At 43.9% G+C, this 142268-nt stretch overlaps 5 protein-coding genes, 1 long non-coding RNA gene and 1 other non-coding gene across 18 annotated transcripts; 3 read left to right on the top strand and 4 right to left on the bottom strand.

Moving 5' to 3' along the window:
* Window positions 1-29805: 29805 nt before the first annotated feature.
* On the bottom strand, window positions 29806-54868 carry LOC107077656 (uncharacterized). Of its 6 annotated transcripts, XR_011190935.1 has the most exons (10): window positions 54634-54868; window positions 47165-53697; window positions 46937-46970; window positions 44681-46573; window positions 42088-42190; window positions 40791-40958; window positions 34993-35221; window positions 32781-32957; window positions 32495-32605; window positions 29806-30313 (listed from the first exon to the last, which is right to left on the bottom strand). It is a non-coding gene; the product is annotated as an uncharacterized lncRNA (long non-coding RNA). The 6 variants fall into 6 exon arrangements; XR_011190934.1 differs by having other exon boundaries at window positions 46937-53697; XR_011190931.1 differs by having other exon boundaries at window positions 44681-46970.
* A 7415-nt stretch (window positions 54869-62283) lies between these two features.
* LOC102689529 (microfibril associated protein 3) lies at window positions 62284-70103 on the bottom strand. 3 transcript variants are annotated; one of them, XM_015349836.2, is made up of 4 exons: window positions 69899-70103; window positions 69204-69275; window positions 68464-68856; window positions 62284-67766 (listed from the first exon to the last, which is right to left on the bottom strand). In XM_015349836.2, the coding sequence occupies exons 3-4, from the start codon at window positions 68726-68728 to the stop codon at window positions 66973-66975; spliced, it is 1059 nt and encodes a 352-aa protein (XP_015205322.2). In that variant the 5' UTR covers window positions 68729-68856; window positions 69204-69275; window positions 69899-70103; the 3' UTR covers window positions 62284-66972. The 3 variants fall into 3 exon arrangements, with proteins under 3 accessions (XP_015205322.2, XP_015205323.2, XP_015205320.2); XM_015349837.2 differs by lacking the exon at window positions 69899-70103 and having other exon boundaries at window positions 69204-69279; XM_015349834.2 differs by lacking the exon at window positions 69899-70103 and having other exon boundaries at window positions 69185-69266.
* On the top strand, window positions 69299-81491 carry fam114a2 (family with sequence similarity 114 member A2). 3 transcript variants are annotated; one of them, XM_015349831.2, is made up of 14 exons: window positions 69299-69404; window positions 71070-71356; window positions 71539-71635; window positions 72353-72454; window positions 72626-72735; window positions 73149-73283; window positions 73955-74113; window positions 75894-76017; window positions 76526-76611; window positions 77564-77689; window positions 78144-78283; window positions 78432-78504; window positions 79232-79285; window positions 79605-81491. In XM_015349831.2, the coding sequence occupies exons 2-14, from the start codon at window positions 71150-71152 to the stop codon at window positions 79704-79706; spliced, it is 1515 nt and encodes a 504-aa protein (XP_015205317.2). In that variant the 5' UTR covers window positions 69299-69404; window positions 71070-71149; the 3' UTR covers window positions 79707-81491. The 3 variants fall into 3 exon arrangements, with proteins under 3 accessions (XP_015205317.2, XP_015205319.2, XP_015205318.2); XM_015349833.2 differs by lacking the exon at window positions 69299-69404 and adding an exon at window positions 70208-70334; XM_015349832.2 differs by lacking the exon at window positions 69299-69404 and adding an exon at window positions 70367-70646.
* Window positions 81492-83464: 1973 nt separating this feature from the next.
* cnot8 (CCR4-NOT transcription complex, subunit 8) lies at window positions 83465-89350 on the top strand. Of its 2 annotated transcripts, none has more exons than XM_006631945.3 (7): window positions 83465-83597; window positions 84423-84618; window positions 85350-85543; window positions 86167-86328; window positions 86728-86872; window positions 87404-87514; window positions 88455-89350. In XM_006631945.3, exons 2-7 carry the CDS (start codon window positions 84502-84504, stop codon window positions 88581-88583), a joined length of 858 nt encoding a protein of 285 aa, XP_006632008.1. In that variant the 5' UTR covers window positions 83465-83597; window positions 84423-84501; the 3' UTR covers window positions 88584-89350. The 2 variants fall into 2 exon arrangements, with proteins under 2 accessions (XP_006632008.1, XP_015205124.1); XM_015349638.2 differs by lacking the exon at window positions 83465-83597 and adding an exon at window positions 83728-83879.
* Window positions 89351-91484: 2134 nt separating this feature from the next.
* Window positions 91485-111734, bottom strand: gemin5 (gem (nuclear organelle) associated protein 5). Of its 2 annotated transcripts, none has more exons than XM_069195336.1 (28): window positions 111456-111734; window positions 111086-111240; window positions 110113-110294; window positions 109367-109521; window positions 108812-108916; window positions 108442-108574; window positions 107446-107611; window positions 106357-106569; window positions 105386-105471; window positions 104322-104404; window positions 103427-103557; window positions 102954-103027; window positions 102107-102288; window positions 101564-101706; window positions 100692-100863; window positions 100234-100470; window positions 99237-99374; window positions 98351-98473; window positions 97583-97678; window positions 97330-97467; window positions 96854-97001; window positions 96041-96160; window positions 95287-95497; window positions 94049-94303; window positions 93505-93667; window positions 92563-93037; window positions 92117-92201; window positions 91485-91822 (listed from the first exon to the last, which is right to left on the bottom strand). In XM_069195336.1, the coding sequence occupies exons 1-28, from the start codon at window positions 111595-111597 to the stop codon at window positions 91646-91648; spliced, it is 4488 nt and encodes a 1495-aa protein (XP_069051437.1). In that variant the 5' UTR covers window positions 111598-111734; the 3' UTR covers window positions 91485-91645. The 2 variants fall into 2 exon arrangements, with proteins under 2 accessions (XP_069051437.1, XP_069051438.1); XM_069195337.1 differs by having other exon boundaries at window positions 101564-101703.
* Window positions 111735-112125: 391 nt separating this feature from the next.
* mrpl22 (mitochondrial ribosomal protein L22) lies at window positions 112126-117644 on the top strand. The gene is made up of 7 exons (XM_015349939.2): window positions 112126-112201; window positions 112289-112331; window positions 112807-112939; window positions 113745-113810; window positions 114085-114162; window positions 115082-115151; window positions 116685-117644. The coding sequence occupies exons 1-7, from the start codon at window positions 112174-112176 to the stop codon at window positions 116891-116893; spliced, it is 627 nt and encodes a 208-aa protein (XP_015205425.2). The 5' UTR covers window positions 112126-112173; the 3' UTR covers window positions 116894-117644.
* Window positions 117645-136426: 18782 nt separating this feature from the next.
* LOC138241911 (U6 spliceosomal RNA) lies at window positions 136427-136534 on the bottom strand. Its single transcript, XR_011191202.1, has one exon. It is a non-coding gene; the product is annotated as a U6 spliceosomal RNA (small nuclear RNA).
* Between the last annotated feature and the right edge of the window lie 5734 nt (window positions 136535-142268).

The raw sequence follows: 142268 nt of genomic DNA, 5'->3' as shown, positions 1-142268 counted from the left end.
GGCTTCTGGATGCGTTGCCTGATCTCATTGCTGTTATCTCCAACTTCCTGATGGTCGTCCAAGCCGAGGCAGCGAGAGGAATGCCTCCAGGCTCCCCGACACGATGCAGCAGGACAGGAGGCAGATCACCAATGAGAGATATCTGTAAATAATTAAAACTATAGGCCATTTGAGTTTTTAGATATCTTCAAATGAATGTGGAGGCATTTATAGAAATAGCATTAGCCTACAAGGGGCAGAGGCTCTGCAGGTACTCGGAGGACGGGAGACAGACAGCAGACAGCACCGTGCAGTCAACAGTGGCCGAGCAGGAAGAAGACGGTCAGTTTCACTGGACACATCAGAGTCGTGAGGATCAAACAGCCAGCTGTCAGTTCTCGTTAGTTCCGTCCTCTCCTGGTCTTCACCACACTGACCATGCTGTCTGCATCCTCTCACAGGGGCTCAAGGACCTCCAATGCCAGAAATACATCAGAGGACAAAATTATCATTGAACTAGTGATTGGCTATTTCCTTTCTACGGTTCACTATCCCCCCGTTCACTTACAGATTTTTGTCTTCCAAATTTCACCTGGATTTCATCTTACAGATATCAGTATTTTTAGACCCACTGGTCTTCCTGATTTAGGTCAATAATCCAGACTCTGGTTTAGTGTAGAATTTAAATTGAGGCATCTCTTAACATTGCACAATGCACTAGTAAGAACTCATTTAGAATACTGTGGTTACCATTTTGGTAACAAAAAAGATGCTGCTGCTCTGGAATCAGTCCAGAGAAGAGAAACTAGATGCACTCCTGGGCTTAAAAGGCGTTTCACATTGAGAGCCTGAGGGAACTGAATCTTTTAATCTTGAACAAATAAGACTATGATGGTAAGTGACTCAAGTATTCAAAATTCTTAAAGGGACTGTCAAAGTCAGCCTGATGGATGTCTTCAGAATGAAAAATGAAACACAACCAGAGGACTCTAGTGAAAATTATGTGGAAGTGCAGTAAAAATGGAGAACTCAAGACACACCAAGTCATTCCATCTGTTCTGCATAACATCCATCTCTCTTCTAACCACTTCTTCATGGTTACAGGGAGGCTGTCCAGAGCCTATCCCAGCAAGCAACAGGCATATACCAGCCCACTGCAGGGCAGACACACAGACACTCACAACAGGGCCTATTAATAATCTCCCAGCATGTCTTTGGACTGTGGGAAGAAACAGTAGCATGTGCCAGAAAACCACACCAACACAGGGAGAATATACAAACTCCAACAAGATAGCTCACAAGTTTGGATTTGAACCCAGGGCCCCAGCACTGCCAGGCAGCAATGATGATCAGTGCACCTCTGTGCTGCCCTCCATATAAAATAAAACCCGATATACTGTAACACTTAACAGAATGAAAACCCAGAGAAATTCTGCAGATGCACCTTTAAAAACCTGTGCCGTTGTACTGAGCCCTAAAAAGAAGACTCACACATCACACATCAGTGTAAGTTGTTAGACAGGTACAGCATATAATTAATGGTTCTCGGTGAGTAAACCAAACGTTAACACTGAAACAAATGAGCTAGTGCTTATCCAAACGTTTAATTTCAACTTTGTGGTTGAATACTACCATAGCAACATTTCTAAGAAAGCCAAAGTTTCCTGGTTTCATATTGTACGTTTACAGTGAAAAAAAGAGAAGCAACAGCAGGTGGGCTAATTGTGTATCAGCCTGTCAAACTCCTGTCTAAACACAGAAACACAGCTTCCAGCTCCCAAAAGCATACCTGAACAACTCACAGAGCGGATGAGATGAAACAGGCACTCTGTACCTTGCTGAATATCGCATGAGCAGCCTAGTTATGTCAACACGATGGTATTTCGCAAATAAGAAACAAACAGTAAATATCACACACAACTAAAAAGCCGTTCACCTCTTTTGGAAGCTGAATTTCACAGACCACTGAAAGCGCACGCGCTTCCCATTTCGACACAACCTTCTTTTATGAGCTTCACTCTGAAGATTTAATAACCACTGACTTCTGGAAAAGAAAAAAAATAAACAAGGTTTCAGCTACATGCAACTCAAGGCCCCTTACCTGCCTGTCTTTTCAGTATGAATGATAAATATTTCAAATAAAAAGAGAATGTTTTAAAATGAGCTCCAATCTATTATTCATCAAAGGCAGGGGAGACATGCTCACCTATATCCATGTTGCCAAGTGCAGTGATGTTGGAAGCTTATGGGTGGAACAAATAGTTCAAAGTAAGATTTTCTTTTCTGCAAACCCTTAGACAGGTGACAGCTCACGTTTCCCACACCAATGCAGGTTCCTTTTGGCATCCTAGTGCTTTTATTCTGCTGGAGTATTTTAAATGTAAGAAGAGTTTGAGAAAAGATGCTTCAGAATGAAAGTTATTCTTTTGTGTTGAGAGTTTAGTAAGATAGAGCCCAATCATTTCTGGCCACATTGCTTCAGCAAGAACATGAGACCTCAAGAGCATGAGAACACAAGAGCATGAGACCACAAGAGCATGAGACCACAAGAGCATGAGAACACAAGATCATGAGACCACAAGAGCATGAGACCACAAGAGCATGGGACCACAAGAAAGAGTGAGAGGAGGCCCGTTAGCCCATCTCTCCCAGTTGGCAGTTTGGTAGTTAATTGATCTGAAGATCTCATCCAGCTCTTTCTCAAAAGAAGCCAGAGTATCAGACTCAACAGCATGGCTAGGCAGCTTGTTCCAGACTCCCACAAAGCTCTGTGTAAAGAATGTCTCAGGTTGTCTATTTTACAAACATTTCCACCCAGTTTCCACTTGTGCCTTTTGGTGTGAATTTCACTGTTGGTTCTGGCAGAATCCACTGGAATGACTTTCAAAATTTTGAATATTTGAATTGGGTCTCCTATAACAAACAATTCGAATCCAGTCCTTGCTTTCATTGTGTAAAATATCTGTACCAAAAGAAAGCAGATTTTTTTCTATTGGCAGATAAATATATCGATGTATCCAACGAGGGACTCACTTCTGAACACAAGATTGAACAGGTAGATACATACTGCTGCTGACCAGCAACCCAGTTTGGCTTTCTTAATATATTAAAATAAACAACATTTAAACTTCTCACTCTTCACTGTAGTACTGTAAGTCAATGTAAGTTAACATATGCCAAAACTTAGCAGGCATACTTTCTGTGTAAAATGTATACTGGAAAATGCATTAAATATTGGAATAATTTTGGAAAAATACATAGCATGTATCAAACTTTGCACTGAAAGTGGAGCTGCAGTCCCTATTTCAAGACCGGTTATTAACTCTCGGCAACAACATTAGTTAACAACAAGTTAATTGACGGTATTGCAGAATTTGAAAAATTTCTAATTAAGTGTAAAATCGTGAACTCTGTGAAAGTACCATGTGGCCAGCGAGAGTTTGCGTGAATCGTGACGTGACGGTGGCCCTTCCTGCTCACTAGTTGCTGTAAGAAAATGAGAAAAATGGTCTAACCGTTTTTAAAACCTATTATGAGTGTGTTTTAGTTGGGTGGCTCTTTTTTTGCACTACTTAAAATTATATAAAAACATGACACTTTGTATGTGTTGGTTTCATGAACTATTCATATAGTGACAAAGTTCGCTTGGTCTGAAGCTTGTTTACAATGTACGTAACTGCAGGGTTCATGCGCTGGCGGCTAAACTCTCTGCCGATACTGATGGGAACAGGATGGAGACGGATATTCTTTTTACAGTTTAACAGAACAGTAACATTTACTGCCTTTTTGCTACATCTCCTCCTGATCTTCCCCCTCCTTCATCGTCACGTTCTTCCCATAACCAGTTGGAAAACACGGAAATTTTATTTAAATTAAATTGAAATGCTCTCATCGCTGCGTTTTGTAGTTCTACATTTGAAGTGTGGAAATAGTGCTGCTCTTCCCCTTTAAGTATTTAGGCATAGTATTTACTAAGGTTACTTTTCTCTACTAAATGCTGACTTTTCAGTGTATCTGGAAACGTAGTTCTCTTTATCTTGTAATTACTGATACACAAGGATTGTCATTTTAGGAGAGCTAATTTCAGAATGCATACAACTAAAAAGGAATACAAAAATTTTGCAAGAACAGTAAATTATCCACCCTTCTGTTTCGTGTCTTTTCTAAAGTGTTTTATATGTCAGACGGATTTAGAATCACATCATTTCAAAATAATACAGCCAAAGTCGCCGGTGAAAGTTACTCCTCATTATCTCAATTTGCAACATTAGAGTTGTCATCTGCTGTGTTTAACGACGTGTGATAGCGAACAGAGAAAATGTATGAGCTATTATCCGCAATTTTCACCTCCATGTACAAAAGCAAAAATCGACCTATTTTGCTGGCATAACAGGCGTTATCGCGTATTTGCAGCTGCGTTTGCGAAGCACGCGGGGCTCCGGGATATGCTTTTGCAGGAATCTTCCTCGGAAGAGCGGTGACACAAGAGCCGAGCAGACTCGCAGTTTGTCTTTGTCTTTGCTTATTATTTCAGAAGTCGTTACTGAACAGAATTGCTGGGTGACACATACCATTCTGCGCAATGTTCTGCCCTTTTCATTTTTTTTATCATTTAAATGAAGCCTCATTCAAACCATTTAGAATCAAAGCATTCTTAGGAGGAAGGCGGACATTCTCAGAATAGGTTTGAATAATGGTCCTTGATCTTACTTGCGAAAAGCAGGGACACTTTCTAAAGGAAATGACAATCCTTAATGCCTTACCACATAATAGCGATATAAATACTAAATATGACAGTACATTTATTAGCTGAACAGACATGGATAAAAATGATGAGTATTCATATTTTCCTAACACCAGAGTCCTCTTTAATGCCTGAGAAGGCTATACCATGCCAGGCCCTGCAATATTACCATGGCTGTTAAGGCTCAGAAATGCTTTCAAGTAGTTCCAAAGGTTAAAGGCTCTACATTTGCATTTCCCGCCGAATGACACAACTGCAGTACGGGTCTCTGTAGACATAAAGAGCATATTGTCTTCTTTGAAACACGTGTATTCAATTTCATATTTCAAAACGTGATTAAAGACCCCTTAAATAGGACTGTAACTAGAACAGTTGAAATAAAACGACAGACGACAATTAAGAAGAAACTTCACAGGCTCCCATTCGAAGTTTCCTGGTGCTAGTGAAAATAAACAATCAGTCATTCAAAATAAGTTCAATCTGATGGTTCAATAACATTCTTTCCATTAAGCATTCATGTTGTAAAGGATCACCATATTTAACATATAAATAATAATTTAGAGCTTGTTAAGAAAAGACATTGCCTTTGCATAACTGTAATTAAAGGAATAACAGTGCAACGCTGGAGAATAGGAGAAAGGTTATAAAGGAGCAGACGCTTGGTTTCCAGAACCGAATGGACCTGTATTACGAGCGGGTCGTTCTGATCCCTATTGTAACGAACAGTTCTTTCCGGACCCTATGCGGACGACACAATCCGAAGGAGTGGGGAAACACTAGGGAAACGTCATGCAGGAATACGGGGCTGAAGACAGGGGGGCGTGTCCACGGTGCGCTGGTGCACGGGGAAGGCGTGGCCGAGGCGAACAATCCAAAAGAGTAGTCCTTAGAGTATCCAAAACACAAAGGTAAGTCCAAAACCAGGAGATCCATCAAAACACGGAATTAAAACCACGAAGGCCGGTTCGGAACCGGCGGACAGGGAACAAGAACGGGAACAGGGGTTAAAACCTTAACGGGACCAGGCGCTTCCAGGTCCCGGACTCGCACGATACGGAAATCAGATGCAGAGCCCGGATGAGCGTCAGTGCCTGGCTTTTAAGGTGGGCTGGGAATGGGAAACAGGTGCAGAGAATAAAGTCTTAAGTGAAAGGGCTGGAGCACCCTTAAGGAGGGGGGACTAATATCGTGACACCTATGCAGGTTGCTGAGAGAGTCCGTTGGCTATGAGTCAGAGAGCAGTGAGGCAGCAGAGTGGTTGTTGGTAGTTCCAGGCTAGAGGTCAGAGTCCGGTGAGAGGAGGTGTGACCTATGAAGGCAGCAAGGCACACAATCCCAAATAGAGGAGAGCAACCAAGACTTTCACACACACGTCCTGCTCTCCATCCCCGTTGCACCAGCTCTCAGTGGTGCAGGCGGGCAGCTGATAGACGCCACCAGACAAGACTGACGACAAGTTCAGCCCCCGAAGGAGGACAGGGGCCCTGCAGAGCCAGGGCCTGGCCCCGCTTAAACACAATATGTTGTTTGTGTGTGTGTGTGTCAATATGCTCGTACACACAGAGTATGTTTATGATTTGTGCAGTGAATCCCTCACTCACAGAGGCACCTGTGCAGAGCCTCCATTCGGATATTCCACTCTGTCACCTGCGTGGGTCCTGAGGCGGGCTGCTGCTCGATGAAGATAAAGGACAGATGACACCTCCTATACCTGCCAGATGGAGTTTACTCAGGCACGCTGGGGGAAAGCGATTATGGGAAGGATTACTAATGGCAGCTCTGCGGATGATAGGTGGAAGTCATGAAGCTGTGGCCTGCCTACGGACTTTCAGACAGAGTCAGTGAAGGCTGGGGGCCGGAGAGCTGCCAGCGTCTTCAGTGCTCATCACAGGGTTCAGGAGATGTGCTTCATTAAGAGAGCAAGGCGATCTGAGGAACCAGCTTCCATTTGAGTTTATCTAAATCTGAAGAATTGTACTACTGATTTGCAAGAGAGAAGAGTAGGCTCAAATTAGGAAACATACTCGAGCACAATCCTATGAATATCAAATATTTTTTGCAGGCAGTGGAAATTGCGTTTTATACAAGCCCGTAAAGCTTCTCGGAGTTCAGACAAAATTGAGCAAATTTCAGAAATCAGCCTCATTTAACGGTGTTGAAACTGACTACCTTACCCTACTTTAGATACCTGTGTACAATGCAAAGTACTGATTAATGGATTGGGGCTCACTGCAGACAATCAGGAAAAGACATACAAATATTTGGTTAGTCTTTGTCAACTAGTTTTTTTGTCTATAGCATGTATTTAGTCTTCTGTTTATGAAACGTGTGTGTTAAGATCATTTAAGAAGCATAGGAATAAGGGACATTTCAGCTCACTGATGGAAGCACACATTTGCCCTGAAGTTTTATGCACCATAGAAGCAACAATTCACAGTCTTTATTGTATCTTGGCAGGTGTCAGTGTCATCCCTCTAGATACGTAGTGCTGGACACAGGGCTGTGTTTCACAGTGCTTCCCCGCTATCATAGAACAGAAAAGTTTTTTCCCCTCCATATGGAACAGCAGATGTTGAATTAACAGCAAATTAGAATGCTATGTGTTTTCCAAATTTCAAGTTCTGTGCCAAACTCTAAGCCTCCACCAGTGCTTGAAAGCAGGCTGACAGGTCAGTGGGTTTACATCTAGGTAATCTCTCCATGGTTAAAAAGCAATTAACACCCCTGAAGCTATTGGATATAAGCCTTAATGAAAAGCAGAATCAAGTTCCTTTTCTTGTATTATGCATTAGCCCGTTCACAGATGAGAATGATCCTATATTAAAACAGAACATAAAACAGAAGGCAGTGGAGGAATATTATAAAGTATTTAGTATCTGAATAAATCAAATATAATTACAGAGATTTATTTTTTTAGGATTTCTCACTGTGTCTTAGAGCCCACACACTGTATAGCAGTTTGCATCTATAGCATGATGATACTATAAATAAAGCCCGGTTTTCTGACTGCAGCAGCTCAATTGCTCTGATACACTGGCTTGTATCTGATTGCTCTCCGAAAAAACTGGAGGAAACCTTTCTCTGGTTGTTGTTCATTTGATAAAAACTTCTAGAAAGCTTTCTTGTGTGGTCTAGAAAACAAATTATACATTTGCTTTCTACAGTACATGCATTGTTCAATGACAAAACGTGAAAGAGACTTTGCAAGGATATTCTGTTCTGCTGTTGATGCAGCAGTTAGGAACGTTACCAGGGAAAAGCTTTTCTTGGCGATGTTGTCTGAGAGATCTCAGCTAAATCCATTCATCAATTTTTGTACCTTTTTATCCAATACAGGGTGGCAGGGGAGCCAGAGCCCATCCCAGCAAGCAACAGGCACAAATGTCGGTTGGAAAATAAAAACCTGAAACAGCACAATGTTCCCTGTGGATACAAACGGATTTGATAAGCAAGAAGCTTAGGACTAGATTTCCTCTGTTGGTCTGTTGTGAAACAAATGTGATCGACAAAATCAAGGTCTCTCTCTATCTAAAAAAAAATGGGTGTTTTTTAAATTGCTCTCATGTTGTTTGCATTGTACACTAAATTAATTTGCTGATTGTTTAACAGATGTTCGTTAGGAGGTCAAATTCTAATCTCATACTCCTGCTCTCCTTCATATAAATACTCTCTGCCTGCCCTCAACCCTGTGCACATCTTTTCTCCACTCCTCTCTACCCCCAGACTGCACTCTTACAGCAGCTCCCTGGCTCATTCCTCATACATGGGGGTTGTGACAGCTCTTACCAGCGCTGTCATTTCCTCAGTCAGGAGAGTTTATAGACTGTATATACTGTCACGGATGTCAGAAGGGACAAGCCGTGGAATGGCAGAAGAGCGAAAAAAGACCTTATGCGTAGCGGGTTAGTCCGGGCTCACCTGGTCAGACAATGTCGGGCAGAAACCTATGACTTCAGGCTGCGAAGAGACGACCTGGTGCTAGGCGGGTCTCAGGACGTCCGAACCCTCAATGCTGATCGAGGAAAAAAGCGTGACCTGGAAATATATAGCCCAGACACACAAAGACACACAGGAAGGACAAGCAAAGCACAGAAAACTAGGGACAGGACAGAGTAGGAGTGCCCTCTAGCTGTAGAGGGCATCACAGTACCCCCCCACCCCCCACTCCCCCCTTCGTGGGCGGCTCCTGACACCCAAAAAACAAAGGAGCTGCCCAGCACTGGGGGGAGGAAAAACCTAATTTAACTGAAAGGAAACCTCCGGGAGTCCATGGCTGAGAGTTACCCCCTCCTCCAGGGTAAGGGAAAGTGGAAAGGGGGGCCAGGCAGGGTTCCAGGGAGTGAGACAAAAAACATATACAAAAGCATACACAACAAAAATAAACCTGGGAGACCAGGGTAACAAACCATACACAACAGATAGGAACCAAGAGTTCAGAGAAACAGGGGTCAGGGGAACCAGAGAACAGGGAAATCAGGAAGGGAAAAACCCAAAACGTCAAGAGAAAAACAAAGTAAAATAGTGGAATGGCAGGAGAGCGAAAAAGACCCTATGCATAGTGGCAAGATGGGGGTTACCCCGGGCTCAGGAGGTCAGACGATGTCAGGTAGAAACCTGTGCCCTCAGGCCACGGAGGAGACGGCCTGGTGCTAGGCGAGTCTCAAGACATCCAAACCCTCAATGCTGAGGCAGGAGGAAAGGGTGAACCAGAAATATATAGCCCCAGACAAAGACACACTGGAAGGACAAGCAAAGCACAGGAAACTAGGAACAGGACAGAGTAGGAGCGCCCTCTAGCTGTAGAGGGCATGACATATAACTTTGGTGAACTCCTGCTACATTCAGAAGACAGCAAACATAAGGTTTTAGTTTTATACATCAGGAGAGATAGTTTGACCTGATGATGTTCCAGAAGACTGTTTTTAAACAGAGGACATTAAAAAAAATTAATTGCATCATGAGAATTTGCATTTATTCAATTTATGGTTCCCATGCAACAAAGGAGGCATTACTTCGCTGGAGTGATTGAAGCTTAAATGCGTGTTTGAAATCCTCAGTGATTCAGCCACAGAATATTAATGTGTATGAATGTTTCTGATCTGCTGCTAAATGCCATGGAGCTTCGTTTTATTCTGTGTTGGTCTCCATTACCGCCATCAGTGTGTTAAATAGCCAGGACAAAATGCTGATCACTCAACATTGTGTCATCAAAAAAGTCATTTCCTCATCTCCTATGAACTATTATTTCTACTGTTACTTTCATAAGATTAATTCAATCAAAAGATTTGTTGTTTGTTTTGTTTCTTCTCTTTCAGGACAAGATCTTCCCCATTTTTTTTCGGTTCCCTTCTCAAAAACATGTGTCCCAGAGAAGCCACCCACACAAAACTAAGGATCTTGTTAGGACCTTGAATCTAATCAAAATGAAATAGCTCCCAAATCCCACTGGATATCGCTCCAAACTCTTCATGAATATTTAAAAGGGCCTCACAGCCACGGCAGTGGGAGTTGATGATATGAATGAAATCCTATACATATTCATGAGAACCAGCATGTCACTCCGGGTACAAGGGATCCAGTCTCACAGTGAGTCAGACTCACTGAGCAGCGACAGGAGGTCCAGTCCCCAGCTCCAGGCTAGTTCATCCCTGCAGCAGGAGAGAACATGTGCTGCCCGACTCCCAGTCTCCCAGGCAGCGGTGATGCCCAGTACCCTCTCTGGCTCCTGCCAACATTTCTGACCACATTCTTCCACAGTACTTGATCAGATTCTTCTGGTATACATGCCGGCGAGTGCATTTCAATCAATACATTAGCCAATTAATAAAGGAATCAAGCCATTCACTAAATAAATAAAAAAGTTAAAATGATTCTAGGTTTTTCTAGAGTCCTTCCTGCATGTCTTTGCTGCTTTTTGTCTACACCTTTCGCAAAGGACTATGAGGCAATTTTTCTTGAGAAATTATCTTGGTTTTGAAAAAAATGTTTCTAAAAAATTAGGTTCAGTATTTTCTTTGCTGCTACGGTATCTCTCTTCACCAACAGCATCAGCGTGATTGCAGCAAGCTGCCGCCTGGAGGTCTTTTTTGAAACGGGCCCTTGGTCCTGAGGTCATGTTAACATTGCAGCAGGTGAGCTAGTGCCCTTATCACATCACATGGGTCCCTCACGTCCGCTCTCTGGGAAGCTGAGCACTGCTGGTTACAGTGTACAGCTGGATGAAATACCTGAGACCCAGGTGTTATTCTTGACTCATAAGATTGCCCTCAGATCATTCTGTTTGTTCATCATAGAGGCACTTTCACACATAATGAACTCGACGTGCAAGCCCTGGACTTCCTACATGCACTCCTCAGAGGTCAGAGGTCAGGTAAAACTGGTCCGCCTCAACATCCTGCACACTCCTGCTCCTACAGCTCTTCTTGTGAAGCTCTGCTCCTGTGGGGTGACAGAAATGTTGCATTCTGAAATGTTGATAGTGTATTGGTTGTACGTCACAGGACAGCAAAATCGTCTGAAGATTGAAGTAAATGAGCTTGAAGATTTCCTATAGCACCTGCTAGAATCTCAGAACAGGTAGTGTGTGTTATACTGAGTTTTGTCCTGTTTGATGTCTTTTTTAAAGACACAGAAATTGCTGTTGTAAAACAACTCATTTAAACCTGTTAGGTACTCAACACCTCTGAGTCCTTAAAAATTTACAATCTGTTTACCATCTGCTGAATGCTAATCGAAGAGCTGCAATAGACTAAGACTCCAAGCAAATTAATTATATTCTGAAAATGTGCAGGACTGATCTCATAATCATGTTCTTTTCGCACTACTGTAATGGAGCATGTCACAAAGGCTGAAAAGATGCATCTCTTTCTCCTTCGGACCTTGTAAAGAAATATCCTTCTGACTTTCTTGGACAATTACCAAAGAAATTGTGATACAGTATGTGCACAAAACGTTTTTATTTTATGTATGTTGCCTAACATGAAGAAGACACATAATTCAAGTTACCAAGAGTTTCTTATGGAGTTTTCAGTCTGTGGCCTCACTATGACCTGAACTGAAACAAGCACACTCTGTTTTATTCCTCCTGTAAACTGTAGAAACAGCTGTGTGTGCTACACATCTTATTTATCTGTTCGCGCAAATAGATTTTTACAAACTGTATGAAGGCGGATAATGCAAATACTGTGAGGCTTTGATTCCAGCACCCTGCATGTAAAATTGCGTTGCACTGCAGGCCATGGAGGAAACAAAAAGATGATTTTGTTTGCAATGCCTTTGAAAAAGTGTTTGTGTAATTGTCTGACAGATTAACGTTTAATAAAATTGTACGGTACGGAATGCTTTAATGTACCATATCGATTTTGTTCAAAACAGCAGTGTATCTTTTGATATTTGCTCTTTCATTTCTTTCCTAAATCTCCTTGTACCTACAAGGTCTGGCATTCTACTTCACTACAGCAACGTGTTTTCATTTTTTGTCTGCTTACCTGTGAAGCACAAAGAGCTCTAGTCGGGGGAAGCAGGTGATCAAGAACCTTTAGAGGAACAAACACAGAAATGTTTTCTTCCCTCCTGGGAATTCACATCTTGTGAGAGCTGTGATACAATAAAACTCTTTCTCCTGCAATTTATCTGTGGCCCAGCACCTTGACAGGAGACTCATTTAGAAGAGAAACAGTTTTCAGCCAGATGTATCCTTTCTCTCTCCCTTCACAAGTGCTCCCCTGATGGCTCCTTGTGTTCAGACGTGCTTCAGGCTGTGATTGGAGGAGTCCTGAGACTCTTCAAATCCTGATTCCCAAAGCAGTTTGAACCTTTCTCACCTCCTGTCTTGGAGCTCAATGTTCCTGGCAGCGTGTGTCTGTTCTCCAAAACATAGCGATGCTTTGCATGTTCAGACTTAAAATCATTGCGTTCATGTTTTTATAACAAAATGGCAAACAGATCTGTGAAGACTTCCCAGGCTGAAACAAATCCAGACAAATGTACACCCTACCAGCCCTGCCCTGAGCAGTATGGCATGATGTCAGCATGTATTTGTACCACTGTGTGGATCACAGGCATGCGTATGAGGAAATCACACCCATCCACAAGTACAGTAAATCTGCCCTTCAACCATGTGGCTTTTCATTCGTGACCAACTGAAAGCTGTTCAAATAAAACAATACAAAAACATAAGAAATATGCCAGATGACACTGCTGTGCACGATTACAAGAAGAAGAACGAGTGGAGAGCAGCACCAAGACTGAGGCTTTCTGCCTTTGCTGTTTGGGTTAGAGTTGGCTTCAGCATTCTAGAAAGGGTGTGGCTGAACTTCGCCAACACTCACAGTAAGCTCACGGCCTTAAAAGGGGGTTGTTTTCTTCACCTGGCCCTTCGAACACATTCTGGACTGTGGTGAGAGTAAAGTTCGGGAAAAAGCCTAAGGGGAAGGAAACGTCTGTGCAGCTGGACTCACGGGTGGGTACAGTTACAGTGCTCTCGTCGTCAGCTTCTTTAAACCGGTGTGTGTGAGCTTCGGGACTTCGGGACTGGTGCCACAGCCCAGGTGTTTTGCCTTGAGTTCAAACCTTCAGCCAGCCCCCTGTGACAAATCACAGATATGTCACTACCTGAGCAAAGACATGTCTTCCTGTTTCCACCCTCTGGAACCCCTCTGGACGGGCTTGTTGTGTGTGACTTGTCCCTATTTGCACCCGAGACGTTTTGGTGAGTAAAACCTGGGATCGAGGCTGATGACGGGGCTCACTTCCTGTAAAACAGCAATCAACCCTCCTCTCCTCCTGCCACTCCACCTCCACTCACACTGGGAACAGTTCATATCGAGGTGTTCTGAGAGTTTTAGCAATGGATGGTGGTAAAGCATTAAAAAGGGACAGATTGATAAAATACAAAGACAAGGGGACGTTTTCAAGAAATGTAGTACTGTGTAGTCATATAGAGTATCATCACTGAATCTTAATAATGTCCCTGTAATCATTTATTTACACTTTATAACTTTGGTAATAAGTACTAGATATGCATTAACTTCAATATAATATTTAGAATCTGACCCCTGCTGCAAAGCATTTCCACTTCATCACAGCAACACTTTTGAAGTCTTTTGCAGGAGGTTAAGTTACGTATCCATGGGGTTGAAGGGAGTTGATATCTATGCCTATTTAAAAGCCGAAAACGATTTAAAAGGTTCAACTAAGTTAACTGTTCTTTCCATCCAGGGTTGTTAAACCGAGAGCCCCCACGATTTCGGAGCACCTGCAGAGGCTGTTGTCATGGACTGTTTACAGAAAGGTTTTCTTTTTGTGAAGGGGTGAGCAACACATGAGGCAAATTGCTTTTCTGAGCAAACAGAGATCTCTGGAGTGCATTAGTGGAGCATCCTCATCCCCACTTACTTTAATGGGGCCTGAAGGTAGAGTTGTATGCAGCTGGCCTGACCTAATGTGAATGTTTACTTCGGAGGACCAATGACAGCAGAAATGCGCCTGTGTTTCTGTATTTATAGTTCAATTGCTTGAGGTATTTTCATTGCGTTTTAAGTCCACTTTGGTGTAATTTAGAACATTATGGCAGTTTCTCATCTTTCTGTCCTCCTGGTCGCGGTGTCTGAGGGACTTCATTGCTTTTGCTGCCCTGCAGCTTTTAGTTGGTCTTTCATGTCTGAAAGTAAATTTAACAATCTGCAGGAAAACTGTCCTCACCGGCAGAGAAATTGGCAACATAATATATTGCAAATGTCTTCTGGTAAATCTGAACAACCTTTAATGCTCCTTCGCAGAAACCTGGTCCACATTTCCAGTTCAGTAGAATTATACAAAGGTTTATTTAAGTGACAGTATCATTTGTATTCCTCCTATTTTATAGATTGATTTTCAAAGGCCACAGTTGTGCATTTAATGGCTTTTCAGATTGCTTTTGGAAAAGGAAGCTGAATGCTTTCAAAATTTCAGTAAATGTTTAAATTTAATGATTCACCGTTGGAAGTAACATTGAATTTCACAAGGTTTTTTTGCTCCAGAATATAATTCTCTCCTGGTTTACTGAGAGTGAGCAAAAAAGTACAAATATCAGTAAATCATGATAAATACAGTACTGGACTGGAAATTTTTTTGGATTTTTTTTCTCATTTCAGCTTAGTCTTATTATTTCAAAACAGATTTTACACAGAGAAAGAAACAATGGAAATCATATTTAGACTCCAGAAAAGTATTTTTAAAGTTGTCCTGTGTCAGGCCAGATGTCAGAGGAGTAGACATTCAAATGAAATGACGGATATATAAAAACAAAAGTGTAGTGCTGACACTCTGAAGGTCATAGATATTTCATTATTCCCTGACAAGCTTTGATCAGCTGAGATAGTACTCAAAGAGCTAAACGTATCAGACTCCTGCAGATAGCAGTAGCAGCCAAAAGCATGCCTTCAAACACATTTGTATATTGGAGCAATGCATTCAGACAAATCACAACACATGCAATGGTAAGAACTAGGGGAATCACAGCAAATGCAATATGCAATAAAGCATTGCACATGCACATGGTGTACACAAACTAGATCCTGGAAAAACACAGTATACTGTATACAGTGCAAAGGTAATGTGGTCACCTTTTCAAAGCATTTGATTGGGCAGACTCCAGCCAATCACAGCTCATGTCTGGTAAAAGCAGGGAAATAGTCAAGAAAGGAGCTGGACCACACATGTGGACAGACGTACTGTCACTGACACTTGTACTAACCCCTTCCTCCACCCCTGGCCTCCTAACTCAGTCAGACCTTGGTGACTGGTCTACATGCTGTGCTCACTGACCTACCTACTGTACTGTACACCATCCATGAACTGCTGCTGTGAAGCTGAAAAGCATACTGTTCTAAGACAATTTAAAAAGTCGATTCATTACAATATTTTCTAGTACTTGTTTTGGGGACTAAACATTTTGGTTTGAGATTTTTTCAAACATAAAACACTCTACTTTCAATGACTTCCCTCTTAGAGAGTACACATTCCCCTTCGTGCTCATACTGTAGCTGACCCCAGAGGGCCTCATTATTACCAACCCCTACTGCTCAGAATGTCATCGATTTCAAAATTCTACCCCAGAAACGCTCTCTGATTCATTCTGGGGGTACAGAAGCTTCCAGAAACAAATAATGCGTTTCCTGGATAACAGGTGAGCAGTACTCTGGGGGAAAACAATTCAAGAAACATTTTAAATTTACTCAAGAAATCATCCTTCTGATTTTGTAGGCAGACTGTCCTTATCTGCTTAATATATAAAGTAAATAATACTGGGGCTGAAAGCTCAGAAGAAATTATGTACGTACAGATAAAAATGGAGAAAAAAATCTAGTCTGTGTTTGTTTTAATAAACAAAACATCTTTGTGTTTGATGTTTCTTGCCAGTACCAAGATGAGTCCCACTCCATAGTGATGCATATCTACACCTGTGATTTCTGCTTCTTTGCTGAAGCTACGATGAAATTGTCAGAGCTGAAGTTCTGGAAATGATGGAATGTTCATCCTGTTCTTCAACAGGGATGCTTAAGCCATATCATTTGTCTTAAAAACATTTCCTGAAAAATGAATTGGGAAATAAGTTGCTCAGGTGAGCAGGACAAGAAGAAATTGCTGAAAAATAAATTAGAAAAGATCTTTCCATGAAACTGTTCCTGCTTTGTGTTTTATTCATTTAGGTGGCTGAGAGGAAATTTCATGAGGTAATTTACAACAACCACATCTCTGTCATTCCAGTTAGTTACAGCGCTGTCCTGGTATTATCTAGGCCACTGACAAGAATACATTCACAGCAATGAGATGAGAAAGGTAACATTTACACAGTCAAGAAGAAAATAATGCAAACAGGAAAAAATTGATTTTGGGAGCCTTTTTTTCATTGCATTTTAAAACAATCTACAAGGCATTTAAGAACCCGAGAAAGGTTATAGCCAAGAGGACGACATTCAGCTCATCTAGCCCATTTAGAGGTTGCTAAGTGATCCAAGGACTACATCAAGCTATTTCTGAACAACAACTTTGCTGGGCATCTAGTATGAGTATCTTGCTCCACACTCCCACAACCTTTTGTGCAAATGTTTCAAGTGTGAGGAGCTTCTGTTTTCAGACTATGAAGCTGATCACCTGCTGTTCTGTGACACCTGAAGAAGGCTCCACAGCTGAAATGTTGTGTTTCCTTTCTTCTCTTTTCAGCTGGAATAAACCCGTTACCTGTTCCTTTGCAGCCTACGCATGCCGACGCAGCTCCCTACTGGAACTACTTCTTTGACTGTACCACAGTCTCCATTTCAGAGTCTCCTTTTCATAATAACATGTCTGTTAGCTCCTCTTGCACACAGTCCACAGGGAAACCCAGCTATAATCATCAGTCACCATGAAGTAAAGGATAAAAGAAGTTGGATAATATAATAACCCCTTTCATTTACACTGCAGGCTGATTAAGCCTGGCTCCTGGCCCAAAGAACAAAAGCTTTAAAAAAACCCTAAACATATCAGGAATTTATTCTCATAATTAAAATCCATTAATCTATGTCATACCTCTGTTGGATAACAACATCTGAAAAAAAAAAAGGCAGCAGAACAGTAAGAGTGCCAGAATGCCAGTGACAAAGAGACCATAAATTAAGAAGTGAAATATAAAATCAATTAAAATCAGAGGCATAAATATAAAATTAATGTGAGAAATCAAGCCTCCGGAATTAATTAAAGCTTGAAAGATTAGAATGGGCATTCAGCAGCCTAGTGACAGTGTAGGAGCGCATTTTGGATGGGCGCTCTCCACACATGGTCCTGAGAGGATGGGCGCTCTCTCCACACATGGTCCTGAAAGGATGGGCGCTCTCCACACATGGTCCTGAAAGGATGGGCGCTCTCTCCACACGGTCCTGAGAGGATGGGCGCTCTCCCCACACGGTCCTGAGAGGATGGGCGCTCTCTCCACACACGGTCCTGAAAGGATGGGCGCTCTCCACACATGGTCCTGAAAGGATGGGTGCTCTCTCCACACACGGTCCTGAAATGATGGGCGCTCTCTCCACACGGTCCTGAAAGGATGGGCGCTCTCTCCACACACGGTCCTGAAAGGATGGACGCTCTCTCCACACGGTCCTGAAAGGATGGGCGCTCTCTCCACACATGGTCCTGAGAGGATGGGCGCTCTCTCCACACACGGTCCTGAGAGGATGGGCGCTCTCTCCACACACGGTCCTGAAAGGATGGGCGCTCTCCACACATGGTCCTGAAAGGATGGGTGCTCTCTCCACACACGGTCCTGAAATGATGGGCGCTCTCTCCACACGGTCCTGAAAGGATGGGCGCTCTCTCCACACACGGTCCTGAAAGGATGGACGCTCTCTCCACACGGTCCTGAAAGGATGGGCGCTCTCTCCACACACGGTCCTGAAAGGATGGACGCTCTCTCCACACACGGTCCTGAAAGGATGGACGCTCTCTCCACACACGGTCCGGAAAGGATGGGCGCTCTCTCCACACACGGTCCGGAAAGGATGGGCGCTCTCTCCACACACGGTCCGGAAAGGATGGGCGCTCTCTCCACACACGGTCCTGAGAGGCTGCAGACATTCCATGATTTTAGCTTTGGGTTCTTTTGGGTCCTAGAAGGGAAGAAAAAAGCCTGGATTGGGTCCCATCAGAGTAAACCCAATTAACAAAACAATCAATCAGGAGCTTTTCTCCATTGGAATAACTGGATGGGATTTTATCATAAAAGGAAGGCTGAACGTCTTTGGGAAAAGGGGGATAGTATCCATTTGGTTCACCATTTGAGCTGAAGGGCTACTCAGTCCTGTAATTCTTTGAGTCAGCAATGTGTCATGTAATGCAATCTTTTTTTTTTTAAATCTTATTCCCTCTTGGACAATTAGTCATAATACCAAGACCTTGGTTGTATGTGGAGTATAAAAAAACTCTATCATTTTTGGACTTTATTTTTCCCAAACAAATGGTTAAAAACTTGACAACAAGAATCATACAGTTCCTGTATAATGTACCCAATCCAAAATTCCATCCCAAATAAATCAGGTTCCTTTTTTCACATGATTAAGCACTGAAAGTGAGTTTCTTAGAAAGAGATCAGTCAGAAACAAGGTTAAGACATTTTCTGCAATTGCACTTAAAACTCCTGTATTTGCATTATAGTGGTATTATTTAAGATGGGGCTTTAATACAATGATTAATTCCGCTCCGAATCCTTTAAGAGCAGATTAAGCTGCATCAGATATAAATGTCAATTTAGTTCTTACGTTCTCATTTCATACATCCAGTGTCAATACTAAGCACTGTTTTTTGCAGACATGATTCATCCCCATAGCTGGGGGGTTTTGATGTTGCCCACACAGGTGCATTAATCCTTTGACTTCCCATTGAGTGTGCTTAATTCTGTTTCCATTCATCAAGACAGTGACTCCTACTCCCAGCCACTCCATCAAACCCACTGCAAAGAGATGGGCGTCATCACTACAACCTGGACGTGCTGTTTCCAGAGCAAGTGACAGACGTGCCTGTGTGTCTTTGCAGCACCCAGGAGCCCTGTTCTCTTACCTCTCACCAGAGAAGAAATCTATAAAAGGCTGCAGCCCAGGTATTCCAAGGGGGCTTTCCAGTGGTTTGCTAATCCCTTTAATTAAACAGCCTATAATTTGATTACATATAACAACTCACGTGTTTGAGGATCACACTTATGAGGATTGCTGAAGGAGAAAAGTATTGCAGTTTCAGCAATTAAACCCAACCTTCTCCACCTTTGTGAAAGGCTTGTATATTCCTGTTCAGATACACAGAGGTTTGCAGAATAGCTCAAGAATGGTTTGTGATGCCTTTTGCTGCTGCTGCAGTACATGACTAAACTCCACTGCTGAAGTGCCTAAGAATGCCTGCTTCCACTGCAAAATTCTCAGTTTTAGACATTTACAGGGAGCGGACTTCAAAGTCACATAGTTCCCCAGAGAAAGATTTGAACCTGATTTTGTACAAGTAATATTAAAAGTAAGATCCTTAAAGGAACTACTCTATAGGTGAGAAGCAAAATAATCATGCTGATTCCTTAAACTTTCTTTTGTCATTTCACTTGGGTTTATTTTCAAATTAAAAAGAAGAGCCTTTTGCACGGGGATGGGGACTGTGTGTCACTAAACACTGTAGGAAACGACATGACTTCACTCACAGCAGTACGTACTGCAATGGGGAAACACAAGCTCCGCACTACACGACACTCCTCCTACCCCAGTGGTGATGCTTAAACAAACGCCCTGAACTCTGTGGGCTCTAGTTCTCGGACACGAGCGCTGGTTGAGATGGCAGGTCGGGAGATCGATCGTTTCCCCTGCTCCACCTCTCCTGACCTCCCTCTGGCCCGCTGGAGCGTCAGACCTGTGCCTAAACGGGAATTAAAGTAGCGAGGCCAAGTCAATCACTTCAAACAGACTGTTTTTTTATCTACTCCAGTCTGCGGAAAGCAATCAATGTTAATCCGATATTCAGAAAGAAAATGAGAGTGTCTTCAGGGCTCAGGGAGGCTCTTGTGATTACACTGTGACCTACATCATGGAGGAATTAGGCTGGAGCAGGCGGGCGGTGGAGGGAGGAGGAGAGGAGGAGAGGAGGAGAGGAGGAGGAGGAGGCAGTGGGACGCTCCAGGCAGCCTGAGAGAGACAACAGGCTGACACTTGTGTGTACGAGACTCAACAGCCAAGCCAACACGCTGAAGCATCCAGTGCAGTAGGTGTGTGATTCAAAACCACACAGCAGCGGCACCCGAGTTCAGTAGGAAAAGTCTGACCGGATGGACATGGCGTTGAGTTCCCATAGAACAGTACACAGTATCTTTTCTGTGTCCCTGTTTTATGCAGATTTTGGTTTCATTGTTTTCTGTAGTTTCTATTTTTTTTCCAATGTTTTTTTTTATCAGACGCTTTTACAATTTTGCAAACAGGGGCACTAGAACTGCTAACGTGTATGTAGCTGTCTGCTATTTTTAAAATCCTGCTTGAGCGTCTCACAAGTCACGCCTCCCTTTTCAGTCATACGGCATACAGTATATGTGTTGTAGGTGGACAATTGTTTAGAAGCAGCTCAATATGTCTCTATGAACTGCCCTGTAACTGGTGGTCTGTGTAAATCATATTTGATAGATCCTCCCACCAGAACATGATCTTGCCCTTTCTGTGTGTCTGATTTTGACGGGCAGATGAGAGACTCCATCACAACAAGAAGATTCCAGTCTCTGTGTTCCAGTGGACTGAGGTTTGCTGATCTGGGTTTGGCCTGGCCTCTGGAGTGAGAGTCCTCTGAGCTCCATGACCCATCAAAGATTTTCTTTATTGATCGGAAAGATAAAACTGACAAGACCAAGATTTTGATCTAAGACAGTTGCTTCATCTCCTTCTGGCTGAAGAGCTCTTTCAGACAGGAACTTTGACACTGTCGGATTTGTCTTTTGGGTCAAAGAAAGAAAACATTTCAGTGCTCAAAGACGTAAGTGTGTGTGGGTGTCTTGGATTCCTCATTGATTTTGTTTTCTGCCTCAGACTCTGCAGGAAAGTGTAGTGGAAGTGTTTTCCTTTGCCATTTAGGGCACAAAGGATATCTTTGCACCGAGATCGGTGTTTGACACCTCTCAGGATGTACAGAAGCCATAGCCTTTGAGAAATTCATGAGTGCTTCACGGAAACAGAGAAAACTGCTTTCTTATGAAGAATTCCCCTGGTGAATTTATTATAGTTTCTTCTGACTTTTATAATGCTCTTAGATTTCGCTTTTGCTGTGGTTTTCTAAGGTAATGCCTTCTCTGTGCTTTCCTACAGTGCATTGAGCCTGTCTGGGAGTATACGATGTGCACTATTGAAGGCATTCCTTTGAAAGTGACGTGAATACAAGAACAGGAGCTCTGGGGCTGAGTTTACTCGTCTGGTGTATGGCTTGCCTAGCAAGGAACACTTTAACAGGACCTGATGCATATTCGCACAGCCCACAGAATTCATTCATGTTCTTCTTCTCTTCAATACCCACATTAACCCTCATGCATGGATGCAACCTTCACAACAACAACAAGAACAGCCAGAATTATTATACATATAATTATTCAAATTTATTCATAAAACTTTCTTAAAATCCAGGCACCAAGCCATAAGTCTTCTGACTTTGCATAACCCCAAACTAGAGCGTTTCAGTGGACAGCAGAAGGACTTTTCTTGCACGTGCAGCAGAAACCTGCTTGAGCTGGTTGGGGGGTTTACACACCTCAGAGATCTCACATGCAAAACCGGAGGAGTGCTGGTGATGTACAAGTGATGAATCTAACTCTGCACAACGGAGAGCCTTGATTTAAAGGAAAAGAGGAGAGGGGAAAGGTTTGCTTACAACGCAGCATCTCGGAGAATACAGCAAGAAAGGCCAAATTTGATTCACAATGTGTCTTGCTGTTATTTTATCACTGAAAGTGCGGCCTCAGCCTCACTAAAAGAAAATCACAAAAGCTAAGCGTCAATGACATTTAAGTGTATTTTGTTGCCCATTTGATTAAAATAAATTCGCTTTGTACAAGTAGGCAACCAAAAAACACATTTATATACAAAAGAGGCAACGAGAAGCCGCAGCTGTGTAAGCCCACAACTGATATTGATAAGAGTTAGCCTTGGCCTCATGTATTGTAACAGGAATCTGGAACAGGCTGCCCAGCCAGAAAGCTGATACTCTGATCTTTTCCAAGAAACAGCTGGATAAAATCCTCTGATCAATTAGCTACTAAAACCAAGCAGGCCAGGGGGGCTGAAAGGTCTCCTTTCATTTGTAAACCTTCTCGTGTAACGGGTGTAACTCAGTGCCCTTCTCGGGTGGAGCCACAAGCCTCAGTCTGTTGTTGTTACGGGAGCCGGGTCGGTCTCCCCTGGGGGGGGGGGGGGGGGGGTGTTTAGACCCTATTTTTAATTTTCGATTATCGATAGATATATTAGGAAGTAATTCACAAAGGATAAGTTATGTTCACCTTTTCCAACTGTTCCAACTGCTTTTTCTGCACACATCAGATACTTGAATTAATACTAATACTTTGTGAACACATAACTTTCTTTAATAAATTAGATTCAAGGTGCTGATAACTCAATATAGACCCATTATTAAATTGAAGCACCAGTATTATGATTTTAAATCGAATAAATCACAGTTCTCTGCAGACATTGTGGCTCAGAAGCATTAATAGAAGGCTTATTTAGACATAGTTAGTTATACAGTACCATTTTGGATATGTGCCCGATTACAAAAAATTCTGCAAAACAATGCAAAAATGCAAAAACAATTCTGCATTTTACTTTTTGATATGATCACAGGCTGCATGTATGTAATTGATTAACTTATTATGAAATAAGTAAATGACTGATATTTTAATTCACAGACTTTCCAATTAACTTTTCTGCTCTGCTTCATTCGTTGCACTGTACATCTTGATTAACAATGTATCAGCAGACTCATTAACACTGCAGCACCAGGACAAATAAATGAAACCCGCAAGAGCACACAAGCACAGCTTTCTCTGCACAGCTCAGCAGCTCAGAATTCTGGGCAAGTCAGTAATATACATAATATTGGAGAAAGCTGAAAAACAGTAAATCCCAGCTGGACCTTAAATGGTTTACAGTGAATTGAACATAAGCTTTCTTGTTGACTATTCAGAGCAAAACACCTTTTGCCCGTGTCTGTCTGCAAGTCTCTTCATAACTGCACACACACTGTCATCAAGGCAGGTTCGGGCAGGAGGGTCATACAGTTGAAAGAAAATAAAGAAATGTATTGCAATTTCTATAGCTTACACACTGGACACTCTCTCAAGTGTGAAAAACATCCCAGAGCTTCCACTCAAGTAACCAGGATTCAGCATTAATATAAAATGTACTGTACTTGATATTACCTGGTATAGCTGAATGCAGAGTTGCCTGCTGCCTCCTTGCTATCATTTCAAAGCATAATATGCAGAAATATTACTATATATTACTGTGTACTTTTTCTTCTCTTGGTAAACACTGTTGTTTCAATTTACAGTGCATCAATAATAATTAGATTTGATGCCCTTTGATATTACATATAATACAGTATATACAAACCCCACATTCACATCTTATTCTGCAAAAGTCTTAGATATCTTGACAGTTTGGAGTTACTATATGCCGTATATGCTATGAGTATTAACAAATTACTTCAAGCTAATGCTCATGTTTTCCACTCTTATTATATGTTTGACTACTATTAAAGGGGAACTGCAAATATTAAATATTAATATAATATTACTGCCATTGATTAGTTATGATGATGTTCTTAAAGGGAGGCCTTTCTCACTGTGCCTGTCTGTCCAAGTGTTCAGATATCCTGAGAACACAAAAAGAAAATATCTAATTTCACTAAAAACGTGGACAGAATTTATACAGAGCCCACCCCAGCTAAAAAAAAAGCTTCACCGCCTTGTTTCCATTTCAGTACTCTTTGCCTACAACCTGAAGTGGAGCTCTAATTGTCTCTTTATGGCAAACAATATCTCCCCACTTCATCAGTAGGAATGTAAAGGAAGCAGATTGATTCAGGCCATAAACAACCCAAAGCTGACAGAAGAAATGAGCCATTGCACTTTCAAAAGAAGCTGTGATTGCGTTTGAAAAACAAGCTCCTTCATTTGATTTAACTCCTCCTCTGTTTATTTTGCATGCAATTTACATTTGCTGGGTATGCTTGGCCCGCGCGTTGGCACGACTCCCTCATCCCCACCATCACTGCTGAGTTCACATTCTGTTACTCACCGAAACACATCTCGTCTGCTGCTACCTTTTATATTAATGTACTTTGTCTGCAGTGTTAATTTGCACCTCGGCATCATAATCTCTTATGTGGAAAAGTGTTCATCATGTTGAGATGAATAACACACAATCATTGTAAATTAGGTCTTGTCGGCAATATTATTTAATGAATCCCTGCAATTTGATGTTACAGTTGGCAAATGCAATTAGTTTTTCTACCCACCAGTCCATCGCAGGACACACACACACCAAGGACAGGACACCAGTCCATCGTGGGACACACACACACCAAGGACAGGACACCAGTCCATCACGGGACACGCACACACACACCCCAGACAGGACACCAGTCCATCGCAGGAAACACACACACACCAAGGACAGGACACAAGTCCATCGTAGTTAAGTCATTGAAAAATAAATCCCAAAACTCAAAATAATGTTGCATTTCCAAACCTCTATATAGTTGGTGTAAAAAACACAAAACAGTTATAAAGACAGCAAATTACAGAATAAGCACATATAAGAGACAAAAGAAGTTAGAGGTGCAGCAGAAGTTACAAGGTCATTAGAAAATGGAGCGACACAGACTCTAATGAAATAAAAGCCTTTCTGAACAGAAGGTTTTGAGTTTGAAATTTAAATGCACTCAGCGTACAGTAGGTGACTCTCTGTCATACTTGGGGATAGAATTCCAGAGCTTTGGGGTGGAGCCAGCGAAGACCCTGTCACCCCTAGAATATGAACTAGATTGAGGCACATAGAGAAGACCAGACTCAGATGAATGAAGGTTGCGAGGTGGGGAGTGGGACGATAGTAGCTCACACAGGTACTGAGGTGCCAAGACACATACAGCCTTACAGGGGAGCAGGAGGATTTTGAAGTTGACTCAAAACCTGACAGGAAGCCAGTGCAAGGACACCAGGGCAAGCATCAAGCATCAGGACGGAAAACAGGAGGCGTGCCTCTACAATGAGGAGTTACTGGTTCTGGACAATCTGCCCGGCTGTGTTATAATGAAGCTAACACTCTGTACTGATTAGGTACGAGCAAGAAAATTATGTTTTCAAAGCTGCTGTTGAGTCAGTCAGGATTCTGCTTTGACACAGACTTGTTTTCAGCACACAGACTCGCAGCTGCATGTGTCTGAGCACGTTTGAGTGTCACTGCCAGGCTGATTTCAGGCTGAGGGTTCGGGTGCTACTGCTGTGAGGAGACTGGATCACAAGCAATCATTCCTTCTGATTGGTTCAATAAAAGCTGAAACGTACCGCATGTTTGTCAGGGGCAACAGCATGACTATTGTCTCATTCCAGTGGAGCGAGAATCTCAAGACCGTGGGGAGATGAGGACATAAAGACGTAAAGTCTGTGCTCTGTGGTAAAGCAACAGAAAGCTGAACACCAAGTGTGTGATCTGTCTGCATCCTGAGATGATGAAACAGCGAAGGAAGGATTTTGGACTTATTATTCTACACACTTCAATTTAATGAAGAAGAACCATGTTTTAATTCTGGTTTATAAATGACCCATAATAAAACAAACTGGCAATATTCCTTCTTGCACATTTACAATATAATGGGAGTTATGGCATTTTTGTTGTGGGACACTATTTGTGGAAACTGTAATTTTAAATAATATGATTTCGAATTTGATTTTTGCCCACTGACACAAACCTAAAATATTTATTACCTTGTTTTGCTGACTCCCAGCTTGATTACAATATAATACAGGGGCTGGCAAAGTGATGAATGAATCTCGCATTGCCTTCAAATGAATAAGGAAATAAGCACGCCTGTTTTGAGTACTTACTCTGAACAAGTAATCTTTCAAAAGCAATGATATTATTTTAAAAATGCATTTTGCAACTATCATGGGCAAAAATGATGTTTAGACTTGGCTTGAAGCTGTAATGAATATCACCGATTTCAAAGTAATCTAATTATTTTCAATAATAAGATGGAGCAGAACACTGAGACGTCTGCTCTCCATCGCCACAGCAGCAGGAGAGCATTATTAAAATATCAACTTTCTGACTCTGAAAGAACAAGACAGGAATATCAATCAGTCACGGCCACAGTTCCTTGCCAATAGAAAGCAACCTGAGTTACACAGCACAAGAATTAACATTGTTATATTAAAAACAAATAAAACGTACGACCCAGCTCCATCTTTGAGGTTCCAGACATACAGTGAGTGTGCAATACTTTTCTTGTCAATACGGCATGCTGGTGTCTGTTGAGTTTCGGCTATATTTACCCGCTATGACTTTTTTGTTTATTAAAAAATATATCTTATCCGGCTGTGGCAATATCACAGTATGCTGCTATTATTTATGAACTTCCTGTGGTATTGCGGCAGACAGATAATATATTTTTAATAAATATTTCATTTTTTGGCCACTTGTCCATGTGGTCACTGTAGCCATTTCTCCTGATTCTTGCCTTGTTTCTTACCCTTGTCGCATTCCAGCTTTTTGACCAGCTCCTGTCCTTATTACTTCTGCTGTTTTCTCTCCTGGATCCTCTGTGTTTCTGTTCCTGGGCCTTTTGGGGTTTTTCTCAGAGGGCCTTCCTGGTTTCTGTTTTCAGCCTGTTCTTGGACTTTGCCTGATGATTTAGTCTTCTGGTTGTTCCTGTAGTCCCTAGTCTGTTGGTTCCTGCACAGGGTCCACTTCCCTGACCATCACCCATCCAGGCTGATCTTACAGCTATGAGTCTCCCAGGTGGGGCTGCTAGCGAAGGAAATAAATTGCCCCTTGAGGAAAATGAAGCCTTACTGTAACGAACAGTTCTTTCCGGACCCTATGCGGACGACACAATCCGAAGAAGTGGGGAAACACTAGGGAAACGTCATGCAGGAATACGGGGCTGAAAACAGGGGGGCGTGTCCAAGGTGCGCTGGTGCACGGGGGAGGTGTGGCCGAGGCGAACAATCCAAAAGAGTAATCCTTAGGGAAAATCCAAAACACACGAGTAAGTCCAAAACCAGGAGATCCATCAAAACACGGAATTAAAACTAGAGGCTGGGTCGGAATCGGCGGACAGGGAACGGGAACGGGAACGGGAACGGGAACGGGAACGGGAACGGGAACGGGAACAGAGATTAAAACCTTAACGGGACCAGGCGCTTCCAGGTCCCGGACTCGCACGGTACGGAAACCAGATGCAGAGCCCGGATGAGCATCAGCGCCTGGCTTTTAAGGTGGGCTGGGAATAGGAATCAGGTGCACGGAATGAAGTCTTAAGTGAAAGGGCTGGAGCACCCTTAAGGAGGAGGGACTATAATCGTGACACCTACTTTGTCACCTAGCTGGGCTACACGACAGTGGTAGATGAAGTGGATAACCTCATATATGTGCAGTACTTACGGATCCTTAGAGATGACAGACATTATACAAATGATTATTATTACTACTAATGCTACTAATTAACAACACAAGAAAGGCACAAAAGGCTCTTCAGCCCATCTCTCCGGGTTGCTTTCTTGTGCATTTTATTGATCCACCAATCAAGCTATTTCTTCCAGAAGCTCCAGGTGGTTAGTTGCACAGCTCATTCAGTCCATTTCTGGACTCAGGGCCACTTTCCTCAGTGAAAAGTCCATCATTCTGCAGCAGGATGGATCAGGGCGGGACATCCTCATACTTAAAGTGCCAGCAGAGTATTTACGGGCAGTACATTTTAGTGCATCACCATGTGTGAAATCTTCAGTAAAATCTAAAATTTTAGGTGGCTAAGGAACATGCCAACATATGCCAGAATCCTCCACTATTTAAACCTGCAGTACATCTGGACTCCTCGGTCCAGTCCCACAGTCTGAGCAGAATTCGGTGTGCTCAGCCACACCTCCTCTCCAGCAGCCTGAACTCCTGCCCTTCGTGGGGGAGTGAGGTCACACGCTGGGGCAGGAGGAGCCGCGGGCTGCTGGGAGCCCCCCTCTGTCTCCAGCACGCTCCTTTTGTCAGTACCAGTCACCTTCATCACATCCTCATGAAAGGAGTCTTGCGGACTAATTGAGAAATTAATAATAACGCCCGGAGAAGAACTGCAACAATAAGCACACTGCTCCGTCACAGCAGAGGCGAGGAATACTGATGAGCAGGTAATACGTTCGGGTCACACACTGTGCATTCATATTTTATGATGATCTAAGTCCACATGATGTAAAATGTCAGTCATCATGCCCATGATTTCCAAAGTATATGCAGTATAAGGGTTAATAAGCTGCTGTATGTGTTCTACACATTATTTTATGAGAAGGAGTAGCCATTTATTAATGATCCCTAAACTTGTATTTGGGGCAAGCCTTGAATTATAATCCTTTTTAAAAACAATTTTAATGATCAGATGAATTAAATTGCTTTGCACCAGAACTAATAAGACATTTATTAATGATGATTACAGAATTATGAGGACAAGTAATGTGTTAATTGCCCAACCTCAATCATTACAACTAATACAGCTGAGTAATTCCCTATTTATATGTTTAAAACAGGGATTTATAGACAAAAGTTCTTTAAAATTTAGCAACTCCATATGACATGATTACCATGAGTAAAATCAATAATCATTCTTATATTTAAATTATGGTAAACAGCAGAAATAAATGAGCTGAGTGAGATCTCCCTGTATTCTCCATTTACAGCTTCAAAGGCAAGCAGCTGTTTAGATTAAATGACTCAGTGTTTTACGGTAACAAAAATAATCCAGAAAGAAAGAAAAACCAAATTATTTTGCATGGCCTGCATTGTTGACAAAGACCTTTCTTCTGGCATGCATGTCAGGCTGCCAAATTAGAATGAAATAGATTGTTTGAAATACATCAGACATAAGAGTCTGAAGGGAGAAATACCTAATTAAACATGAGTCAGTAGAGGTCCAGATGGAGACCCTCCAGAGACTGAGTTAATCCATCTTTTTTCAAGCTGCCGATGTTTTCTGGATAGGTCTGACTGACTGTGGTTCTCTCGGAGTAACACTGTGCTTGGGGGAAAAAGAATGAGTAAGAACCTGAAAGCAATGTTTCCCTTCTGACAACTCCTCTCGCTCAAGGTGCAGTTCAATTTACCTGTCCAGCCATCCCTGTTCCGACCAGTTCAGGGTCTGCAGGGGGAACCGGACCCTATCCCAGCAAGTACCATGCACAAGGCAGGACACAGCCTGGAGGGGACAGCAGTCCACCGCAGGGCAGAAAGACACAAACACACACTCACACACTAGACTAGACTCTGAATGGAGGTTTCCTCTGGGCCTGAAACTCACCTGGTGCAACAGGTTCCTGGAGTGAGCCCCCAGGCCCCAGCCTCCACACCTGGCAACAGCTGGCTGGTGCAACACGCTTGTCAGAAATTATGACTCTTACATCTGGGGAAATGGCAGCAAGAGCTGAATCAATGCCTGGCATGACAAAAGCAAACCACTCATTTAAAACAGGTTTTTTTTTCTCAGCGAGAGCGAATCTGTGGGGTAATAAGGGAAAGCAAATCGATAAGCGAACAGGGCAAGGTCAAGTGCTGGGAGGATGCTTCTGCTTTGTTTTATATTGCACTTCCAGCAATTGAATCCGACGTGTTTTTTTACTAAAGCGAACGGCGCACTGTGCCTCGAGACGATGCGGGAAGGGTCCGATCCCAGTGGAGTCTGCGCTGAATGCACAGCTGAGGAGCAGGCGTGACCTGAATCCAGAAACGATGGACTCTCCATGGCTGCCCTCCCAGGCCGTGGAAAACTGCCTCTCGCCGCCGCGACAGATGAAGTCTCACACACAGGGTAGTGATTGGGCTGTGCACATCGGGGAGATAATGAATTGTGTCACATTCTTAAACTGCTCTAGTCCTGGGACTCGTTTTTTTTTTCATTAGAAAGATGTTCAGGTAGCTATGACACAGCACTGACACAAAAGACAGAAGGGTATGAATCAGCACAGACAAACACTTCCACTCCTGTAGGGTTCATGCAAATCCTGTGATACCCCTGCGGACTAAACTCCTACATATTTCGACAGCACTGACACTGAACACAACGCAGTAAGACTCCTTACTCAGGAGAAACTAAATTTCTGAAGGTACTGTACCCTACAAGTTCTACTGTATGTAAGAAATGTGCAAGTATTCAGGTCCAGGAATCCTAAAGGACATGTATCCTGTTGAATTTTCTTATCGCAGGAATCATGCATCTTTGCTACTGTATATGGATGAGAAATCAAAAGATAAAATAGAACTAAATATATAACTAGGAGTTACATACTTTGGTTCCAGGGAATGAAAATGACCCTCATTCATATATGTGAATATTTTTCTGAAAATACCACATGCTTCTGATTAGTTAACTTCACAAATGAAAATCAGTTTTTTGGAGTATTATTAATATAATTGAACTTCAAGAGTCCTGTGTGAGATTTGACCTCTGTCTGGTGGATATTCTCAGAAGCATGTTTGAAATTCTTCTGGAGGGGTGGTAACAAAACTAAATGAGGAATGAAATCAAATTAAAGAAAGCCCATTACAGATCACCTGTAGCACAACAGGGAGTTAAATCACTCAACAGAAATTGGAGTTTAGACAGGCCAGCATGCCTACTGAAACTGCAGTGTGTCCCAGTCAGGTTTGAATGTGGTTAGTGAAATACTGTTCCAAGTTGCTTAGCTCTTAATTTCTGTTTTCTTCTTCCTCTTATGTGGCTCTCTATCATTACCACATTTCTGAGTAGGATAAAAATGAAAGTTGCCTAATCTAAGCACATTAGTGTTGTAATCAATCACAGAGATTTGGCAAAGGGAACATGCCTCAATAATAACAAGCTAATATCATTTTTACTTACCCTTGCAAGCCTGATAATGGGAAATTAAAAAAGGGTAATTCGACTATCCCATTTCCCTGAAAGTCAATGATGAATGGCGTGTGTAGGCAGAGAGAAGTGTTATTTCATTACATGTACATGTAACTTCTACATTTTGCAGCAGTTAAATAGTAGCTGTAAAAAATAAAAGAGCAAAACTTCTTGCAAACTAGAATACTGCACCATGTGTTTCTACATATGCCTCAAATACCAGGGTTCACACAGAAAAGTAACAAATTATAATGTCAGGATGTGTATTATGATAAAGAGGAAAGTGAGGGCTTTGTCTTTACTTAGCAGAATGACAAATATGATGATTTATGCTCCTGAAGGATTGTATTCTAAGTTACAGCACAAAAAGGTACTGTACTGTACAGTATATGCAGAATTACAAGATTTTCTTTTTGGCTTCAAATAAAATGTTGGCAAATCTAAATTCATTACCATTTTTTATTGCCAAGAATACTCTGAAAAGGTGCAGTTTCATTTTGTAAATTGCAATCTTTTGGGATTCAGAAAACAAGTTGGAGCAAAAATACCCATTTCACTGCACGGAAAAAGGTGCCGTGCAAGATATTATCAGATGGATTTAACTCTTGACTGGGGTACAAAATAGGTTTTTCACAACTATATCTCATTGCATCTGTGCTATGTGTAAGATCAAGACACCTTATGCTCACATATCCAAATGTGCCCATAATCCAGTTTTAAAATTGTTGGGAAAATGAAATAATATGTGATGTAATTTAAAAGCATGCACCTAAGAGGCATCATTATCCACATTAAACTAAAAGCAAGGATGGTAATAGTTGTATGTATTACACAGATCATAAACACAATATAATTTCCAACCGTTTAGGTCTTGTTAGAAAGTAATGCGCAGATACATTCGGAAACAGACGTCGAACGACTCCTGAATCTTGTGCACCATTCATTACAATTTGTCGTCAGGGGTTTCCAGGAGGCACACCTGCCCCTTGACACACCTCTGTGGGATTGGTCAGGTGTGAACAGCTCAGGACATTGGTCTGGTGTAGCCAGAACTGACAGCTTACCGTGGGCACGAGCACAAACTGTATATTTCAATAACCCTGGCATGAAGCCTAACCATAACTTTATACTTACCCGAACTCTGAACGGCCTTGTTCGCACCCTTACAGCTGTTTTTCAACTTGACCGCAGAGGGTTTCAGGGCATTCCTAAAGTTGGTGAAGTTATAAGCTTCAGTTGGAAGACCTGGAAACAAATAAATAGGTCTGACCGAACAAATGATCATTTAACCAATGCAAAAAGATCAAATTTGCTGTGAAAACACCTGGAAATTGCTTTAATAAATCTATAGTGTCTAGATGGCAAACACTGAAACAAAACATGCAGACTGGGTGAAGTTCACCCCAGAACTAGACTTCACCTTACTGCTGCGTCATTCAGCAGGCAGTGTGAGGAGACTGACCAAAGGTTCCACTGCAGCCCTTTCCTGCACGAGCCTTGACTTCTTCAGTCTTGCCCACATTGAGCTGCTGGCTGAGCTCCAGACAGCAGACTCCACTGTACCCACAGTACATATCCCATAATGCCAACACCCACGCTATCAGGAAAAGTTTGTTTTTAAGAAGAAATTAGAGAATGGGGGAAATAAAAGCCAACAAAAAGGATTAAAAATATAATAAAATGTGATCATTTGCATGTTTTTCTGAAGCTCTACAATAGAATAAATATTAAGGGAATAAAAACATTCAGCAGAAATGAAAAGCAGGAAAAAGCAACAAATGCTAAAATACTAACCTGTTTATTACTGGCTGCAGAGAGCACACTAGTCTGAGAAGTCTCTCTGGAGACTAAATCACACAAGTGTGGCTTTACAAATATAATTCCAATGAAAAGATGCCAGTATTTTATTTCTATCTTACATATGAATTAACAGGAAAATGTCCATGGTATATGTGATGATAACACTGCTATCATCCCCATCACTGTAGAAGTTCACTATGGAAAACTATAGGAAGAAAATAAAGAATTCATGAGAAAAAAAGGATTCTGAAATCACTCTGCACTTCATAAAAGCAAAACAAAGGAAAGGGAAGCAGTTTTAAAACCGTAAAGCCTGATTTGTCATGTCTTTCCACGTGTTTCTGTTGATTTTTGTTGGTGTCGTCTCCCCTATGGCTGACAGTTTAAGCCAGCAAAACAGCACTGATTCAGAAGTCATCCATCCCTGTTAGTTTGATTGGGTCTGGATCAGGCTCAATGTGGTTGAATGAGGGCTGCTGTTGCTCACAGATGGCTGCACGCCGCCGGTGTTGGGAGAGTTTACAGCAGTAGCTCGAGCCTTGTTAGGTGCCTGTGAGCTTCCAGAGTTATCAGTGAAAATCCCTGCTGCCCTGCCCCCCCACCACCCCCAGTTGTTCAGCTCTTCCAAATTCCAAATTCTTGGTCCTAAAAGGTTTCTAAACTAAAAGAAAACGAACTACCGTTTATTGGAATTGCTTGCTTTAGTTAGCTCAGAGTCTAGGCGACTGCAGGCAGTGCCTGTTGTACTCACTGACTCTGGTGCTGATTGAAGAGCCTTATGTCCTCCAGAATTAGTTATCCAATTGGTGTCCTTTTATGTATGAATGTAACTAGTTTGGGGACGGGAGACCAGCGCCCAGTTCATTTTGGGTAGTCACCAAGAGAGATTATTTTCTTTTCAAGGAAAATGTCACCTGTTCAACTTTAAAATAATCTCGTGGGTTGTTTGTGTTATTTGTATTTTACAGCTACTAGTAGACTTAATATGCAAAGTTTCATTCATCCCCAAGCCATCAAATTCATGTTTAAGTGCCCTCCATGCAGAATTTCCGAGAGGGATTTGACTTACATAAGAAACTGAAGCTTGCTATTCATGCTGTCTTGTCAGTATTGACATTTAAATTCCTCTTTGGATACCAGCAAAAGTTTCTCCTTATTTATGTCAATCAAAGTAAAGTTTCAATTTTTGTGACAAGCATTTTTATGCTCTTTCTTACAAGAAGCCTGTGAGCCCTGGAAAAGGGTCTCAGAAGAAAAGTCATCAGCCAGCCTTGTGTATATGACACTTTCAGAGCTTGTTTTACAGACGTTAGAGTCCTTCTCCAATACAGAGCAGAGTGGAAGAGTGAGCATTCATTCTCTCCCTGTCTTCCACTGCCACTGACGTTCTGGTTGTTCTAACAGCCGCAGAAAAAAGCACAGACATTCTTTTTGTCAGCCAATTTGTTCATGAGATTTGAAAACGCTACTGGTTGCCCTGATAAGCGCATTTAAATTTGAATTCTGTGCACAGCATTCAATTCCAATTTTTTTTTCTAGGTAAAAGCGAGAATGAAATGTCTCCTCCGGGGCATAATCTGTGTTTAATATATGCAATATTTCATTAACATATATTCAACCCTGAGTCAAAGGCATCTGCAAGTGAAACTACAGTTTCTGAAAGTGGTATTGACTTATTTATTACAGATTTTATTATGTGTCATATTTTAAAACTCAGCAAGGGATCAGCCAGAGAGTTACATCCAACCAGTGTCATAGATTATCGTGAATGGCAATATATTCGTAATATACTGGATAGAGTTGAATGTCAAGCTGCAACCCGTTTGACTTACTGTGATGACTTCCAGAATTAAAGGTAACATTTTTCATCCCTGTCACCTCAAAGTGCCGAAGCCTTCCCTCATTCGGAGCTCTAGTGTACAGAACGGAGCCCAGTGATACATCATGTCAGCGCAGTTAAAAGTTAGTCATGGGCTGAGGTCATGCAGCTATTTCCTGAAAGAGCTGCTTCAAAGGGTCGACGTTCCCCCGGTTATCCATCCTCATGACACACCGGGTGAGCTGTGTGGTCAACGAAAAGAAAACAACCAAAAGTCCTTGAAAAAGTTCACCGTTCAAACAACACCAAAAGTAAGAACTTGAGAGCTCCTCGCCGCTAATCTTCAAATACCGACAACAGTTCCAAAGCCTTCAGCACATTAATGGGGTAGTGGAAGACGTTCTTTATCTGAAACCCTCTGAAGGAGAGCTCATGAGGTATTAGGGAACCCCTGCTTTAAGGATACCAGAGAGGTAGACAGAAATCCTGGGAAAGAGGGATCTAAGATCAGACCCTTTATACTTGGGGTTCATATATTTGAGATCGCCTATTATTTCCTGGGTTATTCCCAGCCAATTTTATAAATCGCCAATAGCTCATAGACAGGCGCAGGTAAAAGATGGCTCGTTCTGTCTCTGTGTCTTTACCGCCCAAAGCAGAGGCTTAACTGTTTTGGCGTGGGGGACTTGTTAAGATAGGGTACATTTGCCGGAACTTTCTGTTGCGCTCATTTGAAGTGTATGACTTCAGAGTCTCTATGGAGCCTGGGTTTTGAAATATTAAAAGGATTCTTGTAATGACTGTTCAAAATCTAAAAAAAAGGAGGGCAGTCATCATCATAAAAATATCACCTTTCATGCTGGGTGAAAATCTTTCTTCTTCTTCTCATACACCTTATAGTAAGTTTATCCATTCTTATACCTGAGGATCAATGGGAATAAATGAGGAGGATGAATTCTACCATGACGACCACAACACATTGCCAATGTTCCTGCCCACCGGACGGTTGGGAGGGTTATGGGTTTCTGACCCAGATTCTTCTCTGAGGGACACATTTAGTCCCTTAACGGATAAATATTTCAGGGTGAAAAAAGAGCTCCTCAGTAACGGACTCGTCAGATGTTTTACCATTTTGTGGTAAGGGCTCAAGGGACTCATTAGTCCACGGTCCCCACTGCAGTGGGGGCAGTCTGCACACCTGTATTAACAGGTACTAGCATGGCTGGGGGGCAGGACCTTCCACAGAGAAAAGTTCTGTCCAGGTGTATACTCCCACTCCGTCTGCTTCCTGCTGGAGCAACTGGAATAGGCTGCTACCCAGTGAGTCAGTACGCTCAGCAAAGACAGTCACTATGCTGGGATTTGAACAGAGACAGAGAGCTTTACCAGCAAGAGTAAAGACATTCCAGCATACACCAGAGGGATCAGGAAAGAAGATGGTGATGCATTGAAATTGGTCCAGAATGCTATTTGACAATTTTTGTCAATTCTTAACATAAGGAACTGGTGGAACAACGTCATCTGGAGATCGAGGTTGGACATGTTCCAAAACTCACTGGAATGCATGACACCTCTTGCTCAGGCTGTTCTTTATGAGCACCAAGGCCCAATGTGTTATCTGGTGGGGAGCTCCTAATATTCTGGCCAGTGGGCACAAAGCATTTCATTGTGTTGAGATGTGAGAACCTTTTAAAAATGGCTTTCAGAGCAGATTGTTTAATAATGTGCTTTACGGACTATAAATAAATGTAATCATCTTATTCAGGAGCTACAATCCCCCATTAGCAAGTCAATGGATCTACTATCCCTGCCATACAGATTATTCCTCATCCTGATTTACCTTATGTGTAGGACAGCCAGCTGATCTGATTCTGCAGTTCAGCAATCCACATGGTCTCAGTGTGGGTCCAACAGCAACCTGTTCAGAACTGCCTGACTAAAGAACAGACAGGGCTGACCTCATTAGAACCACACAAAGGGTCACCATGCGCTCAGGTGTCAATACTGTAAACACAGACAGAGGCAGCCAAGCATCTCAACCTAGACAGCGGATCCCTTGAGCTCTCCTGCTTGGACTGCACTCCTTTCCCAATGGAGATCTTTCAGACGGCACTGTGACAAACCGTTTGCTCTCTCTGCTGTCAACTGCATTTATAAAGCTGTTCCAACTCACATTTTAAGACATATTTAATTTAATCAATTAGATAATGAGACCATTTCAGTGAATATAAAAGTAGAAGGCACCATGGTCCTCCAGAGAGACTAAATTAAATCAGAAATGTTTAAATTATACTTTCCTGTATTTACAGTAGCTCCAGCCTGGAGACAGGTTGTCACCAGAGAGGCAGATTATATTAAAGACAACTTGTCAAAAACAGACGCTAGTTTTATGAGTTTGCTTTCATCATGTGTCTTTATTGAATTGTTTTGCTTTCTTATGTACATGCAATTTAGAGTCCTGCTAGACAATCTAATTGAAATCAAGGCTCAGAGAAATATTGATTTATCTGAAAGTTTATCAAGCCTCAGATGAGGTTCAATAAAGGACTTATTAAACCTAACAAATCAAGTTCTGCTGTTTGTTCACTGGAAACATTTCACATAAAAATATCCCTTCTTTTCGGCAATTATGGATTCTACTGTAAGAAAGCCAACACTATAACTGCATCTCTTGATCCATCGATCTGTATCCAGACTGAAATTGCTCATAAATCTCATTTGCAGATAAGTGAGCTTGTAACTGAACTGCAGCAGCCCAAACATTACGAATATGTTAAGTTAGATATTGACTGATAATTACAGAGGAGGCTAGAGTCTAAGTTCTTCTTTTGTGGCAGAGAAAATAATAAATGCAATTTAAAGGACAGTGAGAACAATTCCAGATTTCAGTGAAGTGTTGATGATGTCTGTCTGATAGGCAGAGTTGCTCAGTGTGAACACAGGAAGACAGTGGGAACAGGACTCCAGGAAGATGTGGTTGCATATCTTGCTTGGCAGTGAGCAAGGATAAATGCCTGGAGCTCGAGAGAATATACTTTTATCCTCAGCAGGGGAATCACAAGATACAATCTAACTCCAGGGTTGAGTAATTTCAGATTATATTGGAGTCATCAAGCATGGTGTTCTTTACTGGATTTAAGAGATGAAGAACTGAGGAATAAAAATACTTCTAGAATTACTTTTCCCTTCTTCCATTAGATTTCCAATAAAGCTGGCCGGGACAATCCGTGCATATAGGATTACTGGTGTTGCTACAGGTCAAGTTAATGAACAGACAGACCAAGGTCCCTCTTTCTGTGTTCAGATTCATAACCATGTCATTTCATGAAGCGAAGCTGCTTGTTGTAGCAAGGAGAATAATGTGTGAATGATGCTTCTTTAGTTTTTTCCTAAGCGATACAATCTATAATATCACCAAGGGAGGAATTGTAAAGCTGAAGTTTGTAGTTACTAGAAACTCCAGATCAAAATAAACTCTAGATGAGCCGGAAAGCTCTGTTCAAGGACAAAGTCACTAACTCACAGGCCACAAGTGACTGCAAGGCCCAGTTTTTCTTAGCTTAATTTAACTGATAAACAATTAGTAATGGTTAATAAATAATCATTTAAATAAACAATTGCCTTAACTGTGTGGTTAATTTATTCCTGAATAATGACAATCCAAGAGAGAACACAATTGAGAGTTCACATGAATTTTAAAATCTCTTAAAATTTAAATCCTGGGGATGCAATTGCTTTGGGATCCTTTGGGATGAGAAGCGCTGTATGAATGTAATTAATTAATTATGGAAATTAACAAGGTGGCACAATCCATCTTTTCTCAGCACTCACTGACCTTGCACTTCTGCACAGATCTTATACTTCTTTATGCACTTTGCCAGCACTCCAATAGGAAGTTTAGTAAGATAGATTTTTATGGCATAACAACATTCCATCCCTCACTGTTATGTATCTCCCTCAGGAACACAACTTCTAAGTAAAGGATGTGCTATTCATCATGATGGCAACCTTAAACACAGAGACAGACTCAACCTACAAAAAAAAAGGCCAAACACACAAAAAAACAGGTTTTAAACTAATGCACTGGATCCTCCTGTAGCCATTGAAAGCAGGTGTGGACTGAAGCAGGTAGGTTTTGAGATGTGAATTAGACTGAGATGAGAAACAAAGAGTGTGAGAGGATTTAAGAAAAAGGATATGTTGATGAAAAAACTGTGGTGACACAAATGGGTGATGTCTTGAATTTTGGGCTCAGCAGTACAGATTTCTGTGACTCAGCGTTATTCTGTTTCTTGCTTTACAAGATGATTTTCGGTGAGATTGTCCAGGTCCTCCTAACCACACTCGTGGCTGCCAACGCATTGGTCCGTCTGATGAATCTGCAGGTGCCCACATGCTGTTTGAACAAGAGCTCTGAGAAGACCAGCGGTTGGAATTCACAGTCTCCAGCCCCCAAGTAATGCAGATAAGAGAAGAGAGAAACTCGCTGCCCCTGTGTCACTGATTCACCGACAGGAAGGTCACAGCACAAGGGGAATCAATCGACAGCGGCAGCTCTTTGTTAACGGGGTTAAGACTCAATAAATTATCTTGGCAATTTAACGATGGAAATAGCCATTTTATTTAATTCCGCTGGATAAATTGAATTTTCACCCACTTTGGGGCACTGCGCTTCAAGCCTAAAGAGAAAGCTAAAACTGGATTCAGTCTGGGCCTATATTCTTATCTCAGCCAGTGTTTTTTTTCTTCTTCCAAAGACAGCTAGCGATGTTTCGCGAGGAATAAAGACGTCCAAGAACCGGACGTTTCTGCGAACGCCATAGGGCAAAGAGGCTGGGACCTCTTTGCAGAGCGAGGGGTAACCAGGGGGAAGCTGCACAGGTAGAGATGGGGGGAGGGAGAGTGAGACTTAACACAAAAAAATGGCAAATTGTTACAAAAAGGGGTCCTGGTACTAGTGAAACAGAAATCGGCCGGGCAGGTTAATTGCTGATTAAAAGAAATAACCATAACCCCCAAATTGTAAAGCTTTTGGCAAGAAGCCTAAGTCCTGATGAACAAGGAAAAACCCCAGACTGCTACCAAGTATTCAAACACTGTATAACACTTACACAGGCCAACAAGAGAGATAAATGTTCTAAACTTAACAGAACAAGACCTAGATTTTAATCTCTCTATATATAAATCTGCATGCAAAGAGAATGGAAAACCTGTCTCCTTATTCTAAAATGTACCCACTAACCAGGAGAGTCAGTGTTTAACCTATGGATTCCCTATACAGGAAATCAGAGTTTTGTAAAAATTGCCTAAAGTAATCTCTCTCAACAAGATTTAAATACTTAACTTGAATCTGGTCTTAAAGGTGATTGGAACAAGAACCTCTGGCCTCCACTGGCTCTTCTCCTCTCTCCTGCCCTTCCCTCTCTCTGCTCCTTCTCTCCAATCTCTTCTTACCTCAAGTTATTGATGACTCTTAACCATTTACCCAGAAGTTAATTATTGAAGGATCAGACGATTCCTTTGACCGGTGTGTCTCAGACCCAAGTAACCACTTCAGTTTCCTTTCTTGCTTTGAAGCTCCTGAGAACTTCAAATGACACTAGTTAGAGGTTGGACTGGTGTCCCTAGATTCTCAAGACGCCTCAATAGGCACTTCCAATAGCCATAGCATGATAAATACAGCTAAGGCAGGTTGTTTAATAAAAAAGCTAAGACTAGTCAGCACACAGATACCCGCCTCTTGGATCCTAGTGCTACTCAGTTGAAGCCCGTTAAGCAAGAGCAGCTTGTCACAGGAAAAGAGAAACTCACTAGGTGCTGGCTTCTAGGTCTGCAGAGGCTCTTCTCCTTTATCTCTACAGCTGCTCCTTTTTTAGGGAGGAGCTCCCACCTCCTTATTTTAGCCCACTGGAAGCAGTTGACAGAGGCACTCATCAATTACTGCAGTCAGGGTTGACATCTCTGGGGTGTGGACCAGACCTGCAAATGAGGGACAGGGTAAATACTATGATATTGAAAAGAAAACCTGAAGCTGAAGTACAGTGGAGAATCTGAAACTTAGTAAGGCTCAGAGTGATACTGATTCATCTGAAAGATTATCAAGACTCAGATTAAGTTAATATTAATAAAGGACTTATTAAACTTGCACTGCATTGCGAGAAGAAAAATTCACACTCCTTTAGAATTTGGGTGGGTTAATCTTAGAGGACAAAGTGAAAAAAAGTATTAGTAACCATAATAGAGAAACATAATATAGAGCTAGCATTTTATTATTTTATTACGTGGTGAAGAATTCTGGTCCCTGCTGCTAAAGCCCAGAAGTGCAGAACAGTGCACACGGAAGCCGGGGAAAGTTGGACTTGTGTTTTTCTAAAAAAACAAAAAATCCTTTCAAATCTATTGAAATCAGTTTATCTGTCATTAATCTTCATAAATACGGTCTTGACTCACTCTCTCTGTCAGCCTTGTTTTTATGTCAACAATTACGTATCCTTCTCTAGGGTGGATCAGCATGTGTATCAGTCTCACGCACTGATGACCCAATTTCTTTGTCGTTTTTTCTAAATCGTGAAGATGACTTCAGCTGCTAACTTGTTTTCCTCATCTCGTGCAAGTATGTTTCTGGTTGGCTAATGGGCTCATGTTGTGTTTAATGTACTGTATTGTGCATTGTGTCGTGTCTTTTACCGGTCTGCAAAGAAAACGTCCCATCTGGGACAATAAAGGAAGCAGTTCCAACTTTTTCTGTCTTTGGGTATGATCTCAGCACTCACCGTCTGTTGGCCAGCTTGCCTGGTACTAATGAGCCTGAAAACTGTTTACAGAGAGAGGTGTGCTGACAGGGACAAACGTCTTTCCTTCACTTGCAGAACCCAGCGCCCAGCCCAGATTCCTCTCTACCCTGATGAGCGTGGCTGGAGAGGCACAATCCTTCATTACTTACAGACGTCACAGTCTTCACGAGGGAGCCAAGCGCAATAACAAATGCACCCGCATCTGACAATTCCTGTCTTTACTATTAATTTATCCAGCAGACACTTTTATCCGGAGCAACTTTTTTATTTTGCGTGTAACTTTTCCCTGGAGTGATCGGCGCGGGGTACTGTACCTGGTGCAGGGGTGCTTTCGTAATGGGGTCCCATCCAGAATCTGGGGGCCACAGCCCTTCTGATTACAAGTCCTGGAGTCACTCGCTCTGCTGCCTCACTAATCTGAATTGGATTGAAAAAACAAGCAAATTGATGAAAGCTATAAAATTCTTATTCCCAAACAGTGCACAGCACTCGTTCGCTGCAGGTGTGGGGAAGGCGATGGTCAGCCGATACTGGCTTTCCTGCCCAGAAAGGGTGAGGGTCTCTGCTCTCACCACCCCTCCCTTTAGCACGGCATGCTGTGCATTCAAGCTGTTTTTAGGGTAATGTTAACTGTAATGCCAAAAAACTGTAAAAAGTTTTTCTTTTTGTTGTTGCCTGAGACCTGGCATTGCTGTGAGATACCGTAGATGAAGGCGTCTGCCAGATACAACAAACAACAAGGCTGATAATAATAATTGTGAGTCTGGTTTTGAAAATGGGGGATATGCCGCACTCCTTTGAGGGTTATCCAAAACAGATAGCCAGGGTTTTTTCTGTTGAAATTCAGAACCAGCTCACACATCCGAACAGTCCCCCCTGACTCCTGCTTACACTGGCTGTCTCCAGCAGGGGAATTCTCTTCACACCCACCACAGGGCAGGGGTGTGGATCAGTAGCACAACCTTCACCCGGGACCGTGCTCCTTAAGAGAGGGTGTTCAGGTTCTCTTTCTCCCTGAGCTATTTAAACTCATTGTTCACATCACTGAACCAACGCAACCTTTATTCCCCGGCCTCATGCAAGTACTGATTTAGAGAGGCCTTTAGAACTTGCTGGAAAAGGACGATTTTAAGACTTACACCAGGTCAACAATGGTCATTCTCTGTTTAAAAGTTCATGAATCATTGATCTACTTTTTACACTCTGCTGTGTGTTTTGTTTTACTTTTACAGCAGGTGTTAAAATCTGATTTATTTATTAATGTGTCTTTTCTTTCTTTAAGTTAACCAGATGTGAAAGACACACTTCTTCCTGCCATCTCACGATTGTGAGGTTATTGCAAAGCTTTAATTCTAAATTATTTAACAGAAACCGAACAGACTGCTGCAGACTCAGCACGGCTCATACAAAAGCAAACTAAAGTGCTTCTGGAAAACTGAGAAAAACTTCAAACGAGCCAAACAGCAGATTTGGACATCACAAGAAAAAAGGCAGAAAAGAAGAATAAATCAGGGCTCTTGCACATTTTTTCTTCCACGTTTTTGCTGAATTCAAAAGTGTGGGGAAGGATCTGGCTCTTTCAGTTTTTTTTATGTGTTAAGTCCCACTCATATTTAAGTAAAATAAACTGATTGTTGGATGCTCAGTTCAAAGTCTCACTTTTTTGTTTGCATATGTGCATCTTTTGTTTAGTAATTTTGACGTGGGATCATTCATTCTTTGACACCCTTTTCTGTGCCATCCCATTCTGAGGTGTCTGGTGTGAAGATAGTGTTGTCAATTTAAAGAAACCTCTCTCACTAGGACTTGTATAGTGGTATGTTTTTGGGTTCGCAGATGTGATCCGCTCCTCTCTGTAGGGGGGCTTCTCTACTGCCGTAGGACATCTGATGCCCAGCTGGGGTGTTAAGAGAAGCCTTACTGCAGTCTGCATGTGGGGTCTGGCAGTATGTGCTTCAGTGGCACCATGTCTGAAAAGCACATCAATGCTATTTAAACTCTGAGCTCACTGCAGAGTAGTCCGAGAGTGTAACAATGCTTACAGCATCCACAGATCCATTATTGTTATGGTGACGTTATAATAATATCAGAAGAAGAAGTAGTAAATGCCTATCTAAATGCATATCTAGGAAGAGATCACCGACCAACCCCTCTCCACAGCTGAGCAGGCAGAGGAGTAAGACATTGCTTCAATGGTTGAATTAAGGTGAGACTATCTGGAGGTCAGACTGTGAAGAAAATCAATAATTCTTCTATTCCTGGATAATATAGCTGTGCCCTGTCATTAGGTGAGAAATACCTTAGCCAGACAAATTCATGTGATGGTGGTAGGAGGGTGTGTGGGTTTGAATAACCAACAGAAAAGTTTGAAGATGTTTTAAAGGACATGAAACTGTTCGTGTTTCTCAATCGATAATATATTCATATATTTTGATCTTATGCATTTAAATCTAGAACAAAAAACGGGATGAAAACTCAAAGATCATACCCTCCTGGCCTAGAGTGTTGTGAGCAATGCATGTTCACGTCAGTCTTTCCCATGGTTAATGAGTTCCTCGGTCACAGATGTCTGCCTGGCTTCATGACCTTGTGTCCGCTGTGGCAAGTCAGACCACAGTCAGTGCTGCTGAATTCTGCCTCTTTTTTTCACCAGGCCCATGTGAAGCACAGACACAGTTCTCTCTGATTCAGTCTAGTCTAAATAGGCAGAGTGCTGCTGAGCACATGACTGACACAGGGACTCCAGGCCTTGAAAAACGGACATGACTTACTACCTCCATCTGCCTTGCCATCTGTCAGAGATGAGCATGTCAAAGTCCACACAGCCCCGTTTCTTTATTAATACATTCTGTTAGATCAGTTATCACACATGGGTAAACTCTGGTAGTCGTTAGAAAAGTTTCAGACCTTGTCAGACCTTAATGGCTACATCTCGCCTGAGCTTCTTTCATGCATTTTCCTGCTCCTGCAGGCAGAGGTGTCTCACACAGCCTAGTCGAGAACCTAACAAAGAAAGAAACACAGGCAATCACCATAATAATCATCTTCATTTTTTATAACACCTCTCATGGAACATTTTCTCAAGGTGCTTTACAACCATGATGTAACGGGAGCCGGTCCAGGCTCCCGTGAAGAGTAGTTCAGGACCCTGTGCAGACGGTGTAATCCGGAAGCAAGTGGAGAAGGACATCAGGGGAGGAGACGAAGAGGATCAGGATGGGTGACGGCGGTGATCCGGTGCTCGGGGGGCGTGGCGATGGCAAACACGTTCAGGGAACTCCAAAGGGGGGATTCCGGGCTGCAGTCCTGAGTCCAAAACTGGGGGATTCATCCAAGACGAAGCAAACACAGTTAAAATCCGGAATGGGATCCAGAACAGGGAGAGGGAACCAGGAGGATAAAAACAGTAACGAGGACTCAGACGGTCAGGACGCCGTGAGGAAGCTGATGCTGCCGGGTCTCTCCTGGACCCGCTGGTAGGCGGGTTTCCGGGCGTCCATCTCCCAGTGCTGAGATAGGAATAGCGGGAGCGCCAGGCTTAAATAAAGACAAACTAAACAGGGGACAGGTGCATGACATCAACTAAAATACGAAAGGGGCGGAGCGGCATTTACCTCAAATAACAAAAAATTCCATCTCAATTACAATCTCAAATCTCAGATGTGCCTGCCCTATTCAGTCACCCCATGTCTTGTTACACCAAAAACACCACCGTCAGTTGTGCTTTTTGGGTAATTACGTCAGTTAGAGCACACAAATGAGTTCCTACTCAAGTACTGCACAAAGTGCTGTAAAGATCAAGCTCCCAGTCTGAACAATTTCCAGTTGGATTCATTCCCTGTACAATCAACAAATCCATGCTCTTGAGTTCTTCATGAGTCACTCGGGGGGTTCTGATGTCAAGTCTACCAATGGAACAAAGAGAAACACCTCCCCACAGATTAACTGAGAGCTGCTGACATGCTCTGTTCTAGGCAATGACAAACACTGCTCCAGGCCTGCAATCTGAAAAGCCAGATCAAGGTTAGTTTGTTTCTAATGTTCCTAAAATTACCATATTGGACAGAATCATATCCCCCAATTTATGTGCAAATATGGAAGAAAATAGTTGTGGTTTCTATTTTGTGAAGTGTATTTAATTAAAATTGATTTTAATTTACACAGGAACAAAATATAAAGTAAGCAAACTGGAAGAGAGCACGTGAGTCTAAATAAAATGAATCTCTGTAGAAATCTTTTCACTAAACAACAAAGAATTCCAAATTCTTAACCAGCAGCAAATATTTAAAAAAATGACAAAATGTGAACATGAATTCAGAGACGTGCTTGACATTAACAGTACAATAAATGCCCAATTTATTTTCTGTAAAATAAGCAAGATTTCTATTTATGATACACAAATAAACGACACTTATTGCCTCCAGCTGCCAGTCTTTGTTGGCTATTGAAACTGCCCCCACACACTGACCTTGAGTTGCTTACGAAGGCGCAGAAACATATTCTTGCACTGTGACAATAAGAGCAAACAGGGGAGCTGTTCTGGCACATGGAGCGCATGAAGTTCCCTTTCCATGTGTTTGCCCCTGCAGAGACCTCAATACAGCAGCGCGCGGGACAGACACACCCTGCCGGACTGCAGCCAGAGTCCGGGGAGAGTCGGGCGTGACAGAATGGGCACACAGAGGAGCTTCCCAAAGTGTTGGTGCAGACACACGGATGTGGGTGGTTCTTCCAGGAATTCAGAAGAAGGTGGTGGTCACAGGCAGCCGTGTGGAGCAGCAGGCTGGAGTGACAAGTGAACTGGGAGAAACACGGAGGAGCAGCTGGAGGAGCTCCTTGGATCAACTAGCTGCTAGAAAACAAACAAGCTCCATGGGCCAAATGTACCTGTGGTTTATAACCTTTCTGTGTCATATTGGCAAAGTCTCTTCGAAGAATTAAAAATTGACTAGAAGCATGCCTTGTGTTGTAACCAATACTAAATGTGTTTTAAGTTATTCAAAAAGCCTTTTATTACATGTTCATTCATTTTAATTAATACAAATTAACTTAATTTAATAAGATATTATCTTGTACTTTTATAGGTTGGAAGTCTGCACTCTTTAAGGTTTTTTTCCCGACTTGTTGGGGAGCGCATTCAAGTGCAGGCTACTGATTTCTTACCAGACTCCCAGGGATCAAGGGCATCGTTAGTGACCTGGGTTGAAAGAAATAGTGCTTAACAATTGTCATATAGAGAAAATGATGGTAAAACAGCTGCCAGAATTGTCATTCAACAGATTAGGTATTAAATGCGATGAAGATTTCAATCATAATACTCGCTGTAATGACAGAGTTCCTGTTTGCCAAAAAGGTAACGCACATTTTTCAGCAAACCCCTGCGGAACGCACCATAATTCTTTCTCTTTCAGCTGATTCAGCAGGCGGGCCACTCCTGCATGAAAGCCGGCTCTGTCCACGTTGACGGGATCATTAATCAAGCCAGAGCGCTTGGCACTAATAGCTTCCCAGCTCATCCTCCTCTGGCTGCAGCCTGGGCAGCGATGGGCTTGTGTTGGTCTCGAGCGTGTGGTGCCTGTCCACTCTTGCTCTGTTAGCTGTGCACAGCTGGCCACCTGCTCTTCTCCAGAGTTCCCGTGGGTCACTTATTGTTCGGCCAGCTTGAGATGGCTTCTTTCAGAAGTTGTCGCTGCATCATGAATCGTCTGCCTTTTCTTCCTGTCAAAAACCCCTTGCCAGCAGTGGTCACTTCAGAAACTATATTTATTCCAAGATAGGCTTTCAGTAAATGTTGGACCCCTTGAAGTGACAAACCCCTAGAGGTGTTTTATCGAGATCTTGCTCACCTCGAGTTACAGCTCCTTCATGGGCAGGGGAATTACAGGCGTTTGGACTAACTGACCGCTTCACCTTGGCTGTGCCTTTGCAGGATTTGCAAGCTCATCAGCCATCCTGAGGGCATTATTATCTCCTTCCACCCTGGGATGTTCATGATCTCTCAGGGCTCCATGGTGGCAGTGTTTTTTATGTGGTATCTGTGAAGTGTCCATATTATACAGACACACACACACGCATGGGAAGGGGTGGCAGAGTTCATGTGCGAATGCAGTCCACCGATTGCCGAATTATGAAAGATAAAAACAGAACGGGTGCCTAATGAGCGTAATTGCAATGAAACAATAGAATATGAACTTCTGCAATGCTCAATGAAAACAGTGGCACAGCACAGCACACATGGTGACAGGAGAAGCTGAACTACATTGTTCTCCTTGTGGATCACATCTGCCAGATTTAGAAATAAAACCATGATCTGCTGGGGACCAGAGTGCAGTTTGATTTAAGGCTTTGCCAAAAAATATAGCTACTGATTGCATCAAAAAGTCATTAAACCAATACTATCCATTAGGCAAAATTAGTCTGCATAACCTGGATGTGAAGTACAGTATGTGGAATAAAAAGCATTGTGAAACTTTGTAGAAACGGGGATAAAATAAAGAACGGTGTGATCTGTGACACACCAGAGTGCCACGTTCATTAAAAGCAGGACCTGGGTTAGCTCCCTTTAAAAGCACTTACACAAGCTCCTGCCTGATCCACCACCACCCCACTCTCACTGCTGCCAGCACCCCGATGCCACGAGGCCGCCCTCTGGGGGGGATGTGAGCCCCGTGATCTGAACCCAAGTGTTCCCTCGATCCAGAGACGATCTGTGTCTAACACCCCTGCTATTGCGCTGTCCCTAAGTGCACTTGCTAGATTAAATATGCAAGAAATAAAATGTCAAAAAACGTCCCGAGATTTCCTACACATTCCACTTGTGCAGGCTTGTAAGAATTGTCCACAGAAATTACACTTTCCATACGGGAGGACCTGTGGTCCGACATTCTGGAATGCTCCTGCTCCTGAGCTGATGTCAGTGCCTCAAGACATATGGGTTAACTCCCTTTCCACCTTCGGAATAAACTAGCATTCCATTAAATAACAAATTACTGCCTGCATCCAATTTCTAGGCAATTAAAATTCATTTGCATAAAACTTAACAATTAGCATATTAAAAAGGTTGATTTCCAAAACTCAAAGCACTTAGCTGGTCTTCAGGCAGGCAGCATGACTGTAATATTGAAATTACATTTTCATTAAACGGAAGACCTAATTGAGAGGAAAGAGGATTACTTTGACCAGGACAGAGACTGTGTTGATGCGTCAAGGTCAGGCAACATGAAATGTCTGAGCATTTCAACACGGATCTAACACTGAACTTTTGATTGAAATCTACCCATTCACCTACTGTGAACACCCTGTCCTACAGGTCTGTTGCAGTGTAATGAATTTAGGTTAATTTCCTTTTATGACAAATCTAATAATGGTGTATCAAAATAAAATCTTCCCAGAAAGCAAGCTTCATCACTTAAGAATAATGCTACTTAAACACAGCAGGGGCAGGTTCTCAAGTGATAGCACATTATTTTCAAGGAGAAAAACACACAGTTATCAGCACTGCTGTGCCTTCATGGTTGCCTGTTGTTTTGCATTAAATATTTTGCATTATCCTTTGGAAATGACTGAAACTAATATATGCAGTATTAGGATATCTTTAAAAGACTCTGGTAACACGGGCTCTCCAATAAAAATAATGATTGCAAGGGACAAAAAACATCAACTCAAAATGAGAAGGCATGACTTCTGCTCACAGTTATTTACAGGAGACGCATTTTCTCATTGCACTACAAAGCTTTGTTCTGTTCTAGGAGGAGAGTGACCTTGAAAACGGTATTGAACGGGGTAAATACCTGAGACTCACACAGAGAAGCAGCAAACAGACAAACTCACATGTTTTGTTACAGTTGTGCATTGTGTACAGTGTAGAGGTACACTTTTTGTTATTGCCACTATTATGCCATGCTGTGTCCCATGTGTTGCTCCCTGTTTTCAGTCAGGAATCCCTGTCTTCATCAGTGTGACAGAAGTGTGATTATTCATCTTGTAGGCTACACCTGCTTGCATTATCTCTGAACTTAACCAAAGGTCTGAGACACTTTCGCCAAAGGGTGTGGGTGTGACATTATTACTGTTGCACCGGTGTGCTCTGAGTAATGGCAGGACCTGGAACCTGAAGGTGCTTGTGTCTCTCTGGTTTCTGCTTTCATGGGCCAGAGATCAGGGGGTTAATAGATAGCAGCAGTTTGCTGGTAAAGGATTAAATCAGAACAAGGCTTCATTTTTCATTCCCCCTAAATGCAGAAATGTCTCAATAATTGGTATAGCTCTGGTTGGCATGAGTATGAGTGTGTGGAGGGGAGGGGGGCTACACAGTAAAAAACCTTCATGTTTCTGATTCCTGAAGTACAGAGCCCCTCCTGGGTGCTAATAACCTTCACAACTCAGAATGGAAGGGCATCATTCAGCTCAGGTTCAAAAGCAAATGCATTACAGCTCGACTTTTCAACCCTGCAGGACTCATTAGACAATAGCCTTCCCCGAGCCTACAGAAACTCCCACACAACAGACATGAAACCGAAGAGAGCAGATCTAATTAATGGAATTGTTTTGCTTAGCAGGTAGACCGGAACTTTGTTGGGTATTGTTGTGGAAATCAATAGAGGGATCTGAGGGCAGTCATATTTAAATAAATGACTTCATATCCCCCCAAGATCTTCTGAGAAAAGTCCTGATTTTCGAACGTCACTGGAGAATGTACGACCCGGAAAGAGTTTTCATTAATTAAGCATGATTTCATTTGAATGGTGCATGAATAAGTAATGAAATCACCGCAAGCAATACGGGGCTAAGCAGAATTCATTTCAGTGTCAAACTCATGATACAGTTTACTCTTATCTCATTCACAATTTAGATTGTGTTAATTATATGACTAAAGGGGTCATATTAACTGTGTTTTTATAAAAACGCAATAAAATATGTTCGGTATTATCGGAGATCTCTGCTCTGTCACCACGTATTTTTTCCGTTACAAAAAGCCAACAATTATTTTGCACATGAGCGTTCAGGCTGATTGACTGTGCTTGTTAAGGAAACTATACACTTAAAGTCAAGCAAACACAAAACCTAGTACTGGATATGACAGCACATGAGATGTTTTCATACAGCACAGACATAATGTGACCCTACTTATAACTGCCTGAATGGTACTAAAATACTGCAATTTTCATGTCTGCAGTTAGCTCAGCCATTTAAAGTACTGAATATGCTGAGCAGTGGAAGCTAGTGGACCCACTCTCTAATCAGAAAATCAAGATGCTGCATGTGCTTGAAACTCCCTTCAGGATACTCATAAATGTATTATGTGACCAGTTCAGTAATCCTATTACACAGTGTCCTCCAGCAGCAATGAATAATTTCTATCAACCTCCAGACTGATGCTAGACCTCATGAGATGAATGAAATTGCATTGGAAATGATTCTGCATTAGTTCTGTGTCATTAACTCTTTGGTTCGTAGACATTCACAGATTGCATGCTGAGGTGAATGATCCATTGCTCTCCACTAGAAAGGCTCTTTCAGGGCAAACTGCAAGAAAGGTATTGAATGGTCCTAGGTGAATGTGTGGCAAAACATTTGCAGCAATCAGAAAACTAAGAGTGAGACAGGTTGTGAAGTGTCTCTTCTCCAAAGTCAAATGCAAACTGCACAATTTCTCACCAAACAACGTGGAGGCAGGCAAGGAAAAATAGGGCCACGAATTTTAATTTGCCTGCTGGTAAAAGATAAAAGCAGATTAATTTTTTTTACTGGACAGCGAAAGCTCTTCTTCTATTAAAAGTCCGGAGCATGGAGAACATACCTGTGGAAACTCTCCTAACCACCAGACTGTGAAGAATCAATTTTATCCATATCTGCTGCGGAATCTGTTTGCTGAGAGATTGAGAAATTAGGCTAGGCTTGGTCTGTGAAAGAACACCAACTTTATGTTTGATAGTATTTCAACTGGTTTGATTTTGATGAAAATAAATTCTCCACCAACGCTACAAACTTGAAATAGCTACTACATTCTGGCAATGAAAATATACCAAAATGAAAATGTTTAAACTGGTGTACTTGCAGTTTCATATTTAAATAAACTCTATAATAAAGGTTAGATACTCCAATTAATTTCAGTGATAAAATTGTACTGCTGAAAGCACCTGAGACACAGAGATCATCACTGGTATTTTCCTTTCCTTCCACATAAAATGCCCCATAACATCCTGTAGTGTTTATTATAGAACTCTCTATAGGATGATAAAGATTTCAAGGAATCGGAGAGGATTTGTTCATGAAACAAACTATCTCTTGATAGTCTGAAAGGGATTTTATTTATAATCTGTCCAGAAACTAATTTATTTTCCCCATTCTTCTTAGACAATGAAATTTTCAATGTACAGTGAATGCAATTTTGTTCCAATCATTACTTTGTGCCCAATCGTTGTTCAAAGTTATTCATTACACTATGTAATCCTACAGTGTACTATTTCACACTATTTATGAATGCTATTTAATGTGTAAATGATATTTAAAGATCCTGGGAAACACAATTGTTAAAGACTGTGAGTTTGAGAAATGGTTACAACCTTTTTTGGAGTTCAGATAGCTCATACATTTTTCATAACTCAAAAACGTGAAGCAATGGCATTAACAAAAAGAACCACTTTCACCAGCCTGGTGGAGAACACAAGATATACAGACCACATGCAGGCAGGCCTCTTGTATCATATTTACAGGGACCTTGGCTTTTCCAGCCAACAAACATAAGCTCTGAGGAGCCTGTGGTTTAAAGCTGTTCTCAGTTCTGTCTTCTCTGATTTTCTTTACAAATGAGCTCTTGATTACTGACCCTTACTGAACTCCTAACTGGTCATCTGAATTAGCTTTCTTTCAAAGCTATTTCTCCACAGACTTTGGTTTCGTTGATACTCCACAGCAGAAGCTCGGTCAGCCCATCCTCCACTCCTTTAAGAGAATGTTACTCGTCTACGCCTGCTTGAAGACACTAAGAGAGCAATCTGCTATTGAGGCTGAAATGAAATAAATAATGTCAAACACTGTTAATTCAGTCATTCAAATTACAATGAAGGGCGTCCTTACCTTGGTGAAGCTAATGCTAATTTCTAAGCATAAATCTTCTTGTTGGAAATGGACTTCACCATCGAGTAGCTCGATCAGAGGTCTTGACTCAAGACACAGGGAGTCATGAAGGACAGGCAGTGAAAGCACTGGACCACAGTGGACATGGGATACCTTCCAGAATCCTGGATCCATCTGTGGGAAGAGCAGAACTGATATGAATTAGAACCCGTAAGAAGTGAAGGGAGTGGATTGACGTTTGGGAGGGATAATGTTAAATCAAAATTGCCCAGCTGTTCCTAATTGCCATCATTACTGAACTCAGCTGTATACAAGGAACACAAACACATTCTCATTTCTCATTCTTCTCAGACACATTTCTCATTGGTCTCCAGCATCACTCCTCCACCTCATCTCCAACGTGCAGCTCTCCCTTGGCTACCACCTCTCTCGGAATGGGGTTCGAGCCCCTGCGTCCTGTGGCCAGGGTCTGCCACTTCACTGGGTGGGTCAAGCCAAAACCCCACCTGAAATACTCAAACATTCACAAAAAATCAGATTCTTGGATCTTGTTGCACCTTGTGAAATCAGATTAAGGCCACACACAGTATGAAGGAAAATCAAAATGTTGTTGTTCTGCTTTGCTTGAGCCGAGAACTTGCAAATCACCATTAAAACCAGAGGGATCTTGTTGTGTGCTGCAGCAGAGCAGTGGGTCGCAGCTGGGCTGGAGCCACAGGCCATCAGTTCCCTGCGCCAGTGACTAACAGGTCAGCCTGCATCTGCAGGGCCCTCTGCGTGAGTCCCGGGCACAGCTGAGAGAGCAGGGAACAGGTGACTGAGCAGGTGTCACTCCTCCGGCGTTGCTGGAATTAAATGAAGTTGCTGTTCGTTGTGTAATAACCATGGATCTTTTGTGTTAAGGCAGGATCCTTCGATTCACTATGTAATCCTGTGCTGACAACAAACATTGTGATAGATCAGTCCTAGCACGAGCTTGTCAGAAAAAAAATCAACCAGTTATAAATACTAGTTAAAACAGTTATTGTGCTAAGTAACAATTGCCTTTGATATCATGGTAAAATAAATCTCCTTTGCTCAATGACAGTACCACATTTATCAGGCTGATCTAGACTAAGTTGGAAATTATGACACCTCACATAGCCCTGGATACGTTTGTATAATGAAACTCAAGCCTACAGGCAGGTGTAGTTAGACTGCTGTGTCTTTTCAATTTAATACTAACACTCTTAATAATTCTCCTAAAAAATCAATTGACTGCTTCTTTTTCCACTCACTTTTTTTCCCCAAATTGCGGTCTTGCTTCTACTACCTGTATTAACATGGCCGATAAACTCCAGTGACACTGTGGTAAATTAAGCCACAAGCAATAACTGCTAAATAATGCAACTAGTTCCCATAGGCATGAAAAATTCTAGACACTGCAGTTTTTAGCTGCGAACGCAGTAACAATGTGTACAAATAGTTTCCCTGCATGAAATCATCTGCTTCAGATTGTTAATACTTACTGACCATGAACTTACTACATTCACATCCTGCACAGCAACAACACTGCCTTTCAATTCTCGGCTCATTTTAATCACGGACCTAGACTCAGAGGTAACGAGACTGGCGTGAAGTCAATTAAGCAAACAAGTTGGGAATAGTGCCGAAGTTTTAAGTAGAAATGAAAAAAAAAATGGCTACTCTAAATGTCAGTTGTTAAGGGATACGATGCGGTAAAATGCCACGTCAGAAAACAATTACAGATCTCACGCCCTGAGAAAGGAGGGATAACCAACCTCTGATCCTCTTCAGAAGAAATGTAGAGGATTCTGCATTCATTCACTCTCCAGCTCCCTCTTATTTTTCCTCTCTCACCCTGGCCCCCCTTCACCCGGGAAGATTATTGTCTTCTAGGGGCTCGGTACTAAAAAATGATGAGAACCTGCCGCTACCAAAAACGTGACTGAAGAGAAGAGGGGCTGACAAGCATGGGCACGACAAGATAAACGTCATCGGCTAGAAGAGAACACCCCCTCGCTGGCGCCTGCCTGCTGAAATATTAAAGGGTGCTGGCAGAGAGGACGCTGGGGCAGCCCAAGGTCCCGCCCCTCACTCAGGACAGCGTGACGGCACTACAGGGCAACGTTCGGCCGGGCCTGCAGGGGGCGGTGTGTTTGCCTGTTTCCCTGTTCTCTTTGAAACAGCACCACCTCTGTGTTAAATTGTCCCAGTTATCTGGCCAAAGCCATTAAGAGGAGAATCTAGTAATGAGCTGAGCTGGAATGAATGCTTGCAGATGCAATGGCCCTCCAGGATGAGTCCTGGACACACCTACTGTAGGTTTGGCCCCGGTACTGGAGGGTCTGAATGGCCAGCGCTCATGTCCTCAGTATAATGGGTGACTGGTGTCTAGTTCATCTTTAATTTGAATTTACAAAGGTAGGTGAAAGTGGTTAAACAGTTAAGCCTTCCTTGATCTAGAATCAGGACTGCTTCCAATGATTTTCTCCCAGATTTGAGATTAGGCTGAAATTCTTAAACTTTTCTAAACTTTTTTACTTTTTCACAGTGTTTTCTGTTTTCAAAGCCTACATTTTCCCCAGTCAGATTTGCCCCCACCCCGGATTGTTCTAAATACTTTCAGAACATCGGGTACGATTGATTCAAAAAAGCTCTAATTGAGCTTTAATTGCACACCGACTGTGGGGCTGTTCGCCGCAGGTCGATGTGTTTGCTTTAATCCTAAGGAACAATAAAATTCCTTCTGGAGCTGCTGTCAGCCTCAGCGCAGAAAAAAACGAGGAGCGTCTTGTCAATTAAGACATAGCCCCAGTCTGGTGCGTGTCTATATCCTGTTTGTCTCATGCTCCCTTTAAATACTTTGATTTCCCTGCAGCCCACTGATGCCTCACAGGCACCTGCCTTTATCTGCTAAGTCATCGACTGTGTCAGATCTTAAAAATGGCTTACTGGCTGAGGAGCTTCTCCTGACAGTGGCTTTCCTACTGTCTAGTGGGGCATATTTTATCCACTTGTTTTTCAGCTTAATCTCCCACTCCCTAGTCTTGTTTTATATGCATGCTGTGCATGAAGGAAACCAGAAGTTGCAGCTCTTCCTCATTACTGTGTCTGCCCTAGTTTTGAAATTCTTTGAGGTGTTAAGTGTTCCCGGGCTCTGATCAAGCAGAGTGCCAGCCCACGCTCCCTTCCTCAGAATCCTGCATGTCTTTTGATCCCCACTAAAGGCATTCACTTTCTTTCTCTGCGCAGACCAGAATATTTTAGGTTTTTAGAGATTAAACTAATTATTTTGGGGGTATTTGTTCCATCTCCATGCTATTACGTGGCTGAAACAAGTTATCTTTCATGCTCTGATACCAACAGATGCCTCCTGTTTGTTTAACGTATTTGTGAATGCAGCAGCCTCATTTCCCCGGTACAACAGAGGCTCCTGACTGCAGCTGCTGATGTGCAGACCACAGGCTTCACCCTTATTTAACAATGACTCTTGTATAACTCCTCCGCTGCGATCTGGGGCAGCTCCAGAGACTGTAATCGCTTCTGGGCTGTAACAGCAGGACACAGTGATTTGGAGCACTGCTCTCAGTGCAAGGTTTTAATTTTGGGGGGAATTAAACGCAACACTTCATTTAAAAGCACTATTAAGAAGGACTGGAATGATACCACAGATGACATTACAGAGAGTTCTGAGAAGAGCAACAAGACTCATTCCAGGGCTTAAGGAGATGAGTTACAATGACACCCAAGAAACATACAGTAATCCTTTCATTCTCAGTGATATATATAGGTGGGTATTTGATCGAGGATTTCAAAAACATGATTGGCTCCAGCCACTGCAGAAACTGTAACTCATTTATGTTCAGCAAGGAGAACATCCAGACATTACTGGAAGAGTTTAAATCTAATTTCTTACCAACGGTAGATAGAAGAATAGCACAAATAGCAGAACATAGTAGAAAATACATTTTTCACATAAAGAATTCCCACTATAGGATGGCGTCACATTGTGTGGGCAGAGATCTCAGCTTGAAGAAATGTGATAGCATACCAGTGTATCAGAAGGCAATGAGCTTCAACAGGCTTCTTGGCCTGCTTTCTGAATTTCGTTTTCTTTATGGACTTAAATATATATATAGTAGAACATATTTGAATTTTACACAGTTAATCTAAATTTTACAGGCTGGGGGCGTATGGGATTTAAACAGCTAAATGAACAATCCAGACTGAAAGGATTAAAACAAACATGAGCACAACACATGTTTTTAAGCTCAAGTATTTTACAAGAAGTCTAACTGCTACAACAATATTAATTTTCCTTTCAGCATGCGAGAGAAATCAAGCAAAGCAGAAAGGGATGGGCACCGCCTCACAGTGCTGGGCTCAATTCCTGGGGTGCTGTCTGAGTGGAGTTTGTATGTTCTCCCCGTGTTCGTTAGATATTATGTCCTCTCAAATCTGAATCCAGCCGTCATTAATTCAAGTGTGGCCTTATTTTCTGCTTGGGCAGGATTGCCCATCCAGTTCTTCCATGCTGTCTTTGATTTTAAGTTATATGTCTTGGCGTATGCTTAGGTAGTGTCACCCAGTCCTGAACGGAAAGAGGCTGAGCTGAACTTATTATAATTATTTTGTAAAGGAGCAGACTAGTAAGTACAGTACCCTGCAGAATATGGAGTACAAGACTAAGGGAAAACAGAGCCATCCCTGAAACTCTAGGGTATTCTGTATCACCTTGTACTGTGTGCAGGCCCTAATGTATCTTCCCTTGTTAAAAGCTGGTACTTATCATGGGCTTGTAAGTGTGATTTAGACAAATCAGGAAAATACCAATGTTTTCTTAAGCATGTTAAAACAAGACATGAGTCATTTCACACTGACAAAGTCTTGCACTTGAGCAGTCTGTTATTACTGTGGGCAGGGAAGCAGACAAGTTACCCTGCGCTCTACAGAGAGGAAGCACGTCACTGCCAGTCTCCGGCGTGATGGATCTGAACTCTGAAGGGGAGCAGCATGGCTTTCTGGAATCAGTTAAGAAGAGCAAAATCAGTGTCTGTGTTTTCCAGCTTCTTTAAAGGGCCCTGTGTGTGCTCATTGATATGAACCCGTGTTTATTTGTTACTGCATTTTCCTCATAATGAAGAGTGATCTTGGCCCTTTTTCCATCTCTATTAACAAACTGTAGGTGGCTGGTGCTAATCAATATTTCAAGTTTTTAATTGCTAGCATGCATGATTCATTTCTACTGTACAGAAATATAAACCTAACAAGCCATTAAAACTAAAGAAAGTTCATCTTTAAATTGGGAGCATTACCATGGGATAATGCAGACTGGTTCAGCATCATTGTAATGTGCCTGTGGGCTTGTTGTCTCATTTAGAACAGTAGTCATTATCTTATGAAGATCGCAACATTAATTGGATCTTGTTAGCTTATCTGCTGCGGTGTGAAATTTTACTTCGAAACTATTAAGGGGAAGCATGACATTAAGGAATGATATCCACAAATGCTTGTCAGAGAATTAACAATGCAAAACCTTTGGCTATAGGAAATTGAAAAATAAGTGAATTCACCTCATTGTGGAAGAGCTTCTTGCGTGTCCTAGGCTATTTGTAGTTATTTGACACCTTAACCCATTCAGACTTTTTGTATTTTCTAAGCAAATGAATTTGAATTGTAGTCTGGTGTAAATGGATAAAGAACTGAAATATATAACGTTACGCTTTCTTGGAGAACAAGTCTCTTTTGGAGCTGCAAGGGGCATAAACATAAAATACTGCAGCTTTTCCCTTAAGCATCTCATCGTTATTCTTCTTCTAACTTCCAGTTTCTCTGTAGTGAAAAATGAAACAGGGGAAACAAGTAGAAACTCAGGGGAGGCAAACGCAGAGCAGGGATCAGGAGGCGTCTCTTTACCCGAGGGGTCATGTGCGGACACCCAGCCATGCTGACAAAGCCAGGATCTCGGCTCCTTTCAAGAATGATGCCTTTCCACCGTGCTGGCTTCTCTTACATAGAAGTCTGCCAGAAATGTAAAAGTGATTTATCTGCCAGTCCATCAGCTAATCCGTCAGGAACTCAACTGTCATTCAACCACAAAACTTTGTGTTTAGGTCCTTGACTCAGACCTTCTTGTTGCTTAACTCTCGATATTGCAGCCCCCACAGAGTGTCTAGGGGCTCCCCACAACAAAATAAACTTTTTCTCATCCCCACTCCCTGGTTTAGAAAAGCGTAAGATCAAAACACTGATAATGGACCTGCTTTTTGGAAATGATGGATAATCTGTGTACACACAGTTCTCCATTTAGTATTTCATACATAATAACACTTTTTTTTTATAATAGTTATAGGCTTCAGTTGGATTTTTCATTTAAGTCGGATGCATTTCTTGAAATGGCCAGGCAGAAAAGATGAAGACCCCTGAAAATAAAGCCAAGCTCTGTTCAGTTTTTTGTCTGATTCACACTAAAGAGTTAGAAGGTTTATTTATAGACTCACTCCAATATTAAATGGCATTGTGTGGGTGACAATCCACTGTGACTCATGTCAACAGCAAATACTGATAGCTTATACAGAACTTTCAGAAAGATGTAATAAGTCCAGTGTTTGTTCTTTCAAGGGAGATCAATGAAAAGGAATGAGACAGCTGATGAAGGAAGCGCTGGTATTTGTTTTTCAGCTTACGCACCAGGAAAACGTAGAAACTAGCATACTAAGGCAGGAAACATCTCACAGCAGACTTTTTTGGAGCAGTAGCAGCCTCCGTTGGAGTCCTCCACCACCTACTTACAATCTGGAAAGAGCACTCACTTTCTTTTGCTCAGAACATAACTTCCTTTGGGTTCTCGAGAGTTTGGGGAAAATGAAAACCAGGGACTGTGCAGGTGTGAAGGACAAGAGGTGCACATACCTGCTTTATACCCTCTCCCTCCCAAAAAAACCCCAAGAGTGAGATTGGAAATAGCTCACATCAGGCACTGCAGGTCACCGGGGGCTTCAGTTCAACTATATAGTATTTTCTCTATTTATCTTGATCATTTCCTAATCCTTTCTTATAAGACTAGCATCCTAGATGACAGTGAACAAGTGTTTAGAAATGGTAGGTGTGGCAGAGTGAGAGGCTTCTTCGCAAAGCCAGCATTTTGGCTCAAACCTGAGCTGTGGTGTGGCCTTGAGCCAAGATTGCTGCTAAGTAACTAAATAACTGCAATGTATACAATAAATATCACACAGTAAGGATATAATACAACAAAATAAGAAAATTCAGCTAAAAAAAATGATAAAGACACGTCTTCCACTTTCCTCTGTTCGATGGTTATTTGTCAATCAAGAGATTGAGGCTGGAATCTGAGCACATGGCAGGAGTGAAAAGCACTTAAAAAAAAAGATGACACTTTCAGAACCACACTTTAAGAGTTGATGGAGCTAAACTATTCTTCCCTTTGCTAAGGTCTGGGTGTCTTGTAGCAGGCAGCGGGCTTTAATGTACAGCATAATCAGACCTGTGCCCGGAGCCGAAAGATCGTGAAAGATTTCCTTGGCAAAATGATGACAAACCCTTGAACGAATTCAGGAGCAGTGGAGCTGGTGTCATGGTGGCCATAAATTTCCACAGACTCCAGTCAGATAATGAGCATACAATCAATTGCCCAAATCTCTGATGGAGTGCCCGTGCGCTGTATAGGAGGTACATGTAATTACCCGCTCTTCAGCGGATCTAGACTGTCTATCAGCCTTTCAAGCCATTACGGCTCAACATGACATTTTCCATTACGACATGACAGCTTCGCTTTATGGTTGAATCCTGGGAAGAGGCAGTTAACAGCAGCTAAGCGAGAGGGGCATGCTGGGTAAGTCACTGTCAAGGCCCTTCTGTCCGAGTCCCCAAACCTGACCTCCGTCCCGCTGAAGAATTACAAGCATGGGCTTAAGAAGCATGTCAGAAAGGACAGCAGAGAGGGCAGGAAGGATTATTGCCACGGAGGCCAAATAAACGTTTTTTTTTCCTCGGTACGACGGTACTCAATATTTAAAGTACTATTAAATATTAATTAAAACATATCTGAGGCAATAACGGCAAACTTCTAAGCAGCAAAAAGAAAATGGCTGATGAACTAAAATGAGAATTTCACTCTGGGGTTCACCAAGGAACAAGTCAAGGACATGCCTCAGGCAGCAGAGGGCCAAAGTCCTTTATTAGACAATTAACATAGAAAAGGCAGAAGTGTTTCAGGTACTAGAGGCTCTCAAGATTAATTACACAAGAGATTATAGACCCATAAGTCTCACTTATATTACATGTAAGGTTATTGACAAGTTTTTAAGTTATAAAAAGGGGGTAATAGCACACTTACCAGTCAGAGTACATCTGAAGAATCGGCCGGAATGATTTAATCAGACCAAATGAACTTGGGCAAAGTATTAAAAAAAAACAAGAAAAAGTACCAATTTTGATTCTAGGGGGAAATAACTGCATTGATGACTTCCAAGCAAATCAATGGACTTAATGAATGAGAATTTCTCATGGTGTGCTTGTACAACACCCATTGTTCTGGGCAGGTTAGTGTAATTATAATAAACTAATAAACACGCAGTTGCAAAAGGAAAATGAAGATTTTCTTAAGCTTGAGCACCTATCTATAAAAGCTATATGTAGACAAAATTAGATATACAGTGCTGGGTATTAATGGTTAAAACCCCAGAAAGATGGAAGATATATTATAATTTTATATAAGGAAGAATGATGTCTGTCTTTACTTGAGGTGCTACAAATAGGACTCCCTCTAACGATGGCCTGTCAGTCATGCTGTTCTCCTGAATAATAAGAGCAATGTTATGCAAATAGCCCATTACTCTGACACTTTTCACTCGTTCTGGTCCCTGAGCTGTATTTCCCTGCATGTCAAGTGGAATAGCTAAGAGAGAGAAGTTTCTGCCCCTCCTCAGACTTCCACTCAAGGAAACTTCTCACCCATTCCAGCGGGAATCGGAACGCTCAAACGGAGAGCAACGCTGAGCGCTGGTGGATCTCTGATCTCTGCAAACTTTACTGACGATTTGTCACGAGGGATCCTCTGTTCCTGCCTGGGTGTGGCTGCCGCATTCCCCAGATGTGTAGCCCCCGGGAATTCTTTTGCTGGTGGAAGCTCCTCCCAAACACAGCAGTAACCCACAGGCCATCGAAAATCTGCCAGATTAATATCCAGAGTAAAGGGCTGCGCAGAAGAACTGCTAGTTACAGAAATGCAGAATCTCCGATCACTGCTGGCAAAAAGTGTATGGAGTGCCCATCAAAAAAGTATTTATGTGAGAAGAAAGGCCTTCCAAACTAAATGTCCAAGAAAACAAAAGTTTTACAAACGACCACCACATGAAGCCCTTTCTCAAAGTCCTGTATTTTAGCGTTACGCGAATCATGCAAATACGTTTTCTTGGTTCCAAAAATATTCAGGTTTTATTGAAGAAGACCCTGAAGGACATTCAAGTGAACATTACGCTTACAGTACACAGCACCAAGGTTCAGAACAATAAACACACTAAGTAGTTACAATAACAGCAGACGATCACTTCCCTACACAGACAACAAAAAGGCTGCACATGTTAAGTTGCTATTCACATATTTCCCTGGAAAACAGAGTTTGGCAATATGGATACACTAAATAATATACCACTACACAGGAGTGAAGAAAAGTAAGAAATATAGAGCTCTTGGATAAAACATTTAGATGAATATTCCATAGTGTTTCAAGGAGGGACTCTCTTCTAAACCCTCATAACCCGTTCAATATCTGTATAATGTATGACCTTACCCAAAGTCCATTGCACAGTGTTGGGAACTGCTTAATTCTGAAAGCATTAGCAGCTCTAGGCTATCTTTTTTTAAGTAAGAATATAGTCTTGTATATATACTCTATTTCACACTCTACACAGATAGTCATATGATGCTTTTTAACCAAATAAGGAGCTTTTACTTATCCAAACTGTGTTATAATCCAGAAGAACCCATTTAATAACAAAAACCTAAAATCGAAGGATTTCCCTTGCATTTTATTTTTTAAATCTGAAAAAAGTCTGTAATCTGGAACATGGCAGTGCTTTCAGAGACTCAATTTGTTTATCGCCGAACACAAATGCAAGCAAGGACGCGTGTGTTCGTGCAGGATCAACAATGAGGGGCGCGTCTTTCCAGGCCAGAGCTGCATAGTGATTAAAAATAACTCGACTGCAGATCTCGGGGATTTCAGTGCGTGTCAAAAGGTCCTAGGCACTCCTTCACTCAAACTGATTCGTGCGAAAGGAATTAATGGTAAAACACAAGTTACAAATTGGGCCACATTCTTGTTCCACTGCACATTCACATTATATCCTGCTTTACCCAAAGCATTTAAAAAGCCTAAAAGCATGCTGGTAAATAGCTTCCAAACTTGTGGTTTACTTTCACAACCCATGTTCCATTATTATAGCCACACAACGCCTGACCTGAAAGAGTGCAGAGAGAAGTCTGCTCTTTGAGTCACACTGACTCTTGCAAAGTCATCTGAGGCACACTGTTGAAGTATGGGATTTAGCATTTGTAATGCAAACCCTTTATATGGTAATTATAGTATAATGTCACTGAATTAAACCTCCTAACAGAATTTCAGCTCCCATGCAGAACAAACGTAAACTGGCAACATTCTGCAGGATGGGGTCAGTGAGCCTCAGTGCTGTTGCTAATATACTATGAGTTCATGACCACGACAACAGGACAATTCAGTCCGCATAACAACAAACCTGAGCGCTTTCAGAACAAGCTAGAGTGCTTCACTTTTACGTCAGGTATGGCACCATGATTATTAGAACATTAGTAACAATTACAGCGCATCAGGAACAGAATAGTGACCGAGCAACAGTGTTTCTATGGCAACCACAAATTTGCCATGGCACAGTGGGCCCTTTCTTTGAAAACATAATAATAATTCAGAGTAACAAAATCACAGCGCATCAAATGATTTCCCCTGCATTTTATGTTAAATCTGAAAAAAAAAAATGCAATCTCTAACACTGCAGTTGTTTCAAAGTCATTCGCCAATATTTTGCAAACGGGTCGTATAATTACTTCAAAGCCGCAGATAAGGCAAGAATCACAGATACAAAGAGAAGAGTCTGTAAGTGCTAAAAAACTTTAAAGGATCTTTTTTTCCCCCCTCCAGCACTGGTTAAGTGAGGCAAAATACACTGATGAGAGAAAACAAATACAGAGGCCCTCTTTGAATGACAAACAGATATTGTTCTCAGTTTCTGCAGAACTTGCAGAGAGAAAATGGATTCCTGGGAAAAAAGGTTATTAAACATTACACACTTCATTTTTTTTAATGGGACATTCAGGGAGAGATTCTACAGCTTTTGGAGATGGTAAACCACACAAATGCTGGAACAGCATTAAGACCATTCGGTGAAGTGAGGACATACGTGGATCTGGATTAAATATAACATTTTTAATCTATTCCCTGGACAGAAACAAATCAGATATTCCTTAATGCCCTAATATAGTTATCCTTCAGTAAAACAAACAAAAACTAAGTGATCCAACTGCCTTTACCATAATGGCTTCCTTAAAAATTTACCAAAAAAAGTTAAACAAAATTAATGCTCATTATCGAAAAATACGACTACCCCTAATCAATCACAAAATACTGTGAAAATGCAGCAATGCATTTGTCTATAAAAAAACAGAGATGTTCAACGGAGGCCTTAAAAATCTCATGAAGCACAAGGGGATTAACAAAGGACTGTCCACCTGAGGTTCACTAACTGAAGCGGTTTCTGTTCTCCTCCTGACCTGCTGTATGTCACTTATGTGGGTGCTCTTTTGTTCGTAATGCACACTGGTATCCTCTGGGTCTGAAAGTGCTGTATGAATTATCTCTTCCACAGAAAACTGTCAAAGTGCCATACAGATGCAAGCAATTACAATACTTAACATCCATCCCAGCTATAAAAAAGGTAATATACTGACAAGTTCCCATTTTTAGAAAGCTCTTTGGATAAGCTTCTGTACATGTCAAACCAGGATGTTTTATTTTTACAACCATGAGAAAGAATAATAGTTGTCTCTTTCAGCTCAACAAATGGCACCGCAAATACAAGGTTTTTGTACAAGGTTTCCACCTGCTGGGACGAGAGCAGCACTGCAATTGAGCTCGTTAACTACATTATGAGCTAAACCACACTCAAAGACTTAGAACAAAAAAAATCCTACAGCTTTCCTGAAAATGTTATTGCTGAATATTAAGCTTCTTCATATCATCATCTCTTCCTTGTATACAAAACAACAAAAGGTTACCTAATGGAGAGTTACATAAAGGAAAATCAATGTGTAAACCTATCACAATTTTGCTGCTTTATGCACTGCTGGTCCTTCACAATAAATAATGAATTCACACTTGAGACCTTGAAGAAACAACAAAGACGAGGTATAACAACATGCTGAAAGCATTATCAAGTAAGCTAAATACACTTTTTCTTACGGGGCAGCCATAGTGCACTTTAAGGACTACAGAGCACCACATCATAGAACATAAGCCCTGATTAGCACTGATGCTGGCCTACACAACGCTATTTTACGTAAAGTCTAGGACAACCCCTAATCACGGCCTAATAGTCCAGCTCCGAGTGTTTAATGCTAAAGACATCACTTCCTTCTGGGAGGGAATGCCTTCCTGTTCTCCTCATGACATTCCAGGCTTCTATTTCTGAGCGATCAAGAAGCACAGTTTTCCCGACTGCAGGGTGCGCTCCCGGAGCCCGTGTGCCTCTCCAGCGACGTGCAGCACCGCGCTCAGAACCATTCCTAAGGCCTGGCCCGGGAAACGGAGAGCAGATCTGACACACAGTGGGGAGAAACGGGAAGAGCTGCGCTTGCCCCCCTCAGACAGTTTTGCTTCTCTTCAGTTCTTAGGACTTTAGTCCCAGGAAGCAACAGTAAAACCAACAGTAGGAAAAGAAGCGGGTGGTGTTTATGTTTGATTTTTTTCTTTAGCTTCCGTATGACGATTTTAGCTCTACCCACTCCCCTCGGAGCAGAGAACGGATTTTTTTGTGTGGCGCCTGAGCCCCAGGCTGCACCACCGCGGCGCACGGGGGGAGAACGAGGGCGGGCTGCTGCTCCTGCTAGACCCTCCCACCTTGGAGGCGCGGGCCTTTGAACACGCCCCGGGCAGCACCGCCCAATATCGCAGCGCGAGTGCCGATTGGAGGAGGGCCGCGTCCCCCACCGACAGCGGCGCTTGGGAGTCACTCTTTGAGTGGCTCGTCCCACCCACAACCAGCACCCGTCGTTCATCCTCGCTTGGGGAAGTTCCATGCATATTTTGCCAGTGACGAGACCCTGGCTTGAACCCGTGGTCACAGAGCCCCACCTGCTCCCGGGCGAGTACCTGTACCGGCTGAGCCGCCCGGCAGGCCCCTGCATGCCGTTTCACTGGCAGCCCGAAGCGAACAGTAGCTGGTCATTGTGAAAGCACCAGCCTCTCTTGAAGGAAATGCAGCACAGCATTCCAGCACTGCTTCAATCACCTGGGAAACACTAACAAATAGGAAATGATTTACAAAACACAAAACTACCACTACACTCCAAGGATTTTTTTTTTGAGTAATGAAGAGTTCCTCTGTACCCAACAGCAATGAATATACCCAGTTAGTCCCACCAATTATGTGCACCAAATGTATTTTTATAAATCTATATCTTGATGTAAGCTCCAGGGAAACAGCTCCAGTCCAAGGGCCTTAACTCTGTTTTAAAGAGGTCTATGCTTTTAACATTTTAATTGAGCCAATTCCATCTTACTTTCAAGATGGTCTCCTTTCTGTGAAGGCATGCGCTGGGAAAATAAGGTCCTGGACAGACCTGTCCAAGACAGGAGATCCTGATCTGGGGATCAGTAGTGAACTGGTGCAACCCTACAAAACACAGGAGCACTTGGGGTTTTGTTTTCACCTCTGCCTGGAGCTGTGGCAAGTCTTCTCTCCACCCTGGAATGATCTTACAGCCTGCACTGACAATGCCTTCGTGGGTCTAAAGCACACACAACACCCGAAAGACTGCAGCCTGCGAGACCTGCAGTCACATCCTCGTTAGATGTGGCTTTCATAAACGACGCATTTAGAGGCGCTCGCCTCCAGCGCGGAGGGAGACGATTCTTCCTCGTTCTCTCTCAGGCCTTCGCTCTGGGCCCCGGCGCTGGATTCCTTGTGGATGGACACCTGCACTTCCCGGCTCCGCTCCTGCACGGCCTCTTCCCCGAGGAGTGCTTCCTGCGCGCCACCATGTTGAACCGCCGACTCGATGCTGTAGACCCTGTCCTGGCACCCGTCTGGGCATCGGTCGATGGCTTGGCATTCTTTGCCCGCCTTCCTGGGCTGGCCCGGGTCCTCGAGGTGAACAGCCTCGAACATCTCCTCCACGAACGCCCTGCAGTTCAGGATCAGGGGAGGCAGGGGGACACTCCGCGCCAGCTCCTCGATGTGCCTGGCGAACTCCATCGTCTTGAACTGGGTGACTTTGGCCAGCTCCAGAGTCTTGGCGGAGGTGATGATGGGAATGCGCTTGGCGATCTCGAAGGCCTTCTGCAGCTTCTCTGCCCCCTCCGTCCTGAAGAACTCGTTGATGGCCTTCTCCGTCTTGCGCAGGTGGCTGCTGACCATGCAGAGGCGGGTGATGTTGAGGACCATGATGATGGTGAAGGCCACCAGGCACACGATGACGTAGTACAGGCCCAGGCCGCTGTACGTGTACGCCACGCGCAGGGTGATGGTGTAGTTGGAGGTCCCGGACGGGCCGGATGCTATACATGTGTACCTGCCTCGGTCTTCGAAAGTCACAGTGGTGATGTTCAAGATGCCTTTATCCAAAATGAGCCATTTCCCCCCTGAAAAAAAAAAACAGAACTATAAGTTGCATGCAAACTTTACAGCTTTCAAATCTGGCTGCGACATGACCTTGCTTTTCTATTACAATGCCACTTGCTGGCCACTGTCAAGTGAAGGAACTGTTGCTTGGGACTGACCATACAGCTTCTGGATTCCCTAAAAAGTCATTTTTTTCCCATTTAAATATCACCTTCAATATTATGATAACCCTTACAGCAGAACTACTCTGTACTGCACTCTGCTGTAGGCGCTTACTACAGTCACTGGGACACGGGGATGGGACAGAACGTCAGAACTGCCTCTCAAGCTGAAGGAAAGGGAACGCTGAGAGTGTTTCTAAACTCCAACAAGAAAGCACAACCCCAGTTTTAAAGCAGGCCTATTAGTCTTCACTGTAAAGCCCTGGTAACATCCGAGATGACCCCGGGGACTGTGAGGCCTGTTCGCAGCGGTACAGGCAAGCATTTTCCTCCGCACGACATGGAAGGAAATCGTTGAACAGACCCTGGGAAGACCGGAGGCCCAAAAATGTGGACATGCCACCATTGCCGCGCCGGGACGGGTAAGCGAACGGGCATTTCTAGGTCAAGCAGCGAGGTGATCTAACCTTGTCCCGAACCGTGTGTGTGCGTCAGGACAAGGTTAGATCAGCAACCCTCTGGACCCTGACCTCGGATTCCCGAGCAATCGATTTACCTCCGCCCTCCTCGTCCAGGACGTGCCCCTTGGAGTTGTACCACTGGATGCCCTCATGGCTCCCCGTCACGTTGCACTCAATGAGAGTGCTGGAGCCCTCCTTCACCACGATGTCCCGGAGGGCGGGCAGGCTAGCCAGGCGGTGGGCGGGAATCAGGGAGCTGTTCCCCGGCGGGTCGCTCTGGGGTCCGTCCGCCCCCTGCGCGGCGGCACAGCTCGCGTAGAGAAGCAGGAATACAGCTTGGCCCCTTCTTGCGAGCAACATATCCGGCTGTCGGCGCAGGGCAACTGCCACGCACGTATCCAAAATGCAGGGGAAAGCAGCTGAGAAATTCAGAACGAAATCCCCGGGGAACTGGGGTCTGAGCGGCTGCGGGTCTTCTTTGATAAAACCTGCGAGACAAAATGCGTGGTTTAGCGAAACATTCAAAGACATCGGGGTGACGAAAAATGCTTCACTATAAATAAACTACACATACTGGTATTTTTAGGTTTACGCTCGTTTTCCCACGATATTTATGCAAAAACAAAAACCATAACAACACCACACACTGCGCCGCAGCCGATCAAAGCACCACGGCCAAAAACATCTACACAAGCCTCAGCAAAAAAGCTACCAGAGCGTTTTCTGCTATTTAAAACAAAGCGTATTTTCGACCACTACAAGTCATAGAGACAGAACATTAATATCAGAGATTTTATTTTGTAAACAGACACGTACGGTGTTCAGTAAACATTACCCTCGCTCCCGCACTTCCTGGTTCGGCACACAGGAACCGGAACTGCCCGTGTCGTCCACTTCCTGCTTGTCGCTGCGAAGGGTGAAGAAGAAAAAAAAAGTACGAGATAAAAAAGAGGCACGTTTCAAAACTCCAGTGACGTGGCAAAAAGACACTAGAGACGGGGAAACTGTGGCCAGGCCGGCTGAACACGCTGCAGAGGTACATAAACAATACCTTCTCTGGGCCACTGCTGGGGGGCGGTTGAATTGTTGTCTGATCGAGATTTAAACACTTTAATGAGCAAAGTGCGTCAGAATAGGATGGGGAAGGGGGCATTCACTGAGCACTTATTGACGCTCCTGATGTAGAATGAACTTCACCATCATTCAGCTTGTGTGTCTGTTTTACCATATGTAAAGGCGTGCTTGCAATTGTGTAGCAAAAGGATGACGCTCAGAAGAGAACCGTGTGTTATGTGAATGTATGAGCCCAGCTGTCATTGACTGATCACATCAACCTTGTTGTCGGAATTTAACAGTACCTGACAACTGGCATATTGTTAAAATGCCGCGACATAGCTTATCGGTTAAAAAAAAATACCGCAGCACAAATTTAGTGAAATCGCACAAAGTACAGGGACGTCTGCCATCAGAAAATAGATGCTCAAGTGATACATTCCGAGTTTATACGTGATTTCCTACTGGTAAACAGACCCGCAAGCGAAGAGTAATCCAGGCGTGGTTTCTGGTGGACGGTTCGTGGTTCGTGTTGTGGGGGAAGGCAGCAAACTTCCACGTTGAGCGCCGAAGGTCACAGGTCCAAGTCCGCCGGCTTGTGCACCTCTCTGGCTCAGGGTGTGCTTGTGAGGTGCAATCTGACCTCCAGCAGCATCGTACATCACACTGCTGTCTCAGCCACGTATCCAGATTGCACACTGACGCATTCAACAGATGTTTCCAGTGATTGTGGTTGTTGTTGTTTTTTTCAATGGAAGAGAGGCCTAGGGGTTACATTACTCATGTAACAAGAATGGGCAGAGAGGGAGATTATCATCCATTTGATGTGGCTCAGTTTGTGGACAAGGAACTCACCGAGCACCAGTGGGCTGTCATGGGGCTGGTCAGCCTGAGCTCATCTTTTCCATCGCAGGTCTTTGCGGGATCTCATCTGTAATGATCAACGCGATCTGCGGCAACAGGACTGATTAAGAAATTAAGAAATTAAGGATCGATTCTGGAATTTAGTGGGATGTTTGAAGTCTTCCTAAGGCCCACGATGGAAGTACTGAAGTGCGTTATCCCTGCTGTGTAATTTGATGCCGAAGCACCTTCTCCACATGTGATGCACTGTATTAACGCAGGGAGTTGCTGTTATCAAAGCCTGTTCGTTCTCTAACAGTTCCTCTGCTTGCCTTGACTTTATTGTCTTAGCGGATCAACAGAGAGAAAACATTTGTTGCAAGTAAGAGAAGGCTGTGCGGCTCAGTGGGGAATCTGCTTTAGGGCTGTGGGCAGGGCAGTATGCTCTTGTCCACAGTTGCATATCCATGCTTCTGCCCCATACAGGGCAGGAGGTGGCACTGTATTGACTTGTATTGATCAGTTGCTGTGTGTGCAGTCAGCGTTACTGTCAATCCAGTTTCAGAATATGCAGGTGTTTTATGTGCAAACGGTTGGTTGTTGACTTTGTATAGTGCAGGGAAATATTTTTCATCTGTCAGCTATTTAGGAAATCTGTGAGCCCAGGTCATGCTTTAGCACAGGGGTGGGCACTCATGGTCCTGGAGGGCCTGTGTATCTTCAGGTTTTTATATACTCTCAGCTCTTAACGAGCTCAATTATCGTCTTAACGGAACCAAGTTAACAGCTCCTCCCAACATTTTAGGTGCTGTTGCTTTGAAGTAACCTAGAAAACCTGCAGACTCGCTTCTGGACCAGGACAGCCCAGCCCAGCCCTGCATTAGGATGTCGGAAACTGAGAGCTCCGGCGATCCTGCAGGGAAGACCGAGATCCAAGAGAACAGCGACGCACAGCAGCCGCCCTCTCCGGCTCCTGAGGATGTGGACCCCTCGAAGGCAGAGGTGCGAGTGACCCGCAAAAGACCGGAGAGCAAACTCCCCTCTGAACCGAAGGACCCGGAGCAGAAGCAGGCAAATGAGAGTTCCCAGCAGGTAAAACACAGCTCATAAGCACATCAGCTTGCCTGTACCGGGTGTTGGATGATACTGGGAGGGAGCATGACTTTAACAATCCTGTTGGGTGCATTTTTTTATATATTTGTAATGCTATATCCCGAGACTCAATGGGGACTTTTGTGTGACCTTGGAGAATCTGCCTTTATGTTCCCTAATAGGTGTCTGGAGCTCCTGCACCCCAAGGAGCCTGGGGTTACTGGGGCAGCTGGGGCAAGTCCATTCTGTCCACAGCCACGGCCACTGTGGCCACTGTCGGTGAGTTCTGGAGAGGGGATTAGTCTTTTATTCCCTCTGGGAAAAGAGTCAGTTTCCGCCTGGTGTGATGTCCCCTCAAACCTTTCGTAATATCGCTGGGAGTTTATACGGTAGAAGCCTGGTTAGTGGCTTCAATTAAAGCTAAAACATCGCAGCTCATTGTACATCCCACCAAGGAAGACCACCTTTCAGTGCCTTGTCACTTCTAAAGATGTACGTGTTAATCGGTTTATTACTGCTGAGTGTGTTGATGATACAGATTTTATTTTCTCTAAATCTGAAGAAACATTTACCCCCCATTTTTCCGGCAAAACTTTTTACTGGATTTGAACTGGCAACCTTCCAGTTCTGAGTACAGAGCGTTTTCCATATGCGATATATTTTGAGTAAAGGAATCCTTTATACCCATACTATTGTAGCCTTTAATGGCTACAAACAGCATCATTTCTTGTTGTGATATGATGGACAAAGATTCTTTTTAACTTAAAACAAATAGAGGTGTGTCTGAGTTTTTTAGTTTGCAGTATTCAGGTAAAATGGTGATGAGTGATTTATTGTGACCGTATCTTCATTTGCACAACAAGCTTGAAGAGTAAACTTATACCAGGCTTCTCACTTCTCCTAGCCTTGATTTCTTGTGTTCTGCCACCTGTGATGTATATCGATTAACATGTTATTGGGAACTTTGTACTTACTGAAATATTCGGCTTCCTAAAGGCCAAGGTATCTCCCAGGTTATTGAGAAAGCAGAGTCGTCGCTTGGGATACCGAACCCCACAGACTTGTCGACACAGATCAAAGAGGAAGAAAGGCAAGAAGGTAACGGTATTTACATTATTTGTAAATGATGTGATGATGAATAGCTGCCAAAGATGTTAAAAAACAACAAACGGCTTATATGATTATATACTGTAGATAAATCTGTGTGTAGCTGACATTATTAAAATATAAATCAGTGCTGTTTCTTTTGTGAACTTTCTTTAACGTCAGGTTCATCGAGCAGCGAGCATCCCGGCACATCAAGGGAAAGCGACAGTACGTCCCCAATAGGAGGCGCAATAGGAATGTTTTCATCTCTGTCCAGTGTCGTTCAGAGCACTGTAAGTACCGGGGCTGAACGGCGAGCTTTTCTTCGGAGATATCTTTACACTAGACACCCGGCCATGTTGATAAAGCAAATACCTCGTTTGTTTTTCTGAGAAATGGGTGGATGAGATCCTCAGATCAATTGGCTACTAATGACCATAGCAAGCTAGATGGAGAGGATGGCATCTTCTTGTTCAGAGGAACTATGTGCAGAACACCCGGTGGTGCTGTGTACCTTGGTTCACAACTGTCTCTTCCATATGGTTTTAGTAACATAACTTTATTAACTCTTAAAGGGGCACTGCAACGCTATTTTTATATTCCAGGGTTACAGAGAATCGGCATTGATGATGCTTTTGAAACCACAGTGAGCAATTCATTAAGTAATGATTTATTAAAAACTTTGCTTTCCTTTTTTATCTCTCAGGGGAAGACCATGATAAGTGGAGGTTTGGATGCCTTAGAATTTATTGGTAAAAAGACCATGGACGTGATTGCAGAGGGCGATCCAGGGTTTAAGAAAACTAAAGGCCTGATGAGCAGAACATCAACATTATCCCAGGTGAGCTCATTTTGTGTGTGCTTTGTGTGACTTATTTGAAGTGATTGTGAAAATTCCACTGAAACCATGTATCCCACTAGTTTATACCCATGAAATGGACTCCTTGTATCTGTAGCCTGATGATAGCCAGTGATCAGATCTGTCAGAAAGGTAGGGGCTTAGGTGGGATTGAAAACCAGGGGACTCTACAGGTGTTTTGGGAGGAAGTTGTACCACTTGATCCAGAAGGATGAGGTGTGGGATTTATCTTTCGTTCTCTGCTTATGAAAAAAAAATATATTAGCATCCTCATAAAATGTGTGGGACCTTCCGTGATTTTGTTGTGTTGCTGACACCTAATCAGGAACAAAAAATGAAAACGATATTGTCTTGTAGGACTACTACCTGGCAGCAGTGGAGACGATTGTGGTATAAAAAGCAATGTGAAGTATAATAGTTTAAGGAAGAGACACACAAGTGAGTTTCTAACAGCTCAGCATGTCTTCTGACTTTTGTAAGTGCATTTAAAACCAAGAACGTAAGGCACTTCTTTGCCCAAAAGGTTGTGGGAGTACCCCGAAACAGTATCCAGAAACAGTGGGATGAGGGCCTGGGACCAGTTAGCTGGCCAAACCAGCCTTCCGGCCTCTTCCCGCTTGCGATGACCTTTGTCGTGTCCCCGTGCGCTGCAGGTGTTACGGGAAGCCAAGGAAAGAGAAGAGAAGCAGACGGCTGAGCAGGTGTCCGCAGACACGGTGAGGAAGGCCCACTACGGGATGCTGTTTGATGAATTCCAAGGACTGTCTCACCTGGAGGCTCTGGAGATTCTGTCCAGAGAGAGCGAAGCCAAGGTAATCACAGTGAACGCCACTGTTGTCCGATGCCTTTAAAGTTATGTTCACGGTCGCATTTTAAATGATTGATTTTTTTTTTCATTTCACGTTTGTTTCATTTAAAAGGATTTCCATTTTTTTTTTGTTTAATTAATCTTCTTAGCTCCCATTGGAGCATTAGGCTTTGACACACCTCCCTCCAGCTCAGTCTTGGGCAACCAAGCTGAATTATTAGTCAGTTTCTTTTCCTTTTCACCTGTCCTTCTCCCTGTGTCCAAGTTCTGTGCCTCCTTCTCCTTCCACTTTAGTGCCCATTGAATGGGTGTTTTTGGCGTGGATGTGTCTGAACCATCGCTGTCTTGTACATTTTGTTTTTGGTATTTGTGCATTTGGAAATCCTTCTGCTGGTCGTGCTCAGTGCTCAGTGCTGTCTCTCGGGATCCTGGAGACATGTTCCGTCAAAGCCTCTGAGCTGCCTCTCTCTCTCTATTTTTTATGTTTCTGAGGCATACAACAGGGATGAGCAGATGTTGGATCTGTGAAGTTTTAATTTGTTCTTGGCACGGAAGATTGTAGATTTCTAGTTGCTGTCTGGCAGCTTGTTGCAGAAAACCCTTTCTTAATTTTGCTACTTACAGAGATGAAACGGACGCGCTTGCTGTCTGAACTTGCTTATCCTCTCCAGTTTTCCCTCATAGCTATGGTCTTTTTTTTTTTTGTTCTGCGTTTTCAGCTTCGTGCGTTTAGTTTTGTTAAGATGGATCTTAAGACCTACAGTCCTGATTGTAATTGAGGACATGACCACCACATGGGTTCCAGTAATGAAGGCAGTGAAGCGTGCATAGCTACACAAGATGTGGTGAGACACAATATTCCAACACAAGACAATCATAAATCAACACTGACCTCTGTACGTGGCAGGTCCTTCAACCAAATAAACCAACTTTTTAGTCACCAGGAAAAGCAGACCCTCGCTGATGGACGCTAAAGCTGTCAGGGTAGCAGACCTGGGCAGTGACCATCATCTACTCTGAACTCCTCTACAGCTTCTTGAAAACATTTGAAACCCGCTTTTCAACTCCCAAAAATGCAACGATCTAGGCAGTGAAAACTAAAGGTGGATCTCCATAACGAATTTTGAATGAGATTCCGGTTAATTGATATACTGAGGAAATATTGAAGGCGGTCCTGGAAAGCAGCAGGATGTTTTAAGGACACTGCGCTGGAGGATGGAGTGGACGACAGACTTAATGAGAGCTCATGGAGGAGACGGGAGATGACCACAGCTGCAGCATGTGGCAAAACAAAGGTTACAGTCCTGGCACAGGTGCACAGGCACAGGAAGTCGAGCCAAGCAGTGAAAGACAGGAGGAGCTTCTCAGCAAACAAATTTTCTAACTTGTTTTTTTTTTCATTGATGTAAATGAGGAGTTTATCGATTTTTATTTTGGAGGCAGAAACCAACTTACAACACTGTCAAGACATCACTGTGTCCCTTTAGAGTTGTTTAGTGGAGTAACTTAGGGCTGACCCTGGTAATGGAGATCCCTAGTCCGGCAGGTCTCGTCACCCTTTAATCGTCAATCTTAAAGACTGAACACATGTGGGTTTTGACCAATCTAGTAAGGTAATTGGTTCAGTCAGACATGAGTACTTGTGGTCCATGAGAGCTACACAGCGTTGGTATTGTCCAGGCAGTGATAAGCCTTTACCATAGAACGAAAGGAAAACTATTTCTCCTTAATCACAGTAGTTTGCATAATTATGACTTTGGGAATGTCCTTGTTTTCTGTGACAGGTGAAATCCATTCTGGCTTCGATGTCTGGTCAGGAGCTGCACAAGATGAAAGAGGAGCTGGAGCAGATCAGAGAGGCCTTTTCATTAGTGGACTTTGATGACGAGGACTTGGATGGAAGAAAAGGTAGTGTGCACAGAAGACTGGTTACCGTGTGTTTCGCCAGCTCTCTGTGGAGACTCATTAGAGCCGTGTCTTCATGACTGAAAAGGGTGTAGTTCAGATATGTAGAGGGTTTCTTCCGATTTATTGAGAGGACACAAAATATCATAATGTTTTGGGAAGATGCGATTAAATGTACACATGTTACTTTTAAAGGATTGTGGAAGTCCAACTATGTTGTGGAAACTAATGCCCTGGCTTCTTTTAAGAACCAACTGGATGAGATCCTTGGATCAATTAGCTCCTGAAAACCAAACAATCTATATGGGTAAAATGTCCATGTCTCATCTGTAACATTTCTTCTGTTCTTAAAGAATAACTGTCTTGCAATTGATTAATACCTATGGCTTGTGAAGAGCCATAGACCTACAAGATTGAACACTCCTGTGGTCACTTTGAATTTTCCTTTGCAAGGCATTACTTTGTTCCAAGATGCTGGGGATTACCTGTTTGAGTGTTTGTGCGTTTTCAGATGAGGATGGCACAGAGTTTGTGAAGGAATTAACAGATGTCCTGGCAGAACTGCAGATTTCAGCAACAGCAGCCAAGCTCAGCAGAGTAAGTCTTGTAACTGAACTCTCATGTTTCCCAGAAGGGAGGCGGACTATGACACCCTGGCCCCTCAGAGACTTGTTTTCTCTGTACCTAATGGCTATTATTAGTTTAATATTTGATATTGGTATTTTATTCAATACATGATTCTACCCAAGGTCAAATATTCACCTGTCAAAAATAAATATCCACCTACATGTATGCATCACACTCATCACTTGTTGCAAAGGGTGATTTTTCATTTTAAAAATTAATCTTTCTCAGCAGCCACACATACAGCAACACTCCTATGAAGCCCACTCATCTCATAACAATGTTACTTTTAATTGCGTAGTTACTATACACTGTTGTGTTCTGCATGATTTCTGCACTTCTGTGAGCTGTGTGATTAATTACTCCCATCCAGAGTGTTAGTCAAAAGAAAATGATGACAGTCTCGCCACGGCTCACTTAGTTTGCTTGAGCAGTAGACCTCAGGTGATTTTCTTAAATGAAAACACGTTATTGCCTGCAGGGCTTTGTGCCAGAAATATGAATTGCTTACAAGACAAGTGAAATCAAAGTGTTAAAGGTTTGTTCAAAATTGCAATCTAGAATCTAATTTATTAAGACGCAAAATTAAAGTGATTTATGAGCCAAACATATATAGCATTTACAGTATCAATAGTTACAGGCTGACTGTAAGCATTTTTAAGCAAAAGCATTTTGATGCCATCTACTGGAAAGAAACTGCGATTTTTAAAAATAAATGGAAAGAAAGACTGATAGGAAAGGTAAACCTTAAAACCACTGCTTAAATGATCTTTTTATATTTTATTGTGTGTGATTGTACATTTACGCTTTACAGTTTACAGTATGTGCAGTATGACATGGCTAAATAAGGCAGTTTGAGTTTATCAGCTGTAGTGGACAAAATCTTGCTGTCCTTGAAAGTAAAGTGGTAGGTATGTCTCCGCAGGCCAGAAAGAGTGCCTGTGATCGGATCTCTGAGCTGAATGTTCCTGCTGAGGGATCACAGGTGGAAGATGGGAAAGAAGCATCAGAAGCCAGTGGAGTTGAACTGATTTCAAGGTGTTCTGTGGAGGTACAGTATGAGAAGTGTAGGACTTCCTTGAATCCGTGAGCTCCAGACTTGATCTCCATCAGATCAGACTGACGCTTTGTGGCCAGGGCAAGGTGTGACTCTTTAACACTTGGACAACGACAGTCTGTTACTACTACAAGTCAAGAAATAAAAGCTTGGGAAGTTTAAAGTTTAGTTACTTTTGCATGTGTGTGTGTGGGGGTTATACATTGTGCGTACAATATGTTGTATATATAAATGGTCAATCCCTGTCTCCCATTATTGCTTAGTCAGGGTTTAAGCGATAAAAAAACTTAATGCAAGTCATTTCAGTTTCTGATTTACCTGAGAGGTTTCAGTTATCCAGACACAGAATTGGTCGTACTGTCTGTTCTGCCTATGGCCAGGTTTTTTTTTTCCCCGCGCACGTTTTTGCGTCCCGGGAGCTCAGCGGTCTGTTGCTTGTCCGCCGCAGGAGATCCACACATCTGCGATCACGAGCCTAGCGGAGCTGACGGCCAGATCCATAGAGCAATTCCATAAGGTGGCGGAACTCATCCTCCACAGTCAGAACGCGGGGGCGACGACGCTGGGCCAGGCCTCCGCTCTCTCTCAGTAAGGCAGCGCACCGTTTTAACTAGCCTCTCCTGTTTATGCTTTGTGTTGTCCTCGTATACCGCGAAACATTCGGAATGTGACAAACGTTGCTTTTAAACACGCATCTTTAAGAAGAAGTGTTTTCGTGTCGATGTTTCTTTTTCAGAATGACGGTGATTTTGTGCAAAGAGATATCTTTGCTTTCCAGGAGGTTCACTTCTTGCTTAACTACCGTTGGGGTGAGAGGACTTTGCTCTTCCTAGAGTGCAGGTGTCAGGTAGCACAGTATCCGGCGCGGCAGTGAGAGGCAGTGCACAGTTAATGTGAAAACTGCAAAATCTGAGCGAGGAGTGTTTAGACGAGCTCTTCATCCTCAGCCTCTCTCTGCCCCCACTCACACTGTCACCCCCGTGATAGCTAGTCAGTATTGTATTTGAAATTACTCTTGACAGAATTTTTATCTTTTAAAAAATGTATTGTTACTTAACGAATAACGCGTTTCAAACATTGCAAGTCTCAGTCCTGCAGTGCTGGCAAGATTATCTCTTGTCAATAGTGGTGGAAGATTCTGTGCAGAGGGAAAACATCTACGGATCACAATTTTTTAATTCTAGCAGTGTATCATAATGGTCACAGGTCGTATATTTAATGCAGTTTGTATTTGATACCCAGATGGTGGGATGTATATAATTCCTGGAGTTACACATACTGTCTGATTAAGGGGTGACACGTAGCACTGTATCATAAAACATGCTATATAATTAAATATCAGCACATATCAACTTTCTTTCTTTATTAGGATTAATATTCCGTGCTGTTTACTTTGTTGCATTTGAAGTAGCAGAAGGCCCATACTTATTTTATAATGATCATATTGAGACTCATTGATATTTGACACTCAGAAATTAAAATTTCTGAAATTGTAATTTCAGCCATAGTAATATACAAGTTTTATTTTTTTTCCAGTCGAATGAAAAGGGTGATGTACTCAATCCATTGATCACAGGAGTCTTTCTAGAGGTAGGTAATTTTGGTATCTTTCAGTATGTCTTTTTTAATTCTTAATATTTACCAGTTGGATTGAAAATATGACCAGAAGCCGAGCTACTGCTGTTGCGTTGACCCCAATTTACAAAGGCATTGTAACTTTAAAGATTTGTCAGTTCGAAAATATCTTGCAATAAATTAGGAAAAAAACCAAGAATGCATTTGCTGTCTGGACAAAGAATTAAGAGTGTACAATCACGAGTACAGAAAAAAAACAAACTTCAATATTTTCTCTTTGCTCCACGATGATCGTGTAGTTTATTTAGTGTGTCTGTGACTGATTTTCCCCCAGGCTTCCAACAGTGCGTCTTATGTCCAGGATGCCTTCCAGCTGTTGCTGCCAGTATTAGAGATCGCCCACATCCAGACCTGTACAAACTCCGCACAGCTGTGAGCAGCGCTTGGAGCTCACCTGTGCCAAAGCCGGAGGTGGGCCGCGGTGTGTCTGACCCGGCCATCGTTTCTGCTATCCTGCTCAAGATAAACCGACAGTCAATAAACCTGGCGAGATGGAAACCTGTTCTGTATGCCTGACACCTGTGAGAATGAACAGAACCACAATATCAGATCATAGGTACCCAGAATGATTTACTGCAGCACACCTGATTAATTACTTGAGTGTAATGTGTGTGTGGTGCCAGAGAGTCTGAGCTACTTAACTACAGTAGGTTGTAGTACACCTTGAGGACACAATCTGAAATGCAGTGTGGTAAAAGTGTAGGTTTTACCTTTACATAATTCAAACTAATTTTTGTTTTTGTGGAGTTAGAAGTAGGTAGAATTCGGTTGCTGTTAAATGCAGTAATGTTGCTAGTCAGTTCTTTTGCAGGTCCTTTTTATCAGCACCTCTCACTTAAAGTATTGCTGAAATTCAACTATTTTACAGCATAATCTGTTTAAAATGTAAGAGATTTGATTTCGTTAGCCTTAGTGTAAATAGGAAAAGAGTTTGTTCCATGTGCAGTGTGCCAAGGAAACCTGTGAATTTGAAAACTAAAAATCATTTAGTTATTTTCAAAAATTTAACTCCTATATTAATAATTTCAGCACTTCTCTAAAAAAAAGTGCTGAGGATCGAATGTTAAGTGATATTTTTGAAAGTTTCATCTGGGAGTGTGCTTTCATTTTTTTTTTAGTAACAAAACACTGTCCTTTGTGAAGATTGTGAAGCGTTGAAGTGTACATTAGTCAGTTGTACAGCTTTGCTATGATGCGCCTCGTTGTACAGTTATCCTACATACACCACCATTGCCCCTTGACTCCTGGTGGGATTTAAACATGATTAAAATTAAGACTCAGTTCTCTGTATAGCGCCCACGATCCAGATGTGAGTATGGACTGCAGTGCCCATTGAAACAGTTGCAGCAGGAGAGAGGGGGCTGCTGGCAAATTTGTCACACAGGAAAGTATGAGCTGGTACAGACAGGGAACATGACTGCAGTGCAATTCAGATATTTTTACTGAAACCACAAGAAACATGCATTTTAAAAATGTAGCAAAGCTACTCCTGAGCTGCTTGATGGACACTGAGAGACACTGTGTAAGGCTACAGTAAATTGCCAAACCTGGTAGCTCCTTCTGTATATATTTATGTTATGTGTTTGTACTTGTATTGAACTAGCTACATGTTAAGGCCAACGAGTCCTGTTGTATTTTTTTATTGTATTGAATTCAATTCTCTTACATGAAGTGTATTTTTAGAGTAAAGCTACAGTATGAAAAGCACGTAGTATTTAATGTTCACAATATCACAGCTGGTTTTAACTATTCTGTCTCTTCCTTCTCTTAGAATTATGCAGTGTTCTCCTCTTATACACTGTACTGTGCATTTGCACTTAACCATCAACTAACCAAAAAATACTAAAATATTAAAAGTATCGTTTTTTACGTAACGGTATTTATGTTTATATACATTAACATGAATTTGTCAGGGCTCTGTATTACAGTATTGTAGCAGTAAGGATTGTTTTATTAGACAATTGGTAAAAAGTGTGTAAAAATGTTACCAGTTAGATAAAAATGAAATCCTATTTAATTGATAAAATGGAAGGGATATTCCAAGCACCCTGCTATTAGACTTTGACAGCCCCTCCCTCAACAAGAGCGTTGTAATGAGGCTGAGCTGTTATCAGTGAGCATGTTGTATTGGTAAGCAATAAAAGATATCCTGTTTGAGCTGTTTGAGCTGCCTTTGTATAGTACTATGCTGGTTTCCTCCCACAGTCCAGGTACATAGTGGTGGGTTAATTGGATTCTGGGAAAACTGGTCCTGGTGTGAGTATGTGCGTGTCTGTGGGTGTGTCTGATCACAGGGCCACTCCCTCTGTGGGTGTGTCTGATCACAGGGTCACTCCCTCTGTGGGTGTGTCCAATTCCAGGGTCAACTCACCCCCCCCACTGTCCATGTGTCCAATTAAGAGTCACTCCCTCTGTGGGTGTGTCTGATCACAGGGTCACTCCCTCTGTGGGTGTGTCTGATCACAGGGTCACTCCCACTGTGGTGTATCTAATTACAGGGTCATTCCCACTGTGGGTGTGTCCAATTACATTTACTTCAGATGTTATAAAGATCTGTGTCTGACAGAGGGCCCCTGAAGTGGGGTATTTCTGATATAGCAGGACTGACTGAAGAACAACATAAAGATCTAAACAAGTGAGCAGATCAGTTATGACATCTATTAGCACTGGACATTCAGAGTTCAGCCGGAATGAAAAGCACAGTCTTGGCTGGGAACCAGTGCTCTAGCAATATACAGAAGAAAACCTTTCCTTCCTTTTGTCAAACAAGAAGGACTCCAGGATTAGAACCCTCATTGTAATCAGAGTTTCTCTCCATCCAGAGAATGAAAAGTATTCAGTTTTGTTCTTAATGCTAAATTTAACAAACCACCTGTTTTGCTGAGGTCAAAGCATCTTGTCGACTTCATGTTTACCTCCAAAACATGTTGGACTGGGGCTCTCATGGATCAAAACATTTCCTAATATAGGAACAAGTAAAGGTTTGTTCCTTGCTGAAAAGAAGAAACACAACGTTTCGGCAGTGGAGCCTTCTTGGGTGTCAAGGCCCGAGAGTTTGTTTCCTTCTTCAGGTGTCAGTGTTTCAGCTGTTGAGAAGGCTCCACAGCCGAAACGTTGTTTCTTTTCTTCTCTTTTCAGCTGGAATAAACCTGTACTCATTCCTTTGTAGCCTACACCTGCTGACACAGCTCCCTCGAACTAATTCCTAATATTTACTGATGGAAAAAAGAAACGCAACACCTCCTCCTCCACACTGCGTGGAACGGGCTGAAGAGTGACTCATCCGTGAGGAGGACCTGATGCCACTGCTGACGAGTCCATCGCAGCCTCTGTCTGGCCCAAGCCAGTCGGGGTGACGTACAGTCTGTGAGCAGAGGGCCTCTGACAGCTCATCTTCCTCTAAGGCCAGCAGCCTGGAGCCTCACTGTCCTGTCACTGATGCAGGCATTGTGTCTGCTGGCAGCTTCAGCAGCAGTACGGGTGGCAGATCTGAAACAATCTCTCAGATGGACCAGTCTGATGTGTCGGTCCTGCTCGGGTGTGGTCACCCAAGGGCGACCGGATCTTGGACAGTCATCTGTCCTGCTGGTCTGCTGAACCTTCCGCAGTCGGGACACAGTGGAGTGGCTTACCCCATAGTGTCTGGCAACGCTGCCACAGGACAGGCCTGCCTGCTGCATGCCCATGGCCCTCTCCCTTGCTTCTGGTGACATTCGAGGCATTACGGAATGCACAGAAAACTGACTAAGTGTGGCCTTTTCTTGCAGTGACCTAAGCTTTTAATTAAGGCTCTTTTAAAGGTGACCTGATCAGGCATTGTTCCACCTGGATCCCCTTGGGTAAAAGTGCACCTAACAAACTTTTGTGTGATTGGCAAGTTGCAATGCCTCACTGCACAAGCTGTACTGCTGATCAGAGGGCTTGAATCAAATTGACATCTTTTTGTGAAAGTACATAAGCTATAACTACAGTATTCTCATTGCAGACAATATTGCGTTTCTTTTTTCCATCAGTACACATCTCGGTCCCGGGATCCTATACAGACGCTTCTCTCGCTGCAGCAGCGGGTAGGCCGCCCTCCCACGTGACTGCGCCGCACTATCGTAACCGGGTCAGGGGTGAGAGGGGCTGTCAGTGCGCCTGCGCGGAGCTACTACTGCGCCTGCGCGGAGCTACTACTGCGCCGTGCTCGCTTTCGACAAGGGGACCAGGATCAAGCGGCAGCTTCAGTATAAACTGAGGGAATTACCGAAGTAGAGCTGACCAGGTACTTCACGGAAGCGCCTGAGATGATCAGGAGCGCCGGGCCTTTCGCCTCTTGTGGGAAGCGGACGGAGCCGTGATGGCTACCGGCTGGGGTTGAGGTTGAGGTTGGGGTTACGCGGCCCTGAAGTAACGCGAGAGCCGTCGCAGAATAAAAACAGAACGCGTTCTTGCTTCTGTCCGCATTAAACATAGCATTTCCACGTCAAACAGATGGGTGATAGCGTTGACGCGTCACTCCAGATGAAAATCAAGTCCCTTGCGGTTGCTTTTCTCGAAAGCCGAGGTTGTTTTGGTTTCCGGGGGGGTTAACGCGCGTTGACTGTTTCTGCGGCTTGTTTTTCATAATGGCATCATCTTCTTGCGTTCAGAAGGACATTAAATCGCTTTACAAACACCCTTCCTTCCTGCAAGTCACTTATCAGTAGACCCGTGTGTTCTTAATGTCAAAAGTTCTGCTGGAGTCGGGTACTTCTGCGTCCTATTAAATCCTGTATCTGAAGCCGCTGGGATCAAAAAAGCAGATCTGATGTTTGTGGGCTTATTCGTTTCTAAAAAAATATCTGACGAGTCTCTTTGTCATACGGGGGATGTAAAATGACATGCAGTGTTCCACAATAAAATGTAGCACCTAGATATTTTGCAACTAGAAGCCTGCAGTTCTTGAATGAATTAACAATCCACACGTGGTCATAACTTTCTTTTAAAATCGGTATCTGATAACAGTGTCCAATTGAATACCAGTATCATGGTCAGACGGCAGCCGTTTGATTTCGTCTTCAAACGGAACGACGACACCGAGTTTTATCTGTGTCTTTCTGCGTTTCAGGGTTTGCCTGAGAGCCCGTCTTCCTGGGTGGTTCAGAGGTTTCCCGGGAGTTTTCAGTCATTTTCCCCGACCGCGCAACATGCCTGCCGCGCTTGCAGATACCAGCCAGATTATCTGCGAAGTTTGGGCCAGCAATGTGGAAGAGGAAATGAGGAAAATCCGACAAATTATTCAGAGTTACAACTACATCGCCATGGTAACTACTGGGTTTGGGTTTAGGGAAAAGCCTGCGTTGTTAATTATTGTCAGAAAGGACAACGGTTCCAGCGAAATATTAGTTGGTGTGTCTTTGGTGATGGTAACAGATTGTAACTGGCCATGTCTGACTGTCCTCCCAGACAACTTTCTCACAAGATTCAAATTTCACAGCATCATTTACAAAGTGCTAGCAGGCAGGACAAGCATGTCTTCATACGGAAAGCTGGTGTTAGTTGCAGTTGTATTGGTTGTTTATAGGTTACTCTGTCCCCAGTCCCTGAAGAACCTGTTAAATATGGGTGTTCTAAGTCTGTTTCATTGTGGGACGCCATTTCATTGAGGAGGCCGTACGACCCAACTGGCCAGTTCGGTAGCGTTATTATTGATCCCGGGGCCTCACCCTGCTGTTTTCTTGAAAAGCCCAAGTATCATCTTCAAGCAGGTGGTGGGGTAGCTTGTCCCAGACTCTCTGAACCTTCTGGGTTAAAAAAAAAAGTGCCTCTTGTTCTCAGTTTTAAATACACTTCTGGGTAAGTTCGTGTCTCACTGACCACTCTGAAACTGTCCGCTGGGTTGGTTTAGTTGGTGGGCCCGGGCAGCAGGTGCCCGCGTGGTGTCCTCACCTCCCTGAGGCTGCAGGGCATGTCCTCCTCCGTCCTGCTGAGGGAGCAGGCTGCCCCACGCGGGAGTGCGGGGAGGGTGAGCTGTGCTCTGCCTGTGCTTCCCCAGGACACGGAGTTCCCCGGCGTGGTGGTGCGGCCCATCGGCGAGTTCAGGAGCACCGTCGACTACCAGTACCAGCTGCTGCGCTGCAACGTGGACCTGCTGAAGATCATCCAGCTGGGCCTCACCTTCATGAACGAGAGCGGGGACTACCCGCCCGGGACCACCACCTGGCAGTTCAACTTCAAGTTCAACCTCACGTACGTGAGAACCCCTGCGGGCCGACGCCGACAACGCCGCCGCCGTGATCCGGGCCTCGCGGGCCGTGTCTTCCTCCGCGCTCTTCATTACGCAGCCCTGTCTAACCCTCTGCTTCACCGCCGTGTCTGCCCGAAAAAACATCTCATCGGTTTACACTGAAAAGTTTATGCCGGATCAACCCATCTGTTAAGAATTTTCTCTGGTCTGCTTGAAATAATAGAGGTAGAAAAAATACGAGACATCATATACAAAATACAGTATAATGCTGCACTGCAGTGAAGATAAAATCCACAAATTTACCATCTTATTTCAATAATAGAAAAACCTTTGCAGTTTGATGAATTTCTCATATTTAAGATCTTTTAAAACCAGATCACTAGTCAACTGCGTCCTGCTTTCCCAGTTCAGGTTGTACGTTCTCCATGCTCTTTTCAGATGGAGGCGGTACGTGATCCTTAGGCATCTCGAGAAAGCTATCGGGCTCTTTTGAATTGCTTTGTAACAGATCTGTGTTGCCAACGACAGCTCCTGGGTTTTAATAACGCTCCTGCGCTGACGTGGGCATGTTTGATGTCTGTGCTTTGATGGTGTGGGCGAAAGTCACTTTGGTTTGCCGTTTCAGGGAGGACATGTACTCTCAGGATTCTATAGATCTTCTGCAGAACTCGGGGCTTCAGTTTAAGAAGCACGAGGAAGAGGGAATCGACACACTTTACTTTGCCGAACTCCTGATGACATCTGGCTTAGTGCTGTGTGAAAATGTCAAGTGGCTCTCCTTTCACAGGTAAGAGACCTGAGAGTAAGGTGATAGTATATTACTGTCAAGGAGTTAATAGAGGAGCTTTAGATATAGGGAATAACGGGTTGTGCAGCGTTGACACGATCCAGCACTGGCAATGCCGGTGCCTCGTTTCCGGTTTGTCTTGCTGTTTAGTTGGATACAATATATACAGGTTTAGAGTGGAAGGTTATTGAAACTGCCCTGGCGGTAGTTGTCTGAACACCGGATTGCACATGGTGATGCACATGGCTAAATCAGCACTATCCGAGCATCAAAGGATAAAAGAATGCACAGGATTTAGCTGAGGCGCTTTTGTAGATTTTGTCTTTAGGGGCTGGTGTGGAATATTGACTGTGTCTTCAGAAGAGAATGTTTGCACTCTTGCGGTCTTCCTGTTGGCAGCGGGTATGACTTCGGCTACCTGGTGAAGCTCCTCACCGACGCCAGGCTGCCAGAGGAGGAGCATGAGTTCTTCCAGATCCTGAACCTCTTCTTCCCTGCCATCTACGACGTCAAGTACCTCATGAAGAGCTGCAAGAACCTCAAGGTCGGGAGCCCCTCGCTCAGCTCCGCTGGAGGTGCCCGCGCGAGACAGCTGAAGGCCCTTAGAAGCGCACACTGAAGTGCAGTTTGTAGTTAATGTGGCGAAACGGCTGAACAAAGACCTAGGTTGGGAGAAGGATTTGAGAAGAGGGTTAGAAGGGTCTCTGCCTTGCTGTCTTCCTTCCTCTTAACGCGGAGTGGGATGTTCTGCTCCACTGCAAGCAAACTGCAGTCGTTTTATTTAGGCTGAAGAAATGGACCCACACGTGTGCCTTGTGCACTTACCATACGGCGGTACTTCTGTCTAATCAGGCAGCAAAGCTGTAAGCATTGATTAAAGCACTGAAGATCCTTGAAGGACGTGTTTAGGGTGTCCTGCTGTTCTTCAGATGGTATGTGTCACCTTTACGATAGGATAGGAGATGCATCTTGTGCACTTCTGTGGATATTCGTACTAAGGTGTTATGGATCCTGTCCATGTGGGTACTAGATCAAGTCCAGTAGAAGGTGTTCAGGCGTGTGTCCTCTCTTGCAGGGAGGGCTGCAGGAGGTGGCTGACCAGCTGGAGCTGAAGAGGATCGGAAGGCAGCACCAAGCTGGCTCGGACTCTCTGCTCACTGGAATGGCTTTCTTTCGAATGAAAGAGGTATCGGTGAAAAACAACTCCTAATCTGATCTGAGTGCTTTCATTTTTTATTTTTTATTCTGCCATCAGTAATTTCTGATCCAGATGTTTCTCATGTGTCTTCTGGTATGTTAAATGTTAACCCTTCACAGAAATGGTAGTATTTGTTTGCTTACGTTTTCAGAAGTACAAAAGTTTAGATGTTCCAGTGCATTTCAGGTGATCTATTTTATATTGGAATGAATTATTTCTAATAATTCTCCACTTGGTTTATTTCAAAAGAAGGTGAATGTTTTCTGCCTCCGTGATGTTGCTTGCCACAATGCGATGACCAGCTAAACTATCACGGAAATCATTTAGAAAATTACTTTCTGAGTTCACAGTATTTTTAGTGTGATCAACACAGGATGTGAAATAATACCCATTTAATTAATAATTGCACGTTTGCAGCTTGTGATAGGACACAAGCTGCAATTATGCTAACAAAACATTTATAATTGTTTTGTTAGCTCCAAAAGTGGAAGACTTGAAGTATGAAGGTCATTTCCTTCAGGTGTGACTTTAAGCGTTACCCTCATACAAACCACAATTCGAGCTCAGGGACCCCCAGTCCTGATTCTAGAGACCCCCCATTTCTGCAGGTTCTGAGCTCACAGTATGTAATTGAACCCTTGATGAAGACGGACTGTATCTTCATCTCCCGGGACAGCCTTAATTGACCTAATAAAATTGCCATGATATTTGCTTTCAAAACCTAAAACGCGTCTTTTCAACTTGCCCTTCGTAAGTCATTTACGACCCCCGAATTTGACATGGGGAAGGAAAAACACCCTGCAAAGGCCCCAGTCGAGCAGCTGGTCGAACCAGCGGCTCAGCTGGAGCCCACGCCAGCACGCTGGGGAGTCCCGGGGCGCGGGCGGGGAACTCCCTGTGCTCACGTGCCCTTCTCTTCCCCCGGCAGCTGTTCTTCGAGGACAACATCGACGACGCCAAGTACTGTGGGAGGCTGTACGGCCTCGGTTCCGGATCGTCCCAGACCCAGAACGGCAGTGCCTGTGTGGCCCAGGAGGAGGCCAACAGCAAGCACTGACCCAAGGCATGGCAGAGCCCCGGACAGACGCACTTCTTTTATTTCATTGAACACTTTTGTTAAATATACATCTTTCTGCAGCCAAAAAAGGATTTTCTGTATATAAGGCATGAATTCTCCAAGGACGTTGGTTTATGTAGAAACCCTTTGTATTGTTAAGTCTTTTACAGTTCAAGTATTACAATACAAGTTCTCAGCGATACTACCGTTGGACCTTTCTAGCTATGAATTTGGCATTGAAGTCCATTTTTTACTTCAGCGGTGCAGTTCCCAAATGTATTAGACTTTTATTTATTTTTAAACGTGGGACCAGAGGCTGGGAGCTGTCGAATTGTGAGAGGTACCGTTTTTTAAATGCTCAAGACCGGTCGCCTTACAGAATTTGCCAACAGAAGGTGACCTGACTCACAAAGGTGATGAAGATGACTTATGAGTATTAAAAAAAAAAGTCAAACGGATCACTGTTGGATACTTTTATCATCATGTTTGTAGAAATTGTAATATTTTAAATTTATTCTGGAAAGGTATGTATATTAAATGTAAAATTTCAAAGAGGCCGTTATGTTTGACCATTTCTCAGTGAGATTTTAGACTTTAAGCTGAATCAGTGGAGTTAGGAAAGGAAACGTCCGTTGCTTAAATTCACTGGAACTTTTTTTAAGTTGCTTACAATGAGCTCCTTTCAATGGATGGGTGTGATTTATATTGTTTTTAAATCGTTTATTGTTTTAAAACGTTGTATATTAAAGTGTTTTGTACAAAAGGAATCTGAACTTTCATCATGTCTTCTATCTTGTGGCACAAGTATGTGTCCACAGGATCAAAAAAGCATGGCATGTACCTAAACACTATTAATATTGGCGTAGCTCAGATACAGAGAAAAGCCGAAGAAAATGAGATAGAACGGCATTAACAGGTAGTGGTGGAAAAAAATGGAAAAGCTTAGGTAAGACGAAGGGCACCTAGTTTGTAGAAACTTGGGTTTCCACGCCGGTCTGGCTCATGTTAATTTAGGAGATGTAATTAACATAAACAGCCTGCTCAAGGTTATTTACAAAAACACTGGGCAAGCCTGATTGTATATAATGTCTATTGTGGTTAGCATGGCTGCATAAGGAGACCTCAGTGACCGGGAAGGACAGGTAGCTGTTGGGGTGTTTGGCAGGAGCTTCAATGACCCAAGAAAGCTGGACTTGCTGATGTTCCTGAAGCAAAGGTGTTGTCAGCTTGGAAATCCGAGGGAAAAGAGATCATTGGCAAAGCACAGCACCGGACGGAAGCACATGTTCCTGGATGGCGAGATCCATCCGGGCGTGAATTCAGAGCTCGAGGCGAAAACGGAGAGCAGCTGAGGATCGAGGGACTTGCGCACGTCAGCTGGGGGCTGGAGCAGCCTGTTCAGTCTGCTGAGAGGAGGACGGTAGGCCGCCACAGTCAGGCTGCTGTGCTCAGTCTGCGCAGTGCCACGAGGAGCACAGATACCTCCTGCAGTTCCTCTGCCATTATTTCATAACAGCACATCACTATTCCGATGAACCACCTGCTAACAAATTGTTTTTTCAAGTTCACTATTAGCTGGAAACTAGCACTGACACCTGCACCATCTCAGCGCCGAAATGCCTCTCCATGTTACCTTTCTGAACAGCATTGTTCGCGTTGGGGGGGGAAAAAACATTCTGCTCACTCAAGTAGTATGTTCTTGGTTTCGTCTCAGTTTTTGCTGGATTTACTTTAGAACCCGAACCTTGATATACATTTAAAAACCCTGTTTAACGTCCGCTCCTGCTAAAGTGAAAATCATCAGTGTTCGACACATCTCCGCTCTCTTCCGCCATCTTTGCATCAGCCCTCTAGCTGGGGGCGGGGCAGACCTACCCTTTATAAACATGCACCTCCCACCCACAAGCACGATTGATGGCAGCTCCAGCCTGTAAAACACCTTTCCTCTGAAGCCAGCTTCGCCCCACAAGCCTGCGTGACCCACTGCCAACATTCTGTACGATACTGTTTTGAACTTGTATTCTGGCAGAAACTAGTTTACAATCGCCTGTGATTGATGTCTTGGTCTCTTCTGCTTTATAACTGCTATCTATTGTGGAGAGTAAGGTCATTTGCTTTTGGGATGAATTAATATAATTGTAACCAAACCTGTAGTTTATTCTGATTCTTCTTTCTTAACTGTTCCGTAGCAAGAATTCGGTCTCCATTGTTTGTACAGACAATAATTCAAACTCCCCCTTTTGTTACAACCCCTCCTGATGGCATTATTTTCTTCAGTTGTTAAGGCAGACTAGCTCAACATACAAACCCACATGTTCAAGGTGCTGGTATAGTATTGTGAAAACTGCCTTGGAACAATGGCTTATACTGCAGATCGAGACTCCTGGGGAACCCACTGCAGGAAACGCACCTCAGGGCACCATTATCCACAGTGTCTCCCAGGCGGAACACGAGCCACATGAGAATAAAGCACGTCGGGGGCAGACAACCCTGGACTTCAGGTCCCACATTTGCTCTGCTCTTTGCTCTCCTGCTTTAATGACAACTGGGCCAGTGAAGCGGATGAGAAGAGCAGCTGAGTTTTCCAGTCTTATCTGAGAGGTGATTCTGAAACCTGCAGGATGTGAAGGTCTTTAAAAGTGTCCAGGCAGGCTGAGGGGCAGGTTCTGAGGCTTCCCGTTAAACCTGTGTAGTGTTTGACCGGCTGCGCTGCCCGGCCACCTTCAAAACGCACCTGGAATTAAGGGAAGCATTCTCGGACAAATCAGGACAGGTACTGTTGGGGTAAGAGCTCCATAGTTTGAGATGCAATCACACCAGCCAACAGTTCACACTTCATCAACAATCTTTTATGATGAAGAACCCGACGCCAAAACTTGTGCTTTAAGAAAGACGTACAAGTTTTCTTGCCATAGTGAAAAAACAGTTTATTATTTACAAGCTTACAAAATCGAGGCCGGTTCGCTATCTAGGTATTCTTGCTGTATTCGCAACAAAAGTGGAGAAACGGATCCAGGATTCCTGGAATGAAATCGGAAAAACCACTCGGTACGTTTTTTTTTTTATTCTCCAGCAGGTTCGTCGTTTTTTGTGCAGAATTTCTGACAGGCCTTCCTCTGGGCGTCTGTATTTCCGTACTGCTGCACGAGACCTAGAGCTCTGCCCTTCACGTCTTCAGGCGCACGGTCCATGTGGAGGAGGACAAGGCAGCACTCCACCACGTCTGGGAAAGGGAGGCGCTGAAAGCAGACAGAGGCAACAGCAGTGCTTGCATCAGGCAGAAAGGAAGACAGAGCATTAAAGCAAGGGAGCAGCCAAGCGCTGTGGCACACCTCGGCAAAGACTGTGGGGTATCTTCAACGGCATTTACTAAATCGATTTTCTCTGGCTACAAATAATATTCTCTTTAGGCATCATTCCTCCTGAAATCAAAACACGGTCTGCGGTCACACTGTGAAATTCCTGGTTTATTGTTTTTTAAACTGTTGGAATGAAAACACCAGAATAGGATCCCCAAAAATACTTGGAAATACCTTCACATCCTCGGGAATCTCATCCAGTCGCCGATTCTGTTCGGCGATTTGAGAAACCAAGGGTATTAAAGATCCAGGCTCCTCACTACGATGAGACGAGAAAATAATACTTCGTGAAAAAAAAAGAGATACAAAGAAGAGTGTGTTAGCACTCAAAATACACCAGGAATGATGTTTTCCTAGGAAAAAAGAAACCTGTAACACTTCCTTCAACAGCCACTAAACTGTATCAAGCTTGTCTCCTCTCGTTTCCCTGGGAGAGGAGCTGTGTGATTGTGAAAGGACAGTGGCTACGTTTACTAAGTATCCTCTTAAGCTGTGGTTCCCCGATGCCAATGCTGAACTCACACCAACCCTAGAGCAAGAGGGCAGTGGCAGTGTCCTTAGGGATGTGTTAAACACTCATGATGTACAAGAACACTCTACTGTGTTTGCGCTGGCCAGACCTCGGTCCCTGTTCCCCGGCTGCCGCCTGCTCCGCGCTGGGTCCAGCCTCGGCCTCCGCCTCCGTCTCCGCCTCCGCGGGCCCGTCCTGAGCCCGGCGGTGCTGCTGCACCATGCTGGACAGCTGCTGCTGTAGGTCGGCAAGGGCCCTGCGAGTGGCCTGGAGCAGGGCGTGGGGCTCGGACAGGCAGGCCTCCGCGAGCGAGCCGGCGTCCGGGGGCTGGCTGGTGCTTACTTCACCCGGGCCCTCGGAGCCATTCAGCGGGTCAGAATGGTCACGTGCACCGCCGTCTACGAGAGCCGCAGGGGGCGCAATGCCTGCCCCCTCTTGAGCTTGAGCAGTGGGGTCACTGTTCCCCCACCACAACTCGTACAGCTGCAGGTAACACACAAAGGCCTCCAGGCTGTGGACTGCCGCCGCGCCCTTCAGGTCTCCGGAGTCCAGCTTCTCCTTGAACTGCAGGACGGATTCAAGGCCTACAGGAACAAAGGAAGGAAGACATGCTCGACAGTTTCAATCGCAAGGCTGCCATTCGGTCTTCGCCGAAACACACCACAAAAGCTCGGCTTTCTACAGTACGTCGGGAGCTGGGCACTCGCCAGTCTTTGTTTGGTCTGTACATCCAGGGAGCCCAATCAATCCTAGTACTAAAGGGCCTGTGTCTCGGCAGGTTTTCATACCCACTCAGCTCCTAAAACATTCAGTCAGCTCAGCTTTAATGGGACCAGTTTAACAGCTTCTTTCAGCTCCAGCAGCTGCTGCTTCTATAGAGACCTAGAAAACTGTAGCTATTTGCACGAAGTGTACTTTAATTTGAAACTGGAAATCTAGGCGATTTTTGGATAATTTGGGAGCACACGAAGTACAGAAGCTTCAGTTCACCCAGCAGCTGGTCCGCGCGGAGGCATGGAGGAAGACCAGCGGAGACTACTGCCACCCTTACCGCATGGGAAGAGGCGCGCGCAGAGCTCCTTCATCAGACGGAGGTGTCCTGCGTCTCTGCAGCGGGAGGCTGCCTGCAGCAGCTCCTCCAGTGCCGCCCCCCAGGAGCCCCCCAGGGAGCTGAGCAGGGCGAGCGTCAGGTCCAGGGAGAGCTGGGACAGCAGCTGCGCAGGGGAGAGGAGACACGAGCCGGTCGTCAGGGCCGCAGGACCCAGCGAGGGGTCGAGAGTCGAGAGACGGCAAACTACACAACGAAAGGTGTTCATTTCTGTAGCAAGTCATCATGCAAAACACTGCAAGTGACACCTACATGGATAAAGCCTTTACAGTCAAACAACGGCCAAAGATATTTCGAAGCCAGCATCCTGTACCTCTTCTCAGACAAGTACCAGGAGACGGGACATAATGACGTCAAAATTAATGTAATTCGGCACCTGGTAGTTCTTTCACGGGCTGCAGCCTCTGTCGTGTCACAGGGCCGAAGCCGTGCCTGTCTGATTGTGAGCAGTGCTCTGCAGGCCGGCGCCGGCGCGGCAGAAGCTGACCTGTTTTGTGGGGATGTTCACGGTCACGGCCGGGTTCTCCACGGTCTTCAGCTGCTGGTGAAGCAGCTCCACTCTGCCCACATCGGCGGCAGAGACGCCGAACTCCCTCTCCCACACCCTGCCCACTCCCCTCAGAAGGGCCTCGTCTGGTCCGAGCGCCCAGCGGTGGGTGGAAGCGCTGCTCCAGTTAATCAGCTCTGCCCCTGCCAGGCTCTTGACCAGCAGCTCGTTGGTGCAGTACAGTAACCGGTGTGCCTGTGCCAGGAGAGACCGAGCAGTCGGCAGTCAGGACACTGCAGCACAGCGCACATTTTCAAACACACCAGCTCTCTTTCAGTACCAGACAAAATCGGATTTAATTCCACTTTTCAGAAGGAATAATAGTTGAGCTATTTCTGTCAAAAAAGGGAGCAAAGATCCGTGAAGGCCCCTTCAGCCAGCTGCGACCACTATACTGAGAACATGACCAGCTGTCCTGACAGAGAGATGAGGAGGATGCTGATGAAGATGGATGCTGCAATGGTAAAAGCCTGTGTACCTCTCTCAGCTCTGCCGCTGGGCGGTCTTATGATCCCGGAGCATTTCAGCCCGGCATGGGTCACTGGTTCGATCTCGGTGGTTGACCTCCTTTGCGGTCACTTCCCGTTGGACCTTGACCAGCTGACGACACTCAAACTGCAGCACCGTCCTGCAATGTCTTCCCATTCCTCACCCCTACAAGCATCCTCCTGCCACACTTGACTCGAGCGGGGTTTTGCCTGACACCAGCTCTCGGACCAGGGGAGATTTCCGGTGTGGCAACTAAGCCGTCTATCTATGCTAGATCCCGCTGTATTTGTGCAAAAGCCTAGGTCATCCGACACATGAAATTGGCCCGAAGGCCTGAGGTTGGTGATGTCTCCCTCATTCCTAAGAGACTCCCTGAAGCGCTGCGTGGGCTGCACTTTGCCTGAAGTTCTACGTGATGTCAAGGTGTGCTTCCCAGCCCGCTGAATGTGCACGCGCTGTAGGTCGTACTGCCGCAGAGCACAAAACAGAGGCCAACACGTCCGCATCCAGCGCCTGGGGCTGGGGCAGCACGCAGGATCGCAAGGAGACAGTGAACCTGGTGTCTGAGTTAAGCGAAAGGAATGAATGAGTTCCCCAGGTCCGATCACCTCAATCGTCTGAGCTACTGAGCTTCTTAGTAAGCCAGTCCTCTGCACGAGCTCCAGCGGGCGCTTTGTGTCCTAACTCACCAGTAAGCCCTCCTGGGTCTTAAGCACTTCCTGGGCTCCAAGCCAGTCCTGGGAATTCAACAGCTCCCTCGCACATCTCAGGGAAAGCAGGTGTGACAGGTCGTTTTCTCCCAGGATCAGGGCCACTTCTGCAGCTACTTTTAATGACGTTACATCCCCCTTCTTGGCAATCACCTTGGCAGCATCAAAGCCAGAGTCTGTTGCTAAGTAACTAAAAGATCAAAGGACACCACTGTGTTTGTCAGTTCTGCCACTGACAGACCCCCGTTTCCTCTCCTCCTAATGACTATTAGGCATTCGGAATGCATCTGCTGCCTGCTTTCAGAAAACACATTTCTTTCAATCACTTTGCTAAACTGAAGTAGAAACTAGTAGTTTTCATCAAACACAGAATTTTGAGGGTTAAAACGACACATCACAGGTTGACAGGTTTCATTATTTCTTAAAACATCCGTTAATCCGTCCCTCCTTCCCTCTCTGTCCCATTCAGTGCTGATAACAGTGTTACCTCCAATGATAATTAACGCTCTGGTACCAAAGCCACAATGCAATCCTCACATTTTCATATGCTGGCTGCCAAGACGGTTGTGAAAGAAACCTGTTGGATGACTAAGAACCATGAATTTGCTGGCGATGATATTCCAGGAGCAGCTACCCGGTGGAGAAGGGCAAAGGCGGTTAACTCCTGTTGCTCCAGTCCAGGGTCGCGGTGGCTAGTGTTAAGGGTGTAGAGACCAGGAGGCTCTGCACTTACCATTTGGCGGCTGTTGAGTAGTGGCCGTCACTCTCGAGCACTGCGGCCCAGGCCGTGTACAGATCCTTGAGAACAGGGTCTTCGGGGCGCAGCCTGGCCTTGGCCAGTGCTATTGCCTCCCTTGAAGAAGAAAGAAACATTAAACATGTCCTTCTGCTGCTCTTCCTGTCCTGTCGTATGACTGAGCACTTCTCTGTGTGGGAGTCAGCAGGAATCAGTGCTCCGCATCTTTTTCATCTTTTTAAAACTTCCTATTTACTTTTTTTTACAGCCGAGACCAAAACAACCATTTATAAAGCCGAATCCATGCCTCAGCTCTTCTCCCCAACTCCAAAGAGAGGCTGGAGAGTTTCTACACGCTCCAAAGTGTGAACAACTCCTTCACTTCTTTACAGTTCACTCATGCGATCTCAATATACACAGCAGAGCTACTGATACAGAGGCAACTGATAAAGCTGCAATTTTGCGAGCACCACACCAGGAAAGCTCACAATGCTTGCCCCGCCTGACAAAGACACCTCCCTCACCACTCACTTCTTGCGTATTGTGGCGCTCAGGCAACAATGAGAATTCAAAAACCATTTTAAATCCGCCTTTACTTTTTCCAGAACTAACCTTGACTCCCAGCCAACAAGCAATCTCCATTCACCCCTAAAACCCCAAATCTATGCCTTGGAGCCTCGAGGAGTCGGGCAGGCGCACAGGATTTCCTGTGAAGGGGCAGTGCCTCAGTTCTTCGGAGAGCTGCGTAAGTCAAGCTGAGACAAATCCATCAGCCAGTCGGCGATTCCCGATTAACACTCCGCTAATAACCTGTAGAGCTGCTGGGACTTCAGGAGGTCGACCGCCTCATACACTTTCTGAATGGAGAGCAGGTAGGAGGCAGCCTTGACGAACTGCTCCTGGAAGCACAGCTGTTTCACGAAGGCCTCCACGGTCCTCGACCACACCTGGTAGCCGGCTAGGGGAAGAGCAGAGAAGGCTATTGAAAGGTTCGGCATGGAGCGCCAGCAACTCTCAAGCTCACACACAGAGGCCCGTCGTGTCAGAAGGAACATCGCACCAAGCCCCCCGGCTTCCCCCACAACAACCCTCAGGCCCACAGCACGCCAGCGGCCTCGTGGTGCTTCGTCACGTGTGGACAGCAGGTCAGGGCTGTTTCTCTTCGCACACGGTTCGGAGTTTCACCGATTCCCCCAAGCATTTTCACCGCGCACTGTAACTCGGAAGGACTCCAGCTTCACCACGATAAATATTGCCAGAAAAAGAGCAAAGAGACCACCACCTACCCATTGGGGCAACAGAGACCAAGTGCTCGGTCAGCTCCCCCTTCTCAGTGGCCAGCTGCAGCGCCCCAGCAATGTCCCCCTTCCAGAGCAGCAGGCAGACAGCAGCATCGCAGTGACCTGCCTCCACGTGGTTCTTTTCTAGAGGGGCAAAGGAACAGGCCAGCTGCCGGTCACATCTCAACTGCCCTCACACAGTCAGGAGCGTGTGAAAAAGAAGGATTCACTTAAAGATGCTTTCAGTCCGATTTCTCACCTTCTTCCTCAAACATTCTGTAGAGAGCTTTTCTGTCTGCAAACAAGCCGAGCTGAATCTGGTCCCCGGCTCCGGGCTCATGCCGGCCTGACACAGCTGCAGAGAGGACAGGACAGAGACCACCCAGCCAGGGTTACTGCAGGCCAGGCGTGGCGATGGACACACATGAATGCAATCTCACAGTGGACCGGGAAGGGTTTATAAAACACTACATCAAAGAAACGACGAATACTAAAGGAATATAGATCGTGCTTTTAGAATTATTAATTATTTAGAATTAAGTTCAGGTCTTTGACCTTGAGTTTTCGTTCTCATTTTTGTTTAAATAAACACCATTAAAGTCTTGAGAGCGTGAGGAGTCTGGGGCTCTTTGATCTAATTCAAAGGGATAAGCATCAGCCTAGGGAGACTGCGGACCGTAAGTCCAGTTTTCGGCTGCAGCTTTGGAACGGAAAGAGACCTTGAGTCAACGGAGAAGCAACAAAAAAGGCCAACGCAAAGCTGGGATATAGTCAAAAGGGCAGAATTTGAAATTTAATGTCTGCTGCACTCTGTGCTGCTTTAGTCAACGACAAGAAAACCGCTACCCTGGAAACGGTCAAACCAACACTGCTGTCTGGGTTCAGAGGCCTGAGCTCACAGACAGGTTCAAGCAGCCACAGCTACAAAGAGGACCGAGACGGGACTGGACTCAGGCGGCCGGAGTGTCACGAGCTCACGTCCCAGCCAGCCCCGTCTCGGTGCGCGCGGGAGCAGCCGGGCCCTTGCCTGAGCCGTGCCGGACTGCGGCCAGTGCCAGGCAGTCTCCGTGGAGCTCCTCCTTCGGCCGGTGGTCCATGGCGGAGCTGAGCGGCAGGACGGAGCGGGGCTTCCTCTTCTTGCCAGCCGTCTCTGGGGGAAAGGCAACATGGCGGCAGGGGGGGTGAGAGGGAGGAGAGACGCAACCTGACGCTGGGGGGAGAGGGGGTGGGAGAGGGAGGAGAGAAGGGGTGGGAGTAGGATGGCAGAAGGGGTGGGAGAGGGTGGAGAGAAGGGATGGGAGAGGGCGGAGAGAAGGGATGGGAGAGGGCGGAGAGATGGGGAGACCTGCACGAGACAATGACTCGAGCTGGGCTCCGCAGGGGGCGGGGGAGGCTGAGAACGGTGGACCCCACCTCCAGCTGAGGGACAGCCGGGAGAGTCTGTGGGATCGGCCAGCGCTGTTGCAGCTCTTCATACTCGCTCTCCCTGGGACTAAATTTTAGTGAGCGTGCTTTTACTGCTTCTTTGTTATGGAATGACCTTCCCCCCAGCTCTACGAGAGTCAAATAAGTTTGACACTCTTCAAATCCAAACTCAAAACTCAGACTGGATGCCCCCAAACCAGCATCTGAGTAGCCATTTCAGTCTCCTCTTGTCCTGTTTGAAGCCTGATTACAGACTGTTACTCGGCCAGCGGCTCAGATTTAATCCAAACCTCAATTTACGAGCCAGTTGTGAAAAAGGAACCCATGCCTGGAGAAAGCCTCAGATCTTTTACTCATTGCAGCCATTGAATACCCCTGGACAAGGTTTTCATTTCATCATCTGGTCCACAGTTATAATCATAGGTGAAAGCAAGAAGCCAAGATCATTAATGAAGGGGAGGTAAGACTTATCACAGATAAAGACTAACCTTGTTTTTCTCTTTTCTTCTCATCCTTAATTGTCTCTCTTTTCACAAAAGAAAAAGCCTTCCCTCCATTGTGTACTTTTTCCAACACAGCCTTGTCTTCCTGGCGACTAAATTCCTTCCTAGATTCTTTAAACCAAGCTGGAACAAGAACAAATGAACCGGTTACCCATCCGTCACTAACGGAACACCCTGTATCTCCCTGCCGTTTCTAACCCACGGGCAAGGAGGTGAAAGAACTGCTTTACAGCCTCCAACCTTTTCAAGTCAGAAATCGATCTGATTACAGCGGTACTTTCAGGTACTCGAAAATGTGACAGGAACCTATAAATGTGAAAAAAATGACGGAAAGGGCTTCGTAATGTCTCAGTACAACATCACAGACCGGGAGGGAAACAAAGAGCATCAGTCGGGATTTCAAAATGGTGCCAGACACATTTCTAGGGTGACTTTTACTGCCTGCAAATCAGTTTCTGATAGAAAGCAAATGTCCAGAGCGACCCATCAATGCACAGAAGTGACGTAGTTTGAAGTTTGGGGGATGCATCGGGATGTAACTGGGAGGGAGGGAACCAGAAGTGATCTGCTCTAGAGCACAGGGCTTCACTACCCCTCCGGTCTGGGAGACGCTTCCTGTCTCCCGCGGCTAGGTGTCTCCCGTGTCTCCGGCGGCTAGGTTTCACCGGACAGGGGTCCGGGAACAGTCTGAGTCATAAATTAGAAAAGGGCTAAACTTCATTTTCTTAATATTCCAATCACTAAAAATGAATTAAGCTAAAACACATTTTATATAACTGAATTAAACTGCATGACTGATACGCGACTAAAACTAATTCAGTCTTAGCCAACTAAAAGCAAGAGTGAAACTTAGCCAAAGTTTAGTTGACTAAATAAAAAAAGTGTGAAGAAAATCTGACTATATCTAATAGACGTTTTAGTCGACTTGACCAAGACTGAATCAGGAACTGATGGCTAAATTCCCACTGGTCAGAGGGAATACCTGCAGGCCTGGGAAGAGCGGCTGTCCTCTGGGATTCTGTCTTCTCCTCCTCCTCCTCCTCCAGGTGCGCGGGCCCCTCCTGCAGCCGCGCGGAGCCGCCGCGCTCCTCCTCCTCCCCGTTGACGACCTCGCTGTCCTCGGACCTGCTGTCGTTCCGGCTGGGCTGCTTCTTCTTCTTCTTGGCCTTTGGTTTTGGCTGGGTGGTCCGCTTTTTCTCCAGCTCAATCCCCTTTTTTCCTGACCAAAGGAGGACAAACCACACCGCACTTGGAAGGCTTCCTGCACTCCGGTGTGTCTGAGAACTTCAATAATGTTGAAACCCAGAAATAATCCGATATGGCCCTGTACCCCGTCCACCCCCACAGCAGTGCATGCTGGGATGGCTCCCTACCGACCTTGCTGTCATTAGGGTGGTGATCGTGAAAGCATGCAAGAGATAGTGCTGTTAGTGGGCTCACCTTTTGGGGGCTTTGTGTGCTCCTGCTTGGACACAGCCCATTCCTGGACGGTGAAGTCATCCCCTCCTGTCCAGACCACATCGGGGTCCACAGGGGACCACTGGACACACAGCAGACGGCCCTTGTGACCCCTGTAGTTGCACACGGCCTCTTCCTTCAGCACATCCCACACCTTCATACAATTACAACACATGCAGTCAGGCAAAGGTCAGGACTGCTTGCAGTCTTTTTATTTTTTTTCGTGTATCACTAAAAACACATGAAAAACAAGTAAAAGCAAAATCTGTAAGAGGTAGCACTGGAAATAAATCTAACTGTGATTTGTTTAGGCAGCATTAGGGACACGGTCACTGCTGTAGTATTTCTATACAGCCACATACAAGCCAATGAGGCACGAAAGAGTTAAATAATTATTAGCTATTATTTTGGCTTGTAAAATAAAACAATGCAATCTGAACACTAGATAATTTTGCGATTATAGATCTGAACACTTTTAAAGGATGTGCAATGTTTACTGTCCTGCGCTTGCTGAAATTAAGGATGCATGAAACATAGTGCACTCAGCCTCTTTTCTTCTGTATAAACTGTGCCAACTGGACTTAAACTTAAAAAAGCCACGATGACAGCGGCTTCATGCACGACGCAGGGCCTGACAGAAACGTTCATGTTCATGGTTTTAAAACACCTACAGGAGGGTTATGCAATTCTGAAAGAGGTCATTTCGATATGAGCATAAAAACTACACTTCTGACCTTTCCTTTATGATTAAAATATCTTTTTTTGCTATTAAAAACCCCAAATCCCCAAGCAATTAAGTTTGAGAATTAAAAAATTGGCACGTCGGTCCCAGCAGAACAGCGTGCGTGACTAACCTGTGCAGTCCCATCGTAACAGACGGAGACCAGTCTCCCGTCGTGGTGGGGACTCCAGGACAGGCCGGTTATCTTGGCCGTGTGGCCCGCGAGACTCCGGTAGGGCTCGGTCACCACGGCAGGACTGTCTGGAGGAGCCTCTTCTCAAATAAAGAAAGGGAGAACAGATTCATCACCCCTTCCTCCCACAGCAACCTGGACTTCCAGAGGGTGGATTACAGGCGCTTGACTACGAGAAGAAAAGGGATTCAGTCTTCAGTCTTCAGTGAGGAGCTCTAAGTGGGATCATTATAAAGCTGCCTGCTGTCTTGCTTCCCTACAGCAGACCATGAATAAAGCCGATGGAGACGAAGGGAATTTCCTCACTGCAGGACTGCAGAACCGACTCTTTCAGCTACTTTCAGCTTTAGGATTTCACGCAACGACGGGGATATTATCCTCTAGAGGCACCAGCCTCCTACTTCCCTTCAATCCCGACTGCACAAGTGGGAAAGGCACCCACAGACAAACCCCGCGAAGGTGTGCACGCCAAGTCCTGCTCACCGATCACGCTCTTGAGGTTGTGCACGTACACCACCGCGTTGCTGGAGCCAGAAGCTAGCAGGTAACCGAGGTCCGGCTGGCTGCTGTGCTCGTGGTGCCAGCAGAGGGCATTGATGATCTTGTGATGCTGCTGAATGGTGCAGAGCAGCTGTAGGTGAGGGGCTTGAAATACATCTACTGACCTGTAGAGCACAAACACACAAGATGAACTAACACCTCACCATAGCATCCAGGTTGGGCCTTCTGGAAGGAAATACTTTACTTAAAGTGCCTTTGAAGAAAGAAAGAGTAAACTAGTGATTCACTCACAGAGACAACCTGCACTCTAACAAAGTAGAAATGAATAAAGAAAATCCAAGAGCTGAGCTACAAAAGCACAAACAAAATGATCAAAATGGCAACAAAAGTATTGCGGGCCCATGACTTTTAAGAAAGTCTTCAAAGCTAAGCTGAAGCAAACAACAGAATGGGGGAAAAAAAGCTCCCCCTCGATCTGCAGAACTGCATAGCAATGTAAATGTGTCATATAATTTCACAGCTGATAATCTTAGGGTGCAGCTTCCACAGGGTGTTAGATAGTTAAATACCTTTTAAACTAACACATTGCCGAGCAAGTTAAGGTGCAACTTTTTTTTTATTAGGTACTGTGGGTCAATGCATGATTACCATCATTCTGCTGGATGATGGCAAGATAGGCAATACCCAAATGACTCAGCCCAGCAGCTCCTAACGGTTGTAAAAGTGGGATCTTATATCTCTAATAGAACACACTGCAAATGTGACTGGAGTCTGAAGAGTGCTAACAGGTCAAGTTATTCCTATTCTCCATAAAGGTTTAGAAACTCACCCATCTTCATTCCCAATGGCCAGTATTTTGCCATCAGGTTTCCAGCTGAGATCAGTGTGTGGTGACAATTTGTGCTGAAAAAAACCACAGCAATTCCACTTGAAAAAACATGAGCACAAATACTTGTTTTCTGCCTTTATAGCAAATGTTCTAGATTTCAGACATTGGAGTCAATCTTACACGTACGTTTAGCATGAAAACATTAACCAGTGTTAATCTGGATATAACTGGAATAAAATCTATTAATGTTGACATTCTAACAGTTTTTACAGACCTTTACACATCGTTTAAAAATCACTATTTGGTGACAAGCCCCTTTACGGGGGTAAAATGCCCCCCCATTTGAACAGTCATGTTTAAGGGAGGAATTGATTCTTTCAGAAGAAGGTACAGTTACTCCCTAAGACCACGCCCTCGCTGCCCACCACTACAAGAATACAGTCTCCTCTGAAAACAAAGCCCCTCGTTCGCACCTTAATGCTGTTCGTGTCCCGAATCACTTTATCAACATCAGTGGCTTCCTCTGCCAGCTTCCAGGGGTTGTGCTGGAAGATTACCCCTTCCCCAGCACAGCTGTACAGAGCCACTGGAGGCCTGTCGTCTCCTAGCGATTGGGACAGAGAGACGGCCCATTACACCAGCACTCAAAATGAACAAGAGCCTCCTTCTTCCGAAGCGCCAAAGGCCTGTCTCCAGTTAGAGCACACAATATGACATCTTTACTGTGTACATTATCCTGGAAAATTGATTTTACCGAAAGGAAACTGTGCGGGGAAAAAAAACAAAGCCAAGAGCTTCGGCAGCCACATAAAACAGAATCTTTTTTCCGAAGAGGAAACACAATAGCGCGTGAAAACACCCAAAGGGCACATCTGTCTGTGGAGAGAGTAAGACAGATGCAACAGAATAAGCAGAAATCAAATCTTTCATGTGAGTGGGTTTTCCAATCATCAGCAACTATGTGAACGAAGGCAATTATCTTTACAGCTCTGGAGATGTGTGACAAAGCAATAAAAATGCCACTTGCAGCAGCCAGTTAAATCAGCTCCTGTTTTCTTGAATTCCCTGTAAAGACATCTGAAGGAAATTAAATGTTTTTTTTTTTTTAAACACTCCCTGGTTAATTCTCTCTTATTACAACAGAGGCAAGCTGCTGTCTTCTTCGTTTTAATTTAGTACTTCCGGTTTATTTATCTTTTCCACTTTGCCGAGCTGGTGAAGACATAGAAGCAGGGGATGCTGACTGATACAAAATCGTCCGATTTGTTTATCCGTGTATCCCACAGATGCTCAATGATAGAACAAAACAGCTCCTGTAGCTATCAAACCCCTGCCTAACTCTACCTTTCAGCAACAAAGTGGACTTACCAAATGACAGAGGCGGTATCGGGGGTCCCCAGGCTACAGTATACACCGTCTTTCGGTGATATGTGCTGGATATTTGAGGGGGCCTGGCAAATACAAATACGGCAAAACGTTACAGAAGGGCTTGCAAACAACACTACTGAGCTCTGTATAATTGGGGATATAAAACAGAGTATTAACAGGGCTGCAGTAGCCTGCTGGGAACATTCCTCTGTTCATGACTACCTTCATGTTGTGAATAAGATGGACACCTTATTGTGACCAGTAAAGTGCAACCGTTTACCAATTTACCTTTCCTAAACAAGTAAAGTTTGCAGCCTCGTTCGCTGACCATCCGTTCAAAAATGATAGCAACTTGTAGTTAACGAAGTTAACAAATGTGCAAAATCACTGACAAAAGCTTATCGCGTGCTCCTCTTTGTGAACCCTCTGATGAATGGGATGGTTAGTTGGAGATGCTGTGCGGCTGGATATTTCCCAGCATTCCAAACAAAGGCCAATTCGATTAAGGCTGTAAGAAGAAAGCTTCGTAACCTTTCTGTCCATCTTGCTCATTAATCTGTTCAAAGACCGCTGAAGAAAGAATCTCCTGTGTCTTGAAGGACCCCGGGAAGTCAGTGTCTCCAGCGTGGCTGGACAGCTTGTTCCAGGCCTTGACACAAACTCTCTTAATAAACACACCTCCTAAAGAACAATAATTACTGCAGCGCAAATTCTGCATGCCAATAGTAATGGATTCTTTTAGAAAGAGACAAACTTCTGGAGGGCCTGTTAAGAAGGGAACCCCCCACTTGCGAGGGTATTCTTTGGACTGACAATGACGGGCTGACAATTCCCTCGCACCTCACGGACCTAGAGATGGCCTAAATGTGGACAGCGATGGTCACCACCGAGACAACCTCAACGCAGACAGGCCTGGTCGCCTCGGAGACAGTCTATATGTGGACAGGCGTGGTCACCATGGGGACGGCCTAAACCGTGAATCTGTTAGGGCTCCATCAATAATGGTGCGGCCAGTTTTGTATAATCATGTGCGCTCAGAGCATGCTCTGCCTTCTCCCACTTACTTGCTAGAATAGGCCTCATAAATGCCAATCTTGCCATCATCGGTTCCAAATGCCAGGCAGCCCTCCTTCAGTGGATGCCAGGACAGCTGAAATGAACACAGCTAAGCTATAAATCTGAAGCTGCTATTGACAGAAAGAGCCTCAGGCTAAACAAACAGGTATTAAGATGTTAAGATAATCAAGAGGCAAGACCGTCGACTTCAACAGGCTGTGAAATGTCAAATCAATTAGATTGCTGTGCACTGGGGGGTCCGTTTCGTCTCTCTCGCATGGCAATGTTTCTGGCTGGAGAAACAAGGGCTTGAATTACTGTATCTCAAATTGTTTTTTAACCTGGTCTGCCGGCCGCCAGGTCCAAAAGACAAAAGCAACATGAATTAAGCTTTACAGTGTGACGGAGAAATATTGAAAGAAAGCTGACATTATCACCTGCATTTTCAAGATGTTATGTGTTGGCTACATCACACATGAATACCTACAGTGTCCTGCTTCCTCCTGTTCTATGAATGGTGTCTACAGATACTGCCAGGATGTTTACAGGCTGTAAACCACGCCCTTTCGCCGAAGGGGAAAACACTGAGGAGTAACACTAATAGCCCTCCCTGTGATATTTTGGTGGAATAGGTAGTATGCCTGAGAGATTAAAAAAAACCTCTAAAGACAGAACAAGTACAACAAATTCAAGTCCTAGCAAAGAAGAATGTATTTTCTTCCTTACATCTCTGTACCTCCGATACAATGAAATGATCTCCCTCCTTGTGTAGCCCCCTACACAAGGATAATTGCAACACTGAGGCTTCATACTCGAAACTGCATGTTGTTTTAAGTCTAGTACGCCAACTGCAGCAGAACAATATCCAGTTTCACATTTTTGTGTGGGAGATCTCAGAAATGTTACAATTTTAATGGCTTTTAAAGACACAACAATATTTCGATACCCTACTTAAAGAAACGGACCCCTCATGACCTACCGCTGTAACCTTGGACTTGACTCCCTGCCAGAACGCCTTGGTGTCGTACTTGTTCTTCAGGGACAGGGTGCTCCAGACTCGGATCATGTTGTCTCCGACGCCCAGGGCGAGGGAGCCAGTATCCACGGGAGAGAAGGTCAGCGCATACACAAAGCCGCCGAGAGACGGCAGCGTCCAACAGCACTCCAGGGTAGACAAGTCCCAGCATTTTATCTGCAACCCAGGAAGAACGGAGCCCTTTACAGCTTACCAAGGCGATGACAACATCACCCCAGCGGAGTGGTGAAACACCACCCAGAGGACACACGAGGACACCATGTGGACGAGCAATGGAACCCGGAGCACAGGAGGTGTGCCCAGTTTACCCCAGGCATGGTGCGAGTGTTTTCTCTCTTCTCTTTTCAGCATGGAATAAACCTATTACTAGTTGCTTTGCAGCCTACGCATGCTGACGCAGCTCCCCACCTGAACTATGGTGCGAGTATGGTACAAACTGACAACATATCTTTCAAGAAACAGCTGGATTAGATCCTTTCATCAACTAGATACTATCACATGAGCAAGAAGGACGGAATGACCTCCTCTTGTTTGTAACCTTTCTCACGTTCTTAAATGAAAGATGAGTGCTGCTTGAAGGGTTCACTATCACTGTCACATCCTGGAAAAAGCTGCCCGTTCTCTTCTGTTGATGGCTCAGACCATGAGAGGTTTGTTAATGAAGTCCAGGGCTTCATTAACAAACCCTCTCTGCTTCTGGATTAGCACAGCCTTCTGCAGCCTCAAGGAAAAAATGCAAGCCGATGTCTGAGAAACCCGAGTGCCGTGAGAAAGACCCGAGAACAGCCCAGCTTGTAAGCAATAAACAGCAATCTTGGGCATGATATCAAACAAGTGTGGCAAACTGATGATGCAGGACACCTTGTTTTTCACAACCACACTATCTGCACCTCAAGGAGCAAAAAAGTCTCCTAGAGAACATTGTTCTGTCTTGCTTTATTTCAGCTTCCTGCCTATCTTATCTGCTAATGCAACACAGTTCCCTCCGTGTGCTGCTGCTGCTGCTGCATCTGAGAAAATGAAAAGTCTTACATCTCTGTCCATAGAGATGCTGATCAGAAGTTCTCTGTTCTCCTCAGCGCTCGTGGAGCTCATGTTAAAGACAATCCGCGAGTGGTTCTGTCCCTCAGACGAAGGGCCCAGCACAGCCCACTTCTGTTTACCAGACTTCACCAGGTCCCACAACAGCAGCTCACCCCTGCAGCAAGTGACAAGATCGGGAGGGAAACAGAAACGCAAGTCATTCATTTCTTGCTCATTTGTAAAGGATATTCCAAGATAAATACCGTTAGGAGTGAATGCCGGCTGCCGCAGCCACAATCCTGATCGTTTATCCCGATCCTTAAAGATTCTTTTGGACAATCCAGCACAACAGCTGGGTTGACAAATCTATTAAGGTTAAAACAAAAGGTTAAAGCAGCCTCAGGCCAGGTGGTAGCCTGCCCCGCCCCAAGCTATCCAACAGCTGGAGTACTGCACGAGCTTGCAAACTAACTAGCTATCCTACTATTGTATCCAAACAATATCAGTCCAACAAGATGTCTTTGACCACAACAAAGATGCGGATTGATTACAGAGGATTCATCAGGGGCACAGGCTGCCCATGATGCCGGCCGAGGAAGAGCAGGAAGAGACGTTCGCAGCCGAGTGCGAGGCAGTCAGGATGAGGGTCTGCACCTCCAAATCTGAGGTCAAGGTTCTGTCCCAGGAAAGAGTGGCTGGCTCCCTGCAGGTGAGGCGGAGGACTCGAAGCACCTCGGGGGCTCGTTCCTCTACCGGTGAGGGGGGAGGAAGCCGGTGAAGACATGCAGTGCAGCTGCTGTACTGAACCGCGGTGGTGGAGCAGAAGCTGAGCCTTCAGATGAAGCTCATGAGTTCCTGGTGGGTCTACTGTCTGTCCCTGTCCTCACCCGTGGTCGCGAGCTTCGAGTAGTGACCGAAAAAATGAGATCGCTGGTACATGCCTGCACGCAACCAAGGGCAGCCCTGGGCCCTTTTGATTTAAGACTTTTCCGAGGGGTTTCATACCCAAAACAGCTGGACACTATGTGTGTCGGTTGCCCCTGAGGCCAGTGCACTGTGAGCCACAGCCTCTCCTTCACAGCGGGATCCACCCCAACTCCCCTCCTCTTGAGGAACGGAAGCTTTAGCGTCATCACCCCTGAAACACACAGAAGACACCGTGAGCTCCTGCTCTGTAGGGTGTATGTTACCGCATCCCAAGTATGAATTCACTAAAGGTCTTGTTCACAGGTAACCCTTCCCAGCCCTTATCTGCTAGTGTCCTATAGCCACAGAGATAAACAAAGTCCTCAAGGGTCAATAAACCAGTGAAGCTCAGTTCAAGACTTAAACAACCACAGTTTGAGAGAGTTCAGTACACTTAAAAAAAGCAAACCTTTTCCCTTCCTGGTGCTCCAAAGGCGGATTGTCTGGTCCTTGCTGCCCGATGCCAAGTAACAGCCTCTCTCGCTCTCATCTTCCACCTCCCCATTGGCCACCTCTGTCAAAGGAACAGAGGGGTCAGGGGAACTGCTCTGTGCGTTCGCCCAGCGGGTCTGAATGCTCTGATAGCTGGCAAACAATAAGTGATACCGGCTCTCTTACCCAGCGGAAAAAAGGCAGAAACTCAACATCGATTAAAATACGAAAAGAGACTGCTGGCTACAGCAGTCCAGAGCCCTGATGTTTTCAGATGAACAGCCTTGGAGTAGAGACCATTTGAATGGGACACACAATGCCAGGCGAGAAGCACAGAAGACGCAGATCTGTGTGAAAGTCTGGCTTTGTGCATCATGCGGGGTCTGAGGCAGACGCTCAGAAACAAGACTGGCATTCATACCAAAGAGCTGGACGATTCCAGCTCTTCATATTTTCCATCTTCTTCCTCTTCAGAAGCCCTGCACCTATCGTCCATGATGCCCACCTAGGTCACCTGGCGAGAGCTCTGTACCTGCGCTTTCCTCCGCCGGCCGGCTGTAGAGCGCTTCCTCGCCAGGCTGGGGGCACCAGGCCAGGCCGTGGATCTCGTCATCGTGGCCTCGCAGCCGGTGCACGACCTCGTTTTTCTTACTGATGTCAATGACAATCACCATCCCATCTTTGTACCTGTGGGAGAGGTCAGCGAGAGCTTCGCTAACAGCACCAAGGACCCGCCAGGCCAGACGGGCCCCTACCTTCACAAGGAAAGCAACATAACAAACCATCTATATCTCCTGTGTGTGGATATTTTTCCTTTTTCCGTAACTTCCGGCATCAAAATACAGCACCAAGAACTCAAGGTGTACACTGATTTTAAGACAAGAGCTTGAGATTTTTCTTTTTCAGTTAGATGAGAACCACTGGTAATGCAAAAAAAGCTTTTTCCAACAGGTCTATTGAGAAATGACATGTGGTATCACTGTGATTGTGAAATACGAATATGCAAATAGAGCCAATTCAGATTTGCGTCATGAACGTGACTAACGTAAGGCGCACTGCTTGAACAATTAAAGCAACAGTGATCATTTGGAGTGACAAAACAGGGAGAACTCTGGGTACCCCAAGTTTGGACAGTGAGCTGTCAGAGGTACCAGCCCCACCCCCCACCAGCTATGTACCGTAACACACTGGAAGAGATGAACAGTTTGTATATTACAAGACATTCAGAATGACTCGTCAGCTGCATGGAAAATGTCCACTCATTTGGCAAGTACTTACCCCACAGCGATGTGGTTCTCATTGTGAGGAGAACAGGACAAGCAGAAGATATTCCTGGGCTCAGGGAAGAAGCTGTGTGTGTCGTTCCTGTTGTGCCAGTAACACACCACAACCCCCTTCTCATCCCCGGAGACCACCAGGTCCTTTTCAATGGGAGACCAGTGCAGCGCTGTTATGGTGCTCTGGAAACAGAACAGCCAAAATACTGCAGCACAAGTGGAGCAGTCAGACAAACCCAAAAAAAGCAGAACCTGCCTGAAGCACCGCCTCACACTTGTGGTCTCTGTGATTCTCTTATGAAGGGGGTGTATTAAAATGGCAAATCTTACTAAAAACAGCAGTCATATCACTGTGCAACTCACACTTGGCCACCCACTGAGGTTAAGTAGGTGTGAGCCTGGCCAGTACCTGGATGGGAGACCTCCTGGGAAAAACTAAGGGTGCTGCTGGAAGAGGTGTTAGTGGGGCCAGCAGGGGGCGCTCACCCTACGGTCCATGTGGGTCCTAATGCCCCAGTATAGTGATGGGGACACTATACTGTAAACAGGCACCGTCCTTCGTATATGACGTAAAACCGAGATCCTGACTCTCTGTGGTCATTAAAAATCCCAGGGCGTTTCTCTAAAAGAGTAGGGGTGTGACCCCGGCGTCCTGGCCAAATTTCCCATTGGCCCTTAACCATCATGGCCTCCTAATAATCCCCTCTATGAATTCGTTACTCTGCTCTCCTCCCCACTGAGAGCTGGTGTGTGGGGAGCGGACTGGCGCATCATCCAGGTGGGGCTGCACACTGGTGGGAGTGGAGGGGATCCCCATGACCTGTAAAGCGCTTTGAGTGGAGTGTCCAGAAAAGCGCTGTATAAGTGAGGGCAATTATTATAATTATAAAAACACTCTGGAGTAATCACAGAAACAGCAAGGACTCATTTGAATAGAGCTTCCCGGGGGAGCCTACAGAGAGCTCTGCACTCACCTGGTGGGCTTTGTGTTCTTTCATCAGAGCTCTTTTCTGCGAGTCCCAGACTTTGACAGTCCCGTCATCTGAGCAGCTTGCGCAGAGGTCCTCTTGGCCAGGGTAGCGACAAAAAGTAAAACCCGAGACTCGCTCTCTGTGGCCAGTCAGCTCACCTGAGAGGAACAAGGCAGTTATTCGACACCTCAGGGCAGAGTACACAGCTGCAATAGGGAAGGATGTTAAGTCTTGTTAAGGATGTTAAGTACATAAACAGAATTGAAAAGTAAAGCTTTAAGGTACTGACAATATAATTAAGGTGTCACATACAGTACAGGAAAAAAAAACACACAGCCTTTTTAAGGGACTGTGAATGTGGGGAACAGCTCACCTAGGATGGCTGGCGATTGTGAACTGATCTGCAGCAAATATACTGAATTTTTAGCTCCAAACCCCAAAACTCCCTTGACATTCGTGTCACTGGACCGGGAGCAGTACCAGTTTGGAGACGCTGATAAAAGTCTCTCGGACATCCTAACTCGCTCAGCCAGTACTTAAAGAAGAGCTGAGAAAGTGTGGACCATCACGCAGCGAAACTGGAACAGACGCACGCTGGGGATCCGCTCATGCTGCTGTCTAAACAGAACGACAGCCGCACGACGAACACAACTGTCGCAAAAACACTACAGGAAGCGAACAGGGTTAAACTTCATTCACGTTCTTACGCGGCGCAGAAGTTTTATGTAAATCAACTATAATATTTAACTCTTGGCAGTATTTTCAGCGTTACTATTTTTAACTGAATTTGGCGCCGCTTTTTTAAGAGTTAATATTAATTTATATGAATCAACGTTATAACTCTTGCGGGTACGGTCAAGTGTCATAAACATCCATCCATTTTTTATGTTTGGCCTGGTGAGGGTCGCGGGGTCATCAATCTATATCATTTTGAATGAACACTGCGGGATTAACGATATTTAATATTAAACGTTTCTTGTTTTGCGGTATTATAACTTCAGCAATTCACTTTCTCCTTGCGATTTGTGTTTGGTTTTGCAGCAGCTTTCCACATCTCTTCCTGCCGTAAAGTGATTTATTCTGGAAGCATTATGGCGGCGTCCGCTATGCTGGGAATGGGTAAGATTATTCGTTTTTTTTGTATTTTGAAACGTGACTTTTGATTTATTAAAAAAAAAAAAACTTGTGATTTTTTTTCCACAACAGGTAGTTCATTCTTAAGAAGCATTGCTGGACGGGTGCAGACGAGGTATGTAAAGTTAATTACAATTTTAATAGTAGCATTGTGCTGTTATGTCTTGGGGAAGGACGCACCATAGCAATACACAATTCCCAGTAAAACTGAACAGCTTCCTGAAGTGTAAATCGGCAAGAGAAGAAACATGTAGACATGTGTTCTCCGCCGTGCTAAGCACAATAAAATCAAGATGTCGAGTCTTTCCGGTAGATGTCCTTTGTGAGTAATATAAATTCATGAGTTTGCAAAGGGGGTCGTTTTCGGACACCAACAATATTTTAATCTATGGCGGCACTTCGAAAGAATAAGGTAACTGCGTTGGGCCTGCAGAAATGGATCACCTCCTTGTCATTGGCAATTGGGATTTTTCTATAGTTTCGTGTCGCTTTACGATTATCCTTGTTTGTAGCCCACTCGTGAACTGCATGTTCCTGGCACAGACACTCGGCCGTGTAATAGTAGTGAGTAATGCGTGTCTTCTGTGCAGGTTGCTTGGGTCATGCAGCTTTGGACAGACTTCCGGCTTTCACTCGAGTGCGGCTCTGGAGGTCAAGAGCTGGGAGAGGAAGAATCGCATCGTGTATCCCCCGCAGCTCGCGGATGAGCCCCGCAGGCCCGCGGTGAGTTTGAGCTCTCCCGCGTGGTTGCAGGCGTGCTGTCACGCTTTTGCAGTCCTGGCAAAGATATGTTTCAGTGCATTGCTTCTCAGAGTGATCGAAAGCTCGTTTGTAGTGAATTTACGCCAGGGCACCAGTTCCAAGCTGAAAGCACGGCCAGCTTTCAGTGCTGCACGCCCTCTGTGCGCGGTGGTGAGCCGTGGGCTCAGCACACTGGGCCTCGGTGGGCCTCAGACAGTCAGGGAGTTCCCGGTGTTCTTTGCTTGAGATGCCGCTGGGGCCCCTGTGTTGTACCAAGTCCCACTGGACTTTTCCAGTGTTGTCACATGTTATTTAAGCCTTGGGGAGCTGTGGGTGGAAGGAAAAAGTAAAATAATTGACTGACTGGTGTGGTGTGGTGGCTCTGTGGCTCAGGATCTGTGCCTGTGGCTGGAAGGCCGGCAGAGGAATCCTACTCCGTTGGGCCCCTGAGCAAGGCCCTTAACCCCAGCTGCTCCAGGGTTGCTGTATAAATGGCGGACCCTGCGCTCTGACCCCCAGCCTCTCTCCCTGTCTGTGTGTCTCATGGAGAGCAGGTTGGGGTCTGAGAAAAGACAAATTCCTAATACAAGAAATTGTATATGGCCGATAAAGTGATCTGATCTGATCTTATCTTATCTTGTTGTACCACTTTGTACTTTTGGATTTACCGGTCTAATCTTAATTAATTAGACAATCAATTGAATGAATCTGTGTAATTAAACTGTAATCTGTACAATCTAATTAATGTAATCTGTGTAATTATATTTCTTTCTCTCTTTCTTTGCAGGAAGTACACCACTGTAGAAGACAAATAAAGTACAGCAAGGACAAGATGTGGTATCTGGCAAAACTGGTAAATTAGACTTTTGATTAATAGCCTTGTGTTCTCTAGGGAAGGTAATAATTTGTTTGCATGTATGTGATGCTGTTTATGCCATTGTGCTGTACTTCTAGGAGAGGACTCGTTTCCTCCATAACTGAAGTGGTGTGTGCCAGCTGCCCTGGTGCACAGTCAAGCAGGCTGATACATGAGGAACTATTTCACCAGGGTTGCCAGAGAGTTGCCTTGGATGAACGTTTCAGCCGCGTAATAAATGATAAAAAAATGTTTTATTTAATACTTACAGATTCGAGGAATGACAATAGATCAAGCCTTGGCCCAGCTGGAGTTCAATGACAAGAAGGGTGCTGCAATTATTAGAGAGGTGGGTGAGATAAGATGCTGATGTAGCGATCCTTAAATCTCAGGAAGGTTAAAATGTTTTGTTGATTGTGCTAGGTTTTCCTATGTAAATCTAAAAAGTCTGACTCTTTGATGTTTGTTGGTCTAAAGCTGTAGAGATTTAATTTTGTTTTCACAAAACATGTTTCAGAAACACCTGTATGTTTTTTTAGAGAATGTTTGTTCAATACTACTGTCTATCAGTGCCTTTTTTTCAGGGTTTGGATCCCCAAAGGTAATAATAATAATAATAATAATAATAATAATAATAAACTTTATTTTATATAGTGCCTTTAAAGGTGGCTTCTTAAAGCGCTTTAATAAGTTAGAACTAGTTATACTATAAACTAGTAATAAAGCTTAGCACTAAAAACATTATATCTGAAAGGCAGAGCATATTCGGATTAGTTTGTCTTGGCAGAAATCTGATCTCTCAGATTATAGCGAATGTGGGGAAAAGGGATGTTGATGTACTGTGTATATAATACGGAGAGCAGGATTCAGGATGTAACACTGTTTTGCAGGGGACAGCTTTAGTCCTGTAGTTCAGCCTTCACCAGCTCTCACCAGGGCTGTGTCATTAGCTGACATATTGCTTGGCTGTTCAGGCTTGGCTGCCTGTAGGTGTGCTGGATTGGCAGTGATGGGCATGTTGCTCCTGGACCAGCCTGACAGCAGCATGCTTGGAAGGGAGGCGTTCATGGGTCCAGTCACCTCTGTGCTCACACAAACATGGTAGCAGAGAGCCCAGTGGGCAATGTGGAACAGAGGAGGGTAAAAGAAAAATACCTGCCTTTTCTAAATTTTGAGGGGATGCTCTTTGAAGTGTTCATAAGTGGACTTGATTCACTCATTCTGTATGGGTCTTGCCTAGTTAATTAACCTGATGTTAATTATTTTAGGTTCTTTTAGAAGCCCAGGAAATGGCAGTGAGAAACCACAACGTAGAATACAAATCAAATTTGTATGTAGGTAAGTGTGTTCCCCACTGCTGTTGTGTCTGTTAATTCATTTTTATGTGCAGAGTCATGCTAGTGGGTTCCTGTCTCACATTTTTGTGAGTTCACTTCATAGACAAGAGACGAGAAACTAGAGACAGTATAGTCCTCAGGAAAATCAAACAACACATGCACTGCAGAATGATTTGAGAAATGAAGGCAAGCCAAAAAATGTGATTTAAAAAGACTAAATCAAAACCAGATTAACAGACTTATTTTCTTCATGAGTTTATCTGCAGGAAAAAAAAAAGTCTTCCTGATTACTGAGCCCATCTGCCTGAGAAAAGCTCATTAGTTGCTTGCTGTGTTCTCTGTACTGCTTGGTGAATCAGCTGCTGCTTTTCTATGGGAAATGCTGCCCTGGCATGAGAACAATAAGGCCCTATACCAGACCTACTAGAGCTGCTCTTATTTTGGGGACAGAGAGAAACTGCTGATCCAGCTTCATTGTCATAGCTAGATAAGTAATATACTCATCTCTGCTCGCGCTGCATTTGTTCCGATTCCAGGTGATGCCTTTTCTGTAAGACACAGTCTTTTCTTTCTCTGTGCTTTATAGTTATCCTTCTTCGCAAATGCCCTAAAAATACATTAGTTTGAGCTATGGAAAAAAGTCATCAAATATGATTTCAGTGTTATGCATAAATTTAATCATGTTCCACTGGAATATTAATTCTTCCTATGGATCTGTCTTTTCTTTTACTGCTCCTGCATTGGTTCTGCTTGTGCTCCAATGTGTTTTACCAGCAGGTGTGGCGGTTCACCTTCGGAATTTGTCACCTGGAAAGAGTTGACTTGCTATGAGTAGCAATACCGAATATTTTGTTTTGCCTTTTTAACTGATTTCACTTGACTTTGAATAGGAAACAGTATTCTGGTGAGCCTCTGCTCTAAAATATTTGTGTATTATATTTCATTAAATATTCATGTGAAATGAAGGTGGTAATCAGGGTGAGTTAAGAGAACAGAGAGGGAATGCATACTTGCACTACAGTAAAATACATGTCTTGTTTTTTTAGAAATTTGAATAAATAAGGTTGACTCTAGTAGTTATTTTAGATGACACTTGACAAACAGAATGTGTTGATATAAGTGGGAACTAGATAAAAGCCAGATGGCCAAGAAACAGTGTGGAGGCTGAGACACTGGGCACTTTCCACACTTGCACGGTAATAGAACCTGTCATTGTACAGGAATGTAGGCAGCTCTTCCTGGCTGAATGGCCCGGTCTTGTCATTACACAGAGGAGGAGAACTTCATGACTTGAGCCAGTCCTTTAGGCCCAGCAGAGGTCGCCAGTTATTTACAGTTACTCAGTGTGGCAGGCGGTGTAGTGCTCCAACGCTGCACGTTGAGCTTTTTTCCCCCTGAATGTTCTGGAATGGTTTCTAAACTCCGGGTTCCCTCTTTGTTTGCCCGTTGCTCGTGGGCCGCGCCGCTCACCGTGGCGGTGGCGCTCTGAAAGCAGGCGAGAGGGACCTCACCACCTCGTTTCTCCGCTGTCTAGCCCAGTCGTTCTCCGGGAAGGGCAAATACCTGAAGAGGATCCGGTACCACGGCCGGGGCATGTTCGGCATCATGGATAAGGTGCACTGCCATTACTTCGTGAAGCTGGTAGAGGGCACGCCCCCGCAGGAGGAGCAGAGGACGGGCTTCGACCAGGCCAAGGAGTACGTGCAGCAGCTGAGGGACCGTACCGTCATCCACAGCCTCTAGCAGGAGTGGTGCCCCCTGCTGAGCGCGATGTACTATTGGAAATCTGTAAATATGAAATTGCATTCGATCAGTTCTCGGGGGAGGTGTGTTTTTATTCCTGTCGCAGCCCGGCTCTGGCTCAGTTGTGGAGACGGAGCACGGTCTGCTGTTTCCTGCAGGTTGACCATGGCCGATCGATGCAGACATTCGCTTGTTAGCGATTGAGGGGTATGAGTGATATCCCAGGCTGTCTGCCTGCTTGTTATGGGGGAAAAAAAACAAACCACGTCCTCTCGAATATAGAAGCTGAACACAGTGTTTATGAATTTTCGCGACCCTGTGTCTGCGATTGCCGCACGTGGCAGGTGTAACGTCAATGTTGCTTTTGCAGGCAGGGTGACATTGCTTTCATTTTCTGATCCTCTTCTACCCGGCCTGACTGTGGCAAAGGAAAGACAAAAGCCACATCAAAGCAGTCCAAGCAGTCCGTGTTTCAGCAACCCGTGAAAGAAGATGAGACAGTTATGACAATAATAGTCATTTTATTACAAAAAAAAACGTTTGGAGTTCTTTCCAAAGTTGAAAGCCTGCTCGTGTGCATGTTATATTCTCATCTGTGCACTTCTTAATGGCGACCTTTGATGTTGAAGAAGAATTTTTCCTTCTTGTGGCCGGTAATAACAAAGCTCTTCATCATCCTGTAAAATAAACAGCTCAATGAAAATAAATGGGAGGGTGGTGCCCTAAAAGCCCCATTCTATTTAAAAAATAATCCTGCATATCAGTCCCTAGTCTCCATGATGGTTTCTGCTTTCTTCTGTTCACAGCGTCAGGTCCTTTATTTCTGTCCTGACAGCTTTCCTTTCACGTGTCTGCTTGATGTGTGGGGGTCGGCTCTGAGGTTCGCCGCTTTCCCCTCGGTGCTGTACTGTGGGCTGTCTCGACGTGGAGATTCAATCATTTCTGCGTTGCGCTGGAATTACTTGAAGTGTATTTTTGAAATGAAACGCCTTCTCCCGGCCCCAATCTCGGTAGGCAGTGCCCTCAATTTCAGGTGAGAGACCCGGCCTCTCCGAGCTCCTGGCCGAGCACAATACAGCGAGCTGGAAGGGGGCTGTTGCCCCCAGCTTTCACATTGTACCAAAATAAAGAGCAAGAAAGACTGACACGCAAACAATCAAAAACATGCTTGACGCACTCGAGTGAACGGTGGCAGAAGTGCTGGGGCGAGCCTGACCTTGCTCGGAAAAGAGAGATGAGTGATGCAGGTGGGCTGAGAAAAGACAAAAAATAATTTCCTTTCTGTACCAAACGAACATGTGTGGACGAGCTCCTGGCTTGTTTCATTTTTTTTAAGCAGCTTCAGTTGTCTGTCGGTAATACTCTTTTTTTTTAAATTATGGTTTTAAAACGAGGCCAGTTTTAATTAACCAATCTAAGTGCTGAAGAACCATAAAAGCTTGAATGCCTGAAGTTTATTGTTATATATTGCTGTGACAATCTGTCCTAAACAGGTGGCTCTTGAGACTCGAGAGCACATGAAAACCATGATGGGCAGCTAAATATTGTGCACAGGAGTCTTTATTAAGGCAAGTCTTTGCTTAATAACACACATAACGGGACTTGCTCTAAACCAGCCCAACACCAGCTATCTCTGTGGGTCTGTATACCAAATGACTCTCACTTAACCCCATGTGAGAATGTGGCTCTCCGCCCATTCCAATTATCTAGTTAATCTTCATGATGTCCCTCAGGTGTACAGGCAATCACACAACCTCTAGTGGCAGGTCCGCCGGTCTGTCGCAATGACCCACACCCATCTCTGCTAAACAGCCGTCTTCCCCAGCTGGCAGCACAGAGCTGGCCCGGCCCTGTGTCACTGCTGGAGTGAACACATCACCTCCAGTCAGAGACCTGCTGTCCGCGCAGGCGGGTCACTCAGCACCGCGGCAACACATGGGTGCACGCTGGAGGAAGACTCGGAGAGCCTGCTCTTCCTCCTCTACCTCTTGCCGTATGGGCGCCAGGCCGATGGGACAAACTGATTGACGTTGAAGAGAATTGATGACTAAAACAGTCGTGCAAAGTCATCATTAAATAAAATCGATCGCCTTAGGAAAAAAATGTAATGGAACAAAAAAAGGACTGTGAAGAGTATCGGCGTGTGGCTGTCTAGGCCACTGAGCTGAAGCTAAAGCACAGAGCTGGTGTGTCACTTTGTTGAACAAGGCGAAACAAAGCGAGGCAGATCATCCCTGGCTGCTCCGTTCAGTCTTTTTCATATGCATATGATCTGTCTGAAGGCAATATTTGTAACCAGGAAACAGCTTTCTAGTTCTGTCTGACAGGCACACAAAACATCTGCAAGGATTTCATATATTTTTAATGCCGGGAAACCAGTTCCAGTCACATTCAGTTATAGTCGATGTGCAATCAGATACCACCGGAAAGCTGTCGGACTGCTTTCTTCTTCCTTTGTTCCAGCAGTGTGATTGCAGGCTGCTTTTATCTGCTTCTGCGGGGCTTAAGGTGGGTACAAGAGGACCGGAGTCTTTTAATATACCGGGTAGACTTTGGGTTTGGGTTGCAAATTAGTAAATGGGGCATGTATTAGCGAGTGTATATTTATACAACATCAACATAGTGGTGCAAATATGATGTTAGCCCTGTAGAATTATTTGATATCAATAAGAAAACCTCCATCTAGATCAAAATCTCAACCACAACGCTTTGTAGAACTTACATTAGACATTAGACAGTTATCAACAGATGCCTAGACATTAGTTTTACCATTAAACTCGTAAAATACAGTAATCTGGTGCAGGTAATGTCCTCTGAGGCCTGCATGGCCCAGTAAAGTGTAAGGCACTTTATATCTGCACAGGGATGGTGCCTTGACAGGTATCTGACTGGGTGAAAGTGAATCACAGCTTGCCTTTCTCTTCGGCTGTGACAAGCAATCATAAATATTTCTATATCATAAAAAATTGTATTACCATCTGCTGTTTCAAAACTCTGCAGAGAATCGGAACTGAATTGGAAAGCAGAGGAGCAGCTCTGTCTCTGGCAGGTAATGAGGAGAAAGTGTCCTGAAATTATCTGATGGTCTTCCAGCAAACACAGTCCGTCCGCAACATTTACAGTCGGAAACAGCCCACTTGGTTCACCTTGCAGTTGAGATGTAGAACTGAGACAGAGTTATGCGCTGCATGCGTCCTGCCAAGAATTTGTAAAAGCCTGTTGGTGAGACAAACTAAAGTGGAAACCTACTGTGTGAGCCACAGGAATTACTGGACAGATAGCACAGCCAGCATGTTAGCAAGTTTAGCCTGTTTAAGTCTGCTTTCGAAGTATGGGGAATTTCAGGAAAATGGGCACAATTCACATTGCCCTGAGGAAATTTTCTGAAGACGACCCATTTTGTTAAATTTAAAAAACAAACACATTTTTTAAAAAGTGAAGGTTTTCAATCAAGGCTTGAATTCTCAAAAGACAAATCCCAAACTAAAAAAAAGGTTCACTCAGCTGTGGTAAAACGAATTTAGTTCAGGTACAAAACATTTCTTCGACAAGCAATTTCGACACATTTAGTTACAGGACTAAACTTCTGTAGCTAAAGCTAAAAAGTTTAAAAAATAGCTGTGTTTACTGAGATGTGTTTGTGATTTTTGTCTCTTTTGGGTTATATGGCTTCTTACTGGATGAAAATGCAACAGTTATTTTTTTGCTTTTCTCCTCTTACTCAAGATGCTACACCACAGTCAAAGACATCAGTAAAAACAGAAAATGTGACTTCTGAAACAAAGGAAAAAGTAATTATCTAGCTGCTTAGATACATGTACATCAGGTAGCTGAATCTGGACATGAATGGAAAAAGCTTACAGCCACAGTGCATCTTGGTCATCAACATACCGTCGCCTCCTCTGCACTAGGGCTACAGTTCAGCCAGGTCCCTCACAATTTAAGACGGATCAGCGATAATTTCTGAAAATAGGTCGCAAATCAAGCGTGGGAGCAAAAAGCTTTGAAAATCAGTCTGCCAACCACTTTTCAAGTATGGGGCAAAAGTTCTCTTTCAGTTCCCAGTGAGAAAATTGAATTTCTGTGGAGTTTAAATTAAGCTTTTCTTAAGCCATAGTATTTGTAAGAATGTTCTTTAAAGGACTGCTTGACATGTGGTCCTTCCAGGAAGTGTGCTGTTCGAAAGGAAAGCATGGAAAGACTCAGCCGTGAGAATTTTTTTTTTTAGTTTGTCCCCAGGGGTCGAACTCATTATGCATCATGCTAGGCAACAGCAGCTTCGAAATCGAGTTCCTTTCATTTTGGCCTTGTCCCTGCTTTCTGTTTCCGGAGAATAAATCGGCATGCCTTTTCTCAGCTATCTCTCCGCAAGGACTGTGCTCCAGGGCGACCTTTTTATCATCATAACATGGTTAATCTCCCTCTCTTCTCATTAAACATGAAAAGATATAACATTTTCCAGGTTAAGATGATTTTTCTGCAAACCGTCTGTACATTTTAAGGTGTACATATCTACCTGAAGCCGAGGGCTGAAAATCTCTGTTTCTCCCAAAGGCAATCATCAGTCTTTGGTGAGCATTCGACTGTATATACGGTACACACCGCGTGTAAAACTGAAGTCTTAAAAACTCAAACGTGCTGGCCGCAGTCTCTGCTCACACAGTCTTCAAGAGAAGGTTCTGAGCTGCTCCTCTAATGCAGGAGGCTGCTGTGAAAACAGAACAAAAGTAAAACAGCTGCACATGCTTTTGCATTATAGAAACGAGTCTCTGTAATTTGAAAATTTCAGACGATGGAAGCAAGCCCCGGGAACGAGGTGCATTCCTTCAGGCGTCTGTTCGCGGCACTGCCCTGGCCATGAGGCAGTCACAGCTCCCACCAGCAGAGAGGCCAGGCGGTGAGGAAGGGCACAGACAGGGGCTCTGGAGGGGGGTAGTGACTCGCACAGTCATGCCAGCAGAAGGTCAACTGGAGTGCTCGGCCCTTCCTCTATTTTGTGTTCTTCTGAAACACGACACAAGAGCAACAGGCAAAAGTCACCCCACTGCACAAGGGGAGGAGAGGCTGTAGAGGGCAGGCAAACGGGCAGGGGAGAGATGCCTTTAAATTAGAGGAGCGCATTAAGAGAAGTGGTGTCCTTTCATTCCTTAAGATGTCGCCTCAATTTGCTCTCCCTGATTGCAGATCCTCGTTAGCAGTAAAATGACTTACAAATAGTATTTAATTCAATAATGCAAAGCCTCAAGTGCATTCTTCCCATCACTTAGTCTACAAATCAGCTCTTCGTGTGGTGTGCTTGGGTTTCTTGTCAGACTTAATTTTAGGATTTTTAAGAATTAATGAGGCCACATCATGTTCCCAGTAAAACATTTGAAACCCAGGAGTATTGCAAAACACAGATTTTATTTTTTAAGAATTTTCCTCTTTTGGCAGAAGATATCCTCATCCATCTTATCAGTTAAATACAATTCATTCTCAGATTGAACAAATTAAGAAATAAAAATAAGGGTAACGGAATTAGTGCCAAATGGGAAAAAAAAATTGTTTCTGAAATGGAAGAATTGGCTTGAAATTAATTATAGAACATTTCAATAAAATAAATTAGTTTCTGTTGACTTATTTGATTATGCCATTAATTGACAGAAGGCCTCTATTTAATGTGGACATGTTTTTAATTTTCCACATGTCACGTTAAGAACATAATGAAGCAGACACATGCAGGGCCTGATGCAGACACCCTCGCAGGAAGCTGACACTTATGCTGGGGGCACAGTGTTGCACATCTTCTTTCTCTCAGTTCAGCATTTACAGAGAAAGATTTCTTGGTGGAATTCTCAACTACCCTTGTGGAATAAATATCATTTTGCTATGTGCATATGCTTCCAAAGCCCTCTCTAGATTCCTCTTTCCCTAACCTTTGGAACCACAAATTCATTTTCCCTCACTGTGCTTGCAGCTCCGAATCCCCACACTCAGACATTGTGTCCTGTCCAGTCCCGGCTCTGAGGCCCTGTGTCCTGTCCAAGGCGCAGCCCTACTCCGTCTTGCACTTGGTGACCGTAGATGATAACCTTGTCGAGCCTGACTGTCCCAATGAAAACGGGAGGGCTCCCCCAGCACGTTCTTCAGAGCGGCAAGGCAGGGGGAGATGTTGTGGCCATAGGGGAGGTTTTGGCAGCTGAGGGGGCCACCACCCAGGAGGTGAGCCTGCATCAGCCATCACTCCCAAGGAGAGGCTGCTTTTAAATCACAGAGCTAACAAAGCCCTCGGAGCAACGACGTTGGAATATTCTTAATCTGGCCAGTGCATTCACACTCCTCTTTAACTGGTATCGACACCTTCCACGACGGTGTTGTACCCTGACAGTGCGACGCGACATGCGCAGACACCAGGTTTAGCTCTTCGCCATTTCTGCTAACTCTTAACTCTCGTCCCTGGAGGAGACGGTCTCCTTTTGCCATTTCTTTCGCCCTGCTCTTTCAACGGCAGCACAAAGGGCTTCATTTCCCTGTCCGGCCAAGAGCAGAGTCCAACTGGAGAGAAGGCAGGCAGGGGCAACGTGTCTTTTTCAATTAATCCTCTTCTTTGAATGGATATCATGGAACCAGATGAAAAATCCGCATGGTGCTCTGCAGCAGCTGCACTACAGAGTGCCCGCGCATCTCCTTCACTTTGCGGCTCTCCAGCAGTACCCCGAGTCTTCCACTAGATGTCACTGTTTATCTTGTGTGGCATCCCAATGCTACTGGGTCTCGAAATGCTGAGGATTCCATGAAATCTACATCTATATTTAGTAAAAATGAAACTATTCTTGCTATGTGCACCAGTGTAGCTAGGTTTTGCTTTTACTAAGAATTTATTGAGCAAGAATAGCTGAATAAATCTGAGATGGCTCTAATCCAATCAAGCAGTACTTGCTCATGCGTGTTACATACTTTAATACACCTGTTTAAAATTTATTACAGCCCCCCACACACACACCCTCTCCCATTACCTAGATCCACAGGAAAATATTTTATGTTTTAAACTGCAATTAATATGCTGAACCTTCAGATCGGAAAATGCACAAGAAAGCAGAATCCTAATGGGATATTCTTCGTGCCATATGCTTGGTGTTTGCTTCAGTAGTCATCTTGAAAAACTGAAAAGGGCATTATTCATGTCATAGGGTTTTCTAGGCACCATAAAAACAGTACCACTCCCAACCTCCAACACACACTAGCCCCTCCTCGGGGTTGGGGGTAACGCTGTCCACAACATTTTTGACAAGCTCACTTCAGCTCAGAATTTGTTATTTGTAGCAGAGCTCCCTCATGCATCATCAGACGTCAGCTGCAGGTACTTAAAACTACAGATAATAAATGTTTCAGACTGCCTTGTGAACTTTGATCAGCCTCACATAGGAAAATGTAACAGTACCTTTGCTTCCCACATTGTAACAGTAGCTACAACCTACACCTTTCAGCACACACAGACAAGAGTGTCCTACTGTATATGCATGTGTTTGTTTCTTATCCCCGAGGATGTCTGCTTCCTGTTCCTGGTGCGACAGAGCTCCTGATGTACACACCACTTCATTGCAGAACTGGCACTGAATACAATCAGCCTCATTCTTATTTTGCTTAAGTAATGCTAGGGCATTACTTAGTGCCTCTACTGAATATTCAGACAACAAGAAACTGTTTTTTTTTTGCTATGACTATAAACTAATTATGAATCTAGACAGAGTCAAACTTTATACCTGTTTGCAATTTCCAAACAAAAGGAAATTTAATCAATACGGAATCAGGTGGTGACAGTACTGACTACTTCCAAACTAACAAGGAGTCAAAATAACCAAAGGGGCATCGATGGAACACTGATGAAAAGGGCTTTAATGCAACACCTTCATCTCAAAGTGTGACAGAGGGCGATCAAGGAACAAATCTTAACAAGAGAGTGGAGGTCATGCAGATCAGACAATTTGATATTAAACTGCAGTGATTCTGATTGTGGAACACATATCCTTTCCATGAATGTCTCATTTCTTGTGCACTGGACAGACTGAGAAGTACAGAAGCACACTGTGACGCGGGGCGATTTCCGATCATCCTCTGCGCACACCCCTGCCGCTCAATCTGACAGAGCTCCTGTATCGCCCTGGAACAAGTGCCTCGCGTGGAGAGGAAATCGCTCAAACACACGTTAGCAATGCATGCAGGGGCGCCCCCACCCACCAAGGACAGCGCTGGTCTTCTTCTCCCCTTGTGTGTGCCGCTTCTGCGGTTCTGTACCCACCTGGTTATTGCTGGGATCTATTAGACTCAGGGCAGAGACCCCTGCACACGTTCACCTCTTGTAATTCATACGCTGAGCAAGCAGATGCTCCCTGCAATTATGGTTACAATAATCCCTGCACTGTGGAGTGGACTCCTGGTGCTGCTTGTACTGCAGATGATCTGCGCTTGTCACATGAAGTGCCTGCGTCCAGAACAATCCACCCGTTTCAAACTCGAGGAGCGAAGAGCCCTCATGTGTCCCTCTCTATTGCTGTGGCATATGAACATCAACCAGAATATGCAGCTTTAATTCAGGTGCTTAACTCCGCCGCACTGTAAACTTGATGCTTTATTAGCTTTCTACCGGAAGGCCAATGTGATTTGTGGTTGAGAGAAACACATTTTTTGGGGTTAATTCCGTCAAATCTTATTGACGCCAAATCTAAATGCCAAAACCCATTCCTGAATTCCTTCAGCACTTTTTAAAAATTATTTAGAAGGGAGGAGGTGCATGTGTCAGGCCTACCCAGAAAATACTGTTCGCCAGTGTCAGTTCTGTGTCTTCCTGAGAGACAAAAGTGATCGCAATAAGAATCATTTTAGCCATGCATTAGCTGAGGATGCTCACGGCTGATGGAGATGACACGAGATGAGCGGATTTAATAAAAGTGGCGGTTGTTAGACTCTGGAGGATTGTTAAGTGTGATGATCACTGGATTCAAGGCCAGGATGTCCAGAACAAGATGATTGACATTGATTTTCCACTCGTGCCCATTGAGGAGCCCACATTACAGAAGGATTGGATGCTGAAAAACTGATGACAGCCTGAAACACAATAATTTGACAGTGAGAGTTATAGCTTTATGTTTAAAAGACAGGGAAAATACCTTTTAGTTTGTAAATAGAGGGATACAATAGCTGTACAAATTATGTTTTTCACAAGGAAGAATGTGTAGAAGTGGTTTAAGGGGTGAACTCTTTGATTGTGGATTTTCTTTTGGTTTTTGGCTGATATTAACACCTCCGTTGAAAGATGGAAGGACAGCAGTACAAGCAGGAAACGGTGAAATTTCAGACAGACTGTATCATGTTTTACCACTCTTCCATGAGCTTCATTTGAAGGACTACAGAACAAAAATCTTTCAAAATTTACATTGCGTTCCTATAAACGAAAGATTGTACTACTACACCATATACTTCCTATCAAGAAAAAAAATCTTGTTTTGGACCGGATTTCTGCATGATTTATAAATATGCAAAAGTATCCAACACGAGAACGACAAATCGAACAGCTTCTTTGCTGAGGGACACTGCTAACTACTGCATCTGAAATATACAATGTTTTTCAAAATACATGATAAAACAGAGACACAAGTAATGATAAAGATAAGCTACTGTACTGTATATGCATACTGTATATATCTGTGATTGTAGAGCCAACAACTAACGTGTTTCCAAGCTTTTAAAGTAAAATTTTCAAAGAAACCCCTTCAAAAAATTGAATTCCTAATGTGAACATAGAGAGAGACCAACCGAGCTGCTGTAATTTAGAGTGCTAATGATTAATCACCAGCCAAGGAAAGTATCCTTTCAGTATGAGTAAAGATGCCATCATTTTCACCTCTCAATCATTTATATGCGGTGTGTCTAGACATCTGTACCCCCTTTTAGCCTGCCTCTGATAATTAATCAGTGACCCCTTGCACTTGACCCGTGTGTATGTGTTAATGGTAATTTGTCTCGTGCTGCCTGGCCTGTCAGAATGGGTTCCCAGGGGGTTCAAATCCACACACACACTTGCTTGGGAATGAAAGGGCAGAGCCTCAGAAACAAGCCCATATGGTCTCAAGCCTTTATATGCCCATCATGTCAGCTGCTGGTGCTGAGGCTGACTGAAAGCACTTCACTTTATGCAGCAGGGATTTCAGCTCAGGATCCATGTACAGTACAATACTGTTAAAGTTTGTTCAAGTTATGTGTGGTAAAACCACAATATTCTGATATATTCAAACGTACCAGTTATATTAGGCCTAAAACGATCCTGTATCATACACTGACTGTGGTTTGGAAGAAAGCAGATAAAGGAGTTTATCAGCATACGTGAATAAAACCTTTTTATTTTGTTGGTTGATTTTGGAACCTTCTGGTTGTTTTTTTCCATCCAACTCACTGTCCTTATGGTTGCCTGACTTCACTGGGAACATGTCTTTATAAATGTCCGGCAATCCAGACCCAGCAAGCTTTACCATCTGTTCGATTGTCCTGCCTCCCTTATCACAGGCAGTTCGTTTTCTAGACCCATTCCTACAAGTAATGTAAAATGATATTTATGATTTTTTGTTGCCATAGTTTTGTACTTTTCCTCTGCTTTCAAATCGGAGTACCGCCAGCATTGTTTTTTGAAGGGTGAACCAAATATTCAGGCTGATCTGTTGTCTTCATTTTTGTTTGGTCCGGATTTCTAAAAGATGTTCGGCTCTGTTTTTCTTCACATGATCTCACCTTTTCTATCAAGTCTCAAGTCCACTTTTACAAGTCTTCCCTTCAGCCTTATTTCTACAGACTATGTCTCCATTGGTTCATTCCCAGTTTTTCTGCTTCCTTATTCTTCTGGGAGTGATGAGTTGTTATCCTGGTTCATCCGAACACGTGGTTTGAATAACTACTCTGTAGAGGATGTTAGAGTCAATTTAGAGGAAGATGAGACTCAATACAGCGAGTCGTTTGCCCAGAGGGGCCAGGCGAGATTTTCACACGTACTGTATCTCTTTCTCCCTCTCTCTTCCCTTTTGCCTCAACACTCAGTGCCTTGTGTGTCACTTGTGAGACAAAACACTAGGGGTATAGTATCAGGAGACAGCTGGCTACCAAGGGCTGTGTGCGCAGATCTTTCCTCACTCAAGGAGACACTTCGAAGCAACTCATCCACCTCTCCCTGTGGACTGTTGGCATCTGCACAGTGCTGGTCCTGGTCCTGAGGAACCATGTCATTTTCGACCAGTCTGAGCTTCAGCAGCTCGCCTCTCAATTCAATATTCAATTTCTCCTGCTCCCAGCTGCTTCCAGAGACCAGTTGTCCCAAATGCTCCTCGCAAAGAGAAACCTTTTCCCCCAGCTGGGTTTGTCAAGTTAGCCAGCCTGTAGGATTCCGATTTGCTGATGGACAGAGCATTCACCATCACCAATGAGAATTGTACAGAAAGAGACATGGAACAAGTTTTATCTGTGAACAAATCCAGTGTTATTGGCCTGGTCTCTGAACTTTCCAGGTGTGTGTACTGTAGGACATGAAGGTTTGAATGCAACAAAAGTTTCCTGAGCTGACTTGTGACAAGACTGAGGTTATGCTTGCAGGCTCCAACATCAGCGTTGCAAAGTTAGAGGCTTCAATAGTGTTGAGCAGCACTGTTGAACTCTAAAGCTTGAATTGCTGTCATTTTAAATGACAGCACAAGATGAAATGTAATAACTGAACCATCTCCTCCTCGTGATGAGGTTCATCAAGGTGACTGCTAGTGCAAAGGAGCTCATTTGAAACCAGGAGAGCAGATTAAAACTGACAGTCCAATATCATTTTGAGAAAGCCAACCACTGCATTTTCCAAGTACCTCTGCCACAGATCAGCAGATCTGGTTGAATTTGGCTCTCCTGTTGTCTCAGGGCAGGGTAGGGCAGGGTTATGCTGGAAGAGACTCTTATCAGCAGTCCAGAGATGCGTTCAGATCTTTGGCTTTAGTGTGCTCTTTGACATGTGCAGTACTCGGATCATCATTGTTACAGAGTGTATGACCCACTATTCACTCGTATTTGTTTGGTTTATGCATTGAACTCTTTTGTTCCAAGCTGTCAAACAAATGAATATGATAAATATTAAGTAGCTATTTCACCATTTACAACACCACAAGAGAGGGAACTGTAGCACAGTGATTGGATGAAGAGTCAATTAACATTCTTGCCCATAAATAATTACAATTGCTGATTTTAACTCCCACCGAAACTTGGAATAATGTATATTTCATCCCAACAAAGTCTAATAGGATGTGTATGTATAAGACTTTAAAAACTTCACATTGTGCACTCAATACAAAAAATAAAAATAGAACAAGCTCATTAACTGAAAAAACAGATGCTTATCCATATGGTCTTCCAGTTTAGTTCAATTTTCAGCTGCTGGATTAATTCCGGCGCTGAAGCAGTAAACACATTTTTACTTTGCATTTTGCAGGCTCAAGGTTACAGGCTTATTTAAGGCTGTTGTTCCATAAATCAGAGGGTAATGCAATTGCTGGAGATCGAGGTGCTGGGACTATTAATTTACCTCGCACCTCCAAGAGCCCTTAAGGTGGCATTACTAACACTTGAAATGTATTATCTCAATCAGTTGGCTTGTTGAAGCTAACATTGTATCAGGAAAGGGAATAAAGAAAGCATGAGAAAGGACTATGCACCCCAGAATGGGCTCTTTTTGAAGACGTGTTAAGGTGAGAGACGGTTGTCTGTAAGCTCTGTAAGTGTTATATTCAGTGGGAACACACAGCACATAAACTATAGTTATGTGCAAGTGAAGTTGAAGACCAAATTGTTTTTTTCAGAGTCCATCACTCACCGGGGCTGCAGAAGAGAACCATACTGCAAAAGGTTTATATTTCACTGACACCATAATGTTAGGATATTATCTACACTCTGGAGCACAATCAATTACCAGATTTGAAGCCTCTCCCCTTTCTGGGCTCTTCTTTCCTATATATTGTAATACCCTAGTTGTGCTGATCGGAATGATTAAATACACTGATGTTACGTTCATAACTGCCTCTCATCAGTTCTAAAATTATAGTCATGATTTTACAATGCAGAAAATATATATTGCAATGGCAAGTGGTAAGTGGCAAGTGGCACGTGAATATATATATTGCAAATCACACTGGTCTATAAAATCTGTTAAACAGAAACCTAAATATATACTGTACACACACATCCAGACAAAGCAGTAAAAATATTCATTTTTTTAATTTCATTCTGAGAGAAAGGGTGTGAGGTTCATCTGGGGGTATCAAAAATGAGCACAGAACCATTATCGCCTAATATTTCCTAAAATGAGCTAGTATGTCCAACTGACAGTCAGCATGGTCTCAGAGTCACATAGCGACTTATTGACTGAGTTTCTGCACAAGTTTATAGAAAGTTTAATCTTCCCTGTGCAGCAATGAGCATTTTACAGATATTCCATCCATTAGATAGGCACAAGGGAGTGCTGCTGTCAGATGCCATGCAGATAAATTCCACATTTTGCCTTTTTATTCCAAATTATGCAGTTCAGACATCCGATATGATCAGGAAAATTGAATCAGATCCTCCAATCTCTTCAATTACCTTGTCTTCCTCCTACTGTCTGGTGTACTTGAGAATCCTATATCCCCGCCTGGGCTAGAGAAAGCATTGCAGGAACTGAAAAATGGTAAATCACCTTGTACTGATGGCTTTTCTCCTGGGTGTTATTTGACTTTTCAGTCCCAGCTAGGTCCTCTACTGCTTGAAATGATACATAGTGCCACTGAGGGCAGAGGGGTTCTGTTTGAAGAGATGCTATATGATACTGCTATTATATTTTGCTGAAAAAAGAAAAGATCCCATCCTGGATGCATGAGATATCGCCCTGTGCCTTTCTTATGCCATGCTTGAAGTGCTGTTTCCAGTCTGAAGACCTACAGTATATGAGCAATGAAGCGCATTGCTACTAGACACACTTTGGGGGCCATCTTGTCCCTGACAGCGCTGGCCACACCTGCAGACATGGCTTTCCCACGTGGTGCTGCTCGGTCATGAGAGGGCGAGAAGCCTTTTGATCCTCTCAAGTAGGTATTTCTATGGTCAGGTGGAGATTAAATGGGCTTGGGATGAGGTCTCCTTATTATGCCTGAATTCCTAAGCGTCCTCATCAATTGTACCCACAGGCGTCAATTGTTCGTCTAGGTTTTCTCTTTCTAGCATTGGAGTTCTGTGAACCTTTTTACAGTATAGCGTCCTCATCACTATACTGGGGCATTAGGACCCACATAGACCGTGGGGTGAGCGCCCCCTACTGGCCCCACTAACAACTCTTCCAGCAGCAGCCTTAGTTTTTCCCAAGAGTCTCCCCTCCAGGTACTGTCCAGGTTCACACTGCTGGGCTTCAGTGGGCTGCCAGCTGGGAGCTGCGTGGTGATGTGGCTGCTGGCCCAGTTTTGTACAATCTTCACCCCTGGTGGGGGAGGTACCGCTGGGGAGGGGGCATGACTATTTAATAGATTAATTATGCCTGGAAAACCTCACTGAAAGATTTCCGAATTCCACTCGGCTTTTGGTGGAGGGGATCAGTTTCTAACACCACAAGAAAGAAGCAGAAATGTTCAGTCCTGGTGCATATTACAGCTTAATCAATATCTCTGAACATCTGAGGTGTGAAAGAGGCTGTATAATCATGTCGAGCTACAAAATAAGATGTGACATGTTCCTTCTTAATGAAAAAGGAAAGTGGTAAGTTATCTCACTTACACAGCATGTTAATGCTAAGAAGTAAATTGTTTCATTGTTTTAAGCACTTATCTACTTTAGAAGATGCTATCCTTGCCACTGGCAATAACACCAACTATTCTAATGCATCCTGAAAGAAAAATCCCCAAGAAACAGTCATCCCTTTTATTTTTAAGTTAGTTATCTGTTTGACTATTGAGGTCTTTAATTTAATGTGTTGGGAGGTGCTTACCTTCTTGCAGTAACTCTGCAATGCAGCTGTTACTGACAAATCATCATTTGTGCTTAAGAAGAGGTATTTCCGGTGTTGGAATATTATGCACAAATGACACAACATGACACAGAATCCCTTTGTATGAAACAAACAGATCCAGTAGTAGTGTTGGACATTTATGAAGGAAATCAGACCCAAAGACATCTTGATTATTGAAAATAAGCATGACAAGTAGTTCACGTAGGCAGCTATCAGCAAGTGTAAGCTACAAAGGAACAGTAAATGTTTATTCCATGCAGAAAGGAGACAACGTTTCGCCTGTGGAGCCTTCTTCGGGGGTCATGCGGTTGACATTTCGAGAATTTCCTTGCTTCTTGTATGAACAAGACAGCCTGAAGAAGGCTCCACAGCCGAAACGTTGTGTTTCTTTTCTTCTCTTTTCAGCACGGAATAAACCATAAGCATGACAATATGCAGAAAAATATCTAGGTATAGGGCTCACTCTAGCAGTCTCAGAGTAATAGTGTCCCACCACCAGTCGAGGTGTTCTGTACTAAGTAAGTACATACTACACTATGACTAGATTTATGTCAGTAAACCAATAGGATTCTATCGGTACAGCAGACTGGAGGGTGGCACTGATTCAGGCTGTCTTACAATGTAGGGTTAACAGGTACAGTACAGTATGTATGACAAGTCTGATGTTTCTCCCCATTCCATGCAGTGATCATTTTTCTGCCCTGGCAAAGAAGCTGAGGTAAAAGGAAATCCTTTTCTGAAAAGGAATGCCTTTTGTAGGAATGGACACGGGTGTATATGAATTTTACATAAATGGGAGTTTGTGCACGGGATTGTAAAGGCTAGCTATCACATCTCATTGCCTGGAGACACCATGACTATCAGTTGGCTCAGGAGGAGATACCGAAATATAAATTACTTTTCCCAGCTCACATTATTATCAGATAGCACAGTCTGTAGCTGGAGCTGTCGCCTGTCCAAGGCACATATGTTTTAAATTTCCTTTGGTGAATGGTGGCAAAACGGGCCAAAAGGAGACAAATTGCAGGTGTTGCAGAGAGGATGGCGAATCAGAGAGAGTCAGATTGCGCAGGAGGTGAGAAGCGGCAGATGCAGAGTTCTGAATCATGGCCTTTGCCAGGGCCGAAAGGCATAATCAGCGTTTGAAAGGCTTTCCAATAAGATCGATCAGCTCCTCATGATCTTCAGGTTGTCCAGCAAGGACAGGCAGCAGTCAGGCTGTCTCACATCTTAAGCCAGGTGCCCTAAGCTTGGCCTTACGTGGTCGACTCACTTAAAATCCGGACAGCTTTCTTCATGATGGCAGCTATAAATTTGATTCCTCGCCAAGAGTCTGACCTCCACACACCTCCAAGCGAATACAGAGGGGGCCGAGAGATGCACTTAATCACCGCCTAACTGCGTCTCGGCAGCTATTGGTTAGAAAGATAAATAGAGAAACAGCCGATGACAACCTTGGGCTCCGAAAGTAGAGAGACATAAATCCTGGACTGCTTTCACAAGCGAGGGAGTTGCTCAGCTCATGGCCTGATGGGAAGAGAGAGAAATGAACTCACCCTGTGTGGATTTGACATTGTAGAGGGATACACAAAAGCTGCAAAATTAGCTTTGGTGAATCCCACAGGTTCTTTTATAAGAATCAGTGTTTAGGGACAGTCCTGGCTTTCTCAACTACAAAGGTTGGGGTTTTACTGGGTCTAGGTCTCCAGTCACTGAGCAGCTTGAATATGAGATGTATTACTCTTTGCTCTACCCACCCCATGAGCCACTAACCCTGGTTCATCTATCAGTTTTTACATTTGATTTGTTTTTGATTTTTGTACTTTAAGAATAAGAACACTGATCAAATCAATCCAGCGCACATCTTTGGGAGAAGCAGGAAAATGAGCCAGAGGACACGGGCAATCAAAACAGAGAACAGGAAGAGTTTCTTAACACAAAGGCTTGTGGGATCATGGAACAAGCTGCCCAGCCAGGCTGCCAAAGCTGATACCCTGGCCACCTTCAAGAGATGGTTGAATGTGAAATTCTCGGATCAATTAGCTACTAGAAAATAAACAAACGAGCCAAGCATGCCTAGTGTTCTTAAGTCAGTGTTTAAATGCTTATTTTGGGTTAAAAGTGTATAAAATCCATTGCTTTGTAGAACCACAGGCCAGTGAAATAATGTATATTAGAAATTATTAGGTGTTCTAGGCAGGGGGCTCTCACACTGACATGTTTTATTGGCACATCCAGCTGTCTCTTGTAAGGGTTCAACATCATGGCTTGGCAGCTGGTCCCACACCCCCATCGCCCTTTGGGTAAAGGAGGGTGTCCCCACACTCAGTGACAAGAATGCAAGAAAGGAAATGAAATATGCTCTGGAGCATGAAGGCTTAATTTGAATTGACCATCACTTATTCTAAAGTTTAAGCCAACAACCCACAGAGGGATTGATCCTGTGCCCTAACCATTATTCCTAATAATGGTCCTACACACCTGAGCTAATCAGCTAGGAGTGGTAAATTATCCTGTAAGGGCACAACAGCAGTATCTCACCTGCAATGATAGAACAGTTTTCTACTGAACAAAGTGAAGAGACAGTTATTGTCCTTCTTTTCAGGTCAGAATCCCGTGACGGCAGGACTTACAGTAGGATATGACAGTCAAGAGGTGAACGCCGTAACATTCAAAACGCAACTTTTATTTCTCATTAGAAAGTTGCACTAGTGTGTCAAAAATCATTGCTTAAATTTCAGATCCTGTAACGTTTCAGACGCAGTACAAAGCTTACCGGGAAAAATTTCATTCCAGAGCCCCAGCCTAACAAAAAGCAAATTATCGCATGCTAATTGATTTATGTTTTTGTATAATTTCTTTGTTTGAAATGAGTCTCCACCTAAAATCAAAGACAAATCAATTTAGAAGATTTCTCTTTGTGTGTATTTTCAGCCTGTTCAGTTTCATTATTTCTTCTGTCGCCTGTGTTGTAATGTAATGCTGTGCGTGTCCTTACGCAATTTGTTTCCTCTGGGGCTCATGTTTCACACCTCATGCATTAAGGACCATTAATATTGCAACCGGGATTTTCTATTGCTGTGTCTTGGTTCCAGAGAGGAACGGCTTCATTCTGGCGTTCACTCTGCCGGACACGGACAGGGATCATGGTCAGTGCACGCTTCGTATCAAACAAAAAGGGGTAGTGCGCAAAATATTTGGTTTTTCCATTTAAAAAATGTCCTTGCTTACTGTATTAACAGGACAGCTGATGAAATTGCTGTACTGCTACTTGTATACTATGAGTACACCATGGGATGTAAGGTGTAAACTGTGTGTAACTAGTTAAAAAATGAGACTAATCACTTCTCTCTGCACTTTTGACATACAGCTGAAGTACGCAAAGCTACAAGCATGAACAGAAACAAAAAATAGGAAAAATAACGAGGCAAAGTCTGTAAAGGGTAAGAAACACTACCTCACATAATTATTTTATTAATATTTAACACAAGATTGATATTGGTTGTGAGTGGGTTTTTTCCCCCCAAAACTAATAATTACAGATTAATTGCATGCAACAGCAAACTGAAAATGAAAATACTTGAAGGGAACATCTGGTGCAGAATCTTGCGTTTTGTCTGTTAGCAACTGTAGTATGTGTGCGGCCTTACAAATGAGGACAGTTTCAGCTTGTCTTAAGTTGAAAATTGTGTTAATACTTTCAGAATGTGCAATTGAGCACTTGAGAAAAAATGTGGGGAGTGTTATTTCAGACTAGGATACTTCGTCTGTTAACACTCTTCACCTCTAAATCCTACAGGTGCAGCAACTCTTAATGATCAGATTTGAATTGTCAACAGCCATACTCCTGTGAAATTCTCTTATCCCCTGAAGTGCCGAACCTCGCTTTCTCTCACAAGACTCCTTTGTATTAAACCATAACATAAATGCTTTCAAAAAAAAGAATCTTTATCCTACTGAATCATAACATAGCATGTAACAGAACTGAATGAAATGCACAGCAGCATTCCTTTCCCCCGGTGTTGGACTGTCATCCCCATCTTTGATGAAATAGTGCCATATACATTAGAATGATATAATATTATATTTGACTATATAATGCTATCCCCTCTGTTCTCTTTCATTTCCCCCGGGTGTATCATGATGAGACACTTCCTCCATTCCCTCCCTCTCCTCTAACAACTAGCACGCCCCCCGTTGCCCACAGGGCAGTAAACTCCCTGCTGTTGGGACCGAGACTCCTGTGTCCTGCCTGCTCACTGCTGTAGATGTCAATGCTAATAGACTTTGACTCTCTAGGAAAGGGTGGTGTGAAGGAAATAGTAAGGAATGGACCCTCTGCAGGTCCAGGGAACTCAAGAGTTGGAAACCAAAGTTAAACAGGGGGCATTCAAATACAAAGTCCAAACAAATAGCCAAATGGTCTTAAAGCTGGAAATACCTGAGGGAGAATCCAAAAGCCATGGTCAAAAGCAAGGCTAGAATCCGTAGGCCAAAAGGGAAGCAAGGTCTGTGAACAGGAACGCTCCACGAATTTGCATGTCATCCTTGCACAGGGGCCATGCTAATCTTCTCTGTATCGTTCCAATTTTAGTATATGTGCTGCCAAGGTTTTGCTCCCACAGTGAAAACCTAATAGTGAGCAGGGGAGGGCCAGAGAGCTGGGCTTAAGTAGGCTGGGAAGGGGAGGCGCGGTGGTGAAGACGTGCTGGGATTGGTTGACGAGGTCTAGGTCATCGGAGTCTTCCCTGAGTAACTGAGATAGTTGCCTGTTGGTTCAGAGCCCCCTGGTGGTTGGATGATGGAACTGTAACAGGTGGAACATCTGGTATCCAAGGAGGATGCGGACAGTGTACTGGATATACCCCCTCCCAATGATGTCTCTTCATAAATGACATTTAATCAAAAGTCGAAAGCTCGTATTGAGCACTTTTATGGGTCCCAGATGTTAACGATTAGCCAGAACTGCAAAGAAAAGTAAAAAAAAAATTATATTTCTCATAAATATCCCCCATCCTGAGTCAATGCAGGCTGAAAGCATTTGTAATTCGATTATTTGTAGTGTGACAAAATGTTACAGTACATCATTGGCAAGGTGTGTCTTCTGCAAGGCACTGTAGGCAATGTCTCCTCTCAGAAGAATATCCCTGATTATTTCTCCTTCTCTCTCCAGTTACGAAGACATTCCTCCAGGTGGTGACCACAATACTTTATGAGCAGCCCGTCAGGTAGGAAAGACAGGGGTTAAGCAATAAAATATATTTGCATATGGCACCTTTCATTTCAATGCAATCACAAGGTGCTCTGCTTATAAGGTGATACTTTCCTGAGCATTTTGGAGAGATGAGAAAGAAACCCATCTCTGCCCACTTCTTCACAGCTCAGGTGTTGGGAATGAGCTTCTGCTTGCAAAGCAGTCTGAGGGTTTTCTCTGAAGGAGGTCAGCTTCTACAGGTGGTGTTAATTGGCACCTCCAGCTCCACCTGAGCAGTGAGAAGAAAGGCTAATGATGGGAGTCTGGACGCAAGGAGGCTGAGTTCAAGAGCAGCTCAGTGAGGAGAATATGACTGAGAGCTGGACACGTGAGCGCGAGAGAGGCTGATTAATCTGACTGGAAGAGGCTGGAGGAGCTGTGCGAAACAGGTTCTGACACCGTTCCTTTCCCTTCTCCACTGCTGCACAGAGCAATTACAAAGAAACTGAAGAGACAAGGAAGTAAAAATGTTCAGCACATCAAGGAACTGCGGCTGCCTCCTTGCTGGAATGCGGACTTGAGCAGTACTCTGGGTACGCACTGTACCGTACGCACCTCTGGTCTGCAGAGACAGTGTCAGAGGCAGCAAGGGTACCACTGTTCCCTGGACTGGCCTGTGTGGGAGCTCAAACACATCCATTCGCCTTTCCTGGGGAGGAGCAGCTGTGAACTGTGGGCCCTGCGTTGCCCTTGGAAACATAAATGGTGGCTTCATTCAACCAATTAAATAAACGATCCCTTTTTTCAAATGAGATGTAGTGCCAAAAGAGCCAGCAATGATTCCACCTTCTAGGCTGATCTTGTCAGAATTAAGACACGCAGCAAGGCTGGGCCTGGTCAATAGGGGGACAGGAGTCCTTCAAGGAAAACCAGGCTACTGCCGTAAGTGGTGCTGGAGGACCAGTAGGTGGTGCTCTTCCATCTGGACCAGAATGACCAAACCAGCGCACAAGTATGGTACCTGGGAACACTGTGGTGTAGCATTTCAAATCCTTCGGATGAGATGTTAAACCTATATCCTGACTACTTGGTTATTTAAAGTCCCAGGACAGATAATATTAGGGGTGTTAACCCATTATTATCCTGGGTAAGTTACATTCTGGGATTAATCTAAATCCCCCTGGAGAAGTAATTTCTCATTGCTCTACCTAATCTGCTGTGCATCGCCCAGGTGGGACTGAACTTGAACTTGAGCTGTGAATGAAGAAGGTCCCCACTGTATGGAAAGATCTCTGGGACCCTTTGGGATTAAAGGACCATAGTACAAATGGAAGGAATTATTATTAAAACTTCAAACAACGTTTATTTTAGCTTGCATCTCGGGGGTTAACAGGGAAAGCCCACCTTAGACTGGCCCCCTGTCATGCAGACAAAGAACTGTTGTGAAAAAAGACTTTAAGCCAACCAACCAACATTGAAATTGTAATTACTTCAAATGAAAACCACACACATTTTAATTGCACATGAAATGTCTGTCACCAACGTCATTGCTAGGATGGTGGTTTCATATTTCATTTTGCATGTATTTTGTTTCCTTCAAAATAACCTAAAATATCAGTCATTCATGCTGTGCTTACTGCTTTGATTTATGGTTCTTTAGGTTATGAATCCTTAGCCTTCAGTTATAAATGCTGGGACAGAGTTCAACCAAAGCAACGTTTAAACATTAAACATTAAATACCAGTGCCAAGTCAATCTCACACAGCTGCCCCTAATCACCATCACCACCAAACCAGGTACATAACTGAACTCAAACTCCTCCCTTCGCATTCAATTTCCAGCAGCCCAAAGGAGTTCCTGTGGCCAGGAAGCTGCCTACTGCGACCCAGCACACTAAACCAGACCTGTCCTGCCAAATAATCCAGACATTCACAAAGCATCAAATTCCTGGATGATATTGTCCCTAATGAATGTGTGTTAAAAAAATATTTTATTTTATTTATTTTCAAAACAACTATCTATCTAGATAATAAAACAATGAAATTATTTCTGTACTGGTGTGAACGTATCAGTACCGTACTGGTGTGAATGTCTCAAAACCTGCTTAGTTTTTTTGCTGCTGTTACTTTTTTTTCTTCTCCACTCGTCTGATCACTTTGTCTGATCATGTCTGGCTCTTGCCTCTCTGTGAAAGTCTGTGGAAATTGGCTCTCAGGACCTCAGTCGATGACACTGTGTGCCTGTTAAGTTTGTCTTTCTTTGAAAGTCTGTGATTTTCTGCATCTTAATTTTTAGGATTTCTGAAAGTTAGGATATCTTGCAAGAAATGAGCTGCCCAGGCAAAACGCTTTACATACAGCTAGGGACTCAGTGAACTCCCTTCACTTCAAGTAAAGAAATAATCCTACCGCTTCAGCTGAGGAAGAAATCTATATACAGTACCTGTAGGTGATACCTGTATCTTGAATTTGAATTTAGGCATAATGGATTTTAGTTGGCTTTCTCTTACAAAGAATGTAATTGGTCTTTAACAACAACAGGCAGGCAGTTGGATCTACTTTAATGTCTTTATGCAATTGAATGCCACCTCCTGTAGCACTGTGTGCTAAACTGTAAACTCAGGCAGTCTACTGCATCCTACATACTGCTTTATCAGCACCGCACTCCTACACTGCTCACTACTGAAGACCGGGTCTATCCACTTCTTTGTTTGTCCATGCTTGCTATTGAATCGTTCTATCACTTGTACCACATGTCACCCTGTTGCAGTGTCTTTCACTAATTATTTAGGTCTATAGCTTGTTGTATTAAGTCAACCCTCACCTTGCATATAAATGAATTTTATAATTAACTGCAAGTTGCCTTGGAGGAGGGTATCAGCACAATGAGCACAAAGCTACATGATAACAATAACATCAACAACAACATTATTATTATAATTATTATTATTATTATTAATAACAATAATAAATTCTGTTTATAAAAAATAAGTAAAAATGAGCTCAATAATAGTGTTGGGTATGTGACAGCTGTTACAGTGCTGGAATGTGACGTCTTTTCTTATTCCCCTGCATCATTGCTTCTCTTTACACGTTGACTTCACTCTCTTCTCAGTCGTCTGGAAAAGCCTTACAGAAGCGTGGTGGTATTACGTTTCTGATCAGCATGTGCACCACCCGACATATTCCACTGTTGATTAAATGTATTCATGTGCCACAGATGTATAGCTGTTGAAGCATGCTCAAAACCACAGTGCAGTTGCAGTCTGCATGCTTCTGCTTTCATCTCAGCTCTGTTTATGTAGGAGTCTGTCAGGCGTTGGGTGATGTATTTCATTCGCATTAAAGTTAGATATCTCACTTCAAGAGCAGGGAAGATCAATGCAACATTATTCATAATAACAATGACCGAGACATTTATGCTAAATTTTTAAACAGTGACTGGGGACACACTGCATCACGTGACCCTGCAGGGCTGCAGGATCGTTTGTGTTACTGGGGAAGTTTTAGGTGATGAAAGTGGAGTTTAACAGTGCGTACAGTCAAATGCTGCACTTTACCAAATCACAGCTACATCCTCTACTCTCGTCTGTATTGAGTTAATAAATTATTTTATCCTGTCCTGCAGCACAACCAGTCTTTTAATATCTTTCATATATAAGATACTGTATATTTTCTTATTTTATTTTCCTCCAATGCTCTATCTGCAGTCTGCTGGCTGGTGCTGTGGAATCATTTGCATTCTTGCAGATTCTTTTGCGCAGGTCCCTGAGTAGTCAAGAGTTGGGAGGTCAAGGCGACGCAGTGATTGCAGGGCAGATAAGCGCTCATTATTTTAAACTGTTGAGGTCATCAGGACGGGCAGGGATGTTAGAGAGAAAGTGGGTCTTTAAGAGAGGCTGACGTGCAAGGTACAGACCTGCAGGTAGGTGAACTGGAGGTCTGCACTGTGAATCACAATGTGTGTGGTATTGTCCACTTAAAAACGGAGACAACAGTACTGATATTTTGTCCAATGGAGTTATCTTGGAAAATCAACACGTTCCAATGGATTTTTGTATGACTGAAACGTAGTCTGAAAGTTTGATGCCAGACATAAGTCTTGAGGAATCAATACAAATGATAATGATGATGAAGCAATTAGTTCCGTAAAGTGGCACAACCTTTATATTTTCCCAGGAAAATAAATAATGCTAATAATATGCCACCAAATATTTATTTTATATAGTGCCTTTAAAAGCAGGCATCTCAAAGCTCTTTACAACGCACGCAAAACACATTTCACAATAACATGAACTAGAAGAACCTTACAAAGCCAAAAGTGAGATGGATACAGAACACAAAACAATCAGAGCTTTGGGGCTCAAGAACAAACGACACTGTCACCCCAGATTCTTTTGCGCAGGTCTCTGAGAAGTCGCGAGCTGGGAGGTCAAGGCGACGCAGCGATTGCAGGGCAGATAAGCGCTCATTAATTTAAACTGTTGAGGTCATCAGGATGGGCAGGGATAAAAAAATATTTTTTTGAACACGCAATGTTTTAATACAAGAGAAAACAGCACCTTTAGTTTTGCATGTACTGGCCTGTACATGTCGCCTTTTGGCAAGCACTATAACTTCAAAGGCCTGCTGATAGATACTGCAAAAATAATTAATCAAATTTTTTACACACAAAAAGCATGTTTTCAATTTGAATTTTAAAATATTTTTCTTCCCAAGGGACGTGCCTTGAATTTGAATGAGCTTATCCAAGTTTCACTTATAGTACAATACAGGAATTTGCACACTTCCTGGCAGGATGATGCATGTGGAACAGTACATCTGAAAATGACCTGATCTCTAAATATCTGGGGCCATTTTGGACACATACAATGTTCTATTACATCTTAAATAAAAAGACCTGAAGGAGAGAGTTTTCATGGGAATAAAATATTGTCAAGCCTTTGTTATTCACAAGTCTTATTACTATACAGTAATTTAGTATAATCTTGGTCATAAGGGAATGCTGCTCTGGGCTCAAGGAAATTAAAAACGTAAGTAATTGTTCATTAAACTCCTGGTAATTATTCCTAAAGCGAATTATTAACATTTTATGAGGTGTTTTCTTGCTGGGCTTGGATAATTATACAGGAAGTCACGCCCTACACATTTTCTCCAACA

This window comes from Lepisosteus oculatus, chromosome 11 (genome assembly GCF_040954835.1).
Source record: "Lepisosteus oculatus isolate fLepOcu1 chromosome 11, fLepOcu1.hap2, whole genome shotgun sequence".
In the NCBI taxonomy this organism is placed as follows: domain Eukaryota; kingdom Metazoa; phylum Chordata; class Actinopteri; order Semionotiformes; family Lepisosteidae; genus Lepisosteus; species Lepisosteus oculatus.
The sequence above is the reverse complement of the archived record's forward strand: the minus strand, read 5'-3'. Positions and strand labels throughout refer to the sequence as shown.

Coding starts and splice junctions, on each gene's coding strand:
- cnot8 (XM_006631945.3), top strand. CDS start 84,502: ATGCCTGCCGCGCTTGCAGATACCAGCCAGATTATCTGCGAAGTTTGG. Junction 84,619..85,349: donor GTTACAACTACATCGCCATG/GTAACTACTGGG, acceptor GTGCTTCCCCAG/GACACGGAGTTCCCCGGCGT. Junction 86,873..87,403: donor AGAGCTGCAAGAACCTCAAG/GTCGGGAGCCCC, acceptor CCTCTCTTGCAG/GGAGGGCTGCAGGAGGTGGC.
- mrpl22 (XM_015349939.2), top strand. CDS start 112,174: ATGGCGGCGTCCGCTATGCTGGGAATGG. Junction 112,940..113,744: donor ATGAGCCCCGCAGGCCCGCG/GTGAGTTTGAGC, acceptor CTTTCTTTGCAG/GAAGTACACCACTGTAGAAG. Junction 113,811..114,084: donor TGTGGTATCTGGCAAAACTG/GTAAATTAGACT, acceptor TAATACTTACAG/ATTCGAGGAATGACAATAGA.
- gemin5 (XM_069195336.1), bottom strand. CDS start 111,597: ATGTCCGAGAGACTTTTATCAGCGTCTCCAAACTGGTACTGCTCCCGG. Junction 109,522..110,112: donor GAGAACCACATCGCTGTGGG/GTAAGTACTTGC, acceptor CCTCTCCCACAG/GTACAAAGATGGGATGGTGA. Junction 106,570..107,445: donor GCATCTCTATGGACAGAGAT/GTAAGACTTTTC, acceptor CCTGGGTTGCAG/ATAAAATGCTGGGACTTGTC.
- fam114a2 (XM_015349831.2), top strand. CDS start 71,150: ATGTCGGAAACTGAGAGCTCCGGCGATCCTGCAGGGAAGACCGAGATC. Junction 72,455..72,625: donor AGAGGAAGAAAGGCAAGAAG/GTAACGGTATTT, acceptor CTTTAACGTCAG/GTTCATCGAGCAGCGAGCAT. Junction 76,612..77,563: donor CAGCAGCCAAGCTCAGCAGA/GTAAGTCTTGTA, acceptor ATGTCTCCGCAG/GCCAGAAAGAGTGCCTGTGA.
- LOC102689529 (XM_015349834.2), bottom strand. Junction 67,767..68,463: donor CCTGGACGAGGAGGGCGGAG/GTAAATCGATTG, acceptor TTTTTTTTTCAG/GGGGGAAATGGCTCATTTTG.